Below are 144,179 nucleotides of genomic sequence, written 5' to 3'. Positions count from 1 at the left end.
AGTCTGTGATACAAAATGAAATGTTAGAATTCCATTGTTATACCGCAATTTTTTCTTATGAAATTAGCAACATTCAAAAAGTGAATCATGATTTTATTAGTTGAAGTAATACAATACAATATTATAGTTAATGTTGGGTTATCAGTAGGGAAACTAAACGTTGGATCTCAATGAATAATCTGAATCGAAATATTCGCCCTCAGACCCAAGTATGGAAAACGTTTTATAATAGGCTACTCTGGAAATTTTAGATGGTGGAGAAGAAGTTAAAACTCACCTTTTTTCATTTAAAAATTATTTTAAATGTATAGAACTCATTTATATGAATATATTTAATTATAACTTAAAACCATTACAGAGCTAACTGAGCTTCAAAATAAAATGTCAAGACTAAGGTGCAAGCTTGCAGTTACTAACAAATCTAGAATACAAGTAAACTGTAGATAGGTTTGTAATAACCGTGCCTTAATATTGCAACAAACCAGAGCCACACGGACCATATGCTGGATTATACAGAATCTATGGACGTCCTATATTGTTGGTGCAAGGAGAACTTTTCTAATTTTAGTTATGAACGTGGTCACACGATAGTTATTTGGATATTTCATTCTTAAGCTAAAGTTTTCAAAAACACACTATATAGTAAGTAAAAACAAAATATAGCAAAATCAAACTTACCAGGAATATCTTCTTCTGCATCTTTATAGATACACCTCCTTCGCAAACATCCTGCCTAGGACTCACGTTACGGAATGCGCGCTGGTTCGACTCCTCATGAGGGAAGAAATTTTCTCATGAAATTTCGGCCAGTGTATGGAACCGGTGCCCACCCAGCATCGTGATGCACTTGGGAAGCTACGATAGATAGCGAAATCTGCTTATGAAAGCCAGCCATAACGGCTCGGGGGATCATCGTGTTAACCACACGATACCTGCATTCTGATTGGATGATCGTCCAAATCTCCTTCGGCATGTGGACGTGAGGCCAGCAGCCGGCTGGTCTCATTGGTCATGGTCCTTCATGGGCTGTCGTGCCTCGGATTATTATAGGTCTGCATGTTGTTGTAAAATGCAGATACAATACTTTTAAATTGCATACACTGATTCAATTATTCATTCGGAGAAGACTATGGTAACTGTGTCCCTTACAATAGTTTTAACGGGACATTATTGCGAAAGGAGGCAGTTGACAAATTCTTAAGTAGATACAATACTTTTCTACGTGTAAAATGTATGAATGTTGGTTACAATATTTCAATATTGCGCGATTACTGCCCAAATATCCAGCCGATCTTAATCTTATTTATTCCACAGATGATCTGTTATGAAACCTTGAGGTCTAAGATTAAAACTCAAATTCTTCAAAATGTCAGTTACAATGTTTTTCCTAGGGACCGTCGATTTGGGCAGGTAAGATGTGTCACTGGTGTATGTTCTGTTTCTGCAGCAGCTATTCCGCTTCATTGTGTCCCGATTCATTATGATAAATGTCATAAAAACACACAAAACATACATATTTCCTGCACCATGCACAACAAATGAAAGAAGGTTGTCCACAGACACATTTTTCCGCACTTCTACTGCGAAACAGATATCATTCACATTCACAAACACTTCTCATTCGTTTATTAATTTTGATGCATACCACGCATATTTCAACATGGCTTTGAATATAGGAGCTGACAACTGAAAGTGAATAAAAAAATTAATAATAATAATAATAATAATAATAATAATAATAATAATAATAATAATAATAATATCAAGCTTTAAAAAATGAGAAGACATTAGGATTCGAACTCAAGTTGCCTGGATGACAACTCAGCATCCAACCATATGAGCTACGCCGTTACACAGTCTAACGTTTTCCTATTAGACACCTAACGGAAGTATGTCACAAACAATAGCCAATGTTTTCATTGGCCACCCATACCATACCAGGTATGACTTTAAACAGTACGTCTTATACTTTCATGTCACAAAATCTTATTTAATTCTGTGATATACAGAGCGTGTCCTCTCCTTGTTAGTTGTGAAAATAGTTTTCGTTCTGTGCGAGATCTTCCCAGGTGACCAGAACTTGATTTTCTTTCTTGTGTTTTGTTTCATTCACAGTCTTTATCGCACTACTTAGATACACTAAATTATTTTCCCTGGTACTTGTTCTAGCTACTTAGGGACGACATACAACGAAATAGAATGTTATTACCTCAACTAGTGGTTTATTTTCTAACTTGGTCGCTCGTCCTCTGATCATGCAAAATGTCTCCTTTCTGGGACTTAAAAAATATCCTTGCGCCATTAATTTTTTCTGAGGGCTGTACGTCAAACAATTCGGTATTTTGTGAATTAAATTGTCTAAACCTTTGTTCTCAAATAAGCTGCATATACCAGCTAACGTTTTAGTTTTCTATCTCTTTCTCTGTATACAGAAGAATGAGTAGCATTTAAAGGTTCGCAGTCAGGTCACAGAATCTTCCCATGAGTAGAACCAATTGCCGTTTCCTGACATCATCTGTGAATAAGAAGATCAAAGAGAAGAAGAGAAATAAACAGAATGAAAGAGACATTAGAAGGCGGAATACTTAAAGAGATGGTCTCTTTCTTCCACTGTAACATATCGAGAGGAATCACAGTTTCCTCTAGAGTTAAATATCCTGTCTGATATGAGGACAAGCATGTTTGGACAAGCAAATCAATTCACGTGACACAATTATAACAACTACACGGTTTGTTTTCTTCTGTATATAAACGTTTACATACCAGTTATATTAACGTTGTTCGTTCGTGACAAGCGCTAATTTGTTGATACGCCTTTCTTAAAGCTACTGCAAAGTAGCTATAAAAGACAGCGTAACCTTCTTCATATATGGCTGACTTCAGTTATGAAACTCATTATGGTAAAATATAAATAATTTTCAGCGGCGGATACTAGAATCTGAATGACGGAATTTAGCTCACAGTTAAAGAGACGCATTACAGAATTTCAAAACCTGAGAGCCGAACGGCGATTCTGATTTATTTTGATAAGCTTAATATTTTCGGCGATTGAATGTGTACACGTGAGGATATGTTCCCTGACACTCTAAAGCAGGGCTGCAGAACTGGGAGAGATAGGGGTGGAATCATGGGGAAAGCATTAATTTCCCTTCCCCAGTCCACCGGCGTTTAATGTCGTCTCCGTGATCCTTCCGCAACCATATGGCGAATTACAACTCAGACAGGATATTTAACTCAGATCCAAAACCTACATCAACACATAAACAAAATACACACAAAACTACACTACACATTAGAAATTGAAAACAACAAATCCATAAATTTTCTAGACATCACAATAACAAAAGTAGACAACAAACACACATTCAAAGTATACAGAAAACCCACAACAACAACAACAACACACATACACAACACAAACAAGCTGCATTCCAAACAATGGTACACAGACTACTCAACATACCAATGCACCAACAAGATTACAACGAAGAGCTAAACACAATCAAATACATAGCACAAGAAAACGGACACAACCCTAACATAATAGACAACATAATACGTAGAAAACAAAAACACATAATTGCAACCTCATTCAAGAAATTAAATTACAACATCGCATACAGAACAAATGACACTCTACAAAAACATCTAAACACACAAACAACACAAACAAACAAATATAACCACACAGGCGTATACAAATTCAAATGTAACACCTGCAACAACTTCTGCATAGGACAGACAGGCAGATCATTTCAGACATGTTACAAAGAACACATCGCAGCCATAACAAAATTACAAAACACCTCCACATATGCAGAACACATCACAAATGCTAACCACACCCACAGAGACATCAACACAGACATGGAAATACTACACATCCAACCAAAAAGCCAAAAAACTAAAGACACTAGAACAATATGAAATATACAGATACACAAAAACACACCCCAACGAAATTCTCAACAGACAACTCAACTTCAAAACACACACACTCTTTGACTCTACACTATACCACAGGAACACACCCTCGCAGGAAACAGAACAATTGGCGCCAAGACCAACAACGACCAGTTCTGAAGATGACCCATAAATAGGTCGAAACATGTAAACGAGGTACGTTGCAATTTAACACAGGAAAGTCTTACCATACATATTCCGAACTTAAACTTAATCAACAAAGTCGGATTAAATGTATTACATGTCTAATGGTATGTAAAGAAATAGAATATGTCTAATATATATATATATATATATATATATATATATACTATATACATACATTTGGAGATACTTAAATGTACAATTCCTCTTTTAAATCCAATTGGCTAAAGCGAACTGACAATAATACTAAAAGATTAAACAAAATATATTCTTGTTGTCTCAGCAGATTAGGCAAACATCAGTCATGAATAAAACTACTCAAGTACTTCCAAAACACATAGCAATAAAAGTCAGATTAAATACCTTATCTCAGTTTTGGTATTTAGGCCTGTATATAAGATTTTGTGTAAAAATTAAATCATCAATAACATTTTGAAAATTATAAAAGTACATATCTTCTACTTTACGTAAAATTGCTTATATTGATCACATAATAAAAAAATTAAACACGTATAATATTTTCTCATGTGTATATAAAGAAAAATAATTCCTGTGATTCACTTCGTTTCATCAACGAGCGCCACATCTCTACATTCTTTCTTTGTTCACCAGTTTCGTTGTATTAGGCCATTTTGAAGATGTACAAGCCTCTAGCCTGAGGATGAAAATCAGATGTACATCAGTCAGTTTAGAGTGATCGTCGCTCTTAATGAAGTTCATTTCCGAGTATGTTTGCTCACATACTTATGTAGAACTAAACACAGAACTCATACGCACTTTATGATTGTTTTGAATACAGAAGTATTCATTTTCTCATTGCTCTTTAAACTGGTATTTTCAAACGACATTGCGCTGAATTCCACCACAAATACAAATCGCCTCTACCCTATCATGACGTGTGGGATTAAAGGAAGGGATGAATGACGTATTGCGGCTTGTGACGTACGCCACATCTGTCGCCCAGTTCTGCATCCCTACTCTAAAGACAATTTCAGAGTAACTGACGTTTTTTATAAAGTGTAATGATGTATTGTAGTAATACTCGATGTTAGCAACCAAGTCTTTCATTTCTACAAGTACGGTAACTTAGACAGACCATTCAGTTTAGTCCAAATTAATCTGATGTTCTTTTTTGTTAATTATTTGATAAATAATAACGTTTTGCATGTTTATTCAACGGCGCTATATCAACTATTGGGCTATTTAGCGTCGATAGTATTTGGTGAGATGAGCCAAGGATTCGCTATAGATTACCTGACAATTGCCTTGCTGTTGAAGAGAACTTCGAAAAAACCCAACCATATAATCAGCCCAAGCGGGAATCGAATACACGTCCGAGTGCGACTTCGGATCAGCAGGTAAATGTGCTACCACGTGAGCTACGCTGGACAAGAATTACTTATTTTTTAGTAAAATCATATGATTAATGAAGATTTTCATAATAGCAAAACATATGAATTAACGGGTGTGCGAAGGATCTTACTTTCATTCCATTGGCGAGAGAGCATGCAACATTTTGAATCGTAACGAGAATATTTCATTTTCAGTCGCAGTCATTTCGGTATCCCACCGTGACCTGGAGCTTGATGTTTGAGGTATTTCAGAACAACAAACGGGTTACATTATGAGGGCACATGCATATGAGCAGAAGATTCGCCAGATCTGTTGGGCTCGTTATGTCTGATTAGTCAAAACAAGCAAATGAGCAGGAATAATAAATGAATGGGAGGAAGAACTATTAAAAGTTACGCGATAGGAAATTTTAGAATGTAAGGCAGAATCTATATGAGCTCAGAGCCCGTTGGCCACTTGTCTCACTCCGTCATTTCCCGTTGCTCTGAAGAAACTTAACAAAATATGAAAGAGAAAAGCCGAAAATGCACGGAAACTAGTAGCTACAGCATGCGATGTGGAATGTCACAAGCACCATCAGCAGCACGACTGAGTCGCCGAAGGAATTGAAAGCCTGAGTAGAGCGAGTGGCGAGAGAGAAGCGTCACTATCCTCGCTAGAAAAAGAACCGTGCCCTTGCACTGAGCGATTGACGATCGAGTAAGCTCGTCCATAAATACCTAATTGACATTTGTCATAGCGTTTTAGGGAAACTACGGAAGAACCCCGATAGGATGAGTTGTCTCAATTTAGGAGACTAGTGACGTAGTTACGAGGTCATCCTATTTCTGAATAATGTAAATCAAATACTGATGGTAACATCGGTCGCGCTGAATGCCAGGTTATGTATCGTTTGCAATGACGTGACACGACACTGCGACGCGACATTACATAAATTATGGCCCAATAGGAAATCAGAACTTCATGACGTCACTACGCAGATCGCGACGCGACGAAAGTTGAAGTTGAGTTAACTTTTACCGCGCGACGCTACCGGAATGCGTATGTGTTTTGTTTATGATGGCGTCTCCTCAACAAAATTGAATACTTTTTCAGATGAGATATTGATAGAATTGGTTAAAGGATAGCCTGAATTATACAGAGTGAACCGTGAGTAATGTCATTAATTTTAAGAGGTTATTCTTTGAGATATTTCAAACAAAAAAGTTTAATACAAATTTGCTTTTTTGCTTTATTTTCGAGAAAAAAAAATTATGTGAAACATTTCATAGCATATTTTGGGAAGGCCATTCAATTAACTTCATTCCCAATATGCTTAGTCAATTTAAAAGATTAGTGTATTATGATTTTAAAAATAGTTTTTGTCGTTTAAATATGCAGAAATTTCGTCTGAACAAATGTAAATTTTAGTTCTGGAAAGAAATTTTAAAACGTTAAATTTGTTAGATCAAATTTCTCCGTATTTATTATCATAATACAGTGCTTTCTTAAATTGGCTGAAACGTATTAGGAATTAAATTAATGGTTTTCGCAAAACACGGTAAGAAATGTTTCATATAAAACAGTTTTTAACTCGAAAATGAACCAGAAAATGAAACAAAAATTTTATCAATTTTTTTGTATAAAATATCTCAAAGAATAACCCTCGGAAAAGAATGAAATTTTTCGAACCTCATGGGAGCCATGGATGGAAAGCATTGTGTGTTTTAGGTAAACAAACCGTAATATAAAAGGTGAACCGTAAATAATGCCATTAATTTAAAATATCCTTCTTCCACCTTCTTGAAATTGTTCTCAGAGAGTTTACACTTAATGAGGTGCTTTTCAATTTTTTTTTATTTTATTGGGTTATTTTACGACGCTGTATCAACATCTAGGTTATTTAGTGTCTGAATGAAATGAAGGTGATAATGCCGGTGAAATGAGTCCGGGGTCCAGCACCGAAAGTCACCCAGCATTTGCTCGTATTGGGTTGAGGGAAAACCCCGGAAAAAACCTCAACCAGGTAACTTGCCCCGACCAGGATTCGAACCCGGGCCACCTGGTTTTGCGGTCAGACGCGCTGACCGTTACTCCACAGATGTGGACTTGCTTTTCAATTTATCCGACATTACAGCAATTGTTTCTAAAACTATAATGACATTACAATACGAAAATCGTAAGCGAGAGAACGTAGGAAATCCCTTGCAACCAATTTCTTAAAGAGATATATATACCAACCTTTAGGGAAACCTAACCTCAAAGTTACGCTTAGACGCTCTGCTGGATGCCTCCCGCATTGGATATTTTTGTATATGAGGACCAATGATTTGCAGGAGATCATAAAATTGTGAAGATGTGATTCGCATGTAGTTATGATATGTTGATTTCTTCTACTACAAAAATAGAGAAGGCAGGCATCGTTTCATTTTGAGTTTCCTAATCAACACAAACCAGCGATTCAAGTCGCGTGTCGCGGATGTCGCGTCATTGTAAATCCAGCATTAGCCAGGAAACCTAGTCCAACATAGTGAATCAATCCCGGGGTCTGGGAATGTGTAGAAATTGGTGTGTATTGTAGTTCACCTTGAGATAGGCAACCGGGATGATTTTTGCATAAAAACGGCTGGGGATGGAACCTGATCCTGAGACTAACAGACAATAGTTGCTTGCCGGTGCTCAGGTTGCTCCTATTGCTGCATTCCAGTTTACCAGATGAAATAGGATGAGGGAGGTAATATAGGAATTATGGGAGAGTGATTCTAATAATAAGTTGTGCTGGGGATGGGAATGGGACATGTCCAGGAGACTCGAACACGCAATGAGTCCTTGTCACTTCTCCTGTCATTCCCGAGTCTCTATACCAGGTCACCAGTAACAGAGTTCAGCTCCGTCAGCCCAAATTTGGAATGGGTTTATGTAGTGGGTTTGAGTCAGGCTAAAGATGAGATGGAGTTGGATCAGAACCAGAAATTTCGTAGGTTACAATACATGCAATGAATGTATGTCGCTGCCCTCTTATTATTTTTTATTATTTAACGACGCTCTATCAACTACTGAGTTATTTAGCGGCGATAAAATTGATCATAGCGAGATAGTATTTGGCGCGATAAGGCAGAGGATTCGCCATAAATTATCTGACATTCGCCTTAGGTTGGAGAAAACCTCGAAAACCCCAACCAGGTAATGGGCCCAAGCGGGAATCGAACCCATGCCAGAGCGCAACTCCGGATTAGCTGGTAAACGCATTATCGCCTGAGCTACACCGGTGGCTCCTCGGAGGCCATTGAAATTAATATTTATAAGCCCCAAACCATTAAACCGTGTGAATGGGTTCACATTGAGCAAGTCTTAGAAACTGATTTTACACGTTGTTAAAAAACAGAAAGAACATTTCATATGAATTCGATATAATTTTCATAAGTTAATATGTTCAACTATTCGAAGTGCACTTAATTTATCCGTAACTTTATCAATATTAATTTATCTTCACCATCTTCATCTATATCTATACTAATAATAAATCTGTAGCCAAAATTTTTCTGGTAATTTTCGATTTTCCAAAAATAAATGGTGTTAACATGTATAATTAACCATCCTGAAACCGAAAATAGCTTTTTCGAAATTTTTGTTCGTATGTCTGTCTGTCTGGATGTTTGTTACCTTTTCACGCGATAATGGCTGAACCGATTTATATGAAAATTGGAATATAAATTAAGTTCGTTGTAACTTAGATTTTAGGCTATATGGCATTCAGAATACTTTATTTAAAAGGGGGGTTATAAGGGGGCCTAAATTAAATCGAAATATCTCGCTTATTATTGACTTTCATGAAAAATGTTACATAACAAACGATTCTTTAAACATAATTTCCGATAAGTTTTATTCTATACAAAATTTTGATAGGACTGATATTTAATGAGATAAATGAGTTTTAAAATTACAATAACAACGCCATCTAAGGCGCTGTACTGAAATAAAAACAAATGACTTCGTCTATAAGGGGCCTTGGACAACAACAATCGAAAGCTAAAACATAGCCTACGAGAATGTTTCTGTGTTTGTATGAAGTAATAGCGGAAGCTAATTAATTGTTTAATTATTATTTCACCATTGGAAAGTGTAGTTTCTCTATATGGACATAATTCTACAATGTTATTACATTAACTTCTGAAACATATAGCAAGTAATATAAAGTATACACATTAAAACTAAATGATATGTCAGTCTTCATTAAACTATGGTTGCATGTAATAACAATTAAGAAACATGTTAAAGGGATTGTCATTGCATCAAATGATTGCTCTCTGGACCAAAATGACCGCATTTTAATTATTTAAATGCAATTTAAATTAAGTAACATATTAAACGATTTATCCTTCTATCAAACACGAATGTTCTCTGGATCAAACGTCTTATTTTAATTATGTAATTACTTTACATTTATTTCTAACGGGTGCAGCGGAGCGCACGGGTACGGCTAGTCTTCAATATAACGACTTAGTAGCCTATTCATGATCTATTAGTCCCTCTTGAGGAGAGGAGCACGAGCTGTGAACTGCCCTCGTACGTAGGCCGCTTCAATGGGTCCATTCTACTACTCGGAGCGGAATGATGTGCATATCCTAATACCCTCGTACTACAGATTCTCCTATTAGCCGCTCCCGAACTCCCCTACCGCCTGCAGAATCCCTTTATTTTTCCGCGTTGGCCTCACCACAGTCTCTGAACCTCGGTCCTTCGAGCTTACCATTAGCACAGGGGAGAGTCCACGGTACATAGCACTATCATCAGCAACTAATGACTATATGCTACAAGTTCGGTAGCGGCCCTCAGTCGACTCTACTTGGAGCAAGCCAGAAATGTGGAAAAAGAAAAGGAGACTATGAAAGAGGGGAAGTATAATTATGATGACAAAATGAATCCTAGGTCCAACGCTGAAAGTTAACCCAGCAATTCTGCTACAGTTGATTGAGGGAAAACCTCGGAAAAAACTCCAATCAGAATTTGAACCCGAGTCTTCTCATTTCGGGGCCAAACTTTCTGTTACTCCACATCCGTGGACGATGACTTAGTATTATCCGCCATATTGATTTCATGGCGGTTTCCAATCACTGACTGTATCATGGATTAGTACTACATGCATCATATTAGTGCTAATCTCTGAGACTTAGTAATTACAACTTTTCCTTCTCTGCACTTGTCACAATGTTATCAATTAGGCCCTATTTATATTAATGTCTCATAAATTATCCGTTTTTCCTTTACATATGCATTATAATCTATATGTTCAGTCCATACCTGGGGAGTAACGTTTAGCGCACTGGCTGCGAAACCAGGTGGCCCGGGTTTGAATTCCGGCTGGGGCAAGTTACCTGGTTGAGGTTTTTTCCGGGGTTTTCCCTCAACCCAATTTGAGCAAATACTGGGTAACTTTCGGTGCTGGACCCCGGACTCATTTCACCGGCATTATCACCTTCACCTCATTCAGACGCTAAATAACCCAAGATGTTGATACAGCGTCGTAAAAAATCCTACTTAAATAAAAAAATCTATATTTTCATGTTTTTCGGATATCTGATTTGAATCCAGTTGTTACTTGAGTAGCTTAATATCAAAGACGGACATCTGTCTTCTCCATAGTTTTGATCTAGAGGCAATTTTTTTATTCACAGTGTTCTTTGTGATATTTAAGGCAATTTATTTTATAAATATAATGTTAGAGTTTGCATATGGTTTCACTATAACTGGCAACAGCATGAAAATTTGTATAAAAACCACAGCTATCTAAATTTCGATTGAAGTCAGATGTCCGTCTTTGACATTAAGCTACTCACTTATCATTAGGTATAAGAAATAAGTTGATTATTACACTTGTTCATTTGTTTGGCTGTCGTATTCATTTTCCTTAATGATGGAATCTATATGTTGTTGCGAAAATTTGGAAATGTTAATCAAGTTCCAGAACCCATTGGAATAGGCTACCCAAAGTCTATATCTGAACACATTCGTCGTGAGAGTTTAAAAACTTTTATAAACATTTTTTTTCATGCTCCCAAATTCGAATATTACTTGCGATCAGATGTAGTCTTTAAATAAAACTGTCATGTGTCCAACATTTAAAATTCGTAAGTTCTTATAAGTGGAAATATGTTTTAAATTTTCCATGGCCGCAGGTGTACAAGAAAGTCTTGTTTTGCCTTTACGGGGCGAAAATCGACCCTGACAGAAAGGGGGACTGTTGACTAATGAGCTAAGAAGTCTGACATGCGACAAGCAACCTTATGCCGTACGAGTATGAGAGGGACAGAACTTGACAAGAAGTCTGCGCTCAGTTTCAACGACCCTTTTTTTAAGTTTTAAGTCTGAAGAGACTTTGTGACTACTAACAAGTTAAATTCGTAATATAACTTGTGAGTACGGATTCAGACATTTTGCATCATTAAAAGTTGGTTCATTAGTCGTGCTTTTTATCTTATAATCGAAATAAATTTGTGCGTTGGAAATGTTGCTATCATCATTGGGCTTCACTCCAGTGTATCGCCTTTAATTCTGATGTTATTCTGAAAGAAATTTAAGTTATTGACACAAAAATACTTCTTCGCGAAAATGGTTAGGCCTATTCAATTTTATATGCTTTAATCTCCTTATTCTGTGGAATATTACTACATTTTCTCGTCCGTATTACAGCTATTTAACCTACTATTAGATTATTAGTCTATTAAGTACTAAACAGTCTGCAAATACTTCAACTTGATAAAAAAAATCCTCTTATTTTGTCGGAACTCATCTCATGGTACGTACTCAAATCAAGCAACAATAATTGTGTAATCTCACGGAAATGGTATCGTAATAGTCTTCATTTAATATCATATATCGTCGATTAAGAATGAAAACCTTGTATTTCACGAAAACCAAACTTTACAGGAGTAACAAAAAACTGTCTGTAGACTTTATTTTTATATTTTTCTAAACATACTTGACCAAATTTAACTTTACATCAATAACAAAAACAGTTGTTTTTCACTCTTTACGGATGAGTTACGAGATTATCTTTCGATTAAGCCAAAAAAAGCATTTTTTCTACGATAGTGCTTAAAGTTGCATTTCACACATTGCTATCATTGCCTAAAACGAGTCTTTAAAACACTAGTGCTTAAACAAGTACCTGCACTGTTATTCATTTCACGCACTGAGAAAGAAAATGTAATATCCAGTGTACAAACTTCATTCAGTAGCTAAGAAATTATTGCATTACCTCGATCTTTCATTACTTAAATATTACACATAACACAAATTAAGTAAAAATTTTAACATTCATATCTACATTTTAGCCCTTATTATTCTGAAGTTACATGTAGTACTCATTACAACAATATTTATTATTCAACTGTTTCTGACCGCTTTGTTGATTATATGGCCGCTTTAGACGGCCATGAAAGAACATGAATAAAACAGGCTGTCATTCCATGGATACTTCTTTATGGTTTTGAGTTTGGATAGGCATGGCATTGTCAGCTTATTATCTCTCCAACTTTAAATATTTATTTAATGTAAATTTGTGATTTCGTAGAAAAAAACATTGTATAAAATGAATGTTTCACAAACTTCACACTCGAGCCAAAAAAAAAAAAAAAAAAAAAAGAATCTTTATTAATTTGTTTCCTAAATAAGTATTTTGAAAAGAAAATATTGAGATACAAGGTTTTCATTCTTAGCGACGATATTAACTGTAGTTTGAGTTTAAAGGAATGGTAAACAGGAAAAAAATTTCAAATCAGAAGAAGTTGTTAGACGACATTAAGACACTGTCCGTCCGAGTGGGTCACAGGGTTGTCGAAAAGGGGGAAATCACATAACAGTTATTTAACGGGGCCTTTTTTTTTTTAATTATTTTAAATAGTTGTAGTAATATTACGTAGTACGAGTAGTCCAATTCCGAACAGCAAATGTTTTCAGAAAATAGCGAAGACTGGCCAACCACAAGCCTTCATACAGGGACCAGCAGAAAGGGTTTGGGGAGGGGACCGAGTTGCGACATAACCATTCGGACTGACAGTATGTGGATCGTATGGAGAGACTAGGAAGAAGGCGGAAAATAAGAAAGATCGGCGAATACTGGGTTTGCAATGAATAGACAACATAAAGATACACGGATAGAGTCCACACCTGTGGAGTAACGGTTATCACATCTGGCCGCGAAACCAGGTGCCCCGGGTTCGATTCCCGGTGGGGTAAGTTACCTGGTTGAGGTTTTCTCCGGGGTTTTCCCTCAACCTAATATGAGCAAATGCTGGGTAACTTTAGGTGCTGGACCCCGGACTCATTTCACCGGGATTATCACCTTCATCTCATTCAGACGCTAAATAACCTAAGATGTTGATAAAGCGTCGTAAAACAACGTACTACATGGATCATGTTATGCGGAGACTAAGAAGAAGGCAGGAAATAGGAAACATTGAAGAATATTGGGTTTGCAGTGAAAGACATAACCTTGGGCAGAAAACTATGAATCAATCAATTAATGGATTTTTGTTATTTAACGACGCTGGTATTTGGCAAGATGAGACCGAGGATTCGCCATAGATTACGTAACATTTCCTTATGGCTGGGGAAAACCTCGGATAAACCCAGCCAGGTAATCAGCCAGGAATCGAACTCAAACTCGAACGCAACTTCGGATTGGCAGGCAAGCGCCTCAGCCGATTGAGCTACGCCCGTGGCCAGTTGATTGTGAAGAAAATGCTGACTGTATATGGGTGTGATACCTCTCTGAATTTACCGTATCTTGAAAAAATATGGGCCTTATTATTCGCCTTGAAGCTATAACACACCATTTCAAACTTTTCCATTTCGCAAGGGAACTTCGTGAATTGACCGGGGATTGTCTACGCTACAATACTTATAGATCTCCATTTCTGAAAAATTCTTAAGAACAACGGTACGTAGGCTAAGACTGGCAAATCCGTTTGTATGTACTTTTTGTTATATACCATCCAGTGCGTACGTTTCTATACACATCCATAGTTTCGAACAAATATCGTAAATAATATTCAAGTAATTCCACAAATAAAACTACATTTAGTTGTATACACTGATCGAGACGTAAAATATGCGCTCTTGGGACGCAGAAAATGGTGCTATTTTGCAATAAATAAGCGTTTGCGAATCAGTGTCTCTAGTTCTCTAGTAAAATTTATTTTTCGTTCATCTTTTTCATAAACACGCACGCATAACTTGTTAACATATCTACGAACCACTTTATAAATGGAATGATAGCCTACTATGTTTATATTTAGAAGAACAATATGGTTATAATTGTTTGAAACAGTACGTTTGAAAGGGAATGGTTTCTAATTTACCTCCAGATTTAGAGAACTTATGAATTTAAAAGAAACTTATGACAATGTCCAAATAAAATTATGGGATGTTTCAGAGAATATTATCTTAATAATTTTTATAATAAATTATAATAATTATAAAATAAATGTACAAAGTTCAAATCGAAAGTTAAAATAGAATTTCATGTAACGATAGGTTTGTGATAAGGTTATTGTGTTTCTCCTCTACATTTTTGAACATGTGCGTATGTTCAGCAAGCTATGAAAACTTGGAAGAAGGTGATATTGTACTGTACTATGGGAAAAATTATTAATGAGAACATAACATACACTTTACAATAAAATTCGTAGATCATCAGACACTACTGACTGAAGACTACAAGCTTCTAGAATGTATTACAAAAATTGACGGCGTAATCCACAAATTGAGATTATAAATAAATGTTAAGGGAAAGTATAATTGGATTTTGTTAAACATTTTGGTTTAGTTTTTATTTTTTACAATTTATTATTTGGTTTTACCTCTTTAAAATGTTATGTATGACTATATACTGTACCGAAGAATTATCCATTTTAATTTTTCGTTTTGTGAGAAAGGATGTAGAAGTTTTAATTTTAAACCTCATTTTCCATAAATTTACGGAATTTGGAGATAAAATTGTTTCTCTTCCCAATTTATTCATTGAATTCTTCGCCATAAAATTATTAATTATCACATATGATTATCCTGAAATTATATCCATGTTAATGTTAATGTTTCACTTTTATGACGAGGGGCGTAATATATATTTCATAACGTATTTTGGGAAAACCATTAATTTAATTCCCAGTATGCTTAGAAAGTTTAAGAGAGCAGTGTGTTATGATAGTACACGATTGAGCGAATTTTAGTTTTGTCCTATAAATGTACCGAAATTTTATCCGAACAAATGTAGGCCTAACATTTTAAAATTCCTTTTCAGAATGAAAATTTGCATTTGTTCGGATCAAATTTTTGCATATTATTTTAAAGGAGAAAACTAAAACTCTTCATTATTTATTATCATAATACACTGCTCTCATAAACCGAGTGAGAATACTGGAAGTACTCGTAAAATTAATGGGTTTCCCAAAACACGCTATGTAATGTTTCATATAAAATAATTTTTTTCTCGGAAAGGAAGGAAAAACGAGCAAAATTGTATTAAGCTTTTTTTGTTTGAAATATCTTAAACAATAACCCCCTGACAGTAATGCCATTAGTTACGGTTTATCCTGTATGTATGGTCTCTTTTTTAATTTAAAATCTACTTTTTTGTACGTTAAATTTCCTTACTCAGAGTGGATACTTTTCTTTTCCACTGTTTCATGTAGAAAGGTTAAATGTTTAGGAATTATTAATTTGAATATTTTACACGTACTGAAACGATGTTCTTGAAATTTGTTAAGTTCTGAAGATATATATGGGGTTATGTACTGAAAATCGTTGAAAAAGATATATGAATGAGATTTTTTTTCCCTGTAATGAAACGATTTAAAGATAAAACCACTGTTACAACATGAAGCCAATTTATGCGAAAATGACCTGTAAAATAGTCAGCTGTGTAGCTTCAACAATTTTCGAGAAAAAGTTCCTTATGTAAGTCATGATTTAACATTGTCAATATAAGCAGTTCCGTGCCCCTTTAATAAAACTCAATAATTATATACAATAGTAATAGAATTGATGAGTTGACAAAGTGTAATATTAGAAAATCCTAAAGATTGTATTGACAATTTTGACAACATTAACCATAATTTCTAGAGGAAAAAACAATTATTTATAATAAAAAATATTAAGGTTCGATAGCGGGATAGACACATATTTAACCCGCCAGTGGTATTGTGGGGTATGTCATACCACTTTGAAATATTTTAACCAATTCGTAGAAAATTGTGCAAGCAATTGAACCATTGTTTGGTAAAGCTGCGAGTGATCCCCTAACAGAGATGCCTTGAGCTTGTTTTCTTTCAGTGTACATTGTGACAAGTTCAAAAGTGCTTTGGGTATCTCAAACCCCACGATACCAGTTATGTCCCATCAGGTGTGTGCTTTAATGTAAGTTTTTACAAGTACCCTACTTTTCATATTTATTTTTACATAATATATAACAAGGATAGGCTAATTTATATTCTATTCTCTCTATTTTACGATGTTGGCATCGTTGTTACTCACCAAGCAGGACTCGGTTCGATTCCCGCTTAGAGTAATTTGTCTATAAGTACCATTTTTTTCTGCGCAATTATGCAAGTCCATTTTTGATCCTTCGGTGCGTTGCAACAATCAGTGGATAGTATAAGGTAATAGCTAAATGAGGAAGAGCAGCCAATTGATTCTGGCTCAGATCCATAGAATTTGATGTATCACGATGCAAGCATTGATGCATGTAATGGAGACAAAAGCAAAACAGAAACTAACACTTTCTACAATGAAACTAAAAGAGGTGTTGATATTTTGGACGAGTTGTCTGCTACTTATAGCTACAAACAGCAGATGGCCAGTGACGGTATTTTATGCGTTGATGGATATCGCGGGAATATTATGCAAAAGTAATTTATGACGCAGACAGTTGTAAGCAGCAATTAATAAGAAGAACGTTCTTGAAGAACCTTTCCTTAGCCCTAGTCAAAGGGCACATCAACAAATGGCTGCATCTTTCAAATTTTCTACGGGAACTGGCCATAAAAATTACGAGCCATTGTAGCAATGCACCCAGCAAGGATGAGCTAGCAGCAAAAAGACAATCAACTTTGGACAGAAATGAAAAGGAAAACCTAAGAGAACTAGTCTGTAGGACATTACTGACTGGTATTATTGCCGCGCTCTCATGGTTAACATTCGGCAGGTCTTTGAGCGGCCTCGTGCATAACATTCTGCAGGTCTTTGAAATTTAATTGTGTCGCCGCTCCAATCACTAGCCTCAATATTGCAACCAATAAGCTGCTTCCATTATTAAATGACACCTACTTGCCTAATCCACGTGGACTAAAACCGAGGTTGCAATGTCTTGTGCTGAGGATGAACATTAAGGTATGTGATTAAAAATTACTACAGTATTAAATAGTTATTATTATTAGTTAAAAATGGCAACGTACTCGTACAGTATATGAAATATAACAAACTAGTGCTTATTCTTATCGAGGAAGTAGACGTAACAACATGCTTAGTGTGAAACCTACAGACCAACAATCGGTCGGCAAAATTATGTTTTAAAAGCATACCGCACATTATTATATGATGCCGACATGTTAAGCATGAGGCCACGGCGATAATATGATGAAAGCGAGATATTACAGGATGGTGACTGTGAAGATAGAAATGAATGTATACAAGAATATTTCAATCGTTTAAAATTTTGGCCCAACAAGGAAATTTGTGTACTACTACTACTACTACTACTACTACTACTACTACTACTACTACTACTACTACTACTACTACTACTACTAATGCTACTAATGCTACTAATACTACTAATACTCTTACTTTCAGAGCGGAACAGAGATTAAGGGTGTTTGAGAATAAGGTGCTTAGGAAAATACTTGGCGCTAAGAGGAATGAAGTTACAGGAGGCTGGAGAAAGTTACAGTACACAACTCAGAATTGCACGCATTGTACTCTTCACCTGACATAATTAGGAACATTAAATCCAGACCTTTGAGATGGGCAAGGCATGTAGCACGTATGGGCGAATCCAGGAATGCATATAGTGTGTTAGTTGGGAGGCCGGATGGAAAAAGACCTTTGGGGAGGCCGAGACAAAGATGGAAGGATAATATTGAAGTGGATTTGAGAGGTAGGTGGGATATGATGATAGAGACTAGATTAATCTTACTCAGGATAGGGATCGATGGCGGGCTTATGTAAAGGTGACAATGAACCTCTGGGTTCCTTAAAAGCCATAAGTAAGTAAGTAAATAATAATAGTAATAATACTAATAATGATAATAATAATAATAATAATAATAATAATAATAATAATAATAATAATAATAATAATAATATTTCTGTAGTGCTCGGGAAAAGTGACACAAGTCAGTTTCCACAAACCTTTTTCATAATTTATTGACAACTTATGGAACATCTGCTCGCTTGGAAAAAAATACATAAGTATTTCTCCCAGTACAATAATTCATACAGAAAAAAAAAATCAAATCGACATAAACCAGTGTAAGTTGTCAATAAATTATCAAAAAGGTTTGTGGAAACTGACTTATGTCACTTTTCCCAAGCACTGCAGATTGATAGTCTTGAAGTGAAATGATAAGGAGAAACTTGTCCATGTTCATATTCTCTGCAGTATTCTTTTAGTGTGCTATTTAATTACGTTGTAACAAATATTAGTTTAAATATTGTCGATATATTTGATGATATCGAGATAGTCTTCGGCGAGATGATGCCGACGATTCTCCATATTATTGCCCAATATTCTCCTTATATTTGGGGAAAATCTCTGAAAAGAAATCAAGCCAGGTACTATGCGACCACGCTGAAAGCATGCGGAAAATATGCGAACTAACAGCCGACATCTCCAATATACGTGGATGAGGATGAGAATCGGACAATTCATCTCTTAACATGGGTTAAGTGATGGTCAGGCAGCGCGTTTTCGTTCCCAAACAAGTTAGCAAAGTTATCGTTTACTATATCCGGAGTTTCAGGGTTCAAGCTCTAACCTTAAATGCTTATGTCAGGACGCTACGAAAGGTAAAACCACAGTCTACTATATACAGTCGCGAAGCTCAATATGTAGTAAAAATGCAAACATGGGTAGTTGCCCACCACTAGGATCGCTACTATCGCCTCATCATCACAGATCTCTCTCAGTAGACGACAAAATATGTTACACTTTCGTTGTGTTCTTTTGTTAAAATTAACACCTTCCTTCTATTATTGAAATGTTAAATGCATAAAGTTAATTTATTATTTTAATGAAGTATATTAAATTCCACCATAAACTCGAAGATACCTGCAAGAAATATGTTAATATTATTTTTGTTTGTGCAAAACGAACTGAAATTTACTATAATCGCTTCATTCATTCAAGATTATAGCGATAATTAACTATGAAACTAATAAAAATATTAATTTGCATTTCCCTTTACAACAATAATAATGGAAATATGGATTAATGGAGTAACTTATGTGTACCAGTACTTGTAGTGTAGGCTTACGTAGTTAACAAAGTCGGATGAGGCTAAGCAATAATAATCACACCAGAATTGGAAATAAAACGTGATCAATAAATTTTTATGTAACAGACTTTTTCTACGTCTCTAGTAAAGTAACAAATAAAAATAACAACAAAATTAACAGCTATAATTAAAAACATATCCTTTGAAAAAAAAGTAGGCCTAAGCAATAATAATCTCACCAGAATTGAAAATAAAACGTGATCAATAAATTTCATTAAAACAAACTTAATTTTTCTACGTCTCTAGTAAAATATTATTATTCCAATTATTGTATTTTAGCCATTAACATTTTCATTACAACCAATAACGAACATTTCACAAGCATCAATGTGAAGTACGCAACGAGCTAGCACTCGATGGAAATACGACACAGTCCAAAGTCGACTGTGGACAGTCTATTGTTTCTAGTTGCTAACCGCTTGGAGCACTTTATCACGAGATTTGCAAAAAATCACCTCAAGCTTCGCGACTGTATATAGTAGACTGTGGTAAAACCTAGTTCGGTAAATAATAATAATAATAATAATAATAATAATAATAATAATAAATAATAATGGAGCATGAGACTGTAATTGGGATTGCTACTAAATTGAAATGGTCTGCCCAGCTACTTTTCGACCACTTAAACGCACTAACATTTTGAAACTAGCGCTCCACAAAAATTAGTGCTACATATGACAGGAAATACATTAGATCGATGATAATACTGAACTAGTATATATAATATATATTATAGAACATAATAGTAAACATGATGCACATTAACTGTATATACTCTATAAATACAATATATACAATTAATGCATTTAACAAAATCATTTCCGTTACTGTAAACAAAAGTAGCCTATATAGGCCTATTCTGAGATTATGAAATTAATATATTTTACCATAACTGTCAGTAAAAATTTGCTTAAGCTAAGAAAGTGTTCTTCCTATGTCACAAGATGTTACAGTGGCACAATTATAGTAACAAAAATCAATATACATATTAAGAGGATTTATATTTTACACAATATATACAAAATACAGATTTAAATGAAATACAATATTGATTGATAAATTAAAATAATATTAACACAAAAGTCTGAATGAAAATGCAAATTAATCAGTATTAGAATCAGATCACAATGTAGTCGTAACTTGGTGTTTTACATATACAACATTAACGATGGAGCGCCTGTGATACTTTGATTCGTAGTCTATTATGCGTACCTGCTTACAATACTAATCTGCTTATGCACCCATGGCTAACGAGCCACGTTATGCATCGACGTGACGTAATAGATGTAGCAGAAGAAACGACTCGATCCTTTGTACGTTTGGAAACAAAAATGCGCTGCCTGGTGATGGTGAATAGTCTGTATAAGTATTCTTCCTTGTAGCTAGGATGCAATTTCCGTGTGTTTTGTATTGTAAGAGTTTCAAAAAAGAACACTATATAAATAATTCGCTGCGAGGGTCGTGAAATGGTCTGACATAAAGTATTTTCAAGAAGAAAAGTCAACCGGATAAAATTGAAGTATCCCATTGACCTTGCTACAAAATCGCGCCGATGATATTGAAAAGTCTGAATCCAGGACTTATAAAATGAGAAAAGAGTTTAAATAAGCAAATGTTAGTGGTGAAAAGTGGTGTCTCCAGACAACGAGATGTAAGGAAACTGAAGTCCTTGAAATGGACTTACAGTATGTGTGATTCGGCAAGTATTCAAAATTAGTATGCCGTAAAAATGGTTCCTACATTAAAAATGGTTCCTACATTAAAGAAAAACTCCTTGCCGCTCAGAAAAAGAATGAGGACATCTCCAAATCAATGACATTTTCTTTTACTTTTAATTCGTGGCAATGACTTATACAACTTAAAGAGGATATAAAACATTTTTAAGTCAGAATTCTAAAAGAACCTTGTGTGCGACTGAAAGGGTTAGAATGTTCTCTCTCGCTCTCTCTCTCTCGCGTTTTTAATTTTTTTGAAGAGTTAAAATACAAACGGAATAAAGCGAATTTTATCTTTACGCTATACACATTTTGTCCTTACGTGTACTGGATATGAAAAAAGTGTCAGCAACTGAGGAATAATAATGTTGGCCGTATTCGCCTTCCACAATTTCCGTTTTAAAAAGTTAGTTCAGTATGGAATTTCCTATCCTTTTGTCTGGGACTTTATGACTTTGTCCCTTATAAAGTGAGTAATATTAATTTCTCATGAGAATGATGAACTGCAGTCTAGTTATCTAGGGATGACAAAGTGACTACAGTATATTTCAAGAACGACTGTACGGTCACTTCCCCTCGTTTCTCATCGCTTCTGCAATTAGTGGAAAATACCTGACTTACAGAGTTCTGCTTTCACTCTTCGGATTTAAAGTTAATACATTCGAGTAATAATAATCAACGAATGTTGGAATCGAACCTACGCTCCTAGCGCAATTTTGCATCATCATGCAAATCCGCCTACCGCCTGAGCTACGCTGGTGGCCGTCTGTAGTTCTAAGTAAGATCATTGTCCTTCCATAATATAGTACATAGCTAGTACAAGTCTTAATCTCAGTGTTGCATATAAAAGGAAATATCCTTCCATAATCGAATGGCTACCTAGAATAACGTAAGTCCGTTTTTGGCCCAACTGTGTTTTCGGCTGAAAAATGTTGTATCGCACATCTTGCATCATGTGCTGTCATCGTCTTGCTGATATTCACACTACTTCGAGAGCCGAAGTATTTTGATTGTGTTGCTGAGCTGAATAACGTTGTAACGCTAATAAAATGGCGGACAATTATACCTGTAGCGTGACACATGGTCTCATAAAAAACGTAAATAGAAAGAGAAAACTTAAGATTAATATCATGCAATGGAAGGACAATGTGCGTAAGACACTAAAGGATCAGGGGAAAGAATATACTTCGAAGAAAGGTGACATTAAACCAGCTGTGAAACGACCAGAACTGGTGAGTAGAATAATGTTGTAAGTCAATGTAATCCTATAGAGTGCTAAAGGAGAATAGATAAAGGTAATAAGGTCATGGTTACTCTGAATTCTACCATGGCCTAATAAGAAAATAAAGAAAAGAGAAAAAAGATTCTTGTCTGTGAAATATTGATATTATATGCCTAAACATATGATCTAAGTTGTGTAATTTGTTTCAAGTTCTTATGATATAAATTTTGTCTATTATTATTATTATTATTATTATTATTATTATTATTATTATTATTATTATTATTTAATGTACTCAAATGTAACAACCATGAAGGATCTACCAGAAAATATGGACAGTATTTAAGTGTCTTTGCTTTACAACGTTGTTCTTCTGCACTGACATACAATGTTTTTCTACTGCCATATATTGTAATATTTAACAATGTTAGTATGGAATAAACATATTTTTAATTTCCTGACAAACTGTAAAAACTGACTTACAACGTTATTCTAGGCAGTCATTCAATTATTTTACTCCTTTTGCCTGATTACACTTCAAAAACGGTGAATTGAGAGCAAATATTTAGCAAGCCACTGGTTTAATCACAAGTAAAATTGTTAATAGTGAGAAGAAATATTTGTGTTTTGCGTAGTAAGGAGCGAAGGATACAACTTTAGATTTATTTATGCAAGTTAAGACAAAAATTAAAAATTAGCACTCTTTTTTTTTAAACTAATGATAGGTACTTCGGAACTTGTGTTCGTCATTCACCAATATGAAGCCATTTGTGTAGATCAATTTATCGACAGTCTTTGCTCAGGGTCCTCCATAACGGACTAATCTACGCTATTTACGCGATGAAAGATGAGATTAGATGAGAGAGGGAACCAAAATTCCCGGAGAAAACTCCTGTGTTACCTGGATCATGGGCTTTCCCAACACAAGTTATAAATCGGGGATACGTCGGAGATCGAACTTTACACTATGTAGTATAAAGACTTAGCAGTGGTCCTCAACTCAGGACACTGTGACGTGATCAAGTCTGCCAAAATTAGATTTATAGGAAAAAAATACACGTATCGAATTTATTTTGAAGTTAAAAGTACCAGAAAAGAATAGAGATAGCAATAACCTATGAAATCTTGATAGTTTTGAAGTGGAATGACTTTTGTACCAGGGTAGGAAAATGAAACAAGACAGCTTAAATCCAAGTAATAATAATAATAATAATAATAATAATAATAATAGTAGTAGTATAAATAAAAAGTACTATGATATTATTTTCATTTCTCTGAATTTGAAACTATGTCATACTAGTGCTTAATCAGCATAAATATTATTTATGTAATATAACTTTTTATTAATTCAAAATTCACGATTAACTCGAAAACTTTAAGCAATTGGAAACATTTTGAAAACAAATTTGAAATTACCGCGATGATTTCTATGAGATTCTGCAGTTCTAACAGACAAAAGTTTAGTCACTATGCATACGGAAGTCCGCCAGACGAAACTACTCCTTTGTTTAATTAGCCGTAACACGGAATCTAGTAAAGATTTTGAATAGCAACCACTTTTACAACTAATTTTCATTCTTTCTAAACATTTTTCTCACTTTGACCCCCGTCTAAAGTGGAAAATAGAACATTTTGCCGTTTACCAACTTTTGAGCGTGTCAATGCCTATTTTGAACAGGTCATTTCGAAGTTAGTATTTTTTTTCCTCACTTTCCATGAAATATTTTGATTTCGAATTTTTTTCTATGCTTTCCATAGACATTTATCTATGAATTCTAAAAATTACAGCTCGATTGATTGACTATCTTAGGAGCTACGATATGGTAATGTTTAAAGTTGCGGCAAATAGCGTCCTCGTCTACAGCTACTGATCGCTCGCACAAGCTACGGCTGCTTTCTCCCTTTAACTTTTGCGCGACGGTGCATATTCCGATACACTCCTTACCCGATACCCATTTCAATTATTGCTTAAGACCACTGGCTTAAATAATAAGGCGCTCTATGTAATCAGTTTCATTTTCGTTAACACTATGAAAATCTTTACATAGATATCAGTATTGTTGTTATTTAGTCAACCATCCGAAGACAGGTTTGAACCTCCTAAGTAACACCAATAAGGCATCACTCATGAGGCAGTTATAGAACCATATTTTGTGCACGAAGTTTTCGGCGTGGGCGGGCAATGTTGTCTTAAAATAATCATTGGCAATGTAGAACTGTTATTGCTTGGGGAATTACTAAATAGGCTATAATATTATTGAGAGTAAATCTGTGCATAGACCATTTTCTATGTAATATCTCTCGAGATCTGTTGGTCGTTAAACGCAAAGTCTCTCGATAAGAGGCTGTCGTCTTAACAAAATGACGTTCTACTTACTCTTGGTGCAAGAGCAAGACAAGGATATGGCCGGTAAATTGAGCAATATAAATGCCATCAGATGTTTATTGTGGTCTAAAAGGAAGTCTCGTTCGCATGTGCGATGTAACCTATACGATGCGCAAATCGACTTAACATTTCAATAATGCAGGGGCCGTTCAGACAGTGATTCTTGTACTTTCGAACGTAACAAAAGAGGCGATACGCTTGTCCACATTCCGATATTTAAATAATATGGAATATGGAGACCCATGTAACTGTTATGAGACGGAGTCTCTGATAAATGACAATTACGTCCTCTCTCACCGTGTAAACGTGATAAACGCCTTTGAAGTTTCATCCCGATAAAACATTATTTCCCAAAACGTCATTGGATAAATCTTAAGATGATGTTAAGTACAGGGTTCATTTCATAAATAATGTACAGGTTGGCAGTACTGCAGCTTCATTGATGCAACTACAGTGAAAATTACTTCGGTTGCAGTTGAAAGCTTGATGTAGAAGCAAGTGTTTTGTTCCATCCATAGCGTGCTCTATGTTTAAATGACGAGAGTCAGAAATGGAGCAAGAATAAAAGTCGTAAATTAAGATTTAAACTTTACGTGGCAAAAATCCCACAGAAATCCACAGTGGTTTAAGTGAAATTTGGTGAGTTTATAGTGGACCGTAGCACAATTTCTCGTTGGGATCTTCGTTTTCGTGTGGTCGTATGAGCATAGACCAGTGATGTCAAAGCAATCGCATTTTTCTGACCTTGACGTCGTGAGCGGGCATCAAGCGCTAGGTATGCTAGGAGGAATAAGCAGCCTATTGGATTAAGAAAAGAGTGGTGCACAAACTTCAAACGGAACGTGGAATTTTATGTCATTTTTATATGGCTTCTTTCTGTTTGTTATTTTCTATATTGTCTGTAAAACAGAAGTACTAACACCTATTTCTTAGGCTAATATTGCAGTTGTGTTTTAAACGTTAATCACACAATGAAGAGTAAAGAAGGAATATTGACACAAATTCCATAATAACTACAACTATACTGTACTAAGTGAATTAAACACATTATTCATAAAGAACGTGTTATCCCAAAGAAAGACACTGAATATGACATGATAAGTTGAAATTGATATTGATGGTATCTTTAGCCTTATAAAAGTAATCAAAACAATATTATAGTACAAAGCAAAGTTGCCTACGTATATGTTTTAACTGTAACCAATATTACATAATAAAATTCTTATCGCATTATGCTTTTAGGTGATATTGATAAGCAACTTCCTATCATCAGAATATTAAATTATCTCGAAATCTGCTGAAGCTATAGAGCTGACGTTTTACCAACATATATGCACATATCTTTTGTTTGTGATGTAACAGTATTTGCTTTGTTAATTCATTTCCTTACAAACATTTTCCATGCGAATATTTTCAAACATTTTAATACACTATCTTCAGTAATACGTATTTACGATATATTAGATTTACGAAAACATTGTTTTAGTACCTGTGAGGCTACTAAACAAACATATCTGAAAATATTCCTTTTGAATAAAAAAGCAAAGTTGTGAAAAATGAGCATTAAAATTAAAACTTACATTCTTGTAATGCACTTATACTTCTCAGACAAATCGAAAAATTAACATGGATACAGTTATAATGAGTTCTCTTCCCTTTATCCATTGGATCAGTGCTGGCCATCCCTGTATATAGCTCGACCAAGCGGCATATACTTCCTCTTTCGTCTGTCTATTTACTTTCCGATGTAAAGTGCTCAGGCTCTCCTGGGCTCTAAAGCGCGCGCTTGCTCCTATGGGGATCAGTTGACATCACTGGCATAGACGATCATCCAAGACCAGGAACGCTAAAAACATCAACATAATATGAACTAAGTGTGAAACTTGTGGCAGATGCTCTTGAAGAAGATCGTCATGCAACACGTGGGGAACTTTCTGAAGTAACGGGGATTCCACCAACGTCAAAAAGTAAAAGTAAATCCGTGGTAATACAGCCCATTAAGAGCCAAGACAGACTAGTCGGCTGCTGGTGTCAAGTCCACATGCCGAAGTAGAGGTGGACGATCATGCAACCAAAATGGATGTATCATGTGGGTAGCACGATGATCCCTCTAGCCGTTATAGCTGGTTTTCGAAACAGGATTTTTGCTACCTATCGTAGCACCCCAAGTGCATCACGATGCTGGGTGTCCTCCAACGTCAGTATTCCATATTCTCACAAAAGATTTAAAGAAGAGAAAAATTTCTGCGCGTTGGATTCCTCACTGCGTGACTACTGGACAAAAGCAGAAACGCTTCACCATTGCAACCTTGCTGAAACAAATATACGACGTTGAAGGTCAAGCATTCTTGCGTCAAATTGTCACTATTGATGAAACTTGGGTTAGAGACTTTGAGGCGGAGTTGAAATCACAATCCAACGAGTGGAGAGGATCAGCTTATCCACGACCAAAAAATTTCGATGATCTCAATCAAAGGTAAAACTAATTGTGATCTTTGCTTATGATCACCAAGGAATCTTCATGACAGATAGAGTTCCATGTGAAGCAAGTGTCACAACAGTGTATTATCGTAACTTCATGCAAAATTCGTGCAGAAAAATGCAAAAAATTCTACCTCAGTTGCTCGAGACTGCGCCACTGATTCTCAATGACAATGCTTGCCCGCACAACGGGAGTGTTGCAACCCAAAAGCTGCGTAAATACGGATGGGAAGTGCTACCTCATGCTCCCACAGTTCGGAAATGAGTCCAGCAGATTTCGACTTGTTCCTAAAGTTGAAAGAACCTATGCGTCGACGTCGTTTTGCTTCTGTGGAAGAGCTTTCTGACACCATTATCCGAACCACTCGACAGATGAACAGAAGTGGTGCCTTCGATGGAATATTAAAGCTTCCCAGACGTTGGGATTCAGTCATGAGAAACAGGGAGACTATACTGAAGAATTGTAAAGATATACGGTAAAAACCAAACGTGTAATATATATATATATATATATATATATATATATATATATATATATATTGTATTGTATTGTATTAATTATTAACATTCCATGGTATTCATACATGCTTACAGCTGGAATATGGAACAAGTCAAAAAACTTAATACTATTATAAAATCTTAATTTATAGTCACAGTCTAGATGAAATATATATAGACGAGATTTACAATATAGTCTACTAGTACAACACAAAGTTTTAGTATCAATTTCATATATATATATATATATATATATATATATATATATATATATGCATTATTTATGAAATGACTCTCGTATGTAACTGAGCTCAGTAATGAAATCTTTCAATTATGATATCTTTTGAAGTAAGAATAGAAAAATAGCGTCAAAGAAAGCAAGAGAGTGCGAAACAATAATTTCCCTTTAGGAAAAAATAATAAATGACACAATTAGTTTGTCTGTTAGGTTTGTCACATGTATTGAACATGTATGACTTCCGAACCGCTATGAGGTTTTCTTACACGTAGTAACATATAGAGAAGCACGCTAGCCTACCATCCAGACGACCAGATTTGGATGTAATTTTTGGAGAACAAGGCAGACGTTGCAGAGGGATTTTTTTATTGGGGTACTCCTGTCTCTCTGTGTCATTCCAACAATACTTTCCACCTTCCCTTCTTTCCATGTCATCTGTAGCCTAATACTAAAAATAGATTTCGTGATGTTTTGGGCTAATATGGGCTTCTGATGCTGATCTAGGTTCGGGCTCGTCAGTAGCCGATGGGACCTTACCTGCAGGAATTAAATAAAAATCAAACTAATTAAAATTGATGATAATAATAAAAATTGCTATTAATAACTATTGTTATAATGTAAAATTATACGTAACTTATTGTATACGAAATATCATTTGCGGTCTTTTTAACTGTATAACACCTATTTTTTCTCCCAAGAATAAATAGGCCTATTCCGTGATATCTTCTTCGTCTTCGTTGTCCTCATCACTATTTTATTCTACCTTATTGTTGTTTACTCAACTGTCCGAAAACAAGTGTGAAACTCACACTTGAAACTAACAAGGCACCACTTATGAGGCAACTAGTCCAGGAGATAATGGGGTGGGGTGGCGAGTTCTTTTCCTTTTCCAGTGCAAATATCGCCGACTAGCTCCATATTACATTAATCAGACTTCAAATATGTATAAACAATTGTTCTTCTTCTGACATATCGTCAAGTGAAATGTACAGCCTGATAATAGACAGAACCTCAATCACAGGTAATTTTATAACTTTTCTTTAAATTACAAAGAGAGCCAGAACTACAGGACACAGGTTGTTCATTTTCTTTTTAAGCACAGGTCTCAAGAGGCTACAAAGAAATTGTGAAACTAAATATTTATTTACTTAAATATTATTTGTAGCAAATCGTGAATTTTTGTTGGATGTTTTTTTTTTTTTTTTTTTTTTTTTTTTTTTTTTTTTTTTTTTTTTTTTTTTTAACTTCTGTAGTTTCCATTCCTATGCATTCTAGGTTTTTAATTTTCTTAAGACATTTTAACTGTTGGAACCAGGAAGAATTTAATCACATTTGCACCATGTGACATACATTTCCTTTTTATTCCTTCCTAATTGACAGATAATGTTGCTTGGTTAATTTATTTTCAATCAAAAAGGTAGTTGTGATATTTTGAATGATACATAGGCTTGGGTGTTTTGGTGTGATGTGTTATATTTATCACGGTTTCAGCAGCATCTCCTTTTTCCGTTCCCTTCTTAAAACAATTCGAGTGGCACAACTTAGTTCCCCCGTGCGATGATCCTTCAAGAGTTTACCTGCTCTTTTCTCCCTGCTCTTCTTCAGATTTTGGTGAAAAGTTTGCGGGGTCGACCTGCTTGTACCTGTGCGTCAATGAGCTGAATTTGAAGTGTAATGCACTACTAAAGCCATAATTTTTAATTAATTTCTTACTGTTCTGTTTATTTACACACCACCTCCTTTTCAAACTTCCTGAAAAATTAATATTCTAGACTAGGATGGCAAAACATGATATGTGCACTTCATAATTTTACAGGAAAGCAACTTTGAACTTTTGAGTTTAATTTAGAAATACTTGCAGTTAATATTGGAAACTAAGACAGTACTATTTTAGTAGATAATTTCCTCGAGATGTTGAATTTAAATCTGGATTTGATATCTTTTCAATCGAAACTTTGTAATTTTCCGGCATGTCATCTTTTGCCCACTTACTTTAATAGAAATAAAAGAAACAAATCAGAAGGTGGCATAACTATCAATTTTATATAAAATAGTATATTTCCTTCATCACCTCTGTGGAAAGGTACGATCTTTGTAGATTATTATTATTATTATTATTATTATTATTATCATTATTAATTGAAACAACTGTAATCATGATATTAAAAAAATGTTCCCTTTTAAGTGCACAGGAAATTAACTCAAAACTATATTGATTATTAATTTGAAGAGAAATGGTTTTGTTTAGAGAATAAGGCAGGAGTTGAATTACAATCACCTACCGTTCTTCATTATTTCTCGCTTGTTTCCACTGATGACTGTCCTCTGACGTTTCACCATCAAGTACAGCTGCAGTATGTGAAGTTTTCAATTATCTGCAGGGATCATAGCAATCCTCACCAATACGAGTAAGGATCAGAGAGGCTCAGCAATTCCCTTTATAGTTTCTGACTACGTTTTCGCGTATAATGGCTGTCATGTCTTGGAGATATGTTAGTAAATTATTTTGTGTAGGTAATACTGTAGTTTCTCTCTTCACTGTTTTCAGTTTTTGTATCATACTTTCCTCTACAGTATTGCCAGGTGTAATAAATCCACACGGAGAAACGTTCTTCTTATGTATAAGATTATTATTCTGACCTCTCGATTATAGGCCATGAAATGTGACATTTTTTTTTTTTACAAATGAATTTTTCATCCCCTGCAATTTGTCAATGAATAATTTATAATAATTTTTTCATGTATGCTGGATAATACTTTGTCCTGTATTTTTCCTTTCAACTTTCTTTTTGGATAATATTATGTTTTGAATGTATTTTCCAGATTTCCTTAAAATTTTGAAGATGAATTTGTTTTCCTTGAGAAAGTTGTGTCCGGTACATTCTTCTACGTCATGAAACCAGATGTCTAAAAGTTTAGCAGGAGTTATTTCACCTTATCTCCTAATATACTCCGTCCCACATTTCTTCTTAATTTTCTCTTCTTCTGTCTTCGAACGTTTTGTTTGTTTTACTCTCTTACTCTTACTCTTATAGAATTTATTGGATCTTCTTTTGTCATTATTCTCCTCTTGAATTTCTTCATTTATTATAGACTTTGTTGAATCTTCCCTTGTCGTTATTATCTGTCTCTGTTTTCTCACTATCCATTACCTGCATTGTTTGAGGATTTGCATCTGAAATGTCTTGCTCATTATAGCTTTCATGTGTATCATATATTGATAATGAATTAAAAGTTCCCTCTTTTTCAGATATACAATTTCCAGGGCACCTGTCAGTATCGGCAATGGAATTACATTCGTCACTTTCATCATTTTTGAAAGACACTTCAAGTAGGTCTAATTCTTGACCTGCAAATACATTAGTAATTAATTACATTAACTGTGATTTCCTTCATATTTTCTTCCAAATCCATAAATTATATTCTTGCTTGCTTGTAGTAATTTCCATCGCAGTTGACCGCGTTAACTGCTTTTCCGTAATAGTTTGTTCTTCTATATGTGTTATGACCTCTATGTCTTCTAATTCATTTCCGTTATTAAAATTTTACTACACTGAGATGAAAAGGAAACACACAACTATAATATTCCTACTCTAGGTACATTATTTCAGGGTATTGTGTATCATCAAAGAGCCTCTTCTTTGAAATTTCGAACCATACATATCACATCAAAGCATTTTGCTCACATAAGACACCATTGATTCTCACCATAAACTAGAGTAATCATTTAAACTGTATAATAAATTAAAATTTAAAACAGGTGTTAATTATTATCTTGCCAATACATACGCTTTCACTTGGAAAGTTTCGGGAATAGCAGATGATAAAACATGTTATTACGATATAATATATATATATATATATATATATATGTGTTTGCTTTCTTACAAATTCTAAGACCAAACTTGATATGTACACTTATCAAATTCTGCCACCTCAGAAAATCGAAAGATTTCACATATCATGAAGTAACTGGACTTAATATTACTGTCTTCACTCTAGATATACCATGCTTTGCCAGTAGCCTATATATAGATCTTGATAAAGCCTACCAACTGAGCTGAAAAACAGAAAATGGCTAAAAAGTGACATCATGTTTCGCCATCCTAGTCTCTCTCTCTACATACATACATACATACATACATACATACATACATACATACACACGGGGTATGTTTGGAAAACGCGTGAGCGTGCTCCTGGTTAAAAAATAAGAACAATTCCTTATGTAAAAATTTGACGGAAAATGCTTATTTATTAGAAAAAATAGTAACAGTGACTTTTGTTTTCATAAGTATCTGATCATATTATTGTTTTTTTATTTGTACCAGTATTTGTTTACAAACAACATAGTGATAAGACAGTAGTACAGTGTTTTTGTTTTGAATGAACGCGGTGGTCCAGTGCTTTGACCACCCAGATCACACGACCTCACCCCATTACATTTTTAACTCTGGGGTCACTTGAAGGCTGTCGTCTATGCAACACCAGTGAATGTTGCAGAGGAGCTATTGTAACGTGTTGAATATGCATGCCAATTAATCCGTGATGACAACATGGTGTTTGAGCGAATTCGCCAGTCGTGTGTACGTCGTGCTCAGGCTTGTATAAACAATGGAGGAGGACACATTATAAACGTTAAATGACAAGTTTCCAAACATGAACTTGTGACACAAAGAAACAAAGTATGACCATGTCTCCAATAAATAAGCATTTTCTGTAAAATTTTCATGTAAGGAATTGCTCTTATTTTTTATTCAGGAGCATGCTCACGCGTTTTCCAAACATACTTACGACTCACCCTGTATATATATATATATATATATATATATATATATATATATATATATATATATATCAGAGAAGTTTTTCTGGCAAGAAGTAAGCCTATAGAGCTTTCGTTGCATTTCTCGTGCTGAGGATTGTACTATGCCTGAAATTTCCGATACTTTAAACAGACCCAAAATCGTCAACCTAGAAAAACTACCTAAAAAAATTAAAATCCTCTAAGAACTTGAACAAACATGAATGAAACCTATACAATCAATTATATTAATCACTGTACTAAACAATATAACTTGGTTGTAATTCGTACAATTGCGTACATTTGTACAATACTCGAGCTAAAATTTAGATTCTCTCGAAAGTAAGTATTTCTAAAAACCTTCATAAAGGACTTTGTATGAAGATAATTAACTTAGTTATCGTATGTCTGGTTCTATAAGTAGAAAATATATTCATCTTCGCTTTGCATTATAGCTAATCCAAAAATGTCGAAAGAAAACTGTTTAACACAGCGAACAAGCAGTGCTGCTTAGTGGGAACTGGGCCGAGCTTTGCTTGGACAGAATAAACACAGGAAGCGATAAGACGGTTTCCGTAGACTTCTATTGTAGCCTGGTTTTATAATAACAGATTGTGATAGTCAAGTTATATTATCGATGATGTACTTTTGGCGCCACAAATTTCCCTTTTAACCCACTGTGCTATGTTTTCTTCGACAAAAACAAACTGTATTATATATTTAACGCATGTGACATTCGAACCGCTGTGTGAGGTTTATCCACTATGTACTGAACATGTGTGATTTCCAAACCTCTGTGAGGTTTTTGTTTCACTTAGCCTCATGTATTGAAAGCGTGTGACTTCCGAACCGCTGTGAGGTTTTATTGCACTTAACTACATGTATTGAACGAGTGTGATTTCCGAACCACTGTGAGGTTTTATTCCATTTAACCACATGTATTGAACGAGTGTGATTTCCGAACCGCTGTGAGGTTTTATTCCACTTAACCACATGTATTGAACGAGTGTGATTTCCGAACCGCTGTGAATTTTTTGTTTCACTTAGCCTCATGTATTGAAAGCGTGTGACTTCCGAACCGCTGTGAAGTTTTATTCCACTTAACCACATGCATTGAAAGAGTGTGATTTCCGAACCGCTGTGAGGTTTTATTCCACTTAACCACATGTATTGAACGAGTGTGATTTCCGAACCGCTGTGAGGTTTTATTCCACTTAACCACATGTATTGAACGAGTGTGATTTCCGAACCGCTGTGTGGTTTTATTCCACTTAACCACATGTATTGAACGAGTGTGATTTCCGAACCGCTGTAAGGTTTTATTCCACTTAACCACATGTATTGAACGAGTGTGATTTCCGAACCGCTGTGAGGTTTTATTCCACTTAACCACATGTATTGAACGAGTGTGATTTCCGAACCGCTGTGAGGTTTTATTCCACTTAACCACATGTATTGAACGAGTGTGATTTCCGAACCGCTGTGTGGTTTTATTCCACTTAACCACATGTATTGAACGAGTGTGATTTCCGAACCGCTGTGAGGTTTTATTCCACTTAACCACATGTATTGAACGAGTGTGATTTCCGAACCGCTGTGAGGCTTTATTCCACTTAACCACATGTATTGAACGAGTGTGACTCGGAACCTCTGTTAGGATTCCTTGTACATAAGCCTTACTAGTGTTCATTGTTTTTTTTTTTCTATTTTGTGTAGGCCTAAGTAACTTGTGATAACCTACATAAAAACGAAAGCAAAATCTCCTAGAAATGAAGGCATGCTCTTCCGGTCGCAAGCCATGGGTTTGATAGAGGAGCAACACATCTTTAAAGAACCTTGCTCCACCTGGTTCCGGCTGGTAGTACGTCGCCAGAGCTCCTTACCAGGATTACGATAAATACCTCAACAGCAGCGTCGTCGGGGAAGGAAACTTCAGGACGGCGGAGATAGCGTAGGAGGGAACCCTCACTCTTGGGGTAAATAAAGAGGAAATAGCTTGCTGCCTTGCAGGTTTAATGTCGTGGGAACGATAAAGGCTAGGACACACACAATACGAAACAAAAGCCGGACCCGTGTACAGGATAACTTGGAGGGTAGGAGGGACTCCAGAGACACGGTGATGGCAACTCTACTAAGGGAAGCCGAGAGGAAACCTATCGTGCAAGGGGTTGGTACCCCCTTTATGAGAAATAATCCACTAATAAGTACCAAGGGAAATATAATCGGATGAATAACCGTACGACGACAAAACGTTTGAAAAAGGAGTAGCCGTCAGAAATTGGCTATAGATTAAAATTTGGTACAATGATATTACGTGGATAATCAGAAAAAGAAGAAGAATTCCATAATAAACTCTTATAATAGAGGAATTTTATTTGTCATTATAACGAAAATTAAAAGAGAAACAAACTGTATCTTACATTTCAAAGCACTGCACGATGCGAACACGTTGCAACGTCTCGTCAGAGAACAGTTCACCTAGCGAGAGACATCGAGAATACATTTTCTAATTAACCGTTTATTTAATCACAAACGGGAGAATAGCAATGACAAAGGAAGGTTTTAATAGAGAAAGCAGCTTCTTCTGCGGACCTCCGGAAAAAGAATTAAGGACGAGAGAACTGAAGTGCTTTGTGTGAGGTGTAGCATTGTATGGAGCAGAAACAAGGACATTAAGACGAAGTGAAGAGAAGCGACTAGAAGCATTTGAAATGTGGATATGGAGAAGAATGAATCATGTGAAGTGGACAGACAGAATAAGAAACGTAGCTGTGTTGGAAAGAGTGGATGAAGGAAGAATGATGCTGAAACTGACCAGGAAGAGAAAACGGAATTGACTGCGTCACTGGTTGAGAAGAAACTGCCTACTGAGGGATGCACTGGAAGGAATGGTGAACGGGAGAAAAGTTCGGGACTGAAGAAGATATCACATGATAGACGATATTAAGATATATGGATCATACGAGGAGATAAAGAGGAGGGTAGAAAATAGGTAAGACTGGAGAATGCTGAATTTGCATTCAAAGACCTGCGCTTGGGTAGAACACTATGAATGAATGAATTAGTTAGTAACAAAACGTAATATAGGTTTTCTATTAATTTAAGTGTAATCTATCGTCCCTTTCAATCAGGAAAGTTATTTCACTTCCACTGTGAATATGGGATGAATGACCAATTCGGACAGGTGGCCCAGGTGTCATTCGTGAATGCGATGTTGAAAAGTGTGTCATCCTGGCTCAGTCCTGACAGTGCCAGGTCCCACTCGCAGACAAGTACCTGATAAGCGCTTCCTATATTGTAAGGTAAAAGATGAAATGAGGGCAAGGTGGAGAGTGTCGGTTTAGTGATAAAGAGAAACGGGAGTAACCGGAGAAAAAGTATCTGCAACGTCTACTTTGTCCAGCACAAATTCCACTGATCAGAGATTGAATTCGGTACGCCTGGACGCGCTAGTACGGAGCCATAAACGCGGCCTTGGGGTATCCTGCTCGTTTATGATTGTGACAGCTGACTTTTTTTAATGCTACCTACTAAAGAGAACAAAATTAAAGGAAGGAAATGAAAGGGTTCGTGATAGTAAAACAGTATTGCACGTTTTAATACTGCAAACCCATCTTTCAGTTCCTTAGGTAGCCCTGCACACGATATTTTCTACTACTGTATGTGATAGATAACTCTGTATTTGAAGCGGTATACTCTGCAGTTGAAAGTGTCTGTTAGTATTACAAATCCTTTTAGAACAGCAGTAGACTATATTTCATGTTAAAAAACTCCTAGTCAAAAATGTATGACAACTGAAATATAGCTTCTGTGTAAGGAAATGATTGCTCTATCACACACAAATTCCTGACGATCCTAGTAGTTTCGCAGTCCCTCATTTTTACCAGTAATAATCATCGAGCGTCATGTTATTTTGTGTGTTCTTATTTACCTTGACGAATGCTCTCTGACCGGTCGAATGAAAACTGATTGTAAGCGCTATTCTGTAGCCCTCTAGTCTGAAATATTTCATAACTAAAGTCGTTAGTCCCGGTTGCGACACATTGAATCTTTTCAGTGATACTTCTCAGGACAGAACAGGAACAGTGGAATGGTATAGTAGTGTATGATACTTGTCAACATTGAATGTTCTGAGGTAGTTCACCAGTTTTCCCCACAAGAGGCCACTCTTTCCATTCCATAAAGAGAAAACAGCTCTCCCAGTATACTGCATTTCATCATTGCAGACAAAGCATACTATTATAACGTTTCCAGAGATATTATCCTATGGTTTCGTAATTAATTTTTCGCAGTTATTTGAACAAATTATAGTCTCCAAAGGAGATAAGTTTACAGTAACAAAATACAAACATTTCGTCTATACAAGAAAATTGTCATTGTGTTCAAGTGTCAGAAACAGCAGTTAGTAATGTGTAGGTAAAATTCAATGTGTTCTGTTAAAGGTAACATTACAGTGAAAAACTTACGAATACCTTATCCAACTTTATACCACTAGAGCAGTGATGTCAAAGCAAGCGCATTTTTCTGACCTTGACGTAGTGCGCGGGCATCAAGCGCTACTTACGGAAGGAGGAATAAGCAGCCTGTTTGGATTAAGAAAACAGTGGTGCACAAACTTCAAACGGAACGTGAAATTTTATGTCGTTATTTTTATGGCTCCTTTCTATTTGATATTATCTACATTGTCTGCAAAATAAAAGTATTTACACCAACTTCTTGATATTGCAGTTGTGTTTTAAACGTTATAACATAATAAAGAGTTAAGAAGGAATATTCACATAAATTCCATAGTAGTATAATATTATACTGTATTAAGTGGATGAAACACATCATTCATAAAGAAAGTGATATTCCAAAGAAAGAGAATGAGTATGACATAATAAGTTGGAATTTATATTGATGGTATCTTTAGCCTTACAAAAGTAATCAATAAACTAACCAAAACAATATTATATTACAAATGAAAGTTACCTAGGTACTGTATATGTTTTAAATGTAACTAATATTACATAACAAAACTCTTATCGCATTATGCTTTTAAGATGATATTGGTGAGCAACTTCCTATCATCAGAATATTAAATTATTTTCTCGAAACCTGCTGAAGCTATAGAGCTGACATTTTTATAACATATGGCACATATCTTTTGCTTATGATGTAACAGTACTTGCTTTGTTAATTCATTTTTTTAAAAGCATTAATTTTCCATGCGAATATTTTCAAATTTGTAATACACTATCTTCAATAATACGTATTTACGGTGTATTAGATTTACGACAACAATGATTGAGTACATGTAAGGCTAACTATTAAATAAATAGGCCTACATCTGAAAATTTCACTTTTCTATAAAAAAAATTGAAAAAATATTCCTTTTGAATAAAAAATCAAACTTGTGAAAAATGAGCATTAAAATTAAAACTTACAAACTTACATTCTTGTACATACTTATACTTCTCAGACATATTTAAAAATTAACATGGATACAGTTTTAATAAGTTCTCTTCCCTTTATCCATTGGATCAGTGCTGGCCATCCCTGAATATAGCTCGACCAAGCGGCATATACTACCTCACTCGTCTGTCTCTTTCCTTTCAGCTGTAAAGGCTCAGGCTCTCCTGAGCTCCAAAGCGCGCGCTTGTTCCTATGGGCATCAATTGACATCACTGCACTAGAGGAACCAAAGTGTTTCACGAGCACAGCTCTTAGTCATGGTACCTACTTTGGTTCAAGATTATATAATAAAATAGCTCAGCTGGATCATGATACTGATGTTTTCTACCTTTCGGCATTTATTGGGAATGTGAAGGCTGAAATAGAGATTTTATTTTCAGATTGTTGCTGTTTTTGTTTATTATTAGTAAAATAACATGTAGAAAAATACAAACATAATTCACTGAAAGGAGTTATCTAAACAGATACTTAATAAGAATAAAGAGAAGTATTTCACACAAAGTGGGTTAAGAAGGAAAAACATAGGGATAAATTAACTTACAGAAAGAATAAGGACAAATGTGAAATATTTTACATTTGCATTATCTATCTCAAAATCTGTATCATTATTAATAAATTTCCTCATTTGAAATTAAGTCACAAATTTTACATAGAGCTAAATATCCATAATGTTTATCCAGTATTTTTTATCTTGTTTGCTACATTTTTTTTTTTTTCCTATTTCGTGTTCCAACTATTCAGTTTCGTCACAATATCATTAACTACATCTTATATAACATTGACAAATATCAGCCTTATTATTTTAATATGTTAATATGATAGTATTGTGGATCCCTAACACCACGGCATGGCGCGTCCTCAGGTTGCGGATCCAGGAGACGGCCTCCAGATATGGAGGGTAGCTGTGAATATATTGAATAAACAGTCGCGGACAGCCGATGAGGGGTGGTCCTCCAGCTTGGGGGTTGGGCGAATGACTAACAACCCATCACCGTAAAAACAGCTTGTTATGAATCCTTCAAATAAGAAATGCATATAGAGTGTTAGTTGGGAGGCTGGAGGGAGTAAGACTTTTAGGGAGGCGAGACGTAGATGGGAAGATAATATAAAAATGGATTTGAGGGAGGTGGGTAATGATGATAGAGAATGGATTAATCTTGCTCAGGATAGGGACCAATGGCGGGCTTATGTGAGGGCGGTAATGAACCTCCGGGTTTCTTAAAAGGCAGTAAGTAAGTAAGTAAGTAATATGATAGTGTATTACGTTTTTGTTTTACATAATTTTTCATTTCATATATAATTGCAGTGAATAACAAACCACATTTTCAAATTTTCAAAGGAGAATGATTGCCTGTTGCTTAGAGCCTTATATCTAGAGAAACTTCGTTACACTTCTGCATAAGCATTATTTATCTCAAATTCTGTATCATTATTACAAATTTCCTTATTTGAAATTAAGTCACAAATTTTGTCCTCGGCATCTTGCTTTTATTCTTCTTTACAAGATGTTGAATGTTGCCTGTTACGAATAGCAGTATTCGGTCGTAATGTAACCGATCAACTAAAGTTCATTGTTCAACGAAACACACTGAAATCCCACATCCCAACGCAATTACGTACCGGTACCTAAAATCAGAGACGCATGAAGCGCAATGTAACGGCGTGCAATTCTTAGCCCTACTTATTTCACTTCGTCACGTCTTACCATACGTACATAACTCTATAAAAATGTGAGAATTGAATTAAATGAATTTATTTTAATGTTTCCTGCTTTCTCTACAATGTCCTGGTTTATGAACATGCAAGCTTTTCCGGGGACATAACTCCATGGATACATGGAAGGCTTATCGCTATAGATGGTAGAATAGTAAATGAGAAGTGATGCTGAAAGGTTCCCATAAGTGCACTGTGTTCTGTTAAAAGAAGTTAAATAACTTAGAAGGAAACGTTCTGAAGGGGGCAGATACAATTTTTTTTTCACAATGTCAAAACAAGTGCTTATTCAAATTTTGGCCACTCGAACGCAATTACGAGGGCTGTAAAAATAAGTTTCCCTGGGGCTGTTTACACAAAGAAAACAAAATTTCATGTAAAGACTTATTGGTACAGATACAGCAATTATTGAGATATTTTTCAGCATATTCCCCACCGGAATTGAAGCATTTGCCATACCTTGGGATCAACTTTCGTAGCCCTGTGTCGTAGAAGTTTGCCGCCTAGGACCGGAATTAGTGTTTGACAGCCGTCGACACTTCTCTATTGATCCCATGGTATGACAGATGTCTCAATTCCATTGGGGACTATGTTGAAAAATAGCTTAACACTGTTATATTTGTACCAATAATTTTTTCCGTGAAATTGTGTTTTCTTTCTTTTAGAGAAACTTATTTTAATGGCTCTCGTAATTGCGTTCGAGTGGCCAAAATTTGTACAAGTACTTGTTTGGATATTACTAACACGGTTGAAGAAAAAAAAATAACTTTTTTCACCTGCCCCCATCAGAATGTTCACTTGTTAGAAGAAGAAAAGTGTTATATTAAACATGGTAAGCACATTCAACAAAGTCACACAATAAATTATGCACTCACAACCACCCATAACAAGTGTTATTAATTTTTTTTCAGAAAGAGGCCCATCAATTTAAAGAGTGCTACTAATAAAATGAATAGAAATATTTAAGACACTCTAACTGTTGAAATTAAAATATGTTTATTTTTCAAGTGTATTCGTAAAATTGCACCGTGCCGTGGTGTCGTGGTCTAAGCCTTAAGACACATGTCTAGGAATCGTCTTACGATATATACGCTGGTTCGTGTCCCTATGGAGAAAAAATTCTATAATGAAATTTCGACCATTGTGTGTGATCGGTGTCCACCCAGCACCGTGATCGATTTGAATTTTCTAAAAACAGCTATTAAAACCTGTGGGGATTATCATGCTGACCACTTGTTGGATGATTGTTCACAGCTCCTGAGCATGTGGATTTGAGGCCAGCAGGCGGCTGGTCGGCCTTGGCACTTTTTGGACTGTAGCGCCACAGATTGAATTGAAATTATTCATAACGTTATTGTCGCAGTATCTGAGAGGGCCTTCCGTACCAAAATTCAATACATGTGTCAAAGCGTGCCACGAAATTAATCCCGTACTTAATTGCGTCAACAATGCTCTCAGTCATAGCTTTCTAACAGCGGCGAAGAAGTTTCTGAAGGCCTTCTATTTGGAGCAGTGTTGAGTTTACTCTTGTTGCAAGCCCATATTTAGGATTTTTGTTATCGACCTGACACTAGAATACATAAGGTATCATTGCTAGTGTTATTGCGGCAGATCCTATTTTCCGTATGAGGAAATAAAGAAATAAGCAAACATTGTTTCCACAAGCGACGATTCAACTCACAACCATGGCTTCTTTCTAATACATAATATGCATTTAACATAACAATGTTATTGGTGAAAACGAAGTACGTCCATGTATATTCCCACATTTCAAGTTATTTCAAAGAGTAATTCTAATTCTTCTAGTCGCCCATCTTTCTGCAGAGCACTTTGTGACTCACTGCTGTCAACCAGCCAGGATCGCGTCCGTTTTATGTCCGACAGGTGGAATTTACTACCGGGCATCGCTGTCTGAATTTCGTGTGTCGTAAGGAAATCGAAATATGTTGTAGTAATAAGTTACGACTTTCTGTGATTTTATTCCAATCTGTCTTCGGGGAACTTGCGGACGTTACCTTAAAATAGATCGCAAACACAGCAATGTTCAATGGTTGAATCATAGACATCAGACGGATTTTTAACAAAAGCTTTGGATATCGATGTATGTGGACTCTCTCTTGCTTGTGATGTGAAGGAAAACCTGTTTTTTTTTTATCTCCACTCAGTAGAAAACCTGTTTTTATCTCCACCCAGTACTATTCTTACCCATTCTATGATCACCACCACTGCCGTCATCATTTGCTATGCCGATTAAACCTGAGGTCTCGAGATTAAGTCGTTCGTATAATTATCTACTCTTACACAGGCCGCGTCTAATGCTGAAGTGCAAGTGCGCTGCTCTTCCATCTAGGTGACTAGTGTTCGATGCCCAACAAGTTAGCGATGGAATTTGTAGTGGGAAAAGCAGACTATTTTCCTCAGGATATCCCGTTTCGCTCTATCAAGACTCTCCTCCTTCCCATTACTTCATCTATGATCTGCAACAGTTAATCTTAAAGTAGGTTTGGATGAAATTTTTTGGGGAGTAATACGAGTTTCCGATTGTGATTGAGGAAGAACTTGGGGCTTTGGATCCTATAGTTTCTCAGATACTGTCTGAGGATCCATTTTGAATCTTTGAGTCTGAGGATGGTCAAGATGATCCACCTGTCAGCATTGGATTTACGAAAGCTAGCCAGGCCATCTGTCGGACTTGGAAAATTTTCACAATATCATCACCATCGCCATAAACTATCAAGATAGGCTATTTAGATCTCTTTTGTCTCAAAGGTTATCTTCCGAGCGATGTCTGGGTCTTCATATGTTAGTACTTCCTTTATAGTGATAGTGAATTACTTGTTTTGTTGGTATGTCTTGAGTCATACGGTAATGTAATGAAAATAGTTTAATTTGTTCTTAAAGATTATTTTAAGTTGAGTATATTGAACTGCTCTCTATTTGTATCACTTCGTATGTGATCTTTGATGAAACATCCAGGAACGTATTTTAAAAATGTAATTTCGACCGATTCGATTATTCTTGTATCAGATTGATTCATTGCCCAGTTTTCTGCTCCGTATGTGTATAGGTACCGCTAAGCTTATAGCGTTATAAAATTTTATCACAGTATGTCTCCTCGTTTTATTTTCCAATGTGCTTTTTATAATGCAACAGATATGTTGAAATGAATGTATCTTTTGTGTCAGGTCATTATTTTTATAACTAACGTCACATCCGGCCTAGATAGTTAAAATTTTGAACCTGTTCTACGGACATGTTTTTGATTATGATTTTGCATTTTATTTAGTTTTCTCCAATGAAAGACATGACTGGTTTTATTCAGCGAAAATGTTCAGATTATATTTTGCTATCTTTTATGGTGCGTAAAATTTGCTATTGATACATACCTTCATTTTCATCATCGGTTATAAAATGGTAGACCCAATTTTAAAATCTGTTCTTAGTTGGGCTTACAATACGGCAATAGCTGCAAAATGTGTAGATGACATTGGATACTCGTCTAACTCCTACGTTAATAAATTCTGACTTGAAATCTTAAAAATTACTTTTATCGGTGCTGGTGATTACTCCATCCATGTTTTATCACTAAAACTAAGTATTTCGGATTTCATTTATTTATTATAATACTCATGAATCACCTTGCCAAATACCTTTACGTAGCAGTGGTGGAGTGTGATTTTGAGACATGTGATTTTGTCGCCGTGACAGATTTGTCGATTGTGCCTAGTTCGAAAATCACAGTTCCGAGAAAACATGGCTCGAAATGAGGCTTATGTGACATGTGATCATATGTGACAGCTCCAGACCACTGCAAATCAGAAGAATCATACTAACTTGAAGGACAAGACAACTAGGATCAAATTAATTACCATCCCGCTCAAAAGATTAACATAGGCACCTCTTTTATGCACAAACGATTCAATTAATCATAAATATTCTTGAGCGACTATAAGCGCCCATATATCGTCGTAAGATCGCGTCTTTGTTACTCACCGCACTAATTACTATTGTTGATATGGCAACGGTATGCTAATTCGTAGAAGAGAGATAAACATAAACATCTGTCGGCTCGTGTTGGATAATATTTGCAATCGCTAATAATAATCACCCGAATACAAAAATCATACTATGACAATGTCGCCATTATCTACCACAGCGATTCTTCCACAGTGACGGCAAAATTCTGTAGTACCCCACCTCTGTTAGGTACACTACAAATAGCATGTGCGGCTCCAAGATAAACTGTTTTCTCTTCGTATTATTTAACTATGTCTATATAAAACAGTCTGCATGGGATATACCCTGTCTGAATCCGTGTTTTTAATTTAGTGAAACTTAAGCTATAATGTAAGTTGTACTGTATTGATCTTAGGAAATATGTTATAACTTTATTTAGGAAACGTATGTCTAGCCTACATAGATTTTGCATTCCTTATTATCGACTTTTTCAAATCACACATACATTATACATTTCTCTGTCGATATAGGATAAAACCAATGCGTACCTACTTAAATATAACAACAAGCGGAGCAAGTCCCTGCTAATCGGCAAGTATCATGTTTAGGTAGAGCATGAAAGTCAAGAGATATTATGGGCAGTAAAAAATCTATCATACGGCAATGGGTATTTAAGAGTTATTAATGAATAATATTTACTTTATCAAAAATATTCAGACGTGAACTCTTTGTGACGTGATGTCTTATGTGGGGGACTTGGATTCTCGTCACAACAGACCACGTTGTAACTTTTGCTGCTTTCTTTAGACTCAAACGCATTCTACTAAATCGAGGAGCACTGTATTACGTAATTGAGGATCTCCCCGGAATAAGGATGTACACTGCTCCGTCGATCTAGTAGAAAGTCAATGTTCACCCTTTTTTCTCTTGTACGGAGGAGGGACCCGTAGGCTTGCACAGCAGTCTGAGGCTTATTGTGCTCACCACTCTCATTCTGTGATTGGGTGGTCAAACGGCCCCGCTTTTGTACAAGTACAGCACACCGCACCGTGAACTGAACCCAGGCTATTTCATGGATTAATGTGAATTAATGATGGCGAAATGTTTCCGAGGTCTAACACCGAATGTTACCGAACAATTTTACTTCAATTGGTTGAGGGAAACCCCCGAAAAAACCCCCAACAAGGATTTGAACCCGGGCCTGCTCGTTTCATGGCCAGACTTGCTAACCATTACTCAACAACGGTGAACTCAATGTTTACCCACTTAGATATAACACGCGGACCAAGTCCCCTGAAATCACCAAGTATCATATTTTGGTAAAGCAGTGGTATTCAGTCTAAGGTACGCGTACTCCCAGAGTACGCGGGGTTGTCTTAAGGGGTACGTATCCCATTGATTACGTACGTAAAAATGTTGACATTTATTTTATTACACTTGTTGATAATTACTGCATCAGTTTATTTTCAATATCAATTCATGTTTTTCCTTGCATGAATACGATTTTCCATAAATCATTAGTAACATTATTAAGTCAATAACTACTATAAAATAATAACATTAATAATAATAGTCTAATACAGTAATAGTTATAAGTTACTTTTAGTACATCAATCATAGTCTTTTGTTAATTCTTATATAATTGCAGTGCAGTTTGGAATATATATAAGTAAAGAAAGGAAGGAGTGAGTGAGTGAAGTTATGAAGGAAGGAAAGAAGAAATGAATGAATGAATGAATGAATGAATGAATGAATAAATAAAGTAATAAATCAATAATAAAGAATTAAATAAAAATAAATAAATATTATATTATTCTCTCCAGCGATATCGTTAACATTTGTGCCGTTTTCAAGGCGACCACATTGTACTGTTTTCTGCTTTCTTCAGATTCAAACGCATTCTACTAAATGGATGGAACAGTATAACCAACAAAACTATAGGCTAATTTAATGTTTCAGGAGAAAGGAAAATAGTTTCATTAGGCCTATATCTACTATCACAACCATTTTGGCTAAACAAGGATTCAAGTTTATTCATCCTTTGAACGTAAAATTTATTGTTATAAATAAGTGCTTTAAAATTACTTTTTTTACCTACATCACATATTTCAAGAATCTGATGTTAGGCCTACATCCTTTTCCCGGGGAGGTCTTCAACGCTGCGTAACAAATTTTATTTTATTTTATTTTTTTGCGCTGGGCATGTGATACCTGTTTTCTACATAATTTGAGCCTCCTGAATACAAATATGACAATAAAAAACAGTTGTTTATTACGGTTTTTGAGAAATTTTCGAATTTATATCTATTCAAATGTTGCTTTATATAATGAAAATAAGGTTAAATATTCAGTGTTCAGAAGATGACAGCTTTCTTTTTCTGCATTTACTTTTATACTGGGCATCAGGTAAATCACGAGATAAAGTTCAACAATAGCCTGATAGCATATTGGTACTGCACTGTCCTTGGTATCTTTTTTCCATAGTTGAAATTTCTTAATGAAAGCGCTCACCATGCTCATCACTGAAATCGTCACATTTCCCGGGGAAAAAGTGAAGATGGGTATGAAGGAAGTGAATTTTCAGGCACATGTTACAACCCATGGTTTCATACGTGAACAGTAAATTTTACACAAGTTCTTCATAGTTCTCACTTCTACGGTTAGGCCTACCCAGAAAATTTAATACAATCTAGGTGGCTTTCTCTTTTCCTTCCAACAAAGATTCGAAGTGATTGTCCATTGTTTCTCTAATTTGTGGTCCATTGAAAACTCCCTCTTTTATTTTCGAGCCACTAATAGCAGGAAATTTTTCCTGAATATGTTTAAATGCTTCAGTTTATGATTAATCCCTTTAACAAAATTCTTCATTAACTCTAACTTAATGTGTGAAGGGGTAAAATAACATTACTTTGAGGAACAAAGGGTTGATATATAATATTTTTCTTCCTTGGCTCTAGTGATTATCGTTCTATTTTATAATGCTATCTCGAGCGCGACTGTCCCATTCGTACAGAAAGCAGCAAAATTTGTGTAGCCTATTTGCATTCCAAGAAGCAAATTCAAATCCGCACATATGAACCACTCTTACTTTGAATATTATCATTAAAGCACACTTTAAAGGAACACACGTCTTACAAAGAACACTAACACCACGGAAACCTCCTGGTAAACTGAAGCGATTTCATATAGCGAATCTGTTTCTCTCCCTCCAAGTGTAACCTAAAAGGGCAATAAAATAATTTCCGCTTCTAGAAGTCGTTTTGACAAGGTGGTCTATTGCAAAATATAAACTACAGTAATGTCATTAAAGCTCACACTGAAAGAAATGCACATCTCAAGTAAAAGAAGGTAAACTCAAGCGAATTCATACCGCGAACCTGTTTTCCGCCTCCAAATAGACTCGTAAAAGGACAATAAAATAATATCCGTTTCTACAAGTGCTTCTAACATGGTGGCCTACTTGTACTAATTTTGTTTTCACATAATGGGTCGTCACATTTGTAAAACAAAGTAGTTGCACACGAAATACGGTGATTTTTTAATAGAGCGCATATAAAATTAATTATATTGTGCATCTCGAAAACCCGAACTGATGAAACATTTTGCTTGTTATTTTTTAATTCAGGAGGTCGAAATTAGTAAGAATTTGTTAGTTCTATGTCTAGCTCAAAATGACTGTTGACCAGTGTTATGTATAGTGCGGCCTATAGGCCAATGTAAGCCAAAGTTCAAGGTTCGGGCGCTCGAAGTACCAAGCAATCATGCTATTACAGATATTTCACACATTTATAAAGGAGATAGAAAGAAAAAGAAGCATCCCGAACATAGCCGAGCTGTCAGTTTTATTGTCGAGTCACTTAATCCTTGTAATTACAGTTTGCTTAAGGCTGCTAAATATACGGGAAGGAAACTTTCACGTCAGAAGTATAATTTTTATTTTCTGTGTGGAACGAAAACAATGCTGTCAAAACAACATGACCCCATTATTAACTTACCAAGAACTAGCGCTGGAAGATATGCGGATATATGTACATGGTGGTATACATAGACCTTTCGCTAGCCCGCACTACTAGCGTGCTAAACTAGCCCCGACTATCGACTGATTACTTGTACAGGATTCATATCATATCATACCTCAAACACTGGGTTATAAATACGAAAAACGTTAGTTCCCTGATCATCCACCGGAAGCCCGCGCTAAGAATGTCTATGAATATGGCCCATACAGACTACTGTACTTTCTTCTTCCCCATCTAACATAAAAACAATGCCACCTGCGAGGCTTAGGCTGTAGCGTGTTTGCCTGCTGATCCACAGCTGCGCTCTTGCGTGTTTTCGATTCCCGCTTGGTCTCTTTACACATTATTTTTTCCGAGGTTTTTCCCAAACTGTAAGGCGAATGTAAGATAATTCATGACGAATCATCGACCTCATCTCGCTGAGTACCGTCGCTCTATCAACACTTAATAACTTAGTAGTTCATATAATGTCGTTAAATAACTGATTAAGGAAAACATACTAACAAGCGAAGGTAATCACTACACAGGTTGTGCAGTTTTAGAATTTTAGATTGTAATGTTCCTTTCGACTGAACATTTCTTGAAATGAATATCACTAATTTGTTTAAGATCATTAAACACTTACTCCAGATTTTAAAGTGTTGTAAGTATTATTTTTAGTAGGTTACTTAAGGACGCTATATCAGATACTAGCTTATTTAACGTGGATGGAATAGGTAATAGCGAGATGGCATTTGGCGAGATGAGGCCGAAATTCGCTGTATATTCGCCTTACATTTTGGGGAAAACCTCGGAAAAAATAGTTACATAGGGGATACCCTATTTTTCGAAGGAGGACGATAATGAAATAACAATTGTGGTCGGTTTTGGTGGACTGACGAGGAAAAAATGGGAGAACCGCGTGAAAAACTCCCACAACCTTGGCTTTGTCCGTCACAAACACAACTAAGACATCCAAAAGATATGAACTCCGAGGCACAGTCGACGAAATCTAGCGCTCTACCAACTGAGCTATCAGGCGGTTAAATTTGAAGTAATTTGTAGTCCTTAAAAGGACTCTCTTAGCTGGAAACTGAATATCGCATCATGTAAACTCTAGCGTCTATTGTAAATCACATTCCTTGAAACATGGTTTCGGATTAGCTCAGCAATATAGCTAGATTTTTCTGAGGCATACGCCAATACCTCTTGGACAACTTCCCAGATTTCTGTTGGTGTCCTGTGAGATGTGTACAATATGTCCAGTCCATTGTCAAACACATAGGCTATACTTAGCTATTTGTTTTCTTAATGCCAATCCTTGTAATTATATTTATTATTTGTCAGATGTTCAATTTGAAATTAACATTTTATGAGTACCTGAATTAATAACTGTAACATTTTTTCGGCAAATCGATCACACATTCAAACATGTTCCATTATAATTAATAGTATATACCATATTTTTAAATGTCCGCTGAATTACCTAAGTTAGCCGGTCCGGGTTCGATTCCCGGCGGGTTCACAAATTTCCATGTAAAATTTCTACTTCGGAACTAAGAGAGTTGGCGGTGCTCAATTCCTAATCACTAGATTGTGCACCAATATGCCTGGGTTAAATCCCAAATCTCTCCGTAGTACATATGAAGAGAAGACATAGGGTACGTCACTGTTGACAGTGATTCGTCCGTCGAACGGGGATTTTAAGCCTGGCGGCACTGGCGGCCCCCTTGGTGCTATTCAACAGAGTAGGCTACATTCCGGCACCGGGTTTCCCCTTCTCCCTTCCTCATCTTTATCGTCATCACTCTCTCTATACATTACAGTTACACTAACACTTAGGTCTACACATACACTCACCCTAATACACGACATAACTGTCCACAGATACACATCATATACAGCGTGGCACACCGAAGTGTTGTACAGCTAAAAAAATGGGTCAAAGTCCTGCTATCTATCTGGAATATGCGGAACCCGAATCACGTAAGGTGAAGTGGGTAGGCATTACATACATACATACATACATACATACATACATACATACATACATACATACATACATACATACATACATACATACATACATACATACAGTCCACATCTATGGAGTAACGGTCAGCGCGTCTGGCCGTGAAACCAGGTGGCCCGGGTTCGAATCCCGGTCGGGGCAAGTTATCTGGTTGAGGTTTTTTCAGGGGTTTTCCCTCAACCCAATATGAGCAAATGCTAGGCAACTTTCGGTGTTGGATACCGGACTCATTTCACCGGCATTATCACCTTCATATCATTCAGACGCTAAATAACTTAGATGTTGATACAGCGTCGTAAAATAACCCAATAAAATACATAAATACATACATACATAGGCTACATTCATACATAGGCTACATACATACATACATGCATACATGCATACATACATACATACATACATACATACATACATACATACATACATACATACATACATACATACATACATACATACATTTTGAAATAGCGCCATCATTTTTTCCTAGTCTGTACTATAGAAATCCAAACATGCTAACTCCAATAAGAAGGCAGCCTAGTTACTTAGAAGAAAAAAATAAAATAAAATAATATTTTGTAATGCAGAAATAATATCTAACAAAGTGAGTAAGGAATTTTTTTTAATCTAATAGGATAAAATAAAATAAAATAAAATTGCTAATTCTAAGGAAATGTAGGATAGGCATGTAAGATGGCGTCCTGAACACTTTTAGAATATGAAAGTTAGTTTGATTTATTTTTACTTTACACGCTGGAAACAAGAGAAATTTAGGATACTTAGTGTCACCATCGGCATCATGAAGATGTATGGATTAGGTCTTTCGTGACCAGTTCCTTTATGGCTCTTGAAGATATGCGTGATGTCACTATTAAATTTACGTTTACAAAACTTGTCATTTGACTGATGATACGTTTCTGTTAACAAAACCATGCCCTTAATTTTTATTTTGGGTAAGTTAGTGTGATTCTTTAAACAAATTGATTGCTTTGGTCTGTTCTACAACATTCTCCTTTAAAGAACATTATAAAGCGTTTATTGTAGTCAATTGAAATTCTCAACTTTTCAGTTTGTTGGAAGTAGCCTATATGTATGGAATTGCATTAGTAGAACGAGGGTCACTCCAAAAGTAATGCACAACATTATTTTATTTATTTTTTATTCTACACCTTAGAAATTTATGGAGGTCATAAATACATCCTTCCCGCTTGTATTCCAATTTAATTTAAGTCTTTATCGGGAGTGGCGCCATGTTAGCTCTCCTTCAACATGGCTGATGTACTTGACATTCGTCAGAAGCAACGTACTGTTATCGAGTTCCTGTGTTGTGAGAACGAGACAGTGGGAAACATTCACGAGAGGTGTATGGAGATGCAGCTGTCGATCACAGCATGCTTAGTCGGTGAGCAAGCAGATTATCTGGTGAAAGAGGGCACGCCAATATTCTGGATACTCCTCGCAGCGGCAGACATTGCACTGCACGAAGTCCTGACAATATGTAGCACGTTAACAACATGGTCGTGGCTGATAAACGCGTAGCAGTGAAAGAATTGTCACTCCAAGTTGGAATAGGAGGAGCAAGTGTGTGCAGAAAATTAAAAAAGCTTTGTGCGAGGTGGGTTCGGAGGATGTTGACAGAAGCCCACAAAGCAACCCGAAAAACAGTGTGCAGCGAACTTTTGGATCAGTATGATAGTGGTGGAGATGAATTGCAAGAATTGTGACAGGAGATGAAAAGACCACAGACCAGATCAGAAAACTGAATCAGCTACCTTACAGTCCTGATTTGGAACCATGCGATTACCATCTCCATGGTAAACTGAAGGAATCCCTTCGCGGAACGAGGTTTGAAGATGATGTGCACCCTGCTAAAGAGTGGCTCAAACGTGTTGATTCAGACTTTTACCGTGCAGATATACAGGCTCTCGTTCCATGGTGGCGTAAGGCAGTTGAAAGGGACGGGGATTATGTGGAAAAGTGACATTATGTTCCTAAAGGCTGTATCTACATTCTGTGAAAATAGCAAAGCTGCAGAATAAAAAAATGTAATTTTAAATAAATGTTGTGCATTACTTTTGGAGTGACCCTCGTAAAATAATATTATAGGCGGCCCAAAACTATTATTATTGTTATCCCAAGAGAGGAAACCAAAAACAACTTGGAGGGATGATATAAGGCGATCTATGCTAGAATTACATCTGGAAGAGCAGCCTGGCCATAAAGGAGATATGAAAGGGAGCTTACACCGTCTCAGAAACAAACGCACAATAAGACACTGTGCGTCAGTGGTGGAATTTAGGCGACAAGCGAGAGCCGAAAGTTTGTAAACGCTATGATGCCGGCCTTATATAATCAGTCACTAAGCAAATGCTTATCTTCCTGTCTACTCGTATCCGACCGAAACATTACTGTCTCAGACGGGGAAGATGAAGTGGGGAGTTAAGGGGTAGTTTGCAGTGACTCGATTGAGGTTTTCGTGCCCAAGCCTGTGGAAGAGGGTCAGTAGAACAACAGAGGAGAATGGAGAGGGGGGTATTGGAAAATATGATTAACATTGTAAAAACCGATATTATTATTATTATTATTATTATTATTATTATTATTATTTCGCCATCGCTTGAGTTGCAATGTGTTTGGCTTTAATTTTCTATAAAATTCGACTAGAGTCTTGGTACGAAAGTGTAATATTATTTATATTTATTAATTTGTCCTACAGAATAATATCTGTAATATTGACAATTAATATTTGAGGAGGAAAATTCGCTCCGGCGCCGGGGATCGAACCCGGGTCCTTGGTTCTACGTACCAGTCGCTCTGACCGTTGAGCTACGCCGAATTTAATCCACAGCACCGGACCGAACCCTCCTCCTTCACTATTTCCCTTTGTGGCCTGACTCCAAGTTAGGCATATATGTTGACGTATATGTCCAATGTCAACTGCCATTATATTAGGAGCGCATTCAACTGAGTGACTTGTTTGGCCGGGATTCCGCAGTTAAGTGCACAGTAATCTGTATTATTATTATTATTATTATTATTATTATTAATGAAGTATTGTGTTAGCCGTAGCATTTTATTAAGTACAAGAAGCCAGGTTCTTATTACCAGAAACTGTTTCATCAATCTGCAGGTGGAGAGCATCGTTGTCTTGCGAAGGTCAATTTTAGTATTTCATAACAGATGTAGTTTCTTCAAGCTATTATGGAGTTACAGGTGGTGATTGTTATTATGTACATCTAATGACGTCAATTATTATTATTATTATTATTATTATTATTATTATTATTATTATTATTACGGACACACATTAAGAGTACATATTATCATTCATGTTATCAGTAAATATATTTCAAAATGGAAAGTGAAACTCATAAAATATGACACGCTCAGAGATTGCTGAAAATAAGAATTAAGTCATGAAAAGTCTCCTCAATTACAGCCCAAATACGAGGTCTAACCTCTGAACTTCTGAACAGGAAACAAGAACTCTACTATCTTGCAATATTGTTATTGCATGGCCCACAAGAACTCTGTGAAACGAACATCCTGTGCTGCGACTTTACATTCTAAATGGGAAAGAGATTATTGTAGTACGGAGTTGCGAGAAAGCCACCCCCGCCCTGTCCCATTCCGCCGCCGCCAACATGTAATTCCGTTATTTGTCAAGATTTCCCCTGGCGTCTTGTTGCTGCATCAGTCAGGTCAGATGTCGGCAAGATGTTCCGGTTCTCTTCCATCGGGTCAGAAGTTCATCCTTGTTAAGCCAGACATCATGTAATTCGTCACCACAATACAGTTCCGCCTCCTCCAGCCTTCACGCTTTTAAATATTTCCTGCTTCCGATTACAATAAGCCTCTCGATTGTTAACCTGCTGTCGAGTGTTACAGTATATCCTAGTACTCGGATGACCTTTGGAAGACATCTTCCTTCTTTGGTCTTTCCAAGAAGATTCAACAACTCTCCACATGCTTCCAGAATTATTTTTACTTACCTTTGTAAAATCCATCCTTTCATCTTACCCACGTTAATTGAACTCTGCAGCTCGAATAATTGATGTCATAGTGGTGTTCATATAAGATTAGCCTAATTCCCAAGAAGCTAAAATGGCCCTTTTCAATGTTGCCAACTGTTACAAGATATTACCAAAACAGGTGAAGTCACAATAAGCTACGTATTGAAATAATAATAAGCCTTTAAAACATTAATGCGCAGAAAAATAGGTAATCTCTTTAAGCACTGTTATTCATTTTATGCGCTGCCAAAGGAAATGCAATATTTAGTATACAAACTGTATTCAGTAAGAAATTAATGCATTACATCGATCTTTCATGACGTAAATATTACACGTGACACAAATAAGTAACAAATCTAATAATAATAATAATAATAATAATAATAATAATAATAATAATAAGAAAAAGAATAATAATAATATATTATTAATATTATTATTATTATTATTATTATTGCTAAGTTATATTTCAATTTATGATTTATCTAATATTAAAATATACTTTTTCTACATTAATATGCCAAGTTGCATTTTACTCGCTGTTATCAGTGCGTAAAGCGAGGGAAAGTAAATCTATTATTATTATTATTATTATTATTATTATTATTATTATTATTATTATTATTATTATTATTATCATTATTATTATCATTATTATTATTATCATTACTATTATTATTATTATTATTATTATTATTATTATTATTATTATTATTATTATTATTATTATTAAAGTGAGCTTTTAAAACACTAATGCGTAGAAAAATAGGTAATCTCTTTAAACACTGATATTCATTTTATGCGCTACCAAAGGAAATGCAATATTCAGTATAAAAACTGTATTCAGTAAGAAATTAATGCATTACATCGATCTTTCATGACGTAAATATTACACGTGACACAAGTAAGTAACAAATTTAACATTCATATTCACATTTTAGCCCTTTATTTTGAATTTACATACGTAGTACTCATTGCAACAAGGTGTAGCATTCAACTTATTCTAACAGTTTTTTTTTCGATTATGGCCGTTCTAGACGGCGAAGAAATCGTGATCACGAATAAACAGTCTTATCATTTCATGAATTCCTCTTTCTTAATGATTCTGAATTTAGACGGTCAAGACTTTGTGATCTTAACAAACACTCTAACTCTACTTCGCCTCGTTTCTCAAACTTTATACTCTTCCCAAAAAGAGAACCTTTACGACCTTGTATAATAAATAACAACTGTGTGGTATCATGGAATTCATTAGTAAATTAGTTAGACTAAACAGTTTGTGATCCATGGGACCAAACCTAAACATTTATTTTGTTTGACAACATGAAATGATTAGTAGGAACTCCGAAAACCGAATGCAACCATAAAATGTACAGTCTTTTTATTAATAAAGTTGTTACTGTATTATTTATTAATATTACTATTAATTATGTTCAAATTTCAAATAACACTCGCTAGTAACTTTCATGAATGTTAGCAGCTTTTTCAAAGGCAAATTTTGCTGTCAACATAACAATAAGTAACTGCCAGTTGTAGTATTTGTCAGTACCGAATTCGAAACGAAGTTTCAAAAGAAAATTCAACCTGAAACTTGAAAATCACTGTAATCCACTAGCATATTAGTAACAATGAGAAAACGGTTAGACAAGCTTTCTAACTCTGCAGGATTGTAGAGGGACTGTGAATGACATGGCGTTAGCAGTGGTTGAATTATAACACCAGAGAAAACGTAAGCGATCCAGATAAAAAAAATTCTGACCCAGTAGCGTCTTGTAAACAATAACTTCCATCCTCGCAGCTCGAATTCGAATCTCTGCTGATCCAAGTAGAATTTGCAGTGGACAAGGACGGCTACAGTTTTTTGCGGGGTACTTCCGTTCCCCCTACCAATATTTTAACATTGCTCAATTTAATCGTCATTATGTCGTACTATGTTGTTCCCCTCACATGATATACCGAGGACAACACCTACGGCGGAAAAAGCAGCTAGGTCTTCAAAGAGTCGCTCATAGATGGGACGCTTTGGTGAATGACGCCAAGGCAAGTATCCGCAATTTGATAAAAAAAATATATATGACTAATTCATAATTCCTGCACTTAAATTTAGAAATGTTTTACAGAATAGAAACAAATGAAGCAAAATAACAGCGATAATTTCCCTGAATTTGAAACCAATAAACTATGTTACGTTCACGAGCAAATTTTCGCTTTACCGTTGGACTGTTAAGGTAATGAGAACGCCTTGTATAATCTGTTATCTCTACTTCAGTACGCCCATTTTCAACGGTGTATATTATTTACCTGCCTATAGCAGTAGGAATGAACAAAATGAATAAATAATAGACAGTAATTTTATCCTGTCCCGCACCGTTGTGTCGTGGTCTAAGGCATCCTGTCTAGGACTCGCGTTACGCAATGCGCGCTAGTTCGAATCTTCATGGGAGAAGAAATTTTCTCATGAAATTTCGGCCAGTGTATGGGACCGGTGCCCACCCAGCATCATGATGCACTTGGGGAGCTACGATAGGTAGTGAAATCCGGTTGCGAATACTAGCTATAACGGCTGGAGGACCACACGATACCTCCATTCTGTTTGGATGATCGTCCACCTCTGCTTCGGCATGTGGGCGTGAGGCTAGCAACCGGCTGGTCGGTCTAGGCCCTTCACGGGCTGTAGCGCCACGGATTATTATTAATATTATCCTATATTTTACATTTGGAAGAAGCCAGTAAGATAAAATTTAAATTTATTTTTTTCGTAATATATTTGTAACACATGTGTTGTTTAGTAGGCTCTTTTAACTAACAGACATCGGTCAATGTTTTGTCTTCGAAAGTGAACTTCAAGTCTTACATGTAAATTGGTTCGTTAAGCAAGCTTTGAACGATATTAGAAAATCGAAAAGTCGACTGAAGAGGCTGGTCTCTGATCCTTCAAATATAATGGTTATTCTGAAAGTTATATTTACGTTTAATATTTAATCTAAGAAGTTAAAAAAAAAGAAAACCGTGACGGTGTATTCATATTAGGGTCAGAAAATGTAATATATAAAATTACCAGCATAAAAGTATACTAGGCTTACTCGAAATGTACCAAAATATAAAGAATTATTTAAAGTTAGGAAACGTTGAAAACGCTTACAGTAATAAAAATAGTCATCATATAAATTAATGGGCTTAGCAGCAAACTAACACACAAACATAAGGTTTAATACACCAATATATTTTGTTCTCAATTAAGTGACTAATACAGATGCTTCAGCAACAAGTAGGGCTACTTAATATGTAATTGAACGAATGATATCTATTCAAGTTAGTATTGTCTGCATTAATTCTTCTTTCCGCATATTATACTATAGAATAAGTTCCATTTTCACAAGTAGGAATTTTAGTTTCACAATGAACACAAAAGGTAATTTACGAAATCTACTAGAAGAATTAGAACGTGGTTTGAAGTGTGTGTCCTGTATTATGTCTTTATTCAAAATCCCGTCGACAATAGACTATCAAACAAATCATATCCGAGTCTTATTCTAATCGCCTTTACATAAATAAGGTCCTTTATTCTGTATTGTGATTATTATAGAATAACGGCATATACTTGTGGAACATTGGCTTTAAGCATTATTTATATTTTCTGTAGGCCTACTGGCATAAAATGCTTTGGAAGCAATATTATGTAAAACAAACTTATAATAAATTAAGAATTATCACAAGAATTGTTTAATAAAATGTTTATTAGGCCTACATACATATTCATATAAGTAAAAATGTTGTTTTTATTACATATACAATACAGTATCATGTGTCGAAAGCATCCCTTTTATTTCATTAATGTACAAAAGTGAATGAATAATTTTCAGCGAACTGTATAAAAGTAAATAGGCCTATTTTTGACACAGATTGAAGTAAATTAATTATGAACAGTCTCTCTGTAAATAAAGTTCACATTTAAGTTTATGTATAAGAGACTAAGAGGAAGGCAGAAAATAAGAAAGATTGGAGAATGCTGGATTTGCAGTGAAATAACACACACACACACACATATATATATATATATATATATATATGTGTGTGTGTGTGTATATATATATATATATATATATATATATATATACAGTAAATACTTGTCTGACACACATTAACCTGCTCAAAAGCGATCACAATTTACGTAATCTTTTAACCCTTAACTTGTTTCGCTAGTCTAGCCACTATCACTATTGTTTTTCTATACTTGGTTACTTAACGACGCTGCATCAACTACTGGGTTATTTAGCGTCGATGGAATTGGTGATAACGAGATAGTATTTGGCGAGATGAGGCCAAAGATTCGCCATAGATTATCTGAAATTCACCTTACGTTTGGGGAAAATTTTGGTGATCAGCCCAAACTGAAATCGAACCCACGCCCGAGCGCAACTCCGGATCAGCAGGCAAACGCGTTACTGCCTGAGCTGCGCTGGTGATCGTCACTATAGCACGTTTCTCATGTTGTACATCTCATACCTTATTCAATTTAAGTATTATGCAGCTTCGAGACAATAGATTCCCTTCGACTGATAATGCTCGGATGGCAGCGTACTTCCTTACTTACCAGGGCGAAGGTAGCATGGGTTCGTAGTTCTCATGGGGGTAAGCTAATGCATCGGATAGGGTAGACATACAAACACTAGCAGCAGCAGGCCGTTCTTCCTCACGTGGTTGTGTTAGTTTTGGTGAGCTTTTTTGTCGTCGGTTGGTGATATACTCGGCAGCTTTCTCAGGGGTGTGAAAGACCAGAAGTAAACATTTTGCGACCAACTTAGTTGCGCACTCATTGCCCGTTAAGACAGTAGCTCCCAACCTTTTTTGACTGACGACACACTTTACTGAACGCCCACGATATCGCGACACACTTATTTGATTTTATTAATAGTAGTAGTAGTAGTAGTAATAATAATAATAATAATAATAATAATAATATAATAATAATAATAACTAGTACATTTTTCCTGGAGAAAAAGGTGGTGGAACTCTGTGTGGAATATTTTATAGCAGACTGGGAGATGATTACTGTTCGCTTCACGGAAATTTTGTTGTTTTTAACTTCCCTTTCGTCGAAATAAGAGTTTCAAGGTCTAAGCGGAATTAATAAAAGTTATATTAAAAACATAGTTATTCACACATATTTCTGTTCCATGATTATTGATGACTTGTTAAATATCAGTATGCAGATTTTCAGCGTCATTTAATGGAATTTACAATTTTGTTTCCCGAAAGTCTGAATTTGTTGAATTAAAAAATTTTGCTTCCAAACTACATTGTTCATATGTATGTATTTATTTACACTGCAAGTGGGCAAGCACCTGGTGGCAGTGGTATACACAATAGAAACAATACACAATAAAATGATAAACAATACACAATAAAATTTACAATACACAATACAATTATACTATACACAATACAATTCTATACACAATACAATAAGAATACACAACACAATTTAACACACTAATTACAATTAATAATAAAACATAAATAAAATACCTAATTTTACAATAAAACCTACATAATTATGTATAGGCCCTACATAAGTTTCAATAGTCTTTCACTTTACTCTCATAAAAAATTCAACAAAAAAAAAAAAAGGCGCCGGAACGCCGTTCCAACTCGTTCCGCCAGACAAAAAGCATTGATAAGAACTTCTATGTAGTGTTGTAGATAGATCGATATTAACACGTAATCGAAAATTCTAAAAGAACAAGCAGTAACTTGAGTGGCATTAGAAAAAAAAATAAAGGTATGTGTCAAAACTCCCAACCTATCTATGCTGGATGTCCGATGAAAGATTATCGTTTTTGAAAACTCGCCTATTTAAATTAATGTGAAATCTGCGGTTGGTGGGTTGCACAGAGTTTCTTTATACGTGGTCTTATGGTAGAAAAACTGAATTGAGTATTGTTGCAGGTGGTCATGTGTCATTGATAAAGTCTGTTTCTATATGTATGTACCATATCAAAGACTTCGTTGCAAATAAAAAATGCGTTTTAAAGAGACTTTCTGGATGGCACAAAATTCATTTTTCAAATCCAAATTTCTCGACACACTCCATTGGGCTGGGCGACATATCGGTTGGGAACCCCTGCATTAAGGAATGCCCTGTGATTATTACATGACATATTATTTATTTAAAATCATAAAAAAGAAATGGATGTATATTTGATATAGTTTATACGTAAATCCTAATTAAGATTTATTAGAAAATATATTCTCTGATTCACTTCTTAAAGTGATCCTCATTCTTTATCAGTCACTTGGGCTCATATGGATTTGTCTACTTTCCTTTCTTTCCGTGACTTATATTCTCCAATTTTTGCACCGTCTTACATTCCTGTGAGATGCTAGGGACGCTATATTAATTACTTCTAGGCCAACACGTCTTCTTTACACTGTGGGACGTCATGACCGTATGGTCAGCACGATGTAGGACTACCACTGGGACGTCACACTATAAACACAGACAAGGGACTAAGGCAGCTTGCAACAGCGCGCAACGACACAGCACGCAACTACCTACAACTAGCCTTGCACAACGTGCAACTACAAGCAACTCCCGTACAACTCATTAAGTAATGTTTTCTTTTGTACTTTGATGAACTTATTGAGTACTAGAAAATTTTAAATTATTTTATAATATCTGTCAAATCAATACAAAGTTTACTATTCATCTAAGAATTCCGACGTTTTTCATCATATAAGTAACACTTTGTCATTGTATCCCACGGCTTCTACCGGTATCTTTTGCCTTTATTTCATTTTATTTTATTCTTTGCCGAACTCCTTATAATATCATTGCGGTAATGGATAGTGTCTTTGTACGTAATGTCGACTTTGTTTACTTTCCTTTAACCATTGATTGTAGAAGTCGTTCATTTCACAAAGGACAATATTAAAAGAGAAAACATAAAATCTGTTGTTCTTTTGAGAACTCATTGCGGTCACTTTCCCAAAGTCGGCACCTTTGACTTTCACTACACACTTCTAAAATATTCATGTTCATATTGGGATCTGATAGTCTAGAAATTTTAAAACGATGCAATAACATAATCATATTCAGTTCAAGCACAGTTCCGAAGCGTTCAGCAAGAGTATATAAGCAGCGATTTTTAAGTTACTAAGGTCCTGTATTAAAAAGTAAAAGCTGAAGAAGACAACGACATGTACGCAGAAAGATTTTTCGTAGGAAGTGTGCCGAACGTGGCCTAAATTCTCCAAAACTTGAAATTAAAACCTGCGCAATTAATTAAAAACACAGCAACAAAATTTCTTCAAGCGCAGAGAAGAGAATTTAACTTATTCATTTACTTCCATGAAAATACTGAGTAATGTATTATGCCGCTTTAAAAAGTTGTGTAAAAATTAGTTTTGCTACATGCTGTAAATTACGTATAATTTACGTAAAATATCCATCATGTAATTTATGCAGTCAACACTGCTTGCAGTCATAGGATAGGAATAATTAAATAGGAATGAGTAAATATTAAGATGGCATTTTCCAACTACCTGTTGAAGCCGGTAATGTAATTCTCACTCACGTTGTTGGTACGATGCTGATTACGAATAGTGGAGTCGTAGTTGGGAGGTATTGCATGCCTTCTTGCCTGAGGTTATCAATCAAAAACATAACTTCAGGTGAATAAATGAAAAGCGGTCAAAATATCATTCCAGGATTCTTTAATCAATCATTCCTCGAAACTATCGACGTCATCAAACGTTAAAGGTAGTAACATATACAATTTGTTGATTATCGATTATATTCATGATTGTTATATTGTTCTTGTAGCCCCTATGCGTCAATTCTTTTAAATCAGAATTGTCGTAAATGAAGGAAGCAGCATTATATAGTATTGCAGAATGAACAACACGACACTAGCACTACTCACAAGTTTCCTCTAGGAGTTACACATAATGCGAGTTGATTGTGTAACATCAAGTGCTAAATGTAAAATTTTATATGAAATTTTTGCATAAGAAGTTTGTTCCTTATCAGCTAGTAAGTTTTAAATCATTGGAATCGTCATTTCAGTATATAGTAGTCCTCCGGCAAGAAGTAAAATCATTTCCCGAACGTCGACTGGCGACGCACAGAGGAGGCTGGCCTGCTCGTAGGGACATGTGGGGGTATAGGAATGCATCTAACTTGAGGGATTATTTGGATGAATTAATAATTCTCAGCAGATATTTCCGCCTTCTTGCTCCATAAGGAACTTCCCCAATCTTAATCCTTCAGCTCAATACTCGTAAATCTAATAAGGACACAATGCTACCTCCTTAAATTAAGTTAAATTCAAATAACGATATATTATCGCAACATCTACTATGGAATTACGAAATAATATAGCACATCATTAATACAAAATTGAATAAAGAGTGGAGAAAGAAAGACTTTCAGAAGGCTAATGTTTACTTAACATTTCAAAACAATAATTCCATCTTTGCTTGTAAACGTTCAGGTACTGAAAAAATGGACGAAGTCCGCCGTTATAATTTAGTGGGTATTGGGTGCACGTTGGGTGCAAGCAGTCTGTAGTTCGATTCTCGGTACAGGCGAAGATTTATCTTCATTTCACGGACCCTATGAGTCCCCATTGAGGGGAGGGGCACGGGTGCGAACTGCCCTAGTACGTAGATTACTTGGGTAAGTTCATTGTACTATTCGAAGTGAAATAATGTGCATGCCGTAATGCACCCGCGCTACAGATTCTCCTGCTGGTCGCCCCCCGAACTCGACTACAGACTGGGTTGGGCAGCTTTAGACGATCAACTTCTAGCAATAGTAAGCAACGACACAGCACCGCCTGCAACCGGCGGAACATGTGGTTATATTTTCTGCTTCAGACAAAAAACCTACCGATGACTGTTGCGACACTGCGCGCAACAGGAAAAACCGTGTCACTGATTACAACTAACACACCACTTGCAAACAACCGAGGTCTTCTTAGGTAAGTGAAGAATGTCACACGGTCAACATGACAGTGACAGAAGAGCAACAGGACTTGGATATTAACCGATTTATTTTGCTATTAAAAGTAAATCAGCACCTCCTTTTAATTCATTTCCTATGACGAGTAGGAAATTAAGAAAAACATTACGAGAACGAGCTTTTACTACATGGAAAGCGCATACTTTAAGAGGCAGAGGCGTTGATATTTTTTCAGATGATCCTAAGGCAGACTTTTGGGTCAACAACAGGAAAAGTTTATCAATTTCGGTATGGACCAATTCTGAAAATGTCCTCTAACATCATGGTGGTTCGACCAGTCTCTGGTAGATGTCCCAGCACAATCCGCTGCCGTCGTACTGACTGTAGCGAGAATGAAACCCTTGGCCATGTGTTGGGCCTCTACCGTAAAGGAGATCTACTAAGAAACACTCGCCATCATAAAGTAAGATCAATGCTAGCTTCTGCTGTGCGAGATCAAAAATGGCACTTCTACGAAGAAGTATAATACACCTCTGCAACAGGATCCATCCGAAGAGCTGATATTATAGCCATTCATCCGAAGAAAAGTAAAGCTGTAGTTCTACAGATCGTTTCAAAACAACAATTGACCAGGCGAAGCAAGTTGACTTGGAAGAGATAAGTATTTATGAACCATGTATTTCTGACTTGAGCATCCGTTACGGTGTACCTCTTAAAAACTGATCAGTCATGGGACTAGTAGCTATATTCAAATTTACATTTGGCATATTAAAAACCTTTGTTATTAAACACCAAACAGTGGAAAAATTAATTAGCCTATTAACGGCATCATCAAAGATTCCTTGAACATTTTGAAATATCACCTTTATTTTAAATCCCAATACTTTAATTTGATACACATACACATCAAAATTGTCTAAGGACAACAGTTTTTTTTTTCATTTAATTCTGAATGAAGAAACATACTGTATGTCATGAAAGTATTATTATGTATTATTTATGTATAGAAAAACATTTTATACGGTATGAAATTGTGCAGTAATGTTAAAAAAAACACGCATAACCTGTTCTCAGAATGAAAAATTAAAGTTTTAAAATGTCAGTGGTTTGAAATCTTTACAATACTGTTGTTTTTCTCAACTTCACACGAAACGTTTGTCATTATTAATGAGTGGCAACACCTCTTTCATTCAGTACTGCTCTACACCTTCTTGGCATTGAAGATATGAAATGAAAGATTTCATCTTGACCAATGTTCTGTCAGTGAATTAGTAGACGTGCGAACAGCTTATCGAGAGTCTCAATATGTTCAAAGTCCTCTAGAACTCTTTTCTGAAGGTTATCCCATAAATTCTCAATTGAATTAAGATCCGGCGACTGAGCAGGCCACCCTAGAACTTGAATATTGTGTTTTCCAAACCATTCTGTTGCTTTTCTGGCAACATGTGCAGTGGCATTGTCGTGCATTAGAAGGAATTCAGGACGAATTTCTTCAGACATGGGAAAGACTAAAGGCTGAAATATCTCTTGAATGTAATGATTTTCTCCAAGTGTTCCTTCAGTTAAAACGAGATCAGTCTTCCCGTTTGCCATTATTCCTCCTCATATCATGATAGAACCTTCTTGGAATTTATGAACCTCCTGTAGATATCTTAGTCTTTCTGCTTGACCTGGTTGCTCCATATGCGTATTCTTCTGGAATCTGGATGTAGACCGGAGTGTGATTCATCAGTAAAGAGAACCTGATCCCATTGCTCATCTGTCCTATATTCATGTTGCTGACACCACAAGTACTACTACAGTGAACAGTCTTAAAGGTCCAGTATGTCATAAAAATCTACCCGAGGATGCTGTTTGTGTCACTTCGACAAAACAGTTACTCGAAGATCCCTCCATCCCCCGTAATTTGACTCACTTAAGGTTCCACTGTACGTTTCTTGTGACAGTCATTTCAGAATTTCATGGAAACCTATCTATGGAAACATGGGTTTACTGGAGGAGTTCAAACAAAATATCAAGACATCATCAGGGAATGTGCAAATAAAATGTATACAAAAAAGAACAAGGGCTTGAATGAACTGTGTGGAGGAGCAGAAATTCTTGTGGGAAAATCCAGTGTATTTGATTGCAACATTCCAGTTGAACATGTGTCGAACTTGCACCCATCACGTCTGTTGATGCACAACGTTATTTTTCTGCTTATAAACTGATTTTCCTTGACAAGCGCGATACTGTTTCTCTGGAACACTTAGAGAGGATTTGTCGCAGAGACATTCTGAAGACAGTTAATTTTAGGTTGTGATAATGTGTCGTATGATTTCTTATTCATTTCTTTCTTCGTAATTAATAATTTATTGCGAAGACAATAATGTAATGGTTTGGACAGTTGAAATAAATTTTGTGGGGTTTTAAATGCATTTAGATGTATAAATATCACTATACGAGGCAGTACCGGTACCTTTGACAACGTATAATCTGATTTATATAAACACAGTTTGGACACTCAGGTACTATTTCCTATAGTTTACAACTCATTGTATATGTTTAATGTTGGTTTCTTTGCGTTTCTCAATAAATTTGCTGATTTATTGCCATTGTAATATTTTTTAAAATATCTATAGTATTTTCCTGTCCTACATTTTTAGAGCATATTTCATGTTTTATAAAGCCTAAATAAGGTACTTAAAGAGCTTAATTTAGATGCCTAAACATATTTTTAAGGATCTAAATATTCGCGGCCTAGGCTTACATAAGTAATGCACTAAAAATTAGGCCTATATTAAGAGTACCGTAATGGTCAGCACGTCTGGCTATGAAACGAGCGGGCCCGGATTCAAATCCTGGTTGGGACAAACTACTTGATTGGGGTTTTTTTCGGACTTATCCCTCAACCAAATGAAGCAGAATTGCTGGATCATTTTGGGCGTTGGACCTCGGACTCATTTCGCCACTGTTAATTCACATATGATCATCATCATACAATAGCCCGGGTTAAGTTCACTGTGCGGCATGCTCTACTTGTACAAGCACGCGGCCGTTCGGCTACCCAATCATTCACAGAATAGGAGTGGTAAGCACAATAAGCCTCAGGCTGCAGTGTAAGCCTTCGGGTCCCTCCTCCGTTAAAAAGAGAGGAAAAAAGGGTACCGTCAGGCAATCAGTTAGATCAGTGGACGTCAGCACTCGCTGAAATGGGTAAAGGGTAAACAGTGTAACGAAATATACTCCCTCGTGCAGAAGGGAGAGGTAGACAGCTTACCCGCCAGCAGCCATGGATGCACGTTAGTGTCGGATAAGAGGCGGTAGCCCGAGGGTGCACTGTGCCGATGAGCTAGATATTCGGCTTTCTACGCAGGAGATGTGGATTCAGACTCTGGCATATGCAAGACAATTCATGAGATATCCGTTAGCAGTGTCATCGCAATCGTCATTTAAACCTGATACGATACACAACTGGTAATCAATATTACAGCAAAGCGATTCATAGTTTTGGCACGTTTGTAGTAGAAATTGCTCTTAGTTCAATAAACAGAATTGAAAGATTTTACGATAAAAATGTATAATATTATCGATATTTTACAACATTAGTGTATACGCCAGAATTGTAGTGGTATACGACAGACTTATAGAAAACTAAAACCGCTACGAGCTTGTGAGTTGGCCAATGTCAGGAATTCCATTTATCAGTAGGTTAGTTAGTTAATGGTGATTAAAAATGGCGCGTTAGCTATTATGACTATTTGCGCGCTTATCTAAAATTCTTAAAAAACAAAAAAAAAAAAAAAAACAAAAAAAAAAACAAACAACACAATAATCTGAATGCTAACACGAACTAAAAATCTTTGTCATTATTAAAAACGAGGCACACAATTGACCTGTAGATTGAAATGCTTGGGCAACGAGTGAAGATAACCTACTCAGTGGGATAGGTAGGCCTACTGCTGTTACGCAATAACAAATTGTAGACTTATACCTTGACCAAAACTACTTCGGACTTGACAGTTTACAGAGAAGGGGGAGCAGTGTTGTCATGTTGCCCATCTTTCGTGTAAGCGAGCGCGCTGCCGATAGAGTGCAGTAATGAACGGCTGACATGAACGCATACATTTCTAAGCAATTTGTTGAACACTAGGCATTAAAATTTGTGTACATTATTACTTTTATTAGTTTATTATTATTATTATTAGTAGTAGTAGTAGTATTCTTCAATGTAATACCGTTAGAAAAGCGTCGAAAGGACTGTAAACTGTAAAAACAGGTTCAAATTTAATACGAAACGTCTACTTTTATGAGTGTCGGTATTCTTCAATGTACGTAATATTGTTAGAAAGGCGTTCAAAAATTGTAAACTGTAAAAATATTTATGATTAAAAATGTGCACGGCCTTTTTCTTTTCCAATATCGATAACAGTGCTCTTATTAATTTTAACACAAGCAACAGTCAGTTCTCATTACGACTTGCGCCAAAGGTAAAAGAGACCCGCCATTATCTTTTTGCCTCTCAAAATACTCTCTTACATAACACACCATCTCTCACGCTTGACACTTTAACGAGGCACATTGTACAATATTCTTTGTTCTCCACCTGCCTTTCCTTCCTTCCGACACTGCATAAGTCACCTGTTTATAAACTTTCGCAGAAACTAGAAAACACACACTAGCCATACATTCCACCAATGGCAACGAAGATAATACGTGTAATATAATTGAAACAAAATAATTATCGATACCGGTACACTAGACCAATAATACAATTAAATAATATTTTTAATTCACACAAAGCACGCGCTAACCAGCAAACTCAAAGTCACTCCGGGCACTGTATTCACCTCTAGGCCCTGGTATTCACGTGCAACTTGTAAACATAGACACGGCAACACCGTCCCGTTACCATGGTTACGCCTCTCTCGTGATTGGTTGATTTGAATGGTTGCCATGGTAACATGCTAAAGGCGCCATTTGTCAGGTCGGAAGTTGTTTTGGACAGATCATAGCACTTAACACACTCACAATAAGAGCAGGTTACTGAATGAAAATGCATTTTTCCTGAGTGATTCATACCTGTGTGGCCGAAGTCACCCCCGTCCGTCCTTCGCAGGTATAGGTCTCGCAAGTACGGATTACCGAAGGAAGGAATGCGAATCAAACACTGCGATAAGGAAGAGCGGGCGAGAGGAAATGTCACGAGATAACTTGAATGATATTCAAGAGTACAGTCGGAAGAGAAATGACATCGATAGAATCAGTCTTGCGTTGTGATAGTTACATTACGACTTTAGTTTGTTCCATTGCATGTGAGTACGTGTCTTGTATCGCACAGTAGGCTATTATTATTTCATTCGTAAACATATGTTGCGCGTTTAATTAGCTTCGAATTTTTCTCTTGCTACGTTCTTTATTTCCACAGCGATGTCCTCATTTGTTCATCTTCTTGGAAGAGACAGTACTTCCATCTGCTTGCACCTCTCCTCCCTCGGTGTGCTTACATACACACGTCAAAACAGAGAGCAACGCCACCATTGCTTTTCGGTAATCGTTTCTTGCGCGAGCTATAGGATAACAGTAGACTTAATATCCTCTGCCCCTCATACGTTGCGCGCCATCTTTGTATTAATTTCACCATGATCCATGTTTGTTTCAGTAAATGTAATTCATTACTTATTCACAATTTAAACCATAAGTACTGCTGCGGTAATTCGTCAACGCTAACTAGAGTCGCGGTTTCGAATCTGATCCGACAGCAGCAGTGCTACTCAATCCGCAAGACCGCGGTTTGGTGGTGAAGCAGCAGCAATCAATTCCATTGTTAGTCTACGTCTTGTCGATTGGTAGTTAATATACATTTGTAAGAGAAACTCATTGTCCCGTCTGCAGGAAGTGCCGGCCACTCACTTAATTTAGCACAGTATAATTTACGGATGTTTGTCTTTTACTTATTTATCCTTACTTTTATTGAAGATTCATTTCTTTATCTTTGTACATCATGGGCGATTTATTTCTTCGCCTTAATTTTCATTTTTGGTTTAACATCTACTTACTCTTCCATAAAATGATTTTCGTTTTCCTCCACCCCGGACATAACAGCTGGAAGTTATTCTCCCTTCTGTCTTCATCCAATGACAAAGTCAACTCAAGTTTTAAGGTCTTGCACCCTATAAGACTTCATGACATGAGAGGGAGCAACGTCTGCCTTTGTATTGATCCGTTGCTCAAATGGTAGAGTGATAGTGTACAAATACAAAAGATCTGTGTTTGGTTCCCGGCAGAAAATTGGAGACTGTTCTTTCTTGAAACTGGCTGCAAGTGTCTCTTACGTTTTTTGTATTGTGTTGAGCGTTGTGATCATTTATATCATCCGAGTTACTTTACTTTTGATAGTATAATAATAATTACACTGGTCGGAAAGGTTTACGAATTAAGTTAATTACCACGTGCTATTAACGAATAATTATGATTGTGAAAATGTTCCATGATCCTTCATTGTTTAAATCTTGAAAATATGTTAATTAGACGGAAAATTGGCAAAAAAATGTGGGTTACTGCATATTGGAGTTCTTAAAGAAATCTTTTTGCACATAGTTTTACTTACTTTTCGTTCATGAAAATCTGGAAAGGACTCTGAGTCAATAGCTTTGTGACATATTTATGAATTTGCTAAAAGGTAGGATCTTTATCCTTTTTATTGCTTTATTACTCCAAGCACCAGGCCGAGAGGAAATTACAGAATGTATTGCATTTCAGGGAGAAGAATTAATATTTTAGTTTCAGTTTATACAGTAGAGTCTCGTTAATCCGAACTACGCTAATCCGAAAATCTGGTTAATCCGAACAAAATTATTTTAGGAAAAAAAAAACAAATTTATTGTAATAGTACAAAGTAGCAAAATAATGTATAAATTCACTTAATTTCCTTTACTTAAAAATTATGAAAATAGCAAATTCATGGTTATTTACATTAATTAGTGTTTTCTGTACATAATTTACACATCTGTCATGCTCATAAGATCAGTAATTTTCTGTTGTAATGAAGTGAACCTATTGGTTGTGGTTCTAAAAATATCAACAGGGTGCTCCCACTACCCCACCACCGTCTTTCAGCGAATAGCATGCATTGCATTATAGGAAATATTTCGGTTAATACGAAAATCTTTTAATCCGAATATGTCTTGGTCCCAATTAGTACGGATTAACGAGATTGTACTGTATTTGATTTTGCATGTGATGAGTGCTTTTAAGCGAGTGGGAAGTTCTTTCTCTTTCATTCTTTCTTACTTTCTTTCCTTTCTTCCTTTTCTTTCTTTCTTTTCTTTCTTTCTTTTCTTTCTTTCTTTCCTTCTTTATTTCCTTTTCTTTCTTTCTTTCCTTCTTTATTTCCTTTTCTTTCTTTCTTTCCTTCTTTATTTCCTTTTCTTTCTTTCCTTTTCTTTCTTTAATACTAGTGGCACATTCTGTAGAAATAGCAGGAACTTATGAAAGTCTGACTCTGTTATTAAATGCAATTCATTACAATAAATACTCCTGACAAATTTGTGGAAACTTGAAAGTTATCGCCATATTATTAGGTCTGAAAGGAGGGTATACAGAGAAGATCTATTTCTATTTTCTTTGCTTATGGGACAGTAGACTTACAGAGTCGCACTACACACAGAAAGACTGGTCGCCCAGAGAGATTTACATTCCAGGAAACATAATGTTAAATCGTATGTTCCATTGGTAAAGCCAAAGTCCTTCTTTAACCTTTGCACATAAAATTAGGTCTTACTAAGAAATTTGTTAAGGCTATGGATAGGAGTGGAGAAGGTTTTACTAATCTCAGAAGCCAGTTTTCAAAGCTTTTTTTTAAAAAGAAGGTTATTTTACGACGCTTTATCAACATCTTAGGTTATTTAGCGTCTGAATGAGACGAAGGTGATAATGCCGGTGAAATGAATCCGGGGTCCAGCACCGAAAGTTACCTTGCATTTACTCATATTGGATTGAGGGAAACCCCCGGAAAAATCCTCAACCAAGTAACTTGCTCCGACCGGGAATCTAACCCGGGCCACCTGGTTTCGCGGCCAGACGCGCTAACCGTTACTCCACAGGTGTGGACTTTCCAAAGCTAAATGATGTGAAAGTGAAAGAGGGAATATTTATTGGCCCTCAGATTAGAAAACTTTAAGGAAAAGTTAAGTGCTAAGGAACTAGCGGCTTGGACGGCCTTTTGTTCTGTCGTTAATGATTTCCTTTATAATAATAAATCTGAAAATTATCAGTAATTAGTGCGAGAACTGTTGTCAGACATCAACCACAAAGATGTCGAATGTGACTAAAAATACATTCCTCCAATCGACTTTTTCCCAAAGACATCGGAGCTATGAGCGACAGTTTCATCACCAGTGAGATTACTAATCAGAAATGGACAGAAATGTCTCCATTGCATTGGTAAAAGTGGATGAAAAATAGTCGTAATCATTTGGACCATTACTTAATTTGCCACTGTTTTACGGCTTCCAGTCAGTATGAGCACTTCTTTGTTTCCGTTCACTGTTCCAACCATCTTGTTTGTGGTCTTCCCTATAGGTCTGTACGATAGAGCTGCCTTTGAATAACGGTATTTTTAAATTCTTTCTGCATGTAGTTTCCACTTCTCTTTGTATTCTACTATTTCTGTGATTACATTTTTAACTTTTAATTTTGCTCTAATATCTTCATTCCACTGGTGATCTAATCTTGTAAATCACAAAATTGATCAGAGAAATTTCATTTGAGCCGCCTGTATTCCACATTTCTCTCTTTTGATTTATGATCTATGTTTCACAGTAAAATCAAGGATTTTTTTTTTCTGTAATGTTGTGTAATCTGACTTGAGTTTCTTTTAACATTTTCTTCCTGAAATGTCTTCTTATAACTCCATTTACTGCATTATATTTATGTAATTTCTATTCTATTTCTTCATTTCCTGTATTTAATATAATATTCCCTAAATAGTTTAAAAGATGACACTTGCTCTATTATTTTATTACTCACCACAATTTTGCCTATCTTTATTTATTTTCCTTGAAGGGCCATTGATTTTGTTTTGGATGTGTTTATTCTCATTCTATAATCTATTGCAAATTTCATTTAATTTTCTTATTTACCTTTTTACATTATCTTCACCGACTGATATTAACAATTGGTCATCTGCATATTGGTGAGTGGTAACTTCTAAATGTCTATTTAGTTTTGTTCCATAGCAATACAAGATACATTACTAATCCCGTCTCACTGACAGTAAACAAGCCATAATTGCTGTTTTCTCCTATCAGATATCATCACTGGATTCAGAAAATATCATAACTATTGCGTTAGAAAAATGTCATTACTGAACATACCAGAAGTATATTAAATTTCATTACTGCATTTGGAACATGTCAGAAGTATTCCTATAGTAATTTCATTACTGTATTCAGAAAATGTCACAACTATTGTTTTATCAAATATAATTTCTGGATTCGGAACATGAAGATGCATTATGTTAGCTAATATCAATACTGCATTCACAATATATCAGAAATGTTGTGTTAGCAAATATCATTGTACTGGACATAGGGCACATCATAGCTATTGTGCTAGCAAATATCATTAATTGATTGGGAACATATCATAAGTGTTATGTAAACAACTGTTCCCCATAGGTCTTGTTAAATAATACATTCAGGTTTACGAAGTTACGAAATAACGCAGTCCCTATGCAACAGTTAGAAGTTTGGATCTCTTTAGAATCTCGTTAGTATATTGGGTATTAAACTTCTGATGTAATGATCCGATAACGAATCAGTTATTTTAACAACAAAACGAATTAATTCGATGAGCAGAGTGTTTAAAATGACATAAATTGAACATCTGAAAACTTGCAGTTCATCGTTCAGTAAATTAATTTCATGATTGCTCCTCAGTATGGAAAATGTTTTATTGGGTGTGAAGCATAGGCACATATAATGGGTTATAATATCACTCTGTATTGTACACGAATAACGACCGGAAAGAGAAATTACTATCATGTAAATTTTCACTGTGACTTTCAGTCTACATGAACGTTTAGGTATACTTACTTAATTACTTACTAACTTACTTACTCATGGCTTTTAAGGAACCCGGAGGTTCATTGCCGCCTTTACATAAGCCTGCCAACGGTCTCTATCCTGAGTAAGATTAATCCATTCTCTATCATCATATCCCACCTCCCTCAAATCCATTTTAAAATTATCCTCCCATTTACGTCTCGGCCTCCCCGAATGTCTTTTTCTCTCCGTCCTCCCAACTAACACTCTATATGTAGCTCTGGATTCACCCATACGTGCTACATACCCTGCCCATCTCAAACGTCTGGTATAGCACTTAATAATTCCAACATGTTCCATCTTGTTAACAAGTTAAGTTGGGTAAAGTGGAGAATGTATTAAAATTATAAATTATTATTGCATCACTTAGAACATACATCTTACAGAGGAACGATTTCTACTGAACTTGTCCACACCTGTGGAGTAACGGTTAGCACGTCTGGCCGCGAAATCAGTTGGCCCGGTTTCGAATCCTGGTTTGGAAAAGTTACTTGGTTGGTTATTATTATAAAGCTATTATGGTAGTAGGAAAAATTTCTTGCTGGTTATATTAGAATTAAAAGTTGGGAGTTTCCATATATGACAATCAACAATGCATAATCTGAAAGGACAAATGCAAATCGTAGGCGATTAAAATGACTACTACAAATCAACAGCGGGCACGATGTGTTCTTTGGTATGCTAAATTTGAGAGTGTTAAAAGAGTTCAAAGGTAATTTCGACGTGACTATAGTGTGCATAATGTACCTAAATACGATTCCATAATGTTGTAGTATCGAACATTTGTAGAAACAGGTTCTGTGTTTTCAAAATAAACGTGCAGGAGGTCACAGGCAAAACCCAGTACGAGAAGCAGCTATTTCTTGGCTTGGCCTCCAAGCTCCCCAGATCTAGCTCCTCCTGACTTCTTCGTGTGCGGTTTTGTTAAAGACGTTATCTATTCACAGTAACCCAGGAACATGATGATCTGAGAGTAAAAATTTCTCAAGCTTTTCAACAAGTCACCCCTCTTATGTTACAACGGACATGGGCTGAATTGCATCAACGTTATGAGTTGTGCATGGTGCGCAATGGGGGTCATGTTGAGCTCTGAGGAATCTCCCATCTTTTAGTGTTATATGCACAAAGTTTCAACAAATAAAGTTCAGTAGAAATGTTTTACGCTGTTTTTATTTTATCCATACTCAAACGGATCATCCTGTATATGATAAAACGTTGAAATGAGAAAAGTGGTGTTATATTAACAATGTTAAATTAATCATATTAAGTTACTTTTTTCAAGTAGAATTATAGATATCAATATGAAACTTTTACTGCTGATTCTTTATTGTCTTAAAATACTGAGCTCTTGTTTAGTCGGTGTACATTGTGAAAATAGTACGTTATGATTTCATTGTAACCGACTAATCTTTAAGAAAACTGAAATTACATTAATAAAATCAAGTACAGCAAAGATTTTATACAAATAACCTGGAAATTATAGGTCAGCAATCATTGTAATACTTTTGAGAATTTGTGAAAATTTTATAATTCTAGCTATCCTGGTTTCCAAGAAAACGTACATGTGTGAATTTTCAACTGTCGAGAAAATTAACCACAAAATAAACTTTAGAAAAACTTACATTTCAAAATACAGATGAACTACAATTTAAAAAAATGACAACAAAGTCCGAGATTGTTGTTTAACAATGTCGCTGATTTATTAAACAAACATTCACTTCTGAAACACGCTAAACCACAATTTTGTTTACCAAAGAGTTTCAATTGGAAGCATTATCTAGCGAAATTTATAAACTTGTACTTGCTATTTGGGAAAAGAAAATTGTACCAGAACAATGCAAGAGGTCCATAATTGTACCCATTTTTAAGAAGGTGGGAAAAGACTGACTGTGGTAACTTTCGAGAAATATCACTTTTGTTGACGTCGTACAAAATTTTGTCCAATATTCTTTTGAGAAGATTAACTCCATACGTAGATGAAATTATTGAGGATCGTCAGTGAGGATTTAGGCGTAATAGATCGACTATTGATCAGATTTTTTGTATTCGGCAGATATTGGAGAAAAAATGGGAGTGTAAGGGTACAGTACATCAGTTATTCATAGATTTCAAAAAGGCATATGACTCAGTTAAGAGAGAAGTTTTATATAATATTCTTATTGAATTTGGTATTCCCAAGCAACTAGTTCGATTAATTAAAATGTGTCTTAGTGAAACTTACAGCAGAGTCCGTATAGGCTAATTTCTATCTATTCTTTTCCAATTCACTGCGGGTTAAAGCAAGGAGATGCACTATCACCTTTACTTCATAACTTCGCTCTAGAATATGCCACTAGGAAGGTTCAGGATACCAGACATGGTTTGGAATTGAACGGGTTACATCAGCTTCTTGTCTATGCGGATTATGTGAATATATTAGATGAAAATTAAAAAACGATTAGGAAAAACACGGGAATTTTATTTGAAGCAAGTAAAGGGATAGGTTTCGAAGTAAATCCGAATAGACAAAGTATATGATTATGTCTCGTGACCAGATTATTGTACGAAATGGAAACAAAAATTGGAGATTTAGCCTTCCAAGAGGTTGAAAATTTCAAATATCTTGCAGCAACAGTAACAAATATAAATGACACTCGGGAGGAAACTAGACGCAGAATAAATATGTGAAATGCGTTTTATAATTAGGTTGAGAGGCTTTTGTCATCTAGTATGCTGTCAAAAAATTTTAAAGTTAGAATTTATAAAACAGTTATATTACCGGTTGTTTTGTATGGTTGTGAAACTTGGACTCTCACTTTGAGAGAGTAACAGAGATTAATAGTGTTCGAGAATAAGGTCCTTAGGAAAATATTTGGGGCTTAGAGGGATGAGGTTACAGGAGAATGAAGAAAGTTACACAACGCAGAACTGAACGTATTGTTATCTTCACCTGACATAATTAGGAACATTAAATCCAGACGTTTGAGATGGGCAGGGCATGTAGCACGTATGGGCGAATCCAGAAATGCATATAGAGTGTTAGTTGGGTGACCAGAGGGGAAAAACCTTTGGGGAGGCCGAGACGTAGATGGGAGGATAATATTAAAATGGATTTGAGGGAGGATGGATATGATGATAGAGACTGGACAGGATAGGGACAAATGGCGGGCTTATGTGAGGGCGGCAATGAACCTCCGGGTTCCTTAAAAGCCATTTGTAAGTAAGTAAAGAGTTTCAATTTCTATTTGAAATTTAGTAAATTAAATCTTTCACATTGTAATGTTTAGGTTTTATTTTTTATTTGACCTATTCATTATACGATCATGATAGAACTCATGTGTTTTGGGGCCAACATTCTTTGTTCAAGTTGCATTGATGAAATAAATATTAAACCATATACAGTATCTTAAAATCTAACTCAACGTTTATTCTTCTGAAACACCGAACATATCAACTTATTAAAACAACGGATTGTTTTCTCTGATTTTGTTTTTGACTAAATATATGGATATCTATAAACTAATAATTATACGAGCAGTGCGAAAAAGAAGACGTGGAGATTAAACAGGGTTAAACTGCTGCTCATACTCATATACTGTGTATCAACAATAGTGAGATAAAAGTAAATATTAGACCTATAATGAGATAACGAGAGCAGAGCATCCAATGCACAGAGTTTGTGTGCGGAGCTAAAGGCAAGAAACCACTTGCAAGGATCTGCACATACGCATTCGGACATGGCGGTCACGTAGTTGCAGGGCTGAGTTAGTTACCTACCTAATGAGCATTCATGACAGAGACACGGGCCGTCCGCTACAACTGTCACTCGCTTCTCGAAGAGCTCAGTATGAGATTGTAAATACCAGTATTAACTCAATTTAACTAAGCTCACTCTTGGACCAACAGCTACAGAGTGTCTATACCTGATACCAGGATTAAAATACAATATCTAGCGGACAGTTACAGTTCTACCATTCGGAAGATTGTCGAGAAGGAACTTCTTTTTTTTTTTTTTTTTTTTTAATTTTAGTTGGTTATTTAACGACGCCGTATCACCTACTAGGTAATTTAGCTTTGATGAGATTGGTGATCGCGAGATGATATTTGGCGAGATGAGGCCGAGGATTCCATTCACATTACGGTTGGGGAAAACTTCGGAAAAAAACCCAACCAGGTAATCAGCCCAAGCGGGGATCGAACCCGCGCCCGAACGCAACTTCAGACCGGCAGGCAAGCGCCTTAACCGACTGAGCCACGCCGGTAGCTAGGAACTTCTTGAATGTATAGTGAGTAATGTTAAAGTTTATAAGTAAAAACAATTTTTTATAATGTTTATTTGTTGTTATTTCTTGATCAAGTGGTATTTTAAAAGTGGACCTAAAAAAAATTCCACCGTCCACCTAAATACATTTTCAACTCGTTCGAGAAAATGACCAGTGTTGCCACATCGTTTGTAAAAAGATTATCGTGCAAACACTTAAAAATTATCGTTCTTTTGTACAAAGTGATCGTTCGATGGCAGGTTTTCTCCTTTTACATACTTAAAAAAAACTATGTTGTATTTAATTTCCAGTGCATATACGTATAGGTGAATCTTTCTTATGTCCCATCCACTAATAAATAAATAAAAAATACCTTGAAAATGGCTTGGATTTAAAGTATTGAGTAGTAGATAATTGATGTGATCACTGCGAGAGCTGTAAGCCCACCCAGAATACGTACCTTACTATATACGAAAATCGTCGTGCGTGAACGAAGAATACTGCCATATTTCTTTAATGTTACAGTAGGTTTCAATGTTGCCAACATAGTAATAATATACACACCTAATCAAACATAACCTAACCTGACACATAATACACACCTAATCAAACCTAACCTAACCTGTCACATAATACATTCCTCACACTTAGTATCATTTCGTTTTCATGTATTGCCGGCTCTGCCAATCGTGTCTGTTTCCAACTAGCGGATGTGGATAGTATAATACTACTAATTTGAAGAAGAAGCAATGGCGACTTTCATAATAATTACATTTTACATGTATCGTGATATACTAAATGTGTTAATGCAGTAATAATTCTCTATATATGGTACAGTAAGATTTTAAATGTGTTGTGGTTGTGTTGAAAGTATTGAAAACTGGTTTATAGCGCCACATTGACAGTGACAATAGTGTACAATATTCGTTGTGGCCGGTGAATACTCTACATTGACCTATATATATATATATATATATATATATATATATATGTATGTATATATATACACATATATATGAAAGAGAGAGAGAGAGAACAATCAATTATCCTGTATCTGCTGCCGGAATTACCTTATACTAATGTAGCCTATTACTGCTTGTTTTGAATAACAACAAACATTAGTTTATAAACAACGTTTTTCAAAACATGTTTATCACTCGATGTCGCACACAACACAAAACACTAACATATTATATATTGGGTGTCCCCAACCTTTAGGATCAAAATTATACAGATGGTAGCGGACTGTAAACTGAGCATTTTGACAAGTAACCTGTGGTCGGAAATGGATATTACAGACGCCGTGACAAGATCTCGAATGTGTATGTTAGGGACATTTCTGTAAGCTGCTTTATCTTTCATAACAAACAACTTCCTGGCGCTTTCATGGTGATATTTATTATTTTTGTATGCCTGACTATCGAAGATCGAACTGAATTGGTCGTAGGAACTCACAGACATGTTTAGCTCCCTGGCCAGCTCTCTGTGTCTTGAAAGTAGCAGTCTCTCGTAAGTTTCTATTCACGGTATTGTATGTCTTCCAATTTGGATGACGCCTATTGCAAAACTTTTCTCTGTAAATTCTTCGGCTTTCCGGGCACTACAACCTGCTACACCATACATGGAATGTATGTCTGCAAATTCCTGTGGCGAGTAAATGCCTCATCTTCGATAGTCAGGCATAGGCTACACTGTAAGCAATAACAATCATCACCATGGAAGCGCCAGGCAGTTATGAAAATTAAAGTAACTTATGGAAATGTCCCTCACATACACTTTCAAGATCTCGTGGCGTCCTAAATATCCATTTTCTACCACTGATTCCTTATGTCACAAAGCTCAGTTTAGAGTACTCTAACAAATGTACTATAATTTTGACTCTAAAGATTCGGGACACTCTGTATTATATTCAAACTCCTCTTAAAAATAATTTCATCTTCATCTGCCTCGGTGTTTGCATCTAGTGAGACGATTTTTTTTTTTTAAGATAAAGTGAATTATTATTCATCAGACTGATCATTTGACTTGGCTGAAATTTGTCACAACCACCACTGACAAACACTTATTGTGAGAATAATAACAAGGCATTTACGGTATCAGTAACTAGAAGGTTGCAACTTTCGTTTTAGTCAAATTGATTTTAGAAAATACACTTTCAAGGCAAACTTTGAAAGATCACTGAACTTACTATTGCCACCAATATAAGCGTCTGTCTGTCTCCATGACTCACTTGAGTTTGTATCACACCTTACTTTTTAAAATAGAATACTGGTTAAGCAGAAATAAAATTGCATTTTACAAATTAAATTGACACTAATAGTTCCTTTCCCGAAAGACACGTCTGTCTCCACCAATTCACTTGACTTTGGATCACACTGCAACTTTTAAACTAGAATATTGGTTACGAATAAATTCTTCTTCTTCTTCCTCCGTTTATTTAGAGACGTCCTGTCAGCTAATCTCATTGGCCGTCTTTAACCCATTTTAACCTAGCTTTACCATATGGTAACGCAGTGCAGAAAGGAATATAACTTGCTTCATACACATGCTTAATTGGAATTTTTCTTTGTGAATCCAAGCTACATGATTGGTTCCTTCTTATTACATTATGAAATTACAAATTTATTATACCAGGTGGGCAAGAGCAGCTGCGCGATTTAGATGTTGCTTTCTCAGCAGCAATTTTGGAGAGCAACAAGAAGTAAGATAATTTATTTGTACCTTTGATTAATTTGATTGTAATGTTTGTTGTGGTATTTTATTTATTGTTGATTGAGTATTCATGTACATCAAGCACAAGTTTACAATCCGTAACATTGTTGTGGATATAATACATTGTTTCTTACGTTACCATATGGTAACGCTAGGCTAATATGTTGTCACTCATTCTTTGTGCTCTCTTGCTACTAACTGTAAGATGGAGGAGTTGCAAGAAAGTACAAGTAACAAAATGTATGTTACAAACAGTGCGTGAAAGTGCATGAGATACTTTTGGAATTAGAAAACGAAAAATTAGAGCATTCTACATACAGCCACCAAAGCCCAACTTTGTATCTGACGAGAACTCTGCAGATGTAGAGGGTGGCATGTTCGACAACTTAAGTGGAAGGAAACTAAGTACTGAAGCTGGGGTTATTTTTGTTAATAGCGACAGAATAGGTGCACCAGATGATATTCCTTTTATAGAAGAAGAGGAAGTTGAAGAGTCATCTGTGATAGAAAGAGAATGATACCGTCAACATGGCGATGTGTGGAAATGGTGCCATTAGGGAAACGTAAGTGGATAAAACAGTATGTTACAACAGTTCAATCGATTTCTCCAGAGAGTGACTTTTAAAGATAGAGATGTGACAAATTTTGTTTTCATTATAAAAATTCGCTTTTCTATGTAAAATGCTTAGCAGCCAAGTAGAAGATCTGGCTCACCATTGAATGAATTAGAATTCAAATGGGAGATTTGAAGAAGTCGGGGAGCATCCCAAAAGGCAAGGGTGACCGTCTACTTCCACATATAGCGATATTGGAGCTACGAGACGTGTCCAAAAAGTAAGTTTCCCTGGAGCCGTTTGCAGAAATAAAATACAATTTTATGGAAAGATTTATTCGAACAGATACAGGAATTGTTGAGCTATTTTTTCAACATATTTCCACCTGAATTGAGACTTTTTGTTACCATGGTATCAACAGAGAGGTGCAAACGGCTGTCACACACTGGTTACGATTCCATGCGGGAGACTTCTACGTGAGACAAAAGTTGTTCCCACGGTGTGACAAATCTCTCAGTTCCAGTGGGAAATATGTTGACAAATAGTTCAACAATTGCTGTATCTGTTCCAATAAATCTTTTCATGAAATTGTGTTTTCTTTCTGTAAACGGCTCCGGGTAAACTTACTTTCTGGACGTCACTCGCAGAACATCTGATTATATAAGATATGATGGAATGGAACGTGTTAAGTGGACAGACAATAAGAATTGAAGCCGTGTTGGAAAGAGTGGGTGAAGAAAGAATGATGCTGAAACTGATTAGGAAGAGGAAAAGGAATTGGTTTGGTCACTGGCTGAGAAGATACTGCCTACTGAAGGATGCACTGGAAGAAATGGTGAACGGGAGTGAATGGTAAAGAGTTCGGAGCAGAAGAAAATATCAGATAATAGACGACATGAAGATATGTGGATCATGCGAGAAGACAAACAGGAAGGCGGAAGATAGGAAACATTGGAGAATGCTGGGTTTGCAGTGAAAGATCTGACCTTGGGCAAAACACTGAATGAGTGATGAATATATTATTTGTATGCTAAAGTTCAGTTAAGTTCAATAAATTGCTTGAAAGATGTCATTATAAGGCAACAACTCATTCTTTAAGATTTGACAACATAATGACCTAGCGTTACCATATGGTAACGCCCTGTAATTCCACATATTCGCTTCAACAATTGAAAACAAAAGCATTGTTGTGTTTAATTACATCCATTTAATTAGTCTATAACGAAATAAACGAAAAACTTGACGAAAATTAATTCAGGCTTTTAAGGGTTAACGTCATGTTTCAATCGATATTGAATCGTTGCGTTATATGTATGTAGTGTACTGCACCAACAGTGCAGTTAAAACTGTAATTTATACTTTAAATGACACCAACAAATTCTTCCCTGAAACGTCTTAACTTGCTCACAAATCCCACCATTTTCACCGTGACAACTGAGTCGCTCACGTTTGATCCTTGTTAGGTTTGTCATATGTCCGTACCGTACTGCGAAGACATGTGGAAATGTCCGTATTTTCTTTTTGCGTAATACAATTTTATTTAATGTATTTTATTTTATTTATTTTATATAATTGAACACAGCTTAGTATAGAAAAAGATTTGCATACCATAGAGGCATTGATCATTTAAGATTTAATTGTTATCATATTTCAGACCCTGACTATTTGTTAATAAATTATAAAGCGATTGTTATCGGCGCTCGAGCTCTGACTACAATGGGCCGCTAATCGCTATAGTCGCAACGCTGTTATTCCCGGCGTGACTGCTACTCTTTGCTTACGTCTTAGAAAGTGAAGGCTCTATAAAGTCTAGGTAGGTAGTATCGTTCGCCAATTTGTTCTTTCGTTGTCGATCTACCAGACGAGGAATCTATTTGCCACACCGTTAAACATTATCATGTCGTAGCTCCTATGATAATAAATCAAACGCACTGTAATTCAGCAAATAATTCAGCGGCAAAAAACGTCCTCGTGTGCTTTCTGCGATCGCCAACGAAAGAGCCAAAATGGCGGGCGACTGTATTAAGTATTTATCGAGCCTTAAGAAATGCATAAGTCATCATGAGCGAATCACAAGACGCACACGTTTAAATGCAGCCGACCTGCAATGTGATTGGTTGCCGGAAATAACAGCGACGGGACTATAGTTTTATTATTTATGTCCAGTACAGTCTTTGTTGCGTTTCCAATTCACTGCGGGCTAAAGCAAGGAGATGCACTATCACCTTTACTTTTTAACTTTGCTCTAGAGTATGCCATTAGGAAAGTCCAGGATAACAGAGAGGGCTTGGAATTGAACGGGTTACATCAGCTTCTTGTCTATGCGGATGACGTGAATATGTTAGGAGAAAATCCACAAACAATTAGGGAAAACACGGGAATTTTACTGGAAGCAAGTAAAGAGATAGGTTTGGAAGTAAATCCCGAAAAGACAAAGTATATGATTATGTCTCGTGACCAGAATATTGTACGAAATGGAAATATAAAAATTGGAAATTTATCTTTTGAAGAGGTGGAGAAGTTCAAATATCTTGGAGCAACAGTAACAAATATAAATGATATTCAGGAGGAAATTAAACACAGAATAAATATGGGAAATTCCTGTTATTATTCGGTTGAGAAGCTTTTATCATCCAGTCTGCTGTCAAAAAATCTGAAAGTTAGAATTTATAAAACAGTTATATTACCAGTTGTTCTTTATGGTTGTGAAACTTGGACTCTCACTTTGAGAGAGGAACATAGGTTAAGGGTGTTTGAGAATAAGGTGCTTAGGAAAATATTTGGGGCTAAGAGGGATGAAGTTACAGGAGAATGGAGAAAGTTAAGACAACACAGAACTGCACGCATTGTATTCTTCACCTGACATAATTAGGAACATTAAATCCAGACGTTTGAGATGGGCAGGACATATAGCACGTATGGGCGAATCCAGAAATGCATATAGAGTGTTAGTTGGGGGACCGGAGGGAAAAAGACCTTTGGGAAGGCCGAGACGTAAATGGGAGGATAATATTAAAATGGACTTGAGGGAGGTGGGATATGATGATAGAGACTGGATTAATCTTGCTCAGGATAGGGACCAATGGCGGGCTTATGTGAGGGCGGCAATGAACCTCCGGGTTCCTTAAAAGCCAGTAAGTAAGTAAGTAAGTAAGTAAGTAAGTACAGTCTTTGTAAAAATGAAGCAGAAGGACTATAACCATTCTTGCCACCCCGTTTACAACAAATCAGCCTAGAAAGGAAATACATCAGTAATTCCTATTCTAAATGTCGTCAATGAAATTATCGTATAATAAGAAATTATCCTACGGCCATTATCGTACATTGTAAAATAATCAAAATTATTGTACAAAACGATAATTAGACCGTACAGCATGATTTTCTATGAATTGAAACTAAATAGCGTCTCTTATCAACTTTAGTGTGCTGATTATGAAAATTTACTTAGTTTTTGCCCATCGCATCAGAATATTCCACAATTCGCAATTTTATTTTTAGTTAAGGGACGCCGGGACTGAATTTTCAAACTTCCACATTTCTTGACAGATTTTCTTAAAATTTTTACTGTCAATTAACTGTATTAACAGAAATAATATTAGCAAATTTGAATTTAATCGGAATAATGATTAATGAGTTATCTGTTTCAATATTTTATATGGAAATAATTCCAATTCAATTTCTGAATCTTTGTGTATTTTTAAACGTGTTCGTACAAAAATTAACATTTTTAATTATCTTTTTTTTTTAATTTTTGCTGCAATTTTGAAGTAATCTCTCTGTAAGTTGTTAGGTTAATGCGGATATAAATTAAATATTTCATGTTCTCACCGCTAGCGTTTGCCGTTATTGATATATTATTGGGGCAACAAAGAGGCTTTGCAAAATTATTATTAAATTTCCCTCACTCAGTTATAATAAAGTCAATCCTGAATAAGTAAATAAATTTTAGACAATTCGCTGTTATGTGTGATTAAGAAAAGAATACTTGGGATAGCTTCGAAATGATTGTAAATAATTTCTTAGGCAACTATAAAGACCCCAATTACAAAGAAATGGTTGAAATTATGTTGGTTAACTTCAGAACCTTGGGCTGCAATAGGAGTGTTAACGTTCGTTTTCTACATTCGCACCTCAATTACTTTCCCGAGAACTTAGGCGCTTTTAGTAAGAAATATGGTGAAAAGTTTCATCAGGACATCAAAGACATGGAAACTAGATAACAAGGAAAGTGGAATGTGAGTATGATGACTGATTACTGTTGGATACTTAAGAGAGACAATTCTTCGAAACGCCTTCCAGGAAGTCAAGAAATCGGAAATTTCAAGTGGAGCGAGATGCTCATATGGTCAAGATAAGGTTACATGAGTGTAAATATTATGTTACTAGCTTTTTTATTGAATTAATAATCCTAATTTTATCACAAACTCAGATTTACACCTATTTAACAAACGTGAACGCGATATATTTGCCTGTATAAATATTGTTTCTAGATATTATAGTTTTTTGTGATTTGTGAAAGATTTTGATGTGATAGGACTATTTGGAGGTCAGTTTAAAAGTCAGCACAAAAAAACAGTTAAGAATCAGTTATCGGATAAAAATCATCGGGAAAAAGTATTAAAAGGCAGCAAGGTGTTATCGTACGTGGTGACAACACTGAAAATGACGTGTTTCTAGTCAAAGATCGTCGTGACTTCCCTTAACGTCGGCGATAGCAGTCGGTATGCGAGCTAGCAATATTTCTTCTGCAAACTTCACCCTTCATTCATTCATTCATTCATTCATTCATTCATTCATTCATTCATTCATTCATTCATTCATTCATTCATTCAGTGTTCTACCTAAGGCCAGGTCTTTCACTGCAAACCCAACTTTCTCCAATTTTTCCTATTTTCTACCTTCCTCTTTGTCTCCTCATATGATCCACATATCTTAATGTCATCTATCATATGATATATCCTTCTGTCCCAAACTCTTCTCCCGTTCACCAACCCTTCAATGAATCCCACAAAAAATCCAAGAGGTTGAGATCTAGAGATCTTGGTGGCCAGGAAATTTTATTGCCACGAGCAACCCACCGCGCAGCAAATTTGGTATTTAGTTGAGTCCTCACAATATGGTTTTAATAATGGGAAGGGGCTCCGTTATGGTGAAAGTATGTAACATGCCGTGTAGTAAAAGGAACATCGTGTAGTAGTCCTGGAAGTGTACGTTACGAAAATCTCTGGCACTTTGGGTCATCCATACGATCATCTAAAATAACAGGACTAATAAGTATACCACATAATATATTACACCACACATTCATCTAAAAATGTAGATGAAAATTTGAGTCTACAAAATGTGGTGGTTTGTGTTTGAGGATCATAAATGTTTTTACATGTATTATTGATGGAATTACTAGATTCTATTGGCGATTGGTGTGTAATCAGTGGCAAAATCACAGAGACTTGACTCTGTCCTCTCTGTGAAGATTTTGCACACACTGTAGGTGAAACAGATACAGTCCTTCTTGATGTTCGCCACAAACTTGTTGGTGAAATTTGTCGCATTCTAGTAGTAAGGCTACGCCGGACCACATTCCGTTGACGACCCCGTTCAGTTGGCACATGAGCACTGGGAAGCATACCAGTTTCAAGCAATGAATTTAAAACTATGGCAAACGCTGTACAATCCGGAATTACGCTCTCAGGAAAGCGTCTGCGCGTCTTCTACATCAGCAGTGGAACTACAATCACAGAAGCTGTAAACAATAAACATAACATCTGCATATACAGCGCCTGTGTTCGTGTGTGGCATCTTGGAACCCATGTCTACAATGTCGCTATCACAATAAATAGCACTAATAACACAGCCGATAAATAGTCAACTGCAGCGCTCAAATGACAATCCACAATAACAAATCAGTTGTGTACACAAGACAGGCTGTGTAGACAAGTTTCCATGGTAATTCACTGCCATCTAGAATGTACATAATTATATGGAATTAAAATTTGGAGGCGTCTTGATGGGAGTCAACCTACCGGGTGGACGAGACGAAACGCCACCGCTTAACCGAAAGTCTAGCGGCCTCCGCAAGCTGTAGAAGTGGCCTTCCTTCCGTCAAAGCGCGATAGTAATATGCGGTACGATAAAAACAAAAAAAAAGTTTACGCCAAAGCCATAGTAACATGCAGTACGACAAAAACATAAAAACTTACCTCATTCTTGGATTGATTGAAGGTATCAATTACAAAAATGAATCCTAGCTGCGTCGTCAGAGGCTAAAAGCTACTGCACTACACGGGTTTTGTATGGTTTTAACTTTAATAGTTTAGTGGCGAGTTGAACAGATGTTTTTAGACACTCTTACTTGTTGTGCTAAACGGCGCAAAGATTTGTGAGGGCTTTGATCTAACCGAAAACCTATTTCGTCCAATTTATCCTCTGTTAATACATGTTTATTCACACGAGACTTCTGATTTTGTACAGAACTTGTTTCTTTGAACTTCTTTACTAATTGGTATATTGTTGTTTTACCCGACACAGGGAAATCCGGAAATTGAAGACAGAACTTACGGCGACATTGAGACACGAAGATTTTTTTTGCGAAAGCATTACAAATAAAAGTGCGTTGTTCTCTACTGTACCTTATGACACAACTTACACACTGTGCACTCAGTACAAAACTGAAAACTGCTTCTGCAATATTTTGTTGCGCGAGATCTGGTAGTCTGAGAATATTCACTCGATTGTTACACACGTCTGAGAAAAATTGGCAGACTCATTATTATTGCGCACAAGAACGGTTAAAAAATATGAAATATTGCTAGATTTCTCTTAATCATTCAATTAGTCCTTGCGAACTAATTCAAATGTAGGCTACTTTGCGCGGGACCTAGTCCGAGAATAACAGGGCCATAAATCATGAAGCAAGTAGTGGCACTCCTGCGACTAGTTTTCTGTAGCTTCGGTGGCGTTTCGTCTCGTCCACCCGGTATATTATGTAGGCAATAATTTCGCACGACTGTTCACAAGTAGCATAGGCTAAACTGCACATGCGCAGTGCGTTGTAAGCGAAATATGCAATAAGAGAGCTCCAGATTTTATTTCCGTATCTGTACCTATATCGGCATCGCCAAATTGAAGAGACCGTACAGATATAGCTCTACAATCAAACAGTTCTTTTTCCACAACCGTCCAGAGTAGACCACATACAGGGACATCATTTTATTTTTACTTCAATTTTTATTGTACCTGAGTTTTTGAATGTACTTCACTCCCACCCCTTCTACTAATGAAGTTCAACAGTCCTCCACACAGATCCAAGACCGCATATACAGTCATAGTATGCCTTACGGTCATAGTAAACAGTACGTTCCAAAAATATGTTCGCGTTTTCGAGTGACGAAAGAACTTTCAATATTGAATCATTTTCGCACAGGTACTGTAGTCCATTTCCCTACGTCGCATCCTAGTTTCCCCCACCTGCTTCTATTCGCCTCTCTGTAAAGGCTAGTGGCTGGGTTGTCTTAGCTCTTTTCTGACAACATTAATTTCTGTTAGAAATTGGACGTCTAAATAATATTATACAACTCTTTAAAATAACTTAAATAAAAGGGCCTCGTTAAGTAATTAACTGTCACATGATTTCCCTCCTTTCTACGACCCTGCGACAAAACCACTTGGACGGACAGTAGATAGCATGTCTGGGTAATTTTATCTTTTCGGATCGGGCAGAAGTGAAGAATGAATTTACTGTACGTAAGGTTCAGAATTATTTCAACATGAGTTACTGGTACGAAGGACGAAACTGGTAATTGGAATTACGTACAATAGTCTATAGTGCGATAATATGCACATTAGAACTGAAGCCTGTATCGAAATGAACGGCCACCATTTTCAGAAATGTGTTTAAATATCCGTATTATGATTATTTTTCAATTTAACTTCGTTCTCTATATTGTACGCCAATGTGCTGTAGACAGTATAATATACACTGCATAATGAATACGTCCTCATGGACAGATCAGTTCGTGAGTAAAAACACTCATTGTTAATTCTGTACTGTATTTTGATTAAACAAAAACCTAATGAAAATTATCAAACACAAAAGCGTGATATTTCCTAGTTTACGTAAATGAATGAACTACTTTTCTTCCCTCCTATATCTAGTAAATTGATTTGTTTGTATATTACGCCAGTATCATCGAACTCCAGTCGTGGAAGGGGGTAGCAACCGTTGATCCAAAGGTATAGCCAGTTTAATATCAGAAATGTTAGTAAAAATAAAATGATGTCCCTGTATAAACAAATTTTAAACAAAATGTCCGATAGTACGATCTCCCAGAATATTGAGCTTTCCTCCTGTGACACTCTGTATAACACTTAAACTGTACGTTATGTAATTTCGGAGAACTTCGAAGGAAATACTACAAGTAATCTAAAACTTCTTACTTTTTCATTGCATACAGCACAAAGATAAAGTAGCGTTATGCTAAAAGACTATTTCGTGATTTGCTGTAGGACATATGTTTTCAGCAATCTTAAACCGTGAAAGTGGTTTTTAACATTCTCTTTATCAGTGTAATTGTGTACAACGAATCCTTCCAAACAAGTGAATGGAGTTTGTTCATATCCATTAGCTACGTGTTAAATCATTCTGAAATAATGCAGATGAAATTTAAACGTTTGTACTAAAATGTTAGTGGAGTTTAAAACACACACTCTGGCTGTTTATCATAATTAGCTTTAACGATTTTCATTGTCATAATTTTGTCTCTCGGATTAAATACAGTTATAAATTATATAGTGGACCTATGTTCTCATAGCCACTTTTCGAGGATGGATTAATTATTGTTCACACACAATTTTATTATCACCCCCGATCTAAAAATGTAGAGGCATTATTTCTGAACTTATACAGAATGGAACTGTGCAGATTTTAACAGCATATTCCTTGGATAGAGTACAACATAAACTTATTAGGCCTAATCCCAAATCAATACCTAATTTCTTCAGAAAAATATGATTTTACCTTAAATGTTAATTGAGGCCTTTGAAGCAAAATAATACAAGTGGCGTTTAATACGTTTTGAGATAAATGACTTTGAAGCTGAAAAGAAAATTAATTAATCTATTACAAGACTATGTAGCTGTAAATTTACAGTTGTAAGTTATATGTTGGTACCTATATTTTTTTAACTTCTAAATAGATATTATCTGTCCTAAAACAGTTTAGGTAAAATAGGGTCCTAAAGTCACTTGTACTATTTTGCCACGAAAATATTTTTGTGGAGAAATAATATCAGTGTAACGATTTTCAGTGTTTGTATATTATTTAAAAGAAGAACAAGAACATTGCTTACAACATTGAAACATTCCTGTCTTAGCAGCATTTGAGCTTTCATATTACCATATTATAAAAAATATATATGTCTATATAACTGAAAGAAGAAGGTTAAGAATATTTCTAATTTTCAATTAAATTCAGCCTTAGTCGCTGCTCATTACTTCACTAGCCTCATCTGGAGAAGTCACATCTCTCTCTGCTGCAACATCTGTGTTTCTGTCATGAAGTGCATCTGTAGGCCTCCTACTGCGAGTATTTCTTGAACTTCCTCTTCCACGTCCACGTCCTGCAGTCCTTATTATAGGCCCATCCTCATGCTTTAGGTCATCAAAGAAAGAGTGGTGTATGGGTGAGATGAATGTCTTTAGCTCTTGCAAGTTGCTACACTTAGCAAAAGTTATCCTTATTGGAGCACTGTATAGTTGATCCGGCTCATTGTGTGCAGGCCTTCCACTAAGATGTTTCGAAAAGTCAGCGTTATACTATAGTATCTCTCTTCATTATGGCAAATGAATTAGTCATAAACAGAAGACACGCAACAACACTATGTAAACAACGCACTTGTATTAGTTTGCCTTTCAGTCAAAACTCTGTATGCATTGTAATACAAAAGTAAGGTTAACAGGGAACAGCACTGACTGGAATTGTATTTATATTACTTTTTCTCTGAACAGAAGAAGTGACATTAAAGATTTAGAATATACTGTACAATTATTTCACATTAAAAAAAATGTCCTTGTATCACTTTGCTTCTGGGTGCCTTAATTCTATTTTACTCGATAAGTGCTATCCTTACGATTCTGATTTTTAATCTTATCGTTACAAGACTATTAAGAAAAGGTTTAACCTTTTGCAGTTTTTAAATGAAATGGACCACTTTCTTGGAATTAAATAAAAAAAATATTATTACATATCGTTGTTTCCTGCCAGTAGCAAGTCTGGGAATTCTGCTGCTGTGATTAAGGGACGGAATGCTGCTAATCAGTTTGTGTGTGTGTGTGTGTGTGTGTGTGTGTGTGTGTGTGTGTGTGTGTGTGTGTGTGTGTGTATCGGTAGGTGAGCCAAACTACACAGACTTTCAGCTCAATTTTATAATTAAGCATGCTCCTAATTACGGAACGCATAATATCATTTTTATTTATTTTGATTTCTTCTGTTGCTCCCTTCAATCTCTTTATCATTTACACCCGGTGTGTATATTTGTATTGGTCGAATCTAAGTTGAATTAAGTCGTAGTGAAAATAACAAGGAGAGATAAAAAACATTATTTCTTTAAAACGTATTATCATAATATACATTAGATATTTATTGAGCGTAAGGTCTGTGAAAAGACAATCACGAAAAAAAGTATTTTATAAGTCAACATGTGTCACCTACAAAGTAAATATGTGAGTTATGTTGATATAATTTAAATTTATTGCTAAAATATATAATCCTTTATAAAATGTATAATGCCGTTTTCAAAGATTATTGTGCCTCTTTTTTACGTTTTATTGCCTGTTTTGCCTGCCTATTTTAACTGTTATAAATGCCTAAACATCCGGGCTCTATTATATTAATTAACTTTTAAACGCCATTTCATTGCAGATTCCATCGTTGCGTATGAGAGAAAGCGAGAGAAAGATCGATTCGTATAGCTTTATATTGCGTTGTACGATTGAAGAGAATTAAAATGGAACAATTACACGAAACGAGCATCACTAATCGAGAAATTGTCAAGAACGGAAACACCATCATGGATATAATAAATCAGCTTTTTATAAAAAAAAAACTACGATCTAAACATATTATTATTATTATTATTATTATTATTATTATTATTATTATTATGAAAGTTAGAATTTATAAAATAGTTATATTACCGGTTGTTCTGTATATGATTGTGAAACTTTGACTCTCACTTTGGAAGAGAAACAGAGGTTAAGGGTGTTCGAGGAAAATATTTGGGGCTAAGAGGGATGAAGTTACAGGATAATGGAGAAAGTTCCACAATGTACTGTATGCATTGTATTTTTTACCTGACATAATTACGAATATTAAATCCAGATGTTTGAGATGGGCACGTATGAGCGAATCCAAAAATGCATATAGAGCAGTGGTCGTCAACACTCGCTGAAATGTGCAAAGAGTACGCGGTGCTGTCCCGTGTGCACTGTCGTGCAAGAGGGAGAGATAGAGAGCATACCCGCTAGCAGCTACGGAGTGCACCCTAGTGCACTGCGTTTTCCGCGGGCAAGAGAGACTAGCCCCAGCGTGCTCTGTGCTGACGACCCCTGATATAGAGTGTCTGTTGGGAGGCCGGAGGGAAAAAGATCTCCATGGAGGCCGAGACGTAGATGGAAGGGTAATACAAAAATGGATTTGAGGGAGGTGGGATATGATGGTAGACACTGGATTAATCTTGTTCAGGATAGGGACCGGGTTCCTTAAAAGTCATTTGTAAGTAAGTAAATAATTGTTGGCTAATTTCGTTTATCCATTTTCCTTATTTTCTTCATTCTATTCATTTCTACGAGTATTCTTGCCGCCCCTAAAGCTTGCCGTCCCGTGCAAATGCACGTGTTATACCATCAGTAGAGCCGGCTCTGGTAGTAATCTCATTTCATCTGAACACGTACGATAAATGAGGTAGATAGACTGGTATAGAGTTTGTTGGTAACCCTGTGCGTCATACAGTGGCCACAAAGTCATATCTAAATGACACAGCACTTGGCTGGAAATTACATCGTCATGTTTGCTTGCTGGTGATAAGAACGCATTAAGGTCATCAGCAATTGTTACAGAGAATCGATTGTTGTGGATATCCAATTACACGGCAAATACGTAATTATTTGTTTGTGCGTCCTGATTGGGGTCGTGCAGTACAAACAGCGGCAGTTCCTAGGCAATTACAGAGCATTTCGACCACAAACAGAGGAGGAACACATCCGCGTGGTCGCGGTCAAGCTGCTTCAACACTGCTCGTCGACACACTCGGCGAATCAACAGTTTCCTCTAAGATCAAGTGAGGTGTCGTATATATGGGCAATTTTATAATAATAATCGATGGTAAGACTATGTTTCGTTCGCGTTGCTAATAAGGTCACGATATAAATTATCTTTCCGACACAAATCTTCTATTACAGATCGTGAAATTGGTGGAAGTTATTTCCTTACACGATTAAAATAATACGCTATTTATTTATTTATTTATTTTATTTGTTATTGAATATAACAATTACACGAAGAAGACGAGACATGTGAAATAAGTCGCGTGAAAAGTATTATAATTTGTATCAGTAATAAGAAATAAGTGAAATCTTCATATATCTCAATTTAACGTGATATTATTCTGACAAGGGAACTGTGTCACATTCCCGCCTCCAATCAGCCTAACATAACACTATCACAGAAGGTAAAAATTGGTAGGAAAAGACCATATTTGCGTATTACGTATCGCAATCGTATGTAAGACATTAATTTGTTTTAATTGTTCACGTTTTGTGTACTGTAAGCCCGATACTTAAGCAATTCGTCAATTAACAATGTACGGTGTGACGCCTTTATAAGTTATACGGATTGTCTTGAACTTCCAATATTAGGTCGACCTGGTTTGCGAGTTGGTATAGCGCTGGCCTTCTATGCCCAAGGTTGCGGGTTCGATCCCGGGCCGGGTCGATGGCATTTAATTGTGCTTGAATGCGACAGGCTCATGTCAGTAGATTTACGATAACCTCTGCAGTTGTGAGCGTCGTTAAATAAAACATAATATTTAACATTTCCAATATTAGAATGCTCTGGTGCCGTTGCAATTATGGTAGGTCATGGTAGATCTGTATATGCTAGACTCTCTTCAGACAGCAGTATTTACACAAATGTGCAGTACTGCTATGGCTCACAGACCGCATCGGTTACAATCCCTACGTTATTGTGAAAATTATGAAGGAAAAAGTTTCGCGTGATTTTCAGTTCGTCGATATACAGTCATCCAGTTTTGACAGACGCATTGCTGAACAGTTCTATGACATCTTTATGACAAGTGGATGGGGAAAGGACCTGGCCATCCTATGTCATTACCTCCTCCTAGTTGCTTAATAAGTGGTGCCTTCTTGGTATCACTTACGAGGTTCGGATCTGTTCCCGGACATTTGACTAAACAACAACAAGCAACCTTAAAAATTGAAGTTACAAGAGTTGTATCCTGACAAATTCTTATTTGAAGTAAGACCTTATATACAATTGAAAGAATGTGTGGAGAACAACGTTGCAAGTTTCTTACTCCTTTAATCAAAGGACAATGGTAGGAATAATGATTGCTAAATAATGAACTATAGGCCTACTGTAAATCTAGGCAACGCGTGACGACCTTGCCTCACTCCATAGACAAAGAGTTGCCATTCTGTTCTCAGGCACACTACTCTACTGTTATTTCTAATCCTCTACCGTCAAAGGGTTGCCATTTGTTCTCAGAAACATTTCCATTACGACGGATAGCATCGAAACAACAGAAAATGAAATTGCTTTATTTTATTAAAAGGGGACGGACATTATGCCCAGAGCATAAATAAAGGTAAGATTCCGTTGGCTTTCAAACTCAATCCCCTCCCAGTTTCCATTAAGTGACCAGGGAAATTCCAAGGCTGAGTACGCAGTCAGACCATAACAGCGTTTGTCATTTCTACCTAATCAATCTGTTTCTAATGTTCAAACAGTGAATGTTATATATAAAAATGTCTAAGCGTAAAGTGTTTTCTTTGGAAGATAAGGTAAATATTATAAGTGACACTGAACGTGGTCTTTCACAAGCGGACGTTAGGCTACAGCATAGTTTAAGTAAATCAACTATGAGTAGCAGTATATAGAATACAGTGTAATCCATTCCACAAGAACGAAATATTTTAATTACTGTATAGTATTTTATTTCCTTCTTCACAATTTAATTCATACCTGTCATTTAAGGTTAGGAGAGAGAAACTTTGGATTTAGTGAAACCTCGGATATAGTGAACGAAATATGCAAGTCCGCAGAGGTTCACTATATCCGGGGTTGCCTGTATTTAAATTCCGATTATCGAAATGAATCCTGGAATCCGGACCTGATTAGCCGAAAGAAGGAACGGTGTGCCATGATCAGCTCTCTCCTATCTCAGATGCCCTACGTTCGTAACAACTAATCACACTCTGTATTGTAACGTTATTAGTTTAATGACTGGAAGCAACGAGAGACAGGTCAAAAATATTGACGAGTTAATCCGGGGGCAGCTCAATCATTTGGTGAGATGAATTGGCTAGAGGTATTATCGACTCACGGTCCACTAATCCTACTCCCTCGCAGTGTGAGACGAACGAGTGTAATCTCGGACAAAGCTGTACACAGGCATGTTGATTATAATCTTTATATGGAAGTGCGTCATTTTGAATTCCCAACAATATGTTATCGCTTCCCAACGGACACTGCGTACCAATATATAAATAATCCGATGCAGATCACATGCATGCAAAACAAGCCTTTCTGCCGTGAATTACATTCTAAAGCGACTGGAGTTTCACTATTGATTCTTGCTTGTATAAAGCATTCAGAAGGTTCATTCAATTTTTAATCAGTACCGAGTACATATTTATTATTGATATAGGACCTTTATTTATTTATTATATAAGGTAAACTACATGGTTCAGGCTATTTACTTTCGTTTCTGTCTTTTCTGTACCTTAATGTTTATTTGTAGATATGTGACACAAAAGTCACTTCCCAAATGGAACGCTTTAATCTATCTCATTCTTTCATTTTATAATTTATAACAGTATTGATATTATACTTATGCAAATTTGTTTAACAAAAAAATCAATTTTATTTTGTTTTTATATCGTAGCGTTCAAAACTAAACAACTGAAGTTGTTGCAAGTCCAGTAAATTGGAGGAAAGATTTCAATATTAAATAATGAAATACATCGCACAGATTTAAAAGAATCAAAGTTGTTATTTTTGTCCTCCTCGAGTGTTTAACATGTTTGACATCGCCTCGACGTGCTCGAAATGAGATGATCAATATTTTCTTGTAGAATATTTTTCCAAGCCTGAATTAAAACAACCTGAAATTTCCAACGAACTCTGTGTACTCCATGCAGGGTATTACAGTCTTCTGAAACTCATCCCATTTAAAGGAAGAGACAAGTAAAATGCTTTGTAAGGGGCAGAAACATGGAGATTACGACGAAGTGAAGAGAAACAACTAGGAGCTTTGGAAATATGGATATGGAGAAGAATGGAGCATACAGAGTAGAATTCCTCTTAACAGACACCAAAGGGACCGGGCTAGTTCCGGATACGAGATTTTGTCGGATAATTGAATAAATATCGATTTGTAAAAAAAAAAGTTCTTATTTCATAGTGCCAAATGTTGAAACTGCAACCGTATGAAGCTAATTTCTCTACCACTTGCTCAAAACTGAGTAAAAATAAAGATGTGTGTATTTTCCTTATTAAAACACATCACACAACACAAATAATACACTAATTCTAGGTGGAATATTCACTGAAAATGAAAGTTCGTGCGAACTTCCTAATGTGGCAACACTGACGACTCGAACATAACTAACTAAACATAAAAACTGTGTGGACTTTCTTTATTAAAACACATCACACAACACAAATGATGCACTAATTTTAGGTTAGTATATTCACTGAAAATGAAAATTCGTGAGAACTTCCTAATGTGACAACACTGACGACCCGAACATAACTAAACATAAAAACTGTGTGGAATTTCTTTATTAAAACACATCACACAACACAAATAATACACTAATTCTAGGTGGAATATTCACTGAAAATGAAAGTTTGTGCGAACTTCCTAATGTGGCAACACTGACGACCCGAACATAACTAACTAAACATAAAAACTGTGTGGACTTTCTTTATTAAAACACATCGCACAACACAAATGATGCACAAATTTTAGGTTAGTATATTCATTGAAAATGAAAATTCGTGAGAACTTCCTAATGTGACAACACTGACGACCCGAACATAACTAACTAAACTTAAAAACTGTGTGGAATTTCTTTATTAAAATACATCACACAACACAAATGATGCACTAATTTTAGGTTAATATATTCACTGAAAACGAAAGTTTGTGTGAAGTTCCTAATATGGCAACACTGACGGCCCGAACGTAACTTAATAAGCATAAAAACTGTGTGAATTTTCTTTATTAAAACACATCACACAACACAAATGATGCACTAATTTTAGGTTAGTATATTCATTGAAAATTAAAATTCGTCAGAGCTTCCTAATGTGACAACACTAACGACCCGAACATGACTAACGAAACATAAAAACTGTGTGGAATTTCTTTATTAAAACACATCACACAACACAAATGATGCACTAATTTTAGGTTAGTATATTCACTGAAAACGAAAGTTTGTGTGAAGTTCCTAATGTGGCAATACTGACGGCCCGAACGTAACTTAATGAGCATAAAAACTGTGTGAATTTTCTTTATTAAAACACATCACACAACACAAATAATACACAGATTTTAGGTTCGAATATTCACTGAAAATGAAAGTTCGTGCGAACTTCCTAATGTGGCAAAACTGACGGCCTAGTCTGTGACAATCTGATATATTTGAACTTTTTTTTTTGTACAGCCAAAAGTGCCGTTGTTTTGGTATTTCCGGTTATTTAGATACCGGTTACGAGAGAATTTATGTTGTAATAAGTTGACTAAACAATAGCTGTTCTGAATAGCATTTCTGTGCACTCAAATTTGGGTTCTGGCGTCTTGTCAGCCCATTTGAGTTGTGTGGATATAAGGGAAAAATTGTGACGGTGTCGTGTATAGTTCCTGGGGTAGCTCAGTCGGGAGAGCATTCGTGCATTAAGCGAAGAGTCCCAGGACCGATTCCCGGCCCCGGAACAATTTTTCCTTGAAATTATTCAAACTAATTGCTTTCTAAAATGCAGTGTGAATGTGAAAGGTGTATCTGTATGAGATCGCTCGTAGACAGGTATTTCAGTGTCCTTATAAACGCACATACAAAAAAAAAATCATTTTTTGGTATCAAAAGCTGCAAAAATGTAAAATTAAAGAAGATAACACACAGATAATATATTGGCCTATGTGAATGTAATGTAAATTGATTGTACAAATTAACTAATGAACAAAATGATTTCTTTCAAATGACTGGATAGTCTTTATTTACTTTTCTAGTAATTTTCTCTGCTGCTCATTTTCTCATTAGAATTCCAGTTTTATTTTACAATTCATATAGAAGGCAAGGGTACAAAAATAAAAAGAAAAAGTTTTGGACTTGCTTATTAAGTTTTTAAAATTAATTTCGTCACCATAACCTGAGGCTTATTGTGCCTAGACCCACAACTCTACTGAACACACGCACATACTGTAGGACTCCCCCGTTTACTGGGTCAGGATACCTTCGGCCACTGCGAGACAACACACACACTGGGACAATGGATAGACAACTAGAATTAAATTCCCCAGACTTCACTACCGAGAATCGAACCCGTGCCACCTTGCTCAGGATTCCAGTATGCTACCTCGGGACCAAGGAAGCGGACTACTTACTACGTTTCTAAGGGTGCTATTCATAGACATTTCGCAGCACGCGCTACGAGCGTACTAAGGTAGCCCCGGCTATCCACTGGTTACTTGTACAGAATTCAAATCATATCCTCCTATCGCTAACTCTGGTTTATGAATACGAAAAACGCTGATCATCCACTGAAAGCCCGCGCTAAAAATGTCTATGAATACGGCCCTTAAATATCAAACTAACATTTCTGTCCAAGTTTAAATATAGTCTATGTATTTGTTCTCATGACATTAGCACCGCTGTTGCTAACCACATGCGTGTTAATAATCGTTACTTTCCACTATTGTAGTAGTAAACTATTTGATTATTATAGTCACTTCTGACTAAGTTTCTGACTTATGTACGGCAGAACATTTCACTTGACGATATACGTCACAGAAAGAACAATTATTTCTGTATATCTGAAGTGTGATTAGTGAAATAATGTTACTCAAACAAAGAAGTGTTTATTTTATATTTTCGTATTTTGACTAAATAAATTTCTTATGTTACTAGTCAGCGATGTAGCGATGTATGCTAACCTGTCTTCGGACAGTTGACTTGACAACAACAAACATAATGAAACATAACGTTATGTACGGTAACCTGTAAATGCAATTTGTCTATACTTCAAATTTATTTATTTCTTTCTTTCTGTACTATAATCTGAAGTCTGATTGGTATAATACTATATATTAGACCTACTAGTCAGCGATGTATGCAATGGAGGGGGAAAGAAACTGGCCACCCTAACCCATTATCTCCTGGCGTAGTTGTTTTATGAGTGATGCCTTATTGGTGTTCACTTATGAGGATCAAACCTGTCTTCGTACAGTTGACTAAACAATAGCTGATCTGCAGTGTACTGAAATACGGTAACCCCAAAGCTCTATTACTAGAGCATCTAGATTTACGTTATGTTTCCATATTGAATGTAAATGTGATAGCACATCAATTCAAATATTGCAGGCCACTGCATTAATATATAATTATGTATATGTACATTTATGTACTGTCATCAAAATTATGTACAGTTAATGATCGTCCTGTTACATTTCTGCTATCCAGGGAACCACCCTTAATTACATTTTAATATTAATAACAATTACTATATATTTTATACTACGTACAATCATTCTAGTTATTTCCTAACATAAACCCCTTCCCTTTAATTAATTTCTTATATACAGTATCTATATTTATACCTTAGTTTTACCTTGCTATTTTTTCTTCACTATGTAATAAAAATTCCCGAGTTCTCTCAATTTTCTTCCGTTTACTGTTGTATATAATTTCCTACATGCCAGTTCTACATTAGGTTTAGTATTGATTCCTGAATAAATATTTTTCTCGTGCTTTCATTTTCTGGGCAAGATAATAAAATGTGTAACGCGTCTTCTTTTTTATTACATAAAGGACATATTATATCTTTTTCTACATCTTCCCTTTAATTTTTAACCTCCAAATTCCCAATCTCCATCACTCTAGTCCCATTATTTCTTTCATCTTGTCAACTTTTTTATATTCTTCCTGCACCCATATGATTTTCATTCCTTTGTAATCTATTAATCATTTTAAACCATTTAAATTGCTCAACATTTTCTCCTTCACTATCTCGTTACTCCTATTTAATATATGATTAAATATTTCGAAGTGAAAGTAAACATTATTGTTGAGCAATCTTCACACAAACCAATAAATTATAGACACAGAGAGAGAGAGAGAGATTTAAAGAAAAATAAATCGTCCAGTATTAATTAAGTATGATCACGAGATTCCTGAAATTAATATTAAAAAATTAATAAATTGTAATGCGAGTAATTAAGCACCGTTGATATCAATGATAAAATAATATCTTAAATGACAATCGTAAAATTAAACTTATAAGTAGAAGATTTTAGTTAAAATTAGCATATAGCATTTCCTTAATTAAGATCTTCTGAGTAGTATAAATGAAATTGTATAATCTGCAGGCAATCTTTAAGAGTTTGGGAGATGATTTTTTTTAATTTCAAAAGATAGTATTGATCATTGTTTTAAAAAAAAATATGTAAATTTTGGAAAAAGATCTAGAATGCTTAATGTGTTCAGTCTAAATTAAGCACTTATGTAATATAACTCATTGGATTGTGTGTCGTTTGACATACTCCGTTTCGCATACTACAATTTGATATAACATTTTTTTACATACTAAAAAATTTACCTACTGTTTTGTGGTATAGGCCTACGTTCGAACTGACATACAGTACATCTTGCTTACACCTACTTTGCCTATAGGCTATAATTTGACATATTGTCCCTTTGCATATTTTGAACGTTTCACTACATAATACAAAACTATGAATTGTTATTATTTCCAGGAAACTTGTTCCATAATTTTGTTTTGTGTATTCTCGTTTTCCAATTTCAATGTAAAAGTAGCTATTTATGATGGCATGACAATAGATCCCCACAAATAGAAATGGTTTGCATCTTTCGTACGAAGGATTTTATTCATAAACAGAGAAAAAATGAAAACAGTAGTAGAACTTATCGGTTGCGTGTGAAGAAAGAAGGATGCCAAGGAAAGCGGTTACTGGGAATAATGACAATCCTTCAGTTGTTGAGCACACAGAACACAACCATGCTCCAAATCAGTGGTAACATTAAAAAAGAAAATAGTGGCCATAAAAAGAGGCGAATCTGCTCATCCCGAAGAGCCACCTATTAGAATAATAAGCCAACATTATGAAGATGTAGATTATGATATACTACCCTATATGCCAGAGAGAATTACAATTCGTCGCACTTTGATCCTACGACGACGCCAAGCACTTTTCCCTCCTAATCCGAGAACATTGGAACAGTTGACTGAAATTTACAACAGTTTCAAGGTTAGTGTGAGGGGTGATAGGCTTCATGCATTTGATAATTTGAACCACGCAGGAAATTCTAAAATTATCTTTGCAACTAATAATGATCTGTACCACTTGAGTCAATGCACTGTGTGGCTGGTTGATGGCACGTTCAAGGTCTCACCACCCATAATGATACAAGTATTCGCTGTTCACGAAATATAAAGAGAAAATACTTTCGCCTTTGTGTACGCGCTACTTACGTCAAACAGAAAGACCTTTGTACACAAGAAATTGTTAATTTCTCCAGAAATGTCAACATCAATCTACAACCAAGCACTTTTATAAGTGACTTCGAAAACGCTATAATAAATTCTGTGAGAACTGTGTTCACTCAGGCAAACATCAGACTATGTTTTTTTCACATTGGGCAATCGGTGTATTGCGCTTTGCAAAATATGGCCTTCAAAGGATTTACAGCGACCCTTATGACAGAAGAGTGAAAAGTAGTATTCATTCATTATTAAGTTTGGCTTTTGTACCAACAGCAGATGTATGTCGAGCCTTTGATGCCTCATATGGCAATATTCCGGACACATTGATTGATATGCCAGATTATTTCGATGTTAATTATGTACACGGAAGAGCAGCAAGAGGAAGAAGGAGAGCAGCTGAACCGAGATATCCTCCAGCAATATGGAAACAATTTGAAGCTGCATTAAACAACGAACACCGTACTGCCAATCTTGTGGAAGGTTGGCATAACCGTTTCCAATTGGTGGTAGGTAAACGGCATCCTGCTATCTATTCCCTACTATGTGTTATAGAGAAAGAACAGCAAGACATGGCGCAATCGATAAGAGATTTGGATGCTGAAGGCTCCAATATATCCTAAAAAGATGAGATCAGCAGAAAAAAGAAGAGAAAAGGATCAGAGATTATCTAAGAACATGTGGTTATAATTTTAATTTGTAAATTGCCTGAAGTAGCTTTGACAGTGACTTTGTACTTAAATATGAGAGTGAATTCTGTTATATAAAATTTAACAACTTAAATTGTATACATTTTATAAATTATATAACTATAGTCGTATACCAAATTTCTCTTACACCAAATAAATCGTGTATCAGTTCATCACTAAGTGGAAGTGAAATGTATCTATATGTAGTGTGTCAGTATGCTATTTGCTGTATGCCAATTGACGCACTACGAAGTCTTTGTCTAATTTTAATGTTCTCCAATGCTTTGAAATTACATTTCTATGATGTCATATTGAAATCATAGGTTATGTTTACTTTATTTGATTTATATTCCTATAATCGCAATCATCATCATCATCATCATCATCAGTATCATCATCATGTAGCTTTCAGGGAGTCAGGCCACTATTAACCACTTCCGATCTCAAATCAGGAATCTCTTCAATGGACTTCCTTGGTTGCTTGTGCCTGATGGTATGTAATTTTTAAGTAATCTAGGCAATCTATTGCGTGGCATTCTGTTCACTTGTTATATCCATCGTGATTTATAATTTTGAATTTTGTCACAACTATACATTATAATAATTAAGCATAATGTATGATAACCTATACATGCAATTTGCCTATATTTTAATTCTATTCATTTGTTTATTACTATACTATACTGGGTTGTATTCTACTATCTACCAGGGATAGTAATATAACCGTATTTAGGCATAGACCAATTTCATAGGAGGTACTGATGTGAAATTTCTTTGTACAAGTAAGGAAGGTAGATGTGATAAATTAAAATCACAATACAAATCGTTCTTTATTAAAATCTCAAAATAGCTTTCATTCTATACTTAAAATGTTGATGCAAACAGATTATATAAACTCTCAACGCATTAAAATAATAAAGTTTTATTTATTATTCCTGTAACTTATTATGTCACAAGTAAATGAATAGTGAAATGTTAAAACGGCATCAGTCACAGTGAGTAAAGTTTTTTTTTTTTGGGGGGGGGGGGGAACTCTTTAAATTTGGTTGTGAGCACAAAATATTATTGTTTTCATAGTGTTAGTCTTTTCCAAACTTCCGTTTAACGTTCTCAGTGGAAATTAAACTAATATTTTGATTCTGAACTTAATTATACAACTTAAGGCTTGTGAAAACTCTAATGCAACCTTTCTTTTCATGGCGATAACAAAATTGTATAGGTCACAAAATTCAAACACTACTCTTTTCTCTCTCGGTTTACGTTTACTTTTTTCTGAAATTGTTCTTCTTTTATAGTGGTTTCTCCACCATTCTTTGAAATCTAAAATTTGTTGGTAGAGCAATTGGCTACGGACTGGAAGGTTCCAGGTTCGAAGCCGGGATTTGATCGTTGTTAAGCTTCCAGAACACCCCGAGGTTCACTCACTCTCCTATCAAATTGAGTACCGGGTCTTTCCCGGGGGTAAAAGGTGGTCAGAGCATGGTGCCGACCACAACACCTCAATGTAGTGTCGAAGAAAGTAAGCGGTAAAGAGCTGAACCTGCAATCAATGTTGTCAATAGTATTTTGTTAAAGAGTGTTGACGTTTTAACAAAATGTATAATATTCGATCTCCTGTCACACGCACATGAATGCACTGACTCATATCACTTCAACGCAGTATAATATAGCTCTATTAATGCAGATTGTAAATATCACACAAACTCAAAATATCCAAATTAATGATTGATGCCCTTTTAACAATTCACCATTCAAATGTAGCTTATGCACAAGCTACACTATATAAAACTGATCACTGATTCGTAATAGTGTAGGCCTAACTGAAATATATGTATACTCAAATGGAGAAACCCCGACCATTTGAGTGACGTCATACAACTTATATTCTTGTCTGGTATAAATCTAGAAGGCATTGCGACTAAGGCATTTGAGAAGATGCGATGGAAATTGATAAGTTGTAGTGCAGTAAAATAGACTAATGATAAACGAAATTAACACCCCCATAACTAATTAAAGAAACTCTTTTCTTGACGGTATATGAAATCTGAACTACGTAGTATGCGATCAAACACGCAAGCAGAGCTATCAGAATAATTGTCATAATCGGTGTTGTCGTTATTGCATCAATTTTGTTTAATAATGACTCTTACACATTAATTTGATTTTATATTAAGATTAATTTCGTGATTTTTGGATTAGTTGTGATACATCTTTCTGAAAAACTATTCAAACAACACTAGGTTGAGAACCATTGTTAAATCCTTGTGGTGTATCATGCTCTTTAAGGACCTTGAAGAGACGGGCCATTTTTCCTTTCTGAGACTGTACATGTGTGATATCATGTGCATAGAATCTACTTGATTATATTACTTATGTATAACATTATTTTATTTCATAAATACATTTTTGTAATATTCGTAGCGTTCTTATTGGCATCGATCAGGTCCAATAACTTTCGAGAAGGGAGCACGCATGTTTGTTTGCAGTTATCTGGTATGTAACGGGGGTGCCGAGCGTTCGTGTGCAACAAATAGACATTTATTTTTATGAGCCACCAAGTCAATATCGCTCGATTGAATGCATTAAACTACATCCACGATTCGAATGTTATTTCATCACAGCAGGATTCCCGCAAATACAAACGCAGTGTTTATATGATGGGCGGTCCAAATTAAAATAAATCATCAGTCAACTGCGCCAGAATTTAGTCACTTCAGTACTGTACACAATCCATTCAGTTCTTATCTCTTCCTGTGTGGTTAATTTCAGTATCCATGGATGACGTAATAATAATAATCACTTTTTTACATTCAAATAAACCCTAAGAATCAATGTATGAAAGATTAGAATTTCGGAGTGAAATTGATGTAGATATAGACGAAAGTATTCATACACAGTCATGATTCAAGTTTAATATATATTATCTCACACAATCGTGTTTATTATCAATATATTTTATAGTAAAATATACTATCAGGATATGAATTATATAAATGTGATACAATACTTTTTCTACATTACACAATAAAGTTATAAGACGAACTTGTATTTGTTTACAGCGATTTATGGCCGGACAGAAGTATTCGTACAGTGTGAGTTAAAACGGATAAATTAACTAGTGAAGTATATCCACCCCTACGCAGTTGTCTCAGTTGAATACTACATGCTCATAGAGAAGGTCTTACTGCCTGGAGAGAGACTTCTCTGTCGAAATGAGGAGAAAAAGTAAGAGAACGTCTATTCAGGAGAGCGAATAATTCTCTCAATTCACAATAAAGAAAAATAATATTCCGAGATAGCAAAAACCTTTGGAAGAAGCCGATCCAATATAAAAAGCATAATAAATAGGTTCAAAGGTAAAATAGTGTTGGTAAGTAACCGAAGAAGTGGATGTCCACAGAAACTTTCCTCAAGAGAAGAGAGGTATGTAATAAACTTATTTAAGAAAACTCTAAAACAGAATATATGAAATAGCAGCTCAAGTAGAAGAATATTTTAACAATCCAGTAACTTCACGAACAATAAGACGGGCCCTTCATCGTGCTAAGAATGAAGCTAGGGCACCAAGAAAGAAACTTTACATAAGCAAAATAAAGAGAAACAAGAGGTTACAATTTGTAAAAGAGTATGTAGAAAAATATAACGAGTTTTGGGGGAAGGTAATGTTTACCGATGAAAGCAAATTTAATATTTGTTACAATGATGGACTTATTTTGGTTCGGAGACAAACTAATATGGAGTACAAAGAAGAACCTCTATCTACTGTGAAGCATGGGGGTGGTGGCGTTATGGTATGGGATGTATGACCACTTCAGATGTAGTGGAGTTAGTTTTCATAGCGGGGAAATATGGATAAATTTCAGTATTTTAACATCTTAAAAGAAAATCTTAAAAAAGCGCAGAAAAATTGAATCTTGGTATGATTTCTACCTTTAAGGCAATGACCCCAAACATACGGCGGGCATTGTTAATCTGTGGTTACTTTGCAAAATTCCCTACATATTAAAAACGCCTCCAGAATCTCCGGATACCAATCTTATAGAGCATCTGTGAAGTGAGTTTGATTTCAGGGTGAGAAAACATCATGTAACAAGAAAGTTGCAATTAAAACACCTTCTGCAAAAGAAATGGAGAAAATTTGTATCAGAAATAAAACAGAAGCTCGTGCATTCAATTCCAAATAGGTTAAGAGAGATTAGGTAGTAAAGGCATGCAAACTCACTATTAAAACCAAGTCAACAGTACTATTTTTCCTTATTTTTTACTGTTCTTTGAAGGTGTATGATTACTTACGTCCAGCCATATATTATCGTGCACTGAGAATGTGAATTCTTATTTTGTGTTTTCATGTAATTTCATTTGAAATTTTAGTGTATATTAGCTATACATTGATGTAAATACTATAATTTTTTGCGGAAATTTGTGCAATCTTAAATATTTTTGTACAAATGCACAAAAGGTTGTTTTTTACTCTTTGTATGAATATTTTTGTCCATGTCTGTATGCATTGAAAGTTATCATTTCAAGATAGGCCTTTATATTTTGATGTTAGGTCATGTAATCATATATATAGTAAAATAAGTTTGACATCTTTGTGATATAAATTTGTGTAATAGGTAAGCACAGTCTAATCGCAGCTTAGCTTACTTCATAAATGTTCACAAAAGCGACCCCCAGAATATTTCAGATGGAAAAGTAGAAATTTGGTACGATTCCTTGCTGTATTTCTGATTTTCCTGTCTTCCTTACATCACCAATGTAACCATATATTCCATTTTTGTTTTTAATTTTGACATTTACAATACAGTAAGCAAACCCAATAACCCAATAACAAATAGGCACATCGTACATGACTCAACACCGTGAAAATCTCAAATCATTATTCATTTAATAAACTCTTTAACGATTGAAATTTTACACTATACCGACACGGATATGTTGTAATGGAATTCGTGGTGGACATAGCAGAGCGTTATCTCGGGATACACCCGTTTCCCCCCTATAACACCTACAGAAATTTTCGCCTTCCCCTCATTTCGTCTTAGTTAAACATATGCTGGGTTGAAATCTTGAGAGTAGTACGAAATTCTTCTGCTGACATAGGAAGGGCTTCGGACTCCGACCCTGGGGCTTATCAGAGTACCCATATGAGTAAGTTACTTGGCTTTGCCAAAGCTGAGGGAGGATGGCCCACCTATCAGCGTCGAATTCACGAATGTTACCATGTCCACCTATCGAAGATAGACAATCATAACATTATACGGTACACAATAGGCCAAAACAAGCCTAAATGGGAGGACCCGTTTCGGATCCAACACTGGGGGGGGGGGACCTAGCAAACTACGCTGCTATGAAGACTGACTATGCGACGAGCAGAAAATATCGCCTTATTCATTCTGACAATATGATGTTAAAACATCCAATTGTCGATATTGCGCTGAAGACAGTCTTGTCTTAACTGAATATTAGACCTAACATCTGTTTAGTATCATCACTGCTTATGCCCTTGTTCATACAGCAATGCCGCAACGATCGTCCTTGACGTTTACATTTTGTACCTTCTGTGATTTGAGTATAGCATTACCGGACATCCGATTTACCTGGTACATCTCCGTAATATTAATTCACTCGTAGGGTACCGGGGGAATATTTCAAGTGAAAAAGAAAATTGATAAAGAATTCGCCTTTTATAGTGTTTTGTATTTTGTCATGATAACAAATAATAATAATAATAATAATAATAATAATAATAATAATAATAATAAACAATTAATATCAATTAATAATTTATTACTAATATTATTATTATTATTATTATTATTATTATTATTATTATTATTATTATTATTATTATGGAGGCGGATAGAGATAATTATTTCAATAAAAGACGGGAAGCAAATCGTACACTTAGGAATAAAAAGAGAGATTACTTGAAGGAAAAACTGAATGAGGTAGAAACAAATTGTAAAAAAAAAACATTAGAGATTTATATAAGGGCATAAAGAAATTTAAGAATGGATATAAGGCAAGGGTAAACGTGATCAAGGATGAGAATGGTGACTTGCTTGCAGACTCTCATTCAATCCTCAACAGATGGAAAAATTATTTTGGGCAATTACTAAATATATATAAGCCAAATAGAAATGATAGGGACGAATTTGAAATACAAACTGCTGAGCCATTTATACCCGTACCCATACTTTCTGAAGTCGAAATTGCGATAAAAAGGCTGAAAAATTATAAGTCTCCAGGTATCGATCAAATTCCAGCACAATTAATACGAGAGGGTGGAAGTGCATTATCTAACGAAATTTATGAGCTTGTACTTGCTATTTGGGAAAAGGAAATTGTACCACAATGGAAGGAGTCCATAATCGTACCTATCTTTAAGAAGGGGGACAATACTAACTGAGTAACGTTCGAGGAATATCACTTTTGTTGACATCGCACAAAATTTTGTCCAATATTCTTCTGAGAAGATTAACTCATCGTAATGTCCAGGTAGTAACATAATAATAATAATAATAATAATAATAATAATAATAATAATAATAATAATAATAATAATAATAATAATAATGTTATTTTTATTATTATTACTTACTTACTTACTCACTGGCTTTTAAGGAACACGGAAGTTCATTGCCGCGCTCACATAAGCCCGCCATTGGTCCCTATCCTGAGCAAGATTATTTCAGTCTCTATCATCATATCCTACCTCGCTCAAGTCCATTTTAATATTATCCTGCCATCTACGTCTCGGTCTCCCCAAAGATCTTTTTCCCTCCGGTCTCCCAAATAACACTCTATATACATTTCTGGATTCGCCCATACGTGCTACATGCCCTGCCCATCTCAAAAGTCTGGATTTAATGTTCCTAATTATGTCAGGTGAAGAAAACAATACGTGCTCTTCTGCGTTGTGTAACTTTCTCCATTCTCCTGTAACTTCATCCCTCTTAGCCCCAAATATTTTCCTAAGAACCTTATTCTCAAATACCCTTAGTCTCTGTTCCTCTCTCAAAGTGAGAGTCCAATTTTCGCAACCATACAGAACAACCGGTAATATAACTGTTTTATAAATTCTAACTTTCAGATTTTTTTGACAGCAGACTAGATGACAAAAGCTTGTCAACCGAATAATAACAGACACTTCCTATATTGATTCTGCGTTTAATTTCCTCCCGAGTGTCATTTATATTTGTTACTGTTGCTCCAAGATATTTGAAGTTTTAACCTCTTCGAAGGATAAATCTCCAATTTTTATGTTTCCATTTCGTACAGCATTCTGGTCACGAGACATAATCATAAATTGTGTTTTCGGGATTTACTTCCAAACCTATCGCTTCACTTGCTTCAAGTAAAATTCCCGTGTTTTCCCTAATCGTTTGTGAATTTTATCTTAATATATTCACATCATGCGCATAGACAGGAACTAAATATCATAAAGTTGAGCGTAATATTCTATACGCAGTTATTATGTCGATGTGGTGACTAATGGAATTAATTGCTTACGTTTATTGATGTGTAAAACCTATTACACAAAAGACGAAATAAAATTTAGATATTTTCCTATTAATATTTAACATTGCAAGGATAATACTATAAATGACAATGACATATCTAAAGACTAAAGCGCATCTTTACACATCCCGGATCTGAATGTCACAAGGTCGAAAGTCGTCTGACTCATTAATCATGTCATTAATAATGAGACGTCTTGTGTGGTTTAGAATTTTAGGTGGGAGTTCGGTGTTCCACCTGACCCACGTCACAAGTGTCACATAGTGTGCTCGCCTCGTTTCAACAGGAGATAAGAGCCATAAGGACTTAAGGAGTGCCCTATAAAGCCCATGTAATTGTAGGATTATGAGTATTAGTACGGGTCTAATTCCTTCTTTTACAGCAATAAAGGCAGAATGGACTTCTAAATTATTACTTTCCATCGAGTTCTTAGTTCGTAGTACGATTTCCCATAGACAGATTCATAAAAACACCTTCAGTATTTCAAAAGGTGTAGATGATGTTAATTGTCGAGTTTAGCGACACTTAGTATTATGACACGATGTAACAAACTGAACATGGAAGGACGGATGAAAGAAAGACAGTAGGCTATATGTACGTGGATATACTAATATCGGACAAATGATATAAACAAGAGCAACGTACATGAGTAACGAATTCAATGTTGGCCGGAAGAGTAGATGGAGGAATAGATAAATAAGAGCAGATAAATATATAATTAACAGCAAATATATGAACAGAGGGTGGATGGAGATGGATAAACAAATGACACACGTACAGGTACATGTACAAACTCACACGATATCCGACGCAAACACGCTTTCCAGTACATAGACGCACAGAGACATGCAGATTTACACCAGAGGCACTGACAGATGTAGAGGTAGAGTTGGATACGTGGTTGGTGGATGATTACATAAGTAGATAAACAGAAGGTGAGTGGCTGGTAAGAAGATAGCAATTAATTACAGAGTGACAAGAATCGATTCCTAGATCGGTTTACAGTAAGTTACTATTATGCACATTTGTATATCCTTAAATATGTTATAGACCTAGGATAACATGTTAGTCAAGAACTCTGTTCAATACGGGATTCTTTACCCTTTATTTCTCACTCTCATTGAAGTGAATCAATAAAGTGAAGCGGTTAAGTGTAGGTACTAATCCAAATTTGTTCATATTAAGGCGTATGTGCCCAAAAAAAGTAAACTGAACATAAAAACATGTCAAAGTCCGAGAAATTTTACATAATTTAGAAATAACACAACTCACGATGTGATGTCCAAATTAACTTGAATATTCTTGCAAAGTGCATTTAATACATGAGATGGAGTTGGGAAAACGTTAACTTAAGACTCAGAAGACAGCTAATAATTATTTTTACATAACTGCTTTGGTGCAGCAGCTATTCCCATATAATAAGCAATAGCATATAGCTTGAGGCTCACGTTTTTTTATTGCAAAAACATCAGACCAACGATATTGGCAGATCAAAAGAGTCCCGAATTCTACAACAATCTACAAAACAGAATTTCTGAATGTTTGAAGAATATGAAATTATATATAAATTCGAAAAAAAAAAAGATGACAAAAACTATTAAAACTGAACATTTCCAGTCATGTTAACAGAACATTAATTTGATACACTACATAGTATTACAATAATGATATATGACAAATTAAATGTAAAATATAGGAATTTAAAATAAAGATGATAATTCTTCCATTGTAACGAATATAGTACAAAGCGGGCTACTTTGACCCTTAAGGTGTTACTTGAACCCAGAAGAAAAAAATGTTTTCGTCGATGTAAAATAACAGTTTGGTGTCGAAAGTTGTGGTCTTTTTTCTCTGCAAGCTTCCATCTGTACAAATATTTTCACCTACAGTAAGTTACTCCAATGGTAAGTAAACAGTTTTTTCTTCTGGGTTCAAGTAACACCTTAAGGGTACAAGTAGCCCACGTTGACGGTACAAGAATTGTGTCTAAATACAAAAAAATAAAAGTACCTGAATTAAATTTAAATACTGTATATTGAATCATATAGTGCACGGTAGGAGTTGACACTAATTCAGTCTCCCTAGATAACTATTTTTCTATTGATGATATTTTAAAATTAGTTATTTAACAACTTTATATCAGGTGTCGGTGAAATTGCTGATGTTATTCTGGCGAGAAGAGGTGAGAAATACATCAAAGATTACCTGACATTCGCTTTATCCCAATCAGGCACTCATCTGAAACTGGGTTCGAACCTACACCTTAGCGCGTTCTCGGATCTGGAGAAAACCTCCTTGTCCTGGGTAACTCTCGATTCCATCCCGCACTCCTTTTTATTCCTGTTTCTCTCCGAATCAATAAATTGTAAATATACCTATTCTTTCCCAGAACCACCAGAGTTAGTTGCAGATTTTGAGGTAGCTATTCACACTGCAGACATGTACACTTTCCCAAAGTCACTATAAATTGTTGTCGCTTTCATCTCGGCCAAACAGGATGGAGAAAAATACAGACTTTAGGATTCAGAGTTACATAGGCCTATACAGGGTGTTTCAAAAATACGGGGCATAATTTCAGGTATATATTTCCCACATGTAGACAATCAAAATATTTCATTACAACATGTGTCCGGAAATGCTTTATTTCCGAGTTATGGCCTTCACAACATTGAAATTCACAACATTTCTTTCATTCCGCAGGTCGTTGCCGTCAAAGGAGACATTAAGAGGGCACTCTGACAGTTCATTCCGAGGCGAAGGTTACATTCAGGGTTGAGTAGGCGTTAGACTGTGCGACATGTATTCAAATCAAGAGCTGGCAGAGATACACTTCATGTACGGTAAGGCGGACGGCAATGCTGCGCTGGCTCGTCGTTTGTACCAGGAGAGGTACCCACAGCGACAATGTCCAGATCGGAAGACATTTGTACGTCTCCATTACCGTCTGTGCGAGTATGGAAAATTTAACTCTCCTGGTTTGGGAAGGGGACGACCAAGATCTACAACTCCAGAAGTACAGGAGGAGATTCTGGAGGCTGTGAACATGACTCCTCCTATCAGCACACGAAGGGTAGCGTTGCAAGTCAATGTTCCTGTTACGACTGTCTGGAGACTGTTGAATTGTATCCTTATCATTTGCAACGTGTACAGGCCCTGTCACCAGTAGATTACCCTGCACGAGTTAGGTTCTGTCAGTGGTTCTTGCAGCAGTGGGGTGTAAATCCGAACTTTCCTGCCTTAGTATTATTTACAGATGAAGTACAGTTCACACGAGATGGCATAACAAATTTCCACAATCAGCATGTATGGGCGTATGAAAACCCACGTGCAACTGTTCCATGTCATCACCAGATGCGGTTCTCCCTCAACATGTGGGCCGGTATCATTGGTGATCGATTAGTTGGACCCCATGTACTTGTAAACAGACTTACGGGGCAGGCGTACACAAACTTCCTGGAAAACACCATATCTCATGTTTTAGAAGACACTCTACTGATCAATCGTCAACACATTCACTTCTTGCATGATGGCGCTCCTGCACACTTCAGTCGTACGGCTCGCCGATACTTGGATCGAAGGTTTCCTGATCGATGGATAGGTAGAGGTGGCCCAATTGCTTGGCCTCCACGCTCACCTGATCTGAACCCTCTCGATGTCTACTTGTGGGGCCATTTAAAATCATTGGTTTATTCGTCTCTGGTGCCTGATTTGGAATCCCTTCGGAATCGAATTGTGGCATGTTCTGAGGACATACGCAATACTCGTGGAGTTTGGGATCGTGTTCGCAGGTCAATGAGACATCGATGTGAGGTCTGTAATCAAGCAGGAGGTGGACATTTTGAACATCTTCTGTAATGACAACGACCTGCGGAAAGAAAAACGTTCCGGTGAATTTCAGTGTTGTGAAGGCCATAACTCGGAAATGAAGCATTTCCGGACACATGTTGTAATGAACTATTTTGATTGTCTACATGTGGGAAATACATACCTGAAATTATGCCCCGTATTTTTTAAACAACCTGTATAAAGATTATAACTCGAATATTGGTAAACGTGTTTCGACTAACATATTTGGACCCCACTCTAGTCGGGAAGTGTGTCATTGATTAATTCATTTTGCAGATGCCTAATTATTGTGAAAAAAGAGCATTCTATTTATATGTAACAGACAATTACATTTCATTTCTAATACAGTGCTGAATCTAATGAATGAATTAATCCATGCAAATAAACTGGCACTTGATGTTGATAAAATCAGTGTAGTCAAATTTAGTACACACAATAGTGCTCAGGTTTCCAACAGTATTAGATTAAATGGAACTCATCCTAAAGAATCTATAAGTACAAAATTTCTTAGTTAAGAATTGGCTAATCACTTGAACTGGAAAACAAAGAAAGGATGTATTACTCCTAAATTGAGCTCTGCCTGTTATGCATTAAAATCCTTATTTGCTACTCGTGATATAAGCATACTTAAAATGTCATACTTTGCATATTTTCACTCTGTAATGAAATATGGATTAATATCCTGGGTTAACTCGTCTGAAACTAAACACAAAGCTTGTTTTACAAAAGAAAGCTATGAGAATATTGGCTGGTATGCATAAAACATGTAAAAGTATTTTCCAAAATTTAGAAATCTTAAACTTACCTTGTGAGTACATTATTTTCTTAATTATATTTTATATTAAAAACCAAGATACATTTAGTACTAATCAAGACATTCATAATTTTAATACAAGACATAAATAAGATCTTCATATACTCTCTGTTAGTCTAAGCTGTTAGAAAAGGAGTTCACAATCCATGTATTACAGTCTTAAATGCATTGCCTAATTATTATCTTAAAGCTTTGAAGAACCATGAGGAAATGTTTAGAACAAAATTAACCAAATTTCTACATACTCATACCTTCTACACGACTGATGAATTGCTTATGCTTGTAAATTCAATTATTGTACTTGATACTAAATGTACAATTTTATATAGCTCAATTAAAATATGCCTATAAATTGAATTAATCTTTTTTCTATGTATTGTATATTTCTGTATAGCTTAAGTAATGAATTGTATTTGCTGTAAATTGAGTAGTAGTCTGTATAGCTCAACTGGTGAATTATTTATGGTTATAAATTGAATTAATCTACTTGATATGAATTGTACAATTTTGTATAGCTTGACTGATGGATTGTATATGCTTTAAAATGAAGATCAATCTGTATAGCTCAACTGTCCAAATTTTTATGCTTGTGATTTGAAACAGTTTGAATTATATATTATCAATTTGTTGGTTTATTTCAGCTGATTGAATTCTTTATGCTTTTAAATTACATTGACTTATTTGCTATGTATTATTTTTATAAATCAACAGATGAATACCTGTTTAGGCTGTACAGTTAATAATCTGACTGGAATGTACTGAAATTTTTTTAGAGCCACCAACGAATTTCAGTCGGCAGACTCGCTGGCCTGCTGATCCGGAGCTGCGCTCGGGCTTGGGTTGGACCCCCGTTTTTTGCATATTGTCTGGTTGGGTTTCTTCCGAGGTTTTCCCCAGTCGTGGGACGGATGCCGGGTGGTCTGTGGCGAGTTCTCGGCCTCACTTCACTTCATCTCGCCAAAAATATGTAATCATGTAAAATTTTGACTTGTCCCTTTAGCTGCAATGCTAATGTAAGATCTATGGAATATAATATATGGAATGAAAAAAAAAAATGAAATAGGTGACGATGGTCTTCCAACCACGAACGCACGACAAAGTTTCCATGCAAAATTTATCAGTTGCACTCTTCACATCACAACATTTTTGTATTTTTAGATGTTCCACAAAAAGTACAGGGAGACACTAAAATAAAAATAAATTGCATCTTTATCAACCCAGCTCCGACTACAAAGACTGCCAAACAAAATATCAGTGATTCGATGAATAAAATTGAAGAATTAGATAAAGGAAAAATCAGTACTTCACAGTACTGCAATTCCAAAGCACAAAGCCTTCCCAATATTTTGATAAGGAGAAACCAGTGCTTTTTTTCTGGAGGAACGCGTCGGAACGCCGTTCCGGCACCTTTTTCTTTGTTTTTCATCATGAAATCGAAAAATGTGTTCATAATTAATTTTTCTTTGAACTGCGCTTAGGCCTTCAAAGTCTTAAAGTTAGCCGAGGAGGTGGTTAAAAATGACAAAATTCCCTGCGCTGGTTAGTAATCTCTCAGCCATTATAATATATTTTACACAGAGTTCGACCACCGTTTTCTCCAGAAGAAAATCACTGGAAGAAACAAAAAAACTGCTCTTAATAACACCCATGAAACGTAAAAGATTTTAATTAATTGGCATGACTGCCAGGGAAAAAATAACCCTAGACTACAAATGAATAAATTTAAAAAACATCAAGTACAGTATATCTCCATTCATATGACTTGCATATTTATTATTATTATTATTATTATTATTATTATTATTATTATTATTATTATTATTATTATTATGTACTCAAGTACACATGATATTTCCGTGCAGGAATTCTGCATTACCATATGATGAAGGATGGATAGAACAAAGAAAAATTATCTCTGACACTGGGACTCGAACCCGGGTTTTCAGCTTTACGTGCTGACGTTTTATCCACTAAGCCACACCGGATTCCAGCTCATGTGCCGGATCGAATGCCTCTCAGTTTAAGTTCTACCTCTCAGTTTCCCTTTGGTGGCCTAGCCTGATGTACTGTGTCACGGAATATGTGACAGTGGCACGTCTAACGCACTATGTACAGAGGTGCACTCATTAAGAGTGACTAAGTGGCCGGGTGAATAATATAATATAAAAAATGGGATGAGCGTCGTCTTGAATCACTAAGTGATTACTTACAGATATCATATTATTATGATGTACCGAAGTACATATGATATTTCCGTGCAGGAATTCTGCGTTACCATATTATGGTGAAGAATGAGTAGAACAGAGATTAGTTTATTTAGTTCATACCCTTCTCAGTCCGACGTCTGTGTAAAGTGTAACGGAGAATTGTATGTCTAGTTAAGGAATGTTATGCTATAGAAGAATCAGGCTACACTAAAATAAAGAGAAATTGGGAAGCAAAAGGGCTGTGCTCTTTCTGGGGAGGGAATCAGGATCTGATTTGTTAGAGGGAATCGATGTTATCCGTTTATCCTTTAATTGTGCTGATGATTCTCTCTTGAGGATAATCGTATTTCATGGGTAGAAATAGACCTACAACAATATTGCTGTCCTGAGGATAAAGGAAGGTATTATAGCAGTTCCTTTCTATGGCTGCTCTGAGGTGGTAAGGCAGATATCTACTGCTGTTGAGTAATGGTTAGCATATCTGACAGTGAAAAGAGTGAGCACGGGTTCAAATCCTGTTTGGAACAAGTTAAATTTCATATATTTTTTTCTAATTAAATCACTTGGGATGCATAAATTCAGGATCCATAAACATTTTAATTTTTTAAAGCATGTTATGGCTTTTTTTTGCCATTTCCCAACATTTTGTTAATTTGTATGTGTCCCCTTTTGCAATCGACGACAGAAATCCTGGGTAAATTTTGGCGTTGAATCCTACACTCATTTCGCTGGCATTGTCCCTTTCGGTTCACTCACGCGTTAGATAACCATCTCAGTTAATAAAGCATCGTAAAATAAGCTAAAGGCTGACTGCTGAGAAAGATTATATAACAAAGTATACTGTACATTCATGGTGTGAGAGGAAGAGGATACTCGTATGAAACCTAATGCAGTCTTTGCCCGCCATGTATGTCACCTCTATTGTCCCAGAAAGACAAAATTCTAAACATCCTCCCTGTTTTTGAACAAAAATTCATGCAGAATAATACTTCTATAGTTATTTTCTGATGTTTAACTATTCTATGAGGCCACGGTTCTCTAAGGCGTCCAGATAATTGAATTTATGCGGTATGTAAATTGGGTTGTTGAGATTCTGGATCTAACATAAATATATTAGGCATATCTCAGAATATAGTGCAAGTTAACATATACATTATTCATAAAACTGTACTATATTTAAGCACCTACAACACAGATTTGTTTCACATGCATTAATTTACTCGTACCCATGCAACAGACTATGAGACTCTGTCTAGTCACTTCCCAAGCAAACAAAGATATTCTTTGTTACGTATATTTTCCAAAGCTGATTAAAGGTCCACTCAATCCCGTATCACATATCCAGTGCTATCCAATATCATGTTCAGGAATGATGGCGGCGTGATCTGTTCCATCTATCTATCTTTACATTGTAGTTTGATAAATTCATATAGAACTTTGTGGATAGGGATAAGTTTTGGTGTAATTCATGTTTCATGTAGTGCAAAACGACACTTACCCTACGTAAATTGACTCTAGCTCTACAGCGAGAACTGCAAATATGAAAGGATTTACTTGTCAAAGTATATATTTTATATTGGCTTATTTAAACAAATGACGCTACGCTCAGCATATTACTGACAACATGTACATCAGAAATAGCTTGCCACAGCATGTACAGGGACATCATTTTATTTTTACTTCAATTTTTATTGTACCTGAATTATTTTAATGTACTTCACTCCCACCTCTTCTACTAGTAAACCTCCACCCTTTCTCACAGAGAACTAAGGCCACATATGCAGGCAGAGTCGTACGGTCATAGTCATGGATGGGCAAAGTGATAAAAACCTTGAAAGAGAGAAAGGCAGACGCAGCCAGCCGCAGCAGTTACAAGTTTGTAGTTTCGCTCCAAAAGCCACGGTGCGCTCTGGCGGCTCATGCAGGTGATCGTGATGTCTATTCTATGATTTGAATTTGGGAATGACGCATGGTACAATAATTATAGTAATTTTAGACAGACTATACCTGAACACATAACAAAATTATATTATTTTATAGCTTTGTAAATTAGTTTAGTACTGGAAACACAAACTGAATACAACCTTTTCAAGATACAACAAATATAGCTGCAACACTTATTTATTATTACACTATTTGTTAATATTTCTTATTATAGGTCTTATTTGAAACGTAGAACGCTAGAATTTACAAGTTTTTATACATTATAGAGTATTCCTCTGTTCTCAGAAAGGTAGGCCTAATAGTCTGTATCGCAAACAATCACAAATTCAAGGAAGTATTTTTTACATGTCACGGCAGATGAAATAAGCTTACTTCTGAGCTCTTTCTTTACTTTGAGAGCTTTTACACTTCCTTCTTGTATTAAACTCTGCCTCAAGCACATAAGGTATATATAGAAGCAAAGAATATATTTGGAAATTGTGACTTAGGTAACATTACGAATAGTTTAATTCCTGATTTCGCTGGAATCTGAGTGGCGTGCTGTTCTGTAGATTTATTAATTCAGACTATAAATTTTCATCATTTTCTATCGACGTAAGCCAATAAGATTTCAGAAAAATCTCGATTCCTTGTCAATTTTCACTGTTTCTCCAAACTTAGCAGTGAATTCTGCTGTAGGTCTTGAAGTAGGGTCTTACATTTGATAAGAAAACTTTCTTATCACTCTTCAAGATAGTTTATAGTCAAAGAAAGTGAAGTTGTCTATGTTCTACACGATACTCCCACATTTCAAATTTATCCATAAATGTTCTTAGCTAGTCGATTAGACTATATGTCTTGCAATTCTGTAACTCGCACGCACAACTTGCTAATGATATTTGATATCAGTCTCACCTTGTTGATATCCCATTTTTACCTTTAGCTGTACTAAAGCAGATACAGACAGTATTACTTTACTAAAACCTTCACTATTTATTTGTAACATAAAATGTCATGCGTAAGAAAGTGTAATAGAATAAAAGCTTTACCTCTCTTCTTAATTAAAAAATTCTGGGAATTATATTGTTTTTCACTTAAAACGAGCCGCCACTTACTGCAGACGCGATCGAACTTGTGTCTTGAAAGAACCGCACACAGACAGTACAGTTAGTACAGAGTCCGTTCTACCTGCACTGAGATTGTGTTGACACTTTGAGAGCACGAGTTGCCCACCCATGGTCATAGTAAACAGTACTGAGTGAGTACAGCACGTTCCTGAAATATGGTCGCATTTTCCAGTGAAGAAAGAGCATTCATTTTATTGAATCATGGGTATTTCCGCACAGGTACTGTTACGTCTTTTGATTATGTCGCATCCCGTTTTCCCACACCCAATTTTGCTGGCCCCTCTGTAAAGGCTAGTGGCTACGTAACATTACACAAAAATGTTTACAATAATTTAAATAAAAGGGCCTCGTTAAGTAACTGTCGTGCGATTTCCCCCCTTTCTACGACCCTGCGACATAACCACTTGGACGGACAACACAAGGCATATCTGAGTAAATATATCTGTGCGGATCGGGCAGAAGTGAAGATTGAATTTACATTACGTAAGATACTTTGTTATAGAGTAGGTAAAGAACTATTTAAACATGAGCAGGTTTATGGTTCCCCACTTCGCCTGATTTGAGTGCTTTGCATTATTTATTTTGGAGTTACTGTAAAACAGTTGTGTTTGCGAAACATCCTACAACAACAGAATAATTTAAAGAATTACATTCAAGAAACAATGCATTCAGTTTCCGTAGATATGCTTAAGAAAGTCTTCGATAATATGCACAAAAGAATTGAAGCATGTAACGAAATGAACGGTCACTATTTTCTATAATTTGTTTAAATATCCAGATTTTGATTATTTTTCAATTTAAATGTAGCCTACTCTCCATATTGTATGCTAATGTGCTATACACAGTATACTATACATTGCATAATGAATACGTCCGCCTGGGTAATTCAGTAAGTGAGTAAAAAAAAAACTTATTGTTAATATACTGTACTATATTTTGAGTAAAAAAAAAAAAACAGAACGAAAATTATCAAAATCAAAATCATAATATTTCCTACTTTACATAAATGGATATACTACTTTTCTTCCCTCCTATACCTAGTAAATTGATTTGTTTTTATTTTACGGGAGTACCATGAGACTCCAGTCGTCAAAGGGGTAAGAAAACAGTGTTTCCGATCTTCAACCGTTAATTCAAAGGTATAGCCAGGTTAATATTAGAAATATTAGCAAAAATAAAATGATGCCCCGGCACACTGCTTAATATACAAACAGTACTGCTTTATAAGAAAGTACAATATAAAACATTACGAGTTCAAACACCACGCGGACTGTGAAGGATTTGATGGAGGAGGAGGAGTTACTCCAGTAAAAGGTATAAAAGTGGATACAAATGTGGTGTAAGTAGTTCGCTGACATATTATAATTATTTGTTTACCAAATTAAATGCCAATTACCACAGTTTTAAAGCTCATGGAATTTGCTGATAGTATATGTAAGCCTATTTAACTGCTGTAGAATTCTAAGAGGAAACTAAAAATCTGTTTCATAGAATCATAGTTAATATTTAAAAAAAAAATCGTAGTAATAATAGATCATATTAATGACCGGGACCTACATTTCGATATCACAAGGAAATGTAAAACTGATCATTAAATTTATACTTACTACAGTTTGAAGAAAAATACCAAAAATGTAAAGAGAATGGCATAAAAAACATTAATTATTCCTTAAGGTACATATTTTTTATTATATAATTACTCATGTATTCTATTAATATTTATTATAACTACGTACATTCCCCGCTATGTGAATCTTATGTGTCGATACTATCTTTGTGAATGACTGAAATCTCCATGGGATTCTATGAAAACTGAGATAATAACATGTCGGTTAGCGCACTGTTCTTGAAGTGTTTATATACTTACTGGCTTTTAAGGAACCCGGAGGTTCATTGCCGCCCTCACATAAGCTCGTCATTGGCCCCTATCTTGAGCAAGATTAATCCAGTCTCTATCATCATATCGCACCTCTCTCAAATCCATTTTAATATTATCTTCCCATCTACGTCTCGGCCTCCCCAAAGGTCTTTTTCCCTCCGGTCTCCCAGCGAAAACTCTATATGCATTTCTGGATTCGCCCATACGTGCTACATGCCCTGCCCATCTCAAAAGTCTGGATTTAATGTTCCTAATTATGTCAGGTGAAGAATATAATGTGTGCAGTTTTGTGTTGTGTAACTTTCTCCATTCTCTTAGCCCCAAATATTTTCCTAAGCACCTTATTCTGAAACACCCTTAACTTCTTTTCCTCTCTCAAAGTGAGAGTCCAAGATTCATAATCACACAGAACAACCGATAATATAACTGTTTTATAAATTCTAACTTTCAGATTTTTTGACAGCAGACTGGATGGTAAAAGCTTCTCAACCGAATGGTAACAGTCATTTCCCATATTTATTGTGTATTTAATATCCTCCCGAGTGTCATTTATATTTGTTACTGTTGCTCCCAGGTATTTGAATTTGCCATAAAGTGTTTATATATATATATATATATTGTAGAACTTGGAGGTATATAGTGTTGATAACGTAAGAGCAAGTTATAAATTAACGAAAATGATTCTCGCAAGACATGGAACTTATTCAGATGGACAATTTATTAAGAACTGCATTTTAACAACAGCAAAGAATGTATGTCCCAATGAACCTTCGAAGTTCGAGACCAAAGCCTTGCCGCTAAATGCTGTAGCTAATTGTGCATAAGACATTTCACTGATCTTACATTCGCAAACAGCAATGTGATCGGTCACAGAACACTGAATGCAGGTACGATTGGATTGTTGTCTGTTTTACGTCATCTGCCCCGAGTCTGATACCGTGCTCTGTGTAGGTTTACGGTGGCATTGAGTTTGACATCACTGCTCTACTGTACTTCTAAATTGAATTAATCATCACCATCATCATCATCGTCATCATCCAAACAAGTATAAGGCCCAAGGCCTGTTACGGCCTCAGTGGGTCATTCTCGGTCCACCTTTTTTTCTGGACGGCCCAAATGAATCTGCTACCAAAATATTGCATGTTTTCGTATACCTTGTGTATTTTTGTTTATGCTTGTAAATTGAATTAATCTGTTTCGGTTGCATTGTCTATTTTTGTTTTTGCTTTAAATTGAATTAATCTGCATTCTGTGTATTGTATATCTTTGTATAGTTAAAAGTTTGACATTTATTGTGTTGTTTTTTTGTATAGCCACCAGCGTAGCTCAGTGGGCAGACTCGCTTGCCTGCTTATCCGGAGCTGCGTCTGGGATTGGTTAGCTTCCCTCTTGGGTGATTGTTTTTTCTCCGAGGTTTCCCCAACCGTAAGACAAATATCAGGCAATTTATGGCGAATCCTCGGCCTCACCCTGCGTAATCTCGCTGAAAATTGTAGAAATATTTATTTACTTGTCCCACATCTTAAAGCTTCAATGATAATACAAGATCTATGAAATACAATAAATTTAAATTAAAAGAAATTGGGGAAAAAAGAATAAAAATATACGTATATCTCTGTTATGCCTTCAGAGACTCTGTGTTCATCTGCGGATGTATTGATATCTTGTGTACTTTTTAATTTGTTTCGGCATACACATTTTGTTAATCTGCGCTGAATGAAATGTAAACAATGATATTTTAATTCACATACCTATAAAATACGTTTCATCAGGATGTAGGTATTATTTGTATATCTAATTTTTAAAGAATTAACCACCACACTTCAAAGGTGGAAAATCCTGCTTTAGCAAAATGACAGAATAGTAATGTAGGCTATTAGAGCAATAGGAACAACTGTACTGAAGGAATTTTATTTTTAATGTTCTATTTTCGAGTACCTACCAGCACTCAGTTGACAAGCTGAGGTGCTATGATGCCTCCATTCCACTGTTTCACAACACCTAATAGGCACGAAAGCAAGAGAGGAGGAAATATTGTGACGGCTATGCGGTGCTATGCAGATAGAGCAGAGTTCAGAAGCATATGCTGGGATTAGAGTACATTCTATCTCTATGAACTAACTGGCCTGCACAGCCACACAAAACCAGAACTTAATCGTCTGATATTACATTATGCCCGTTACCTAGTTACGGTTTACTACCTCCTCGTTGTAACTGTGCTGTAGTTGCGTATTTGATAAATTACGGCTCAAGTAGTAATTGGTTTAATCTCGAATACATTAGAAGAGTAGGAGTGCAATGGAATAAAGTCAGAAGCTTGCCTTTTGTAATTATTACCGAAGTTCGCGGGTTCCTGCAAGTCATTGTCATTGTTGTCTGGTTAGGTTTAGCTGACAAAGACATAGTTCTCGTAATAATTCTTTCTGTACGGTACCACTAGGAAAGTGATGTAATTTGTTCTTGTGCCTGAATCTGCACAGTATTTAGCGATGCCGATCATAAAACAAGGAACGACTGAAGCAGAGTTTCTCAAAGTGTTGGTCACGATCCCGTGAGGGGGGGTTTAGAGATTACAAAATAATACAAAAGAACTTCATCTTAACATCATATATATATATATTGTATCCAGAAACATATACAGAAAAAAAAGTTGAAACTAAAATTAAAAATACAGATTTAAGTAGTTGGTTTGATGGAAATCATAGACGAGGGACTTATTTTGCAAACGTTATGAAAAACATAAAAGCTTCTTTAGTAAGCTCGAGATATTCTTCCATTCCCTTGATCCACAGCTGGTCTACGTTCTGGGAATTGTATAGTTTCATCATGCCATCAGTACATATTTCAATTAGTTTTTTCTCCGTCTTAAAGAGGATTGAGTACTAATCCGTGACTGATGTCATTTTTTTCAGCTTTTACCGGAAAATATTACTCGAAAAGTTGTTATTTAAAATAGTGCAACCTTAACTACATGTTCAAAAACAAACTAACCTTAACTACATGTTCAAAAACAAACTCATTAATTGTCGTATCATACTTAGCTAAATTTTCCAAGAGTTCTTTGGAATGAATTAAATAGGCTATCTTTTGTCAAGCGATGTCGTTCATAAATCTGTTGATATCATTCTTTGCTGTTATTATTGTAAATTTTATTAGTAACAACAATGTAATTTATTCGCCACAACAATAATTCCTTTCTACAATTCGCCTTAAACGCTCTCGTCAACAATTGGATTTTCACTCAACACAATATTCGTTATAAAACTCCACCGACGACAATGACAATTTACTTGGACTAGTACGAACAACAATGAACTGTTAATCTTAACTAATATTTACAAAGCACTATTTACAAATCAGAACTATCAGTTCTCAGTTCACAGTTCTTCTATCTCAGTCACTCGAGTTCACAGTATCTCGAACCACAGACCTTCAGAGACACTTCACTGTACTCGAACTCGGGTCCCTCCAACTGCGGTCCACTGCACTCGAACTCAGGTCCCTCCAACTGCGGTCCACTGCACTCGAACTCAGGCCTTCGGATGCTGACGCAGATGCGGACGCACACTCGAGTCGTACTCCGGCACACAAGTCTGGCTTGCTTGCTCTGGCTTACTCACTGACTGAATAACTGAAAACTGCTGTCGTTCCTTCGCGACCGTAATTTATAACCACAGCGACGTAGCCTCGAAAATTCCACGCGTCTCTAGAGATGGCACTCCAGAAAAATCCAGAGCCCTCTCCTCTCTACCAGCACCAGATGCGCGCGCAAACTCGTCGCGTTGACGTAATACACCCTCTCTCTTCTCTCCACCGCGCGACGTCACTCAATGTTCCGTGGAGCCTGTGCGATCTGCTTTCTTGCGGGACGCTGGTCGTGAGTTCGAATCTCACGTCGCTGTCACATTGCTCCCTCCTTAGGACTGCTCGTCTCGGGCAGTCCCTTGGTAGGCTGCTAATCGGTCCAGATGCACCACCATCTTCCCTCGAGGTTGTCGCTGGATGCGGTACACCACGTCGTTGATCCGGGTCACCACGCGGTATAGTCCATCCCAGGCACGCTGCAGCTTTGGTGATTTACCTTTGGTCCTGGTAGGTCGATACAGCCACACCAGGTCGCCCTCCTGGAATCCTGCAGAGATGGCTAATCTGTCGTAGCGCACTTTCATCCTGTCGCTGGCCATCTTGAGGTGCTCTCTGGTCAGTTGGTGAACTCCATTCAACTTCTCGGTGAGTTCTGCCACATAGTCAGTTGCTGGCTGGTCGGCGCTGGGTGGCGTGCCAAACAGCAGATCGCAGGGCAGGCGCAGCTCTCTCCCGAAGACAATATTTGCCGGTGTCATCCCTGTTGTATCGTGGACCGAAGCTCTGTAGGCCAAGAGGAACAGTGGGACTCTGGCATCCCAGTCTCGTTGATGGTTGGACACCACCTTCCGCAGGTGCTCCTCCAAGGTTTTGATGTATCGTTCCACCATGCCGTCGGACTGTGGGTGGAGGGGAGTGGTCCTGGTTTTATGCACCCCCAGACGCTCGAGCAATTCTCCCATCAGGTTGGATTCGAAGTTGCGCCCCTGATCGCTATGCAATTCCCGGGGCACCCCGAATCGGCAGATGAAGTTGTCAAGCAGCGCGTCGGCCACCGTCGAGGCCTCTTGGTTGGGAATCGTGTACACCTCTGGCCATTTTGTGAAGTAATCCATGGCGACTAGCAGGTAGCGGTTCCCGCGATCCGTGACCGGGAACGGTCCAGCAACGTCGATGGCGATCCTCTCAAAAGGAGCTCCCACGTTGTACTACTGCATGGCTCCCCTGCTGCGGGTCCTTGGTCCGCGACTGGCTGCACAGGTGTCGCATCTTCGGCACCATTGTTCCGTGTCGGTTCTCTGATGCAACCAATAGAACCTCTGCCTTAACTTGTCCAGCGTCCTGTTGGCTCCCAGGTGGCCTCCAGTCACTCCAGCATGAGTGTCCTCCAGCACTTCCTTCACCTTGCTCCTGGGCAGGACAAGTTGTTCTATGTGGGTCCTTCCATCGGCCGACTCCCAAATGCTCTTCAGGATACCGTCCTTGACAGTGAAGGATTCCCACTGGGCCCAGTAGCTCTTGTAAGTGGTGCTACGGTTGGCGATATCGGCCTATACTGGTCTCTGGCCGGACTCCACATCACGTAGTAGCTGTCCAATGTTTGGGTCCTCCAGCTGCTCCCTCCTTATGGCGGCGTTATCCCATCCTGGGCTCGGCTGGGCGGCAATTGCTCGGACTGCGTGGGCGCCATCCCGCTCTTCTACTTTCAGGCAGTGTTTACAGCCATCCGGGCACGGGCGTCGTGATAAGGCATCAGCGTTGGAATGTTTCTTCCCTTGTCGGTGTTCGGAGGTGAAGTTGTACTCCTGCAGTCGTTGAACCCAACGGGCGGTCTGCCCCTCCAGATTCTTGAAGCCCAATAGCCAGGTGAGTGCAGAATGGTCTGTCCTCAGATGGAACTCCTGGCCATACAAATATTTGTGGAAATGCTTCAGGGCTTCCACAATAGCAAGAAGTTGTCTATGGGTCACGCAGTAGTTTCTCTCAGCCTTGGAAAATGTTCGGCTGAAGTAGGCAATCACCCTCTCTTGCCCGTCCTGTTCCTGAGAGAGTACTCCGCCGATGCCTACGTTGCTAGCGTCCGTGTCGAGCGTGAACTTCCTTCCAGGGATGGGATATCCCAGTACAGGAGCAGTGCAGAGCGCCTCTTTCAGTGACTGGAAGGATGACTCCGCCTCGTCCGTCCACTGGAATTGTCGTTTCTCCTCGGTCAGCTGGGTTAGAGGCTTAGCGATGTTGGCGTACCCATCTACGAACCTTCTGTAATAAGTGCAGAGGCCGAGAAAGCGGCGCAACTCCTGTTTGTCCCTCGGTCTCGGCCATCCTCTGACGGCTTGTAGCTTCTCCGGGTCCGTGGCCACTCCGTTCGTCCCTACTACGTGCCCCAAGTAGCTGACCTTCTTCTGGAACAGATGACATTTCTTCGGGTTCAACTTCAGCCTGGCTTGTCGCAGTCTCTCGAACACTTTCCTCAGGTTCAACAGCAGTTCGCTGAAAGTCTTGCCCACCACGATGACGTCATCAAAGTACAACAAACATGTGTCGTATGTCAGGCCTCTCATTACGGACTCCATTAGTCTCTGGAATGTAGCCGGGGCGTTGCAGAGGCCGAACGGCATAACGGTGAACTGCCATAGTCCCTGGCCTGTAGAGAATGCCGTTTTCTCCTTGTCCTCAGGATGTAGCGCCACCTGCCAGTATCCTGACTTGAGATCCAACGTCGAGAACCACTCTGCTCCGGCCAGAGTGTCCAAGGTGTCGTCAATTCGTGGAAGGGGAAAGCAGTCTTTCCTGGTGACGTCATTGAGTATTCTATAGTCCACGCAGAAACGCAGGTCCCCATTCTTCTTCTTCACCAGCACCACAGGTGATGACCAAGGGCTGTCGGATTCCTCGATGACCCCTCTTGCTTTCATGCCCTCCAATTGGCTGTCAATATCCCTCTGTTTAGCTAGAGGGACGCGTCGAGGAGGTTGTCTGATTGGGCGAGCATTTCCGGTGTCGATGCGGTGCTGAACTTTCTCCGTTCTCCCGTAGTCATTTTCAGACAGACTGAACACGTCCTGAAATTCTGTCAGTAGATCGTGGACTTGTCTTCTTTCTCTTTTGCTTAAATTCGCCGGCAATTCTCGAGCCAGCTCTTTCAGTGATGGGTCTAGATCTGGACGTGGTCGGTGACACTCCTCGTTTTCTGCCAGCGACGTCACAGACACCACCGGCTCGACGTTACCTAGTACAGTTCCACTAGGCACCTCCTTGTCCCGATTGGTGACATTCAGGACCCTCACCGGTACCACCTTCTGATTCGGGAGTAGGGATCTGGCCACATAAACCCCATCTATCGGAGTTGTTTGCGAATCGAGGAGCAGGTTTCTCTTAGGTTGTCCGTCCAGTCTTGCCGTCACCACCATCTCGCAGCCTGCTGGGATTGTCACTTGATTCTCCAAGGTGAGTCTGCTGGCCATGGATTGGTCTTCGACGTCTCTCAGGAACACTTCATCCTGACCAAAACGCAGGATACGGCGCCGGACGTCCACCGTTGCATCGAAAATCCGCATGGCGTCGAGTCCCAGGATGACGTCTTCAGTGATGTTGGCGACGAACACCCACATCTCCAGTCTCCTCTTTCCCAATGTCAGATCCAGGAAAACCTCCTTTTGGATGGGCAGGTTCTCGCCTGAGGCAGTACTTAGCTCATACCGGCGCAGCGGCGTCCTCCCCGGTAGTCCACGCACGACTTCCGGTCTGGCGATAGTGAGCGACGCCCCGGTGTCTACCAGTACTCTGCATGGGCGGCCTCTTATCCATCCGTCAGCAATCAGCCCATCGTCGCATCTTCTGTTAACCGTCTTCAAGATCAGCCGAGGGGATGGTGATGACGGCGCCGACGTGCCCCTCATCGCATCGGCCCCTTTTAGTTTTCCTGTTTGTGACCAAATCGGTCACAGTCCCTCCTCAGGTGTCCAGGCTCGCCGCAGGACCAGCAGGTAGGCACTCCTCGTCTTCGTCGCTCGGGTGATTTCGGTTGACGCTCCTCGACTTCGGCCGCCGCGACGCTCCTAATCCGGTGCGATGCCGAGACGTTCGCAGTCAACTTGGCTGCCTCCATCCTGAGGGCCGCCGCCAGAGCTGCGTTGATGGTGCGATGCTCTGCTAAGAGTAGCTGTTGTCTTATTTCCGGGTCTCGAACTCCGCTGCCGAAGGTGTAGGCCGCCTCTCCAGCGATGAAATCATTAGGTAGGCCCCTGAGGGCCTTATGGGCCAGTTGTTCCACCGCCATCGCGAATTCTTGTAGGGACTCGCCTGACTGTTGGACCTTCGTTTTTAGTTTGGTCCTAAATGCTGCAGCAAGTTGATGGTCACCATAACGTCCCTCCAGGGCAGCCATTATCTCAGCGGCTGTCCCATATTCTGGAACGCTGTGAAGAATCTCCGACGCCTGTCCTTGAAGCGCGGTCAGCAGCTGAGTAGTCTTCTCCGCTGGGGTCCACCCATTATGTGCTGCGGTGGCCTCGAACTGGCGACGGAATATCGCCCAAGACGTCGTACCGTCGAACTTCGGCGTCTTGACGTTGTGATGTCTGGCTGAAGGCGATGATTCCGCAGGGCCAATATATGGAGTCCTCAACTCTGTGGCCGCTTCTTGCATGGCACGTCGAACCTCCTCGGCAACTATCTGTTTATGTTCTCTAGCTTGGCGATCCACCAACGCGAGAATGTGCTTGTTTTCTTCAGCATGTCGGTCCATCAACGTGAGTATGTGCTTGTTTTCCTCAGCGTGTTTGTCCATCACCTCACTCGTCTGCTCTTGACGACGCTCGAGATCGCGGATTTTTCCGTCGAAATGGTCTACATCCTGTCTCAACTCGGCTACTGTCTCGTTTATAGTTGTAAAATTCTGGTTTAGTTTATCCAGATCGGCCTTAAGTTCGTCTTTCACAATGGCGACAATTCCATCTACGTGGGCCGAAACACTTTCGATTTGTGTAGTGACGTCATCTTTCACTCCGCTTATGTCGCCTTTCACTCCGCTTATGTCGCCTTTCACTTCACTTATATCGTTCTTCACTCCACTTATATCGCTTTTCAATTCCGCGATGGCTTGCAGGATCAGCTGTAGGTTCTCCATTGTCGATAATGTCCCGATTCTGACACCAATGTAAATTTTATTAGTAACAACAATGTAATTTATTCGCCACAACAATAATTCCTTTCTACAATTCGCCTTAAACGCTCTCTTCAACAATTGGATTTTCACTCAACACAATATTCGTTATAAAACTCCACCGACGACAATGACAATTTACTTGGACTAGTACGAACAACAATGAACTGTTAATCTTAACTATTATTTACAAAGCACTATTTACAAATCAGAACTATCAGTTCTCAGTTCACAGTTCTTCTATCTCAGTCACTCGAGTTCACAGTATCTCGAACCACAGACCTTCAGAGACACTTCACTGTACTCGAACTCAGGTCCCTCCAACTGCGGTCCACTGCACTCGAACTCAGGCCTTCGGATGCTGACGCAGATGCGGACGCACTCTCGAGTCGAACTTCGGCACACAAGTCTGGCTTGCTTGCTCTGGCTTACTCACTGACTGAATAACTGAAAACTGCTGTCGTTCCTTCGCGACCGTAATTTATAACCACAGCGACGTAGCCTCGAAAATTCCACGCGTCTCTAGACATGGCACTCCAGAAAAATCCAGAGCCCTCTCCTCTCTACCAGCACCAGATGCGCGCGCAAACTCGTCGCGTTGACGTAATACACCCTCTCTCTTCTCTCCACCGCGCGACGTCACTCAATGTTCCGTGGAGCCTGTGCGATCTGCTTTCTTGCGGGACGCTGGTCGTGAGTTCGAATCTCACGTCGCTGTCACATTATGTTAACTTCTTGGCCATGTGACATAATAATCAAAGTGTTTAGGCCTAAGAGTTCGAAAAATATCAACAAAGAAAACCAGTCCAAGAAGCCAAAGAGAATGCAGTATAGGTTTGCATATTTCGATTTCTTGTGTTGCAGGTGCCGGTACATTAAAAGTTATGCTCTTAACTGAAATAGTACATTATGCAACGAGCCTATAATGGTAGTAATTAAGACGCGAATATGTTTATGAAACGAGCGCAAGCGAGTTTCATAATTTTCATACGAGCGTCTTAATTACCATTATAGGCATATTTCATACGACTTTTTATGCTCGACCATATTTCTAACTTTAAATTATTCATAAGTATTCATGTTATTCTTATCTGACTGAGGAGCGGAACTGACCTTGTGCAATACCTCATAAATTGTGAGATGTGCGCAGAAGCGAAAGTATTGATTTTTTCCGAGAAACAAATGTCGACATTGACCTTGATATAATCTAGAGAGTAAAATAAACATTAATCTTGATATAACATTGAAATTGAATTAGACACAGAAAAACGAGATGACAAATTAAATTTATTCGAATATTATTTACAATTAACGCTAATTATTATAGTAACAGAACTAGTTGTCTTTCGATTGCATATCCAAGAATAATCGATACTTGCGCTTTCACATTGCTACAATGGTATATTCTGATTGGTGGAACACCTGAACTTTAATTAATAGGTGTACTTTAATGAGGTCCATTAAAGGGCTGCTACCAGATATATAATTATTACATTTCGGCATGGTCGAGCATAAAACTCTTTTCAACACATTTCCCCACGAAAAACATCCTACGTTCATGTGATAAAGGCGTTTGCTTGAAATGCGGGTTAGCAACGCTCGTCATTTCGTAGAATTTACCACATTATCATAGATTTTAAAACACAGTCCATTTCAGATGGTAAGAGATTTTGATGCTAAAGTTTATCGTTGTAAGAAAAAAACGTTGAATTATGCATTGAAATATAACAATAACACAACTTTGATGTCCCGTCAATGCCTTGGCGCCGTTTGTGCATGTACCGATGCATTTCATCCAATCAATATAGCATTTCATAACACTTTGCATAAAAGTGTAGAATATACAGGGACACCATTTTATTTTTATTAAAAGTTTTTAATATTAACTTGCCTATACCTCTGGATCAACGCCGTTTGCTACCCCCTTCCAAGATTGGAGTTCGATGATACTGGCGTAATATACAAACAAATCACTTTACTAGGTATAGGAGGGAAGAAAAGTAGTTCATCCATTTACGTAAACTAGGAAATATTGCGCTTTTGAGTTTGATTATTTTCAGTAGGTTTTTGTTTAATCAAAATACAGTACAGTATTAACAATGAGTGTTTTTACTCACGAACTGAGCTGCCCATGTGGACGTATTCATTATGCAGTGTATATTATACTGTCTACAGCACATTAGCGTACAATATAGAGAAAGAAGTTAAATTGAAAAATAATCATAATATGGATATTTAAAACACATTTTTTTTAATGGTATCCGTTCATTTCGATACAGGCTTCAGTTTTAATGCGCATATTATCGCACTATAGGCTATTGTACCTAATTCCAATTACCAGTTTCGTTCTTCGTACTAGTAACTCATGTTGAAATAATTCTATACCTACTCTATAAAAGAGTACTTACTTTACGTACTGTAAATTCAATCTTCACTTCTGCCCGATCCGAAAAAATAAAATTACTCAGACATGCTTTCTACTATCCGTCCAAGTGGCTATGTCTTAGAAAGGGAGGAAATCACGTGTCAGTTAATTACTTAACGAGGCCCTTTTATTTAAGTTATTTTAAACAGTTGTATAATATTACGTAGACGTCAAATTCCTAACAGAAATTAATGTTCTCAGAAAAGAGCTAAGACAGCCCAGCCACTAGCTGGCGAATAGAAGCAGATGGGGGAAACCGGGATACGACGTAGGCAAATGGACGACAATATCTGTGCGAAAATGATTCAATATTGAAAGCTCTTTCGTCACTGGAAAACGTGAACATATTTTTGGAACGTAATGTTTACTATGACCGTAAGGCTACTATGACTGTATATGCGGTCTTGGTTCTGTGTGGAGGACGGTTGAACTTCATTAGTAGAAGGAGTGGAAGTGAAGTACATTCAAAAACTCAGGTACAATCAAACTTGAAGTAAATATAAAATGATGTCCCTGTACATTTTACTATAGTGTTGTATTTTTCGAATGGAGTTAAATACCACTACAGTAGAGGGGGGTCGCAAACAAAAGTCTCCCCAAAAATGGTTTGCGTCTTCAAAACGTGTGAGAATCACTGGCCTAAAGACAAACTTAACCGTTCGTTTAAGCTAAGGTTGTGGAATGGAATTCACCTCTACGACAAAGATAAGTGTTGAGTACACCTATATGATAGGAATATACAATAAACTAGAATATCAAGAAGTAATATGACTTGAATTACAAACAGTTTCTTACGAATGAAGTAACTGAAAAAAGAAAGAATATATTTCGTGCTAAATATAATAAATCAATAAGTGTGGAGAAAAATTACGAAAAAGGAAATAATTAATTCTGCATTGGAAACTAATAAAAGTTAACCTTTTTCTTTGTTGACATTTAACACTACCAAACTTAATAATCACAGTCAAGACGGCAATCTCTGAAAGCCAATGTTTACCTACTAAGATATAGGACGCGGAGCAAGTTCCCTGCAATTGGCAAGCATTATCTTTTGGTAGAGCATGAAAGTGAAGGAATATTATGGACAGTACATAATTGTTCATACGGGAATGGGTATTGAACAGTTGTTAATTTATTACAAAAAGTGAATCTGATACAACATTAACACAAATTAATTGCATTTCCTAAAATATATTTATCTACAAGAAATGCAATAATAATTAAACTAATAAATAAATACAAAACTAAATAAATAAATAATTAATTGATTAACTAGCGGAGTTACTAGTGTTAATTATGTAAGTCTGTGCGGCTTACAGCTGTTTCGGTGCTTCATCACACCACCCTCAGAGTCTACTAGATCTCGGCGTCAACTCGTACTTCTCTGCCTGTTGTGTGGGTGCGTTTGATTGTTGAAAAGTGGAGTCAAACAGTGTGCGTGTGTACTGAAATTGATCTGTGTGTTGAGAATTTGATCGGGGTGTGTTTTAGTGTGTTTGTATATTTCGTATTGTTCTAGTGTGTTGCGTTTTTGGTTCTTGGGTTGTATGTGTAGGATTTCCATGTCCGCATTTATGTTATTGCATTTATGGTTAGCATTGGTTATGTGATTGGCGTATGTAGATGTATTGTGTCCTCTGCTTATTGCTTTAATGTGTTCTTTGTAGCGTGTTTGGAATGATCTGCCTGTCTGTCCAATGTAGAACTTGTTGCAACTATTACATGTGAGTTTCTATACACCTTTGTGGTCGTATTTATTTGTTTGTGTTTTTGTGTGTTGAGATATCTTTGTAGTGTTTTTTCTGTTCTGTATGTTATGTTGTATTTCTGTTTTCTGAATGAAGATGCGATCTTATGTGTGCTTTTGTTTTCACATGTTAATGTGATGTATTTGTTGTGTTCTTGTGTTTGTGTTGTGTTTTGCGTGTTTTTGTGTTAAGTTTTTGTTTTGTCTTCCTTATGATGTTGTCTATTATTTTCGGATTGTAACCGTTTTCTTGTGCTACATATTTGATTGTGTTCACTTCATTGTAGTGTTGTTGGCTCATGGGTATGTTGAGTAATCTGTGTACCATTGTCCTGAATGCAGCATGTTTGTGTTTTATGGGGTGGTTAGATGTGTTGTATATGTGTGTGGTGGTGGTTGGTTGGTTGGTTTTCTGTATATTTTGAAGGTGTGTTTGTTTATCAATTTTTTATGGTGATGTCTAGGAAATTTATGGAGTTGTTGTTTTCAAGTTCCAAGATTCAACATGAAATAAATAATATATTATTAAGTGAGTTAGTAAGCAAATCTATACTAATAATAAATCTGTAGTCGAAATTTTTCTGGTTATTTTCGATTTTCCAAAAATAATTGGTCCTAACATATATAATTAACCACCCTGAAACCGAAAATCGCATTTTTGAAATTTTTGTTTGTACCTATGTCTGTCTGTATGTTTGTTACCTTTTCACGCGATAATGGCTGAATTGATATATATGAAAATTGGAATATAAATTAAGTTCGTTGTAACTTAGAGTTTAGGCTATATGGCATTCAAAATACTTTATTTAAAAGGGGGGTTATAAGGGGGCCTGAATTAAATAAATCGAAATATCTCGCTTATTATTGATTTTTGTAAAAAAATGTTACATAACAAAAGTTTCTTTAAAATTGATTTCCGATAAGTTTTAGTATTTACAAAATTTTGACAGAACTGATATTTAATGAGATAAATGAGTTTTAAAATTAAAATAACGCCTTCTAAGAGAGTGCAATGAAATAACAAATGACTTCGTCTATAAGGGGCCTTGACAACAATCGACAAAGGGGCCTTGGACAGCAACAATCGAAAGCTATTAAACATAGCCTACAGAGAATGTTTCTGTGTTTGTATGAAGTAATATCGGAAGCTAAATTAACCGATTTGTATAATTAATTATTATTTCACCATTGGAAAGTGTAGTTTCTCTAGATGGACATAATGCTATAATGTTATTACAGTAACTTCTGAGTAAATCGAGGACAGGCAAGATTAAAATAGCTTCTTATGCACAGAAAATTTGATAGGCTATTCTGTACATTCGTTTTCTGTATTTCTTAAAATAATATTTATGTACACACTCATTTTAATCTCAGAGAATTAACGAACAACGAGAGTGTATTGATTTAGTAGGCAGTAATAGTGCGTTAGCTTAGCAATCCATTATTTTATCATTCAAATTTTAACTATGCTCAATTGAATCGTGTTAAAATACATAAAATAGGCTATATGCAATAAATGCAATGCAAAAAAAAAAATTGGATAATGAGCCAAGCAGATTATGTTGCACTGTTGTAAAAGTTGTTGCTTCTGAGATTCAAGAGCCCCCACAACAAATTAAAAACTTACTTATCGGAGTACATTCGTTATCAACACACTTTTTATATGATATAATATAATATAATATAATATAATATAATATAATATAATATATACTAATATATAAATATGTAACCGAAAATTTTCTGGTAATTTTCGCTTTTCCAAAAATAATTGGTGTTAACATGTATAAATTATTCATCCTGAGACCGAAAATCGCTTTTTTGAAATTTTTTTATGTCTGTCTGTCTGGATGTTTGTTACCTTTTCACGCGATAATGGCTGAACGGATTTCGATGAAAATTGAAATATAAATTAAGTTCGTTGTAATTTAGATTTTAGGCTATATGGCATTCAAAATACTTCATTTAACGGGGCCTGAATTAAATCGAAATATCTCGCTTATTATTCCCTTTTTGTGAAAAATGTTACATAACAAAAGTTTCTTTAAAAATAATTTCCGATAAGTTTTATTTTATGCTAAATTTTGATAGGACTGATAGACTTTTAAAATAACAATACAATACATTTTCACCGCCGCCTAAGATTGTAGCGTTGTTGTTCCTGCAGTAATTCCTATGTGCAAAATATAAACTTTTTGAGTAGGAAGAAAGTTGTCTTTGTAAATTTTATGTTATATTATTGGCTAAGAGCACACCGTACACGAGCCTGGCTCTTACGGTAGTGGCTAGAAACATTTTTTTATAATTTTAATTTTTATTCACTAGCTAGATAGTTAGTTAAATAAATAAAAAAACTGTTTTTCCTTCTATAAAGAAAGGTCATTCTCGTAACTGTGAGCTGGAAGTTTGAAATGGGTCGCAAACACACATAAATTTCTCATAAAAGTCATTTGGAAAATATGTTTACCATTTTTCTTTTACAGTTTTGAGGTGATTACAAACTCTTCAAGAAACTCAGAATCGACACAAATATCATTTTCATTAAAAATGATTCCAATGTTGCAAAAGGTGTAATTTTCCTGTCTTTTATGTAACTAATCCATAACACCAGTTTTTTTCTCGAATGCCTTTATTTTGTTTTAGGTATCAAGAATAGTTAAAGATTTTCCCTGAAGAGAGAGATTTAATTAATTTAATTTAGAAAAAAAAATATCTGAAAGATAGGATAATACTAGTAACCATGCTTCGTTAACAATTAAAAGTAAATCCATGGCGCTACTACCCTTTGCAGGGCCAAGATCGACCAGCCAGCAGAGGTGGACGATCATCCAACCATAATGGAGGTACCGTGTGGTTAGCACGATGATCCACCAGTCGTTATAGCTGGTTTGCAAAAACCGGATTTTCGCTACCTATCGTAGCTCCCCAAGTGCATCACGATGCTGGGTGGGTACCGGTCCCATACATTGGCCGATATTTCATGAGAAAATTTCTTCCCCCATGAGGACCCGAAGCAATGCGCATTCCGTACCGCGAATCCTAGGCAGGATGCCTTAGACCACGACGCCACGGTGCCGGACGCTTCGTCAACAATTCGTGATCCAAAATTAGAATTATGTTCAATTGCAAACAATAAAACTTCGTGCCTTAATTGAAATAACCTTGCTAATACTTTGCTTCTGGAAAGCCAGTGAATTTCAGAACGAAGCAAACGTTATTTATATTCAGTGCTCATTTCATCGCACAATACGGAACATGTGTTAATTAGCGGTCGAGCCTTGATAAAATTAACTAGCTTTACAGCGCTATCTAGCACAGTTTTAAATTCTGGTGGCATTCCTTTGGAGGCACTGCTTCTCTATGTATAAAACAATGCATACAATTCATGTCCGGAGCTACTAACCTTGACCTTAGAAACAACCCCAATATGCCTGCCTGTAAAGGCGCGAGCTCCATCCGTACAGAAGTCCACATATTTTCCCCACTGGATCCCTCTGTCTTTTATGTAGGTAACTATCGAGAGAGTGAAATATTTCGTCTCTAGTTGTTCGGGTTGGCAAAATTCTACAAAACAAAATATCGTCACGTGCATATCTAACGTAGCATATTAACTGTGCGTCATTTGTAACATCGGTAGTTTTGTCTATTTGTAACGCATAATGAGTCTTAACTCTTTCGATTTAATGAGATTTCATTTTACGTGAGATATCGTTAATTCTGCGACCGACAGTGTTATTTGAAAGAGGAATGAAATCAACATCTTTTAGTAACTTGTTGCCAAACGTAGTTTTCACATCCTTTATTTTTGGAAGAAGTAAATTTTCCCGAATAGAATGAGGTTTTTCTGTTTTGGCTCTGCTCAAATTTAAGAGGTAGGCTGCTTCCAGTGCCTTGCTAAAATCAAACCTTTGGCCGAAACTTTATATTTCCCATAATTTAGTGTTCCTAAGTGTCGATGGAAAAATTCTATTGATTCATTTTTTACATCATAATACTTTGTTTCTAAATGTCGTCACAGTTTTGTAGGTTTCATGCACTTGTTCGACAATACTCCATAACACTGTGGGTTTTGTTCACTCTGTCATATTTCCTACTGTATTTTTTCTGTGAACTGCTTGCTTCAACTTTGATAGTAGACCTATCACATTATTTACTCGCCACTTACAACACACGTTTTACAGTTAGAAGTAGCATCGCATGTATCACTTGCTTTTCTTTGTAAAGTCCCTATTTGAAGTTACTTTTCCATTATTGAAAGAGTTTTCGAAAATATAATATTAAAATATCTGGACATATTTTGTGCAACTATAACTTAGAACTTCTGAAGATTTACTGAAACTACCAGATCGCTAAATTGGCAACTGTGAGTAAAACCAGTAGTAATAACAATAAACAATTAGCTTGTTGAAATATGGACAACACATGTTTACTTAAAACCGGAAGGGAAAGCTCGAGCAATAAAATCATATTGCATCGTTGTTTACTTCACTGCTGTGATGTTACCACTCTACCGATTGTTATAAGCACATACTGTGTTCCCTCTGAAGATAGTAACAATGCAGTCATATCCTGAAAATACCAGATTTTTGTCTGGTCGTTTAAATATTCATGGTTTTCAGAAAGTTTGTCTTATTCAGTACGGTATCCATTTTATGTGAATAACTTTTACTAATTTATTTTTGTTAAGATATTTTTAATTCAATTAGAATTAAAATTTAATTCTGCCTGCGGACCACCTGTTCCAAATTCGCAGACCACAGGTTGAGCTAGTGGTAGTGTTTACTTAGTCTGAAGCAAGTCAAAGCCCTATCCTATACAGCCTATCCTGATACAGCTACTTCATCTAAACCTTACTTATTATATATATTCCATAGCCGTGGCTGTGTGAATAGTGCTTGCGCTTCCCAATTAATCGGTCCGTGGTTCATTCCACGAAAATGAGTGTTGTCTCTCTCTTGTACTTGACTTTTGACGTCTCCGCCATTACCGTATATCGTGCTGACCACAGAAACCTGGGAAACCTTTAATATCAGAGGTTCTAGTGTTGGTCTAAAAATAGATTTACATCGCACTGACTTGTGCAAAAAGAGAGGAAGTAGCTAAAACAAGACGAAAATGAAAGAAATATAAACTGGTACTGAAATAGTGGCAGTAGTATAAGCAGGCATTTCTAAGTTTTGGACGATAACCTACAATAAAAACCCTGGAATATAAAATCAATTTTATGTAGCATAGAAAAACTTAATATTTTACACGGATTTCTACATCGGGTAAAAAATTATTTTCATGGAAGTAAAATAAGCTACTTATTGTAATATGTTTGAAAATTCAGGTGGCCCAAATTTTGTTTATGGGTCTTTGCTTCAAGACATTTTGTGTTTGTAATTCTCGATCTGCAAAATGTGTATTTTTCGCAGTTTTCATTATCAAGTTTTGTGGGAATCAAACTAAGTTCGTCATACCTGTTATGCAAAGGTCTTCCTGCGTAAGATATGTCGTCTCCAAATTTCATTTCTAATACAGAATTTAACAACTTTACTAAGTTGAAAGTGACAGATTATAAATTCTTAGGGCCATATTCATAGACATTCTTAGCGCGGGCTTCCGGTGGATGATCAGCGAACTAACGTTTTTCGTATTCATAAACCAGTATTAGCGATATGATATGATATGAATCCTGTACAAGTAATCAGTCGATAGCCGGGGCTAGTTTAGCACGCTCGTAGCGCGGTCTAGCGAAATGTCTATGATTAGCACCCTTGCAGAACGCTTCGGAGCTACTGTATGTTGTCAACTGAAGATTAGTTATTCCGACTTCTAAAAATTGATAGACTCTCAGATCACAATAGCATCATGAAAAGTGCATAATAAAAGTCAAGGGTGCCACCTCTCGAAAAGTGTTCACAGAGAATTCTCAAAAAGATAAACTTTGTGTCTCCTCTTGTGCCTCTGCGAACAAGACATCTTCGGTTAGCGAATAAAGGAAAATAAACGAAGTCAGCTTTACACAAAAAGACACTAACCATTACTATAATGATGATATAAAGAGTTCGTCATTAATATAAAGACAGAAGGCGTTGGTAGGAACCATTTGAAACAGAATGACAAAATTATGAAAATTGTCGATAGCGTTCGATGATTAGTAAACGCTTGGATGTATATAGGCCGCGGCGTGACGAGTAGCTAAACATGCGGAAATACTGTGTGGTATCTTCTTATCGTTTCAAAGGATAAAGAAATGAAAACTTGATACTTTATGAAGAACTCGAAAGAATTAGTGCAATTAATGCACGCTGATCTGGAAACTTAACACTTCGCATGGTTAGGCTAATTTATTGCTAGTTTTGAATTTGCTGTATTTTTTTTACATATATGGCTTAAATTATGCATTTCACGCGTCGTGTAGAAATTAATATTTTATGTGTAACTTCCCAACCCATGGGGATAATGAAAGGCCGAGGTCATTGCTGAACGAGGTTCGGCAGAGCGTGTGATTCTATGTGGTTAACATTAGGGAAATAGATATCAAAAATAGGCCTACGTAACATCCTGGGCAAAAGAATAGAGACAGCTATAACGTCCAGGCGTGTGTTAAGTGGTAGAAGGTAATGAAAAAGATTATCTTTAAAATGAGTTGTGGTACCAGCACTGATATATAAATGGTCATCTCTACATCATCGGAGGGAAGCGACATAATCATCTTTAAAATTAGTTTCTAGAATGCAGACAATAGATTGATCATACATAGTTAATAAGATATTCAAATTGAGTTCGAAAACCATTAATATTTCATTGTAAAATGTTGGAACCTACTAATATTTTGTGCACATACGGTATTGAAGGGATTCCCAGTTCTGTGAGTATTCCTGGAGCGTTCTTCATTTGACTGGTGGTAGCAAGTAGCTTTCTTTCCGTAAGGGTGCTTCTCATGTTCTTATTTCTTTCTGTAGACTGGGAGTACAGTTTCTTCATTAATGTGTACAAGGAAATCCAATTGTACGGATGCCAATTACTTAAATGGTGTTTTAAAAAACTTTGTAACTGAAGGAAATCTAATGCAACCCTTAATAGGAATTAATGGTCTTACTGGTTCATGCATATCTCCAATAGATATCACTGTGCTTCTTGTAGGAAGAAAGTGTATCGTTGTACTCAGATGCGTCATCAGAACAAGAGTGCATCGAGGGATGAAAGTTTACTATCCGGTACCAGCTTTTTACGGTTAGTGGTGGACATGGAGATAGGATGTTTGAGTCTTTGTAGCCATAGCTAAGTCTGGTATATACAGTCACGAAGCTCAATACGTAGTAAATATGCATCCATAGATAGTTGCTGACCACTACAATCGCTACTATCGCCTCATTACAGACAATACGAAATAGTACCTGCACAGTCTATTGTTCCTAGTACCCTTAAAAACTCAAACTTCGTGACTGTATATACTAGACTGTGGCCATAGTTCCATTGGTATGCCATTGTAGCTGTTGCGGTTTCCTTCGCTAGGGAAAGAGCAGCATTACGGAGAACCGGTGCAGTGACGGTGGAAGTAGACGGAACTGGAAGGGGAGATCTATCACCAATCGGAGTCATGAATTCGATATCAGCCTCCCTTGGTGCATTAGGTAGGTTTGGAAAGTAGCTCATCACTATTGCAGTGTGCTGAGAATCCATATAAGAATCCTTTCTGTTTTCCAAATGGCCGTCTTGTATATATGAAGCAGATAGGTGTATCCGATGGAATCAATCCAATAATGAGCAGGAGTAATAGGAGTAGTGGGGAGAGCTAAGAAGAAGAGATAAGGGCCAGCGGTCAGTAAAGAAATGCAGTACAGCTTAACTGTACTGGAAATACACAAGCTCTACCGCACGTGTGGCATCCGATCGCTGTGAATACAAGCGATTGACTAACCCGAACACCCCTTGACGTAACTTAATGAACTCGCCAGACCCAGGCGCACATTGTCGGCGACTGTCACGACTAAATAATCGTACTGTACATATAAATTAGGCAGAAATCAGATAAGAGCGGCTTATGTACCACAAGTGCGATTAAGTCTACTAATACGAGTAAAAGTTCAAATGATTCGGGAAGTGAATTAATTAACTTAATGAGAAGGAAGGTTAGTGCCGAGGGGGGAAGTGAAAATGTTTCTGTGAGTGCAAGGGCTGAAATGGGAAGAAGTGAACAGAAGAAAAGAGAAGACGAGTTTATGACAGAAGTGAGTGAAGTGAATGTGTCTGGTTCAGTGATGATTGAGGATATAGTACTTACTTACAAATGACTTTTAAGGAACCCGCAGGTTCATTACTGCCCTTACATAGGCCCGCCATCGGTCCCTATATATAGTAAGTAGATTAAATAATACAATTGAGAAGTTTAGTGATAAGTGAGAAGATAGAGGTGTTGAAAATAAGCGAGGAAGATGGTAGAGGAGGCTAGCTAGGATAGTGCAGCATAGCATGAGAAAATAAGTGAGATAGAAAATGTAATACACTTAAGAAATACACATTATAACCATCCCATTGGATACTGACGTAGTAGGCTAATGATTAGCAACAAGTATTATTAGAAACAGAGTGTGTTCGATATAAGTGAATTGGAAATTAAGAAAGGAGTTGTAAAAGTGTCAATTTTGAATGATCTAAATTAAGTCGTTAGGTTTTAAAGGTGTAAATACAGTTCTGATCTATTTAGATGGGGACAAAAGTAAGAAATTATAGTAAATAGTGAATGAGTGTAAGGGAAAGTGAAGAATACAATAATGAGGGAATGTAAGCAAGAGGTATGAATCTAAATTAGAAGAGCGTCTACAATGAATGTAATTGTGGCACCGGATATAAAATTGTGAAGTCCACAATACATGGATGTAAATGTTGACATCAAATATATATATATATATATATATATATATATACACCATATCATATATAGATCAGGCAGTATATCTCACTCGACGATATGTGTCAGAGGAAGAACACTTGTTTGTATATATCTGAAGTCTGAATAACAACACAATCTATTTCAAGTTATCAGATTGATGGTCGGTGCAAGAGGGACGATACCCAAACTGTTTGTGAGCTTCTGCAAAAACTTCAATACTGACAAGTCAGTGATGAAGAGTATTTCTCTGCTTGCAATGAAATACTCTATTTACTTCTCACGGAATC

The sequence above is a fragment of the Periplaneta americana genome, chromosome 8 (assembly GCF_040183065.1).
Source record: "Periplaneta americana isolate PAMFEO1 chromosome 8, P.americana_PAMFEO1_priV1, whole genome shotgun sequence".
NCBI lineage: Eukaryota > Metazoa > Arthropoda > Insecta > Blattodea > Blattidae > Periplaneta > Periplaneta americana.
Note: the sequence above shows the minus strand (reverse complement) of the source record.